Source organism: Impatiens glandulifera, chromosome 5, assembly GCF_907164915.1.
Source record: "Impatiens glandulifera chromosome 5, dImpGla2.1, whole genome shotgun sequence".
Classification (NCBI taxonomy): Eukaryota; Viridiplantae; Streptophyta; class Magnoliopsida; order Ericales; family Balsaminaceae; genus Impatiens; species Impatiens glandulifera.
This window is the reverse complement of record NC_061866.1, coordinates 10,425,539-10,569,717: the sequence shown is the minus strand read 5'-3', so window position 1 is coordinate 10,569,717 and position 144,179 is coordinate 10,425,539. Positions and strand designations below refer to the sequence as shown.

Below are 144,179 nucleotides of genomic sequence, written 5' to 3'. Positions count from 1 at the left end.
CGACAAACCACCCACCACCCGACCTCCATCTCGTGACCTCACACATTCAAATGTTCGCCACACCAACCACTAATTTTGACCTCACACTCGAAAAAGCACCCACCACCCGACCTTAATCTCGTGACCTCACACTTTTAAATGCTCGTCATACCAACCACTAATTCCGACATCACACTAGACAAACCACCCACCACCCGACCTCCATCTCGCGACATTAGACTTTTGTCAAACCAACCCCTAATTCCGACCTCACACTTTCAGATGCTTATCATTTGTTTAAAAGTTACGTCACCATATAATATAGTCAATAATACATCCTTGAAAATATAAATTTGCATGTTTTGAGATTTGAAACCTAGTCTCCCGCTTGAAATGTGAACACTTAAACTGTTAGACCATTTATGATTGCTGAAATAATTTTATTATTTTGTGTATACATATATATTTTGTATTTAATATTTATTACCAATTAGTTAACTACCACCCGACATTTATCTCGGGACCTCATACTTTGAAATGCTCGTCAAACCAACCATTAATTCCAACCTCACACTCGACAAACCACCCACCACCCGACCTCCATCTCATGACCTCACACTTTTAAATGCTCTTCAAACCAACCACTAATTCTGACGTCACACTCGACAAACCACCTACCACCCGACCTCCATCTCGTGACCTCACACTTTCAAATGCTCTCCAAACCAACCATTAATTCCAACCTCACACTCGACAAACCACCCACCACCTCGTGAACTCACAATTTCAAATTCTTGCCAAACCAACCACTAATTCCGTCATCAAAATCGATAAACCACCCACCACCGACCTTCATCTCGTGACCTCACACTTTCAAATTCCCTTCAAAACAACCATTAATTCCAACCTCATACTCGACAAACCACTCTCCACCCGACCAACATCTCGTGACCTCACACTTTCAAATGTTTGTCAAACCAACCACTAATTCCGACCTCACACTCGACAAACACCCACCACCCGACCTCCATCTCGTGACCTCACACTTTCAAATGCTCTCCAAACCAACCATTAATTCCAACCTCACACTCGACAAACCACCCACCACCTCGTGAACTCACAATTTCAAATTCTTGCCAAACCAACCACTAATTCCGTCATCAAAATCGATAAACCACCCACCACCCGACCTTCATCTCGTGACCTCACACTTTCAAATTCCCTTCAAAACAACCATTAATTCCAACCTCATACTCGACAAACCACTCTCCACCCGACCAACATCTCGTGACCTCACACTTTCAAATGCTTGCCAAACCAACCACTAATTCCGACCTCACACTCGACAAACACCCACCACCCGACATCCATCTCGTGACCTCACAATTTCAAATGCTCGACATACCAACCACTAATTCTAATACCATACTTGACAAACCACCGACCACTCTACCTCCATCTCGTGACCTCGCAATTTCAAATACTCGTCATACCAACCACTAATTCCAATATAATACTAGACAAACCACCGACCAACATCTCGTGACCTCAGACATTCAAATGTTCGTAAAAAACAACCATTAATTCTGACCTCACACTTTCAGATGTCTATGATTTGTTTAAAAATTGCGCCACATATATTATATTCAAGAATATCTTCATTAAATGCATGAAATGTGAACACTTAAACTGCTAGATTGCTGAAATAATTTTATTATTTTGTGTATGCATATATATTTTGTATTTAATATTTATTACCAATTAGTTAATTTTTATATTAACATAAAAATTATATATACTCATAAAAAAATATTATATATATATATATATGATGAGAGAAAAAAAATGTATGATAAAAGATAAAATGTATTTATATAAAATTAATGATGAAAACTAATATAATATATATATATATATATATTTATATTAAGTAATGATAGGGGAGCGAAAAATTTGTAGTGGGGCAGCGAGTACGTGGAGTGTTGACTCATTATTTATTTATTTCTCTTTTATATTTATTAATAATATTTTCTCTTCTTATTAATTACATTTTCTCCCCCCTCTCTTTTAAATAAGACGCATTCAATAAAAATATTAATTTTTTATTATTAAAAAACACTTAATAATTTATCTCTTTAATCTTTATTATTATAAATATTCTTTTTTTTAAATTATTGTAAATGTCACTATAAACACGCATTTTAATTATTTTTCTCTCTCAATAATTTGTTTTCTTTTATTTATTGAAAAATATAAATTAATTATTATTTATTTTAATTTGAGTCATTTTTATTATTGAAAATAAAATTTATATTTTTCAATAAATAAAAGAAAACAAATTATTGAGAGAGAAAAATAATTAAAATGCGTGTTTATAGTGACATTTACAATAATTTTAAAAAAAGAATATTTATAATAATAAAGATTAAAGAGATAAATTATTAAGTGTTTTTTAATAATAAAAAATTAATATTTTTATTGAATGTAATTAATAAGAAGAGAGAGAATATTATTAATAAATATAAAAGAGAAATTAATAAATAATGAGTCAGCATGTCTAATCAGCACTCCACGTAGTTTGCTGCCCCATTCGCTACAAATTTTTCGCTCCCCCTATCATTACTAATTTATATATATATAATGTAACAAATAAATATAATATTATAAAGGTAGGTGAATTTATAAAAATAAATAAAATTGTTTATATTTATATATAAATAAAATAAATATAAAAATTATGAAATTATGTTCATTTATAACTAATTTTTTTTATATCTTGAATTAATATTAATATAAATAATTTTTTAGATAATATATGATAAAGAAATATATATTATAATATATATATATATAATATATATATATATATATATATATATATATATATTATATAATAATGAAAATAATTAAAAAATAAAGAGGAAGAGAGAAGAGAGAAAATATTTGATGACGTGGATTATATATTTAATGACATGAATTAATGTAGTGCTTGTTAACTTTAAGCATTATTATATATATAAATATATTGTTATTATTAAATATAAAAATAAATATGTTATGTAATATTATATATTTTAATATAAAATTATTGATAAAAAAATATTTTATATTATTAGTGCCAAAAAAAATATAAATATGTATATAGGATGAGAGAGTAAAAAATACTTAATAATTAAATTAAGGAATGAAAATATATATATATATATATATTAAGAGAGAGAAAATAATTAAGGTAAATAATTATTATGAGAGAGAAATTACCTTATTTTGTGGATGATTGTGAGAGAGTTTTTGTTGTACATCTCAACATTTTAAATTAAACGTTATTATATATATAGAGAGAGACTAACATGAATTTGTGCATTTGCACGAATAAGTATATATATAAAATATTATTTATTTATAAATATTTTAGATAAAATTAAGTTTAATCTTAAACTTAATATTTATATATATTATTCAGCATCCACTTAACCCTTGAATTGACCCTCATCTTGTGACTCACACTTTGTCATATGCATTTTTTAATCCCTTCAATAAAACCATCAATCTTAGTTGACCTCAATTAATGACACACCTCAAACTCAACCACTAACCCTCTAATTGACCATCATTTTGTGACTCACACTTTTTCATATGTCTCTTTATCCCCTCGGCAAATCACCCACTAACCATAATCTTGTGACTCACTTTTTCATGTTTATATCCTTCGACAATCCACTCATCAATCTTAATATACATCTCTTTTGCTCTCAATTCAACAAATCAACAACCAATCCCAATTGACCACATACTTCTTATCCAACGTCAAAATCAAACACTAACCACTTTCAAATGCTCGTCAAACCAACCATTAATTCCAACTTCACACAAACCACCCACCACCCGACTTCCATCTCGTGGCCTCACACTTTCAAATTCTCGTCAAACCAACCACTAATTCTGACCTCACACTACAAACCACCCACCACCCGACCTTTATCTCGTGACCTCACATATTTTCAAATTCTCGTCATACCAACCATTAATTTCGATCTCACACTCGACAAACCACCCACCACCCGAACTTCATCTCGTGACCTCACACTTTTAAATACTCGTCAAACCAACCATTAATTCTAACCTTACACTCGACAAACCACCCACCACCCGACCTTCATCTCGTGACCTCACACTTTCAAATGCTCGTCAAACCAACCAATAATTCCGACCTCACACTCAAAAAACCACCCACCAACCGACCTCTATCTCGTGACCTCACATTTTTTCAAATGCTCGTCATACCAACCACTATTTCTGATATCACACTCGACAAACCACCCATTACCCGACCTCCATCTCGTGACCTCACACTTTTAAATGCTCGTCAAACCAACCATTAATTCTAACCTTACACTCGACAAACCACCCACCACTCGACCTCCATCTCATGATCTCACACATTCAAATGCTCGTCAAACCAACCCCTAATTCGGACCTCACACTCGACAAACCACCCACCAACCGACCACCATCTCGTGACCTCATATTTTCAAATACTTGTCATACTAACCACTAATTCCGACCTTACACTCAACAAACCACCCATCACCCGACCTCCATCTCGTGACCTCAAAGTTTCAAATGTTCGCCTAACCAACCACTAATTCCAACCTTACACTCGACAAACCACCCACCACCTGACCTCCATATCGTGACCTCACACTTTCAAATATTCTCCAAACCAACCATTAATTCCGACCTCACACTCGACATACCACCCACCACCGACCTCCATCTCTTGACCTCAAACTTTTAAATGCTCGTCAAACCAACCACTAATTCCAACCTCACACTCGACAAACCACCCACCACTCGACCTTCATCTCGTGACCTCGCATTTTCAAATATTTGTCAAACCAACCACTAATTTCGACCTCACACTCGACAAACCACACACCATCCGACCGCCATCTTCTAACCTCACATTTTCAAATACTTGTCAAACTAACCACTAATTCTGACCTCACACTCGACAAACTACCCACCACCCAACCTCCATAACGAGACCTCAGACTTTTAAATTCTCGTCAAACCAACCACTAATTCCGACCTCACACTCGACAAACCACACACCACCTGACCTCCATCTCTTGACCTCACATTTTCAAATGCTCGTCAAACCAACCACTAATTCCGACCACCCACCATTCGACCAACCACTAATTCCGACCTCACACATTCAAATGTCTATCATTTGTTTAAAAGTTGCGCCACCTTGCAAATATAAATTTGCATGTGTTGAGATTTGAACTTTAGTCTTAAGCATTAAATGTAAACATTTAAACCGAAATCTAGTCTTAAGCATGAAATGTAAAGATTTAAACCGTTAGACCAACTATCATTGTTCAAATAATTTTATTATTTTGTGTATATATATATTTTGTATTTAATATTTATTAGTAATTAGTTAATTTTTATATAAACATAAAAATTATTTATACTCATAAAGAAAATATTAAATATATATACACAAAATTATATGAGAGAAAAAAATGTATGAAATACATAAAATTATTGATGAAAAATAATATAATAAATATATAAGGTAACAAATAAATATAAAATTATGAATGTATGTGCATTTATAAAAAAAATTGTTTATATATATATATAGGTTATATATGTATATATAAAAATATAAAAATATAAAATTTATGAAGGTAGGTGTGTTTATAACAAAATTATTTATATCTTGAATTAATATTAATATAGATAATTTTTTAGATAATATATGGTAATGAAATATTATATATATATATATATAATAATAATAATAGAAATAAAATTTAATTAAAAAAGAGAGTATGAATTAAATTAGGAAAAGAAAAATAATTAAGATAATTAAATTATGAGAGAAATTACCTTAATTAAATTAGGAGAGAGAAATTACCTTAATTAAATTAAGAGAGGGAAATTACCTTAATTAAATTAGGAGAGATAAATTACCTTAATTAAATTAGGAAAGAAAAATTACCTTAATTAAATTAGGAGAGAGAAATTACCTTAATTAAATTAGGAGGCCATAGATTTGTGTTAAAATTTAAAATGTAAAGTTTTGTTATTTGTGTTGAAATATAAAACATAAATTATTGTTAGTCTAGTTGGTTAAAAGGAATGGTTGTACTTGTTTTTGTTTGGTTGACGAAAATATTTTTTTACCTTCACATATATATATCCAAATTAATCACAAACTCTAAATATTTTAAATAAATAAATATATATATATATATATATATATTTTAATTAAAATATTCACTCATTACACTTAAATATAATTTATACTAAAAGTAATATTGGATTAAAACATAATTATACTATGCTAAAATAATTATTTATTTAATATATTCATTCACCTATTATTTCTCTAAAAAATATAATATAATATATATTTTAAAATATATATTTTTGTTTTAACTTGTTATTACTCTAAAAAAATATATAAATAGATAAACTAACGATATATATAAATATATAAATATATAAATATATAAATATATAAATATATAAATATATAAATATATAAATATATAAATATATAAATATATAAATATATAAATATATAAATATATAAATATATAAATATATAAATATATAAATATATAAATATATAAATATATAAATATATAAATATATAAATATATAAATATATAAATATATAAATATATAAATATATAAATATATAAATATATAAATATATAAATATATAAATATATAAATATATATATATATTTATATGAATAAGATAACGACAAAATATATAAATAAATAAGCTAAAAAAATATATAAACAAACAAACTATAAACAGAATATATAAATAAATAAGATAACGACAAAAAAAAAATAAACATTTTGAATTATGTGTTAGTCGTCATACTCACCCTTTTACAATATTCTCTGCATATTGACTGAATTATGTGTTAGTCGTCATACTCACCCTTTTACAACATTCTCTGCATATTGAAGATAAAATATATAAATACCCTTTCACAACTTTCTCTGCATACTAACGATAAAATATATAAATACATTTTCACAACATTCTCCGCATTAACGATAAAATATATAAATAAGCAAATTAAACAAAATAAATAAATATTTTGAATTATGTGTTAGTCGGTCATAATCACTTTTCATTCAAAAATGTGAATGAAAGAAAGAGAAAAGACCACGTGTTCTCCTATTTCTAAGGTGACATTATTAAATTTTTAGCTCTTATATTATTAATCTATTTATTATACTTTTATCCAATTTCATAGGTAAACTAAAATATTTTCTCACTATTATTATTTTCACAATTTTTAATAAAAAAAAATGTTATTTCTCACTTATTAATCTTTATTTTCAACATTATTAATATTTTTTTAATAATTATTTTCTCTAATTTAGTCTTCAATTCTAACACTTTTGTTATTTTAATTACTACAATATAAGTATGTATGTAACTTATATATATTTATTTTGATATCATTGGTTTTAAAGTTATTTATAATTTAATAAAAAAAAATCAATATCCAAAATTTAATACATATTTAGATAATGAGTACCAACTAATAGAGAATAAAGATATAATTGAGAACCATCTAATGAAATAAAAATCAAGTTTGGGACTATAATAGTTCCTTAAACTTAAAATGATTCTAACAATTTCTAACCTAATTAAATAATATATAATTAAAAAAAAAAGATGAATTAAATATGATTTATAAAATTTGATATTTTTAGTAAAAGTATTAATATATAATAATAAAGTATATATTAAAAATATTTAAGATTTCATCCTTTCTAGATATCTTGTTTGACCGGTGAATATTTAAGTTTTTAATTAAATTTAAAAAAAAGTATATATAAATCTTTTTATATTTTAATTTTAATTAATTCATTCATTAAATTGTAAAAATCAAATTAAAAAAAGAAAAAGAAACCTTTATTTTTTTTTTTTTTTTCATGTTATGATGACGAGGCAGTTTGACGGCGGCTTGAGGCTAGATATCGGTAACAAGGTAGCAAAAATATTGTGTTTGTGGGTTTTGTTTAATTATTGTAATAATTTTTTATAAAAATAAAGTAATAATATTTTAATATTTAAACTGATATTAAAAAGTAAATAAAATGGAAATGTTTTAATTTTGAATAAAAAAAGAAAGAAATGAAACAAAGCTGTTGGCGTAAAAGGGCTGTTTCTGATGGGGTTTGAATTGAACCATACAGAACCGCAACCACCACCCACCACCACTTCAAAAACTTGACACGCGTCGGAGGCATCTTAATAAAAACTGGACCCACGATTTCTCTCCTTCCCTAAACCTCTTTGCATGAAGCCCTCGTTTCACCCATTTTCAACTATAAATATATACTCTCTTCCCTTCAAGCTTTTCTTCACATCCATTCACTTCCAAGTACTACTTACAGGGTAAGTCACTCACAATTCCCTCTTTCTCTTTCTGTCGTCTCTGTATTTCAATTCTATTGCATGCCAGTTTTTTTTTTTTTTTTTATTTCTTCTGTAAGTTTGATTGATTTCATCTTCTTGATTTTGATTTTGATTTTGATTTCATAGTTAGGGCTCTTATATATCAATCCTTTACTGTTCTTTTCTTCTTATCTGGATTTTATCTTGTGACATTTATACATGCATGTGGATGTGGTCTGCAGTCTGCAGATTAGTTTTCTGTTTGGAGTCGACATTGATTTTGTTGATTGTAGCGATTCGCGTGTGACTATGAACTATAGATCTGCTTTCTTGAAGCTGGGTTTTGTTCAAATTAGCACATTCTCATACAAAATGAAATCTTTCGTTATAAACAAGAAAACACATTACTTTTAGTTATATCATTTTATTATTGATCATTTTTTTAAAAGGCTTTGTTTCTTTGCTCAAGGTTTCACATTTCTTCATTGTTTCTATACATATATTCCATTCATTTCATATTGTATACATGGAAGCAACAAATCTAGGCTTAGATTTATTGATTGTGTTTAGTTTGAACCAAATTTTGACAGTAAAGAGGCATTTAATGTTCTAAACCGAATGTATTCGTATTTCAAATGTTGTTTTAAGTGGCATCTGGTTACTTGATCTCCTGTTTATGTTAATTTTCTCTTCATTTTATTTTACCTTTTAGATCTGTGCAGAGCATATATTTGATATGGATCAATCGGACCCAAGTCAGCAACAGCATGCTGGAGCACCAGCAAATCAAATGGGGGATTACGGTTCTTCTTCCCAGCCGTATCCATCTGGTCCAGTTCAACCTCAAGCCGGTTTCGCTAACCCGCAGCACCAGCTAGCATACCAGCAAGCTCAACAGTTCCAACACCAGCATCAGCATCAGCAACAGCAACAGCATCAACAGCTTCAAGCTTTCTGGGAAAACCAAACGCAAGAGATCGAACAGACTGTGGATTTCAAGAACCACAGCCTCCCACTGGCGCGTATAAAGAAGATAATGAAGTCTGACAAGGATGTGAGAATGATCTCTGCTGAGGCTCCTGTTATATTCGCAAAGGCGTGCGAGATGTTCATACAGGAGCTGACTCTGCAGTCGTGGCAACACACTGAAGAGAACAAGAGAAGGACTCTGCAGAAGAACGATATCTCTGCTGCCATATCGAACACTGATGTTTTCGACTTTTTGGTTGATGTTATTCCTAGAGATGAACTGAAGGAGGAGGGACTTGGTGTGACTAAGACTACCATTCCTACGGTGGTGGACCCCACCGCAGCAGGCTCGATGCCTTACTACTATGTTCCGTCTCAGCAGCATCCCGTTGGTCCTCCTGGGGTGATTATGGGGAAACCGGTTGATCAAGGTCCGGTGTATGGAGGTCAGCCTGTGGCCTTTATGCCATGGAATCCAAGTCACCAACATCAGGCTGACCAACAATAGAGAGCATCTAATGAAATAGGTTGTTGGTACTTTGTGTTTGTATTTCAAATGTTGTTTCAAGTGCATCTGGTTACTTGTGCTCCTGTTTATGTTAATTTTCTCTTTATTGGGCTTTCACAACCTGTTAAACAATTATTTGTTAATTTTCTCTTTATTGGGCTTTCACAACCTGTTAAACAATTATTCGATACAATGATGACCATTATATTTGGTTCTTTTTTCATTGGTCATATCTACATTCATTCGAAGCATGGATTGTCACATAGTGTCACAATAGGTTGTTTCTTTGGAGTAACTCCAAGCTACCTACAGCTCCTGAACTGAGTAGAAATGCATATCTCGCTGTCAGTGTAGGCTTCAAGTTCCTCCGGTTGACTCCCTTTCCCCTTTCTTGTAGAAAATTCTCAGATTCATTGTTTTTTTTAGGTATCTAAGAACTCTTTTTGCAATTTACAGATGAAGCATAGTAGGCTTAGCCATTTAACTGTTTAGCAAACTTGTAACATACATTAGATCAAGTCTCGTGGAGGTGAGGTACATAAGACTTCCTACTATTTGTTTGTAGTAAATCGCATCCACAGAACTTCTTTTGTACATAAGACTTCCTACTATTTGTTTGTAGTAAGTCAAATCCACACATAACTTCTTTTGCATACCTTCTTTGACAGATAAATATTCCTTCTTTCTTTTGTAAAACTTCAATACCCAATAAATAACTCATACATCCCAAATCTGTCATGTCGAATTCCCTCATCATTGATGCTTTAAACTCCATCATCAAGGACTCATCATCACCAGTGAAAATTAAATCACCGACATAAATGCTGATAATGATAACTTTACCTTCTTTGTTTCTTTTGGTGAAGAGGGTTTGTTCACTTTGGCAGCCATGAAATCCCTCCTTAATGAAATGAGTTTTGATACACCAGTTCTTCACTTCCTTTCTTCTCATAGCCTTTAGGTTGATCAACAAACACTTGTTAGGTCAGGTTGTCGTGCAGAAACGCTGACTTTACATCAAGCTTGTAAATTTTCCATCCTTTATGAGCTGCTGATGCTATTACCATTCTGACTGTATCTAACCGAGCCACTAGAGCAAAAACCTCAGAATAGTCGATGCCTTGTTTCTAAGAGTAACCCTTAGCTACTATGCGAGCTTTGTGTTTTATGATCTTCCCATTTAGTCTCGCTTTGTCTTAAAACTCATTTGACTCCAATATTCTTGGCGCCTTTTGGTATCTTTGTGAGAGTCCAAGTGTTTTTCTTCTCAATGAAGCTGATTTTATTGTCCATTGCTTGCCTCCATTTTTGCTCTTTCACTACATCTTGAAAATGAATTGGATCTTCAGGACCCATATCTTGCACCATATTAATGTTGTCATCATCTGACAAAGTGTCTCCACTTACAAAATCATTCATCCAAGCAGGAGGTCTTCTTACTCTCCCTGAAACTTGTGATTCTTCCTCTTGAACTTGTGGCTCTTCCTCATTATCCGACTCTTTCTCTTGAATTTGTGGCTTTTCCTCATTATCCTCTTCTGTATTTTCTGCCGTTTCATTACCACCCTCAAACTTATCTTCACTTTCCATGTTACCATCACCTCCCTCATTTTGTGTTTTATCACCCCATTCTAGATCAGCACCCACAAGTGTGTCGAATTCTTTTCCTCACTCCCACTGCTCACTTTCTTCAAACACCACATCTCGACTCAGAATAATTTTGTTAGTTTCAACATTCAGAAGTCTATAAGCTTTAGTATTCTCACTTACTCCTAAGAAAATACAAACTGAACTTTTATTATCCAGTTTACCACTATTGACTTTAGGAACGTGAGCATGAGTTATACATCCCCAGATTTTGAAGTGCTCCACGTGAGGCTTGACTCCACTCCAAGCTTCATGAGGGGTGACGTCTTTTACTGCTAAAGTAGGACAACGGTTCAGTACATGAAAAGTCTAGTTGACTGCTTCTGGCCCGAAAGATTTTGGAATTTTCTTTGCTGAAAGTAATGCTCGCACCATATTCATTACTGTTCGATTCTTCCTCTCGACGACGCCATTTTGTTGAGGTGTGTAGTCATTTGTTAGTTGCCTACGAATCCCGTTCTCATTGCAAAAATCATCAAAAACAATGGAGGTGTATTCACCGCCCCTATCAGTTCTTAGAGACTTGAGTGACTTCCCTGCTTCCTTTTCAACCAAAATCTTGAACATTTTGAAACATTCTAGGGCTTCTGATTTTTTTCTAAAAAATAAACCCATCCCTTTCTGTTGAAATCGTCGATAAAGCTTAGAAAATACCTCTTTCCACTGTTGGATACAGGAGTTATAGAGCCACAGATGTCTGAGTAAACGAGCTCCAACGGCTAAGTTTCTCTCCAAGAGACATGCTTCGGGATTGCACTTCTTGTCTGTTTTCCATTTAGACAATCCACACACATTAGTTGAAGCCGAGAACTTTGGAAGACCATGTACCATCTCTTTGTACTGAAGTGTGTGCAGACCTTTGTAATTGAGGTGACCAAATCGTTAATGCCAAAGCTTAGATAGATCATCTCCATTTGTATGAAAACAATTCACTTCTTTGCTTCTTTCTTGCTGCACATTCTTAACCCTTGGTGATTCTGACATAATGGTGAACATCATGTTTGCACTCTTCTCAGTCTGTGCAATCAAACATCTTTGTGGGTGATAGATGTTGCATAGTTTTCCTTGAAACAACACTGTTAATCTCTTCTCTTGCAGTTAACCAATGCTCAATAGATTGTTCTTGAGATCTGGTATGAAGTAGACATCTCCTATGCCATATACAACGCTTCCTAGCTCTAATTTAACAACTCCTTTGCCACTTACTTGCATTCTGATGTTGTTTCCAAGCTTGACTGAATGGGAGAATGTCAAGTCCAAGCTTGAAAACATATCTTTTTCACTGCACATATGGTTTGAGCACCCTGAATCAATGAACCAAACGTCTCTCCTTTTTCTCTCAAAATCATCCACATAAGCCATCAATAAAAGTTCATCCTCTTCCAGTTCAACATAATTTGCTTCTTTGTTCCACTTAGAACACTCAAATTGATAGTGTCCCAAATTTTGACACTTAAAACACTCAATAGTGTCTTTATCCACATTATATCTTCCTCTACCTCGACCACGGCCTCGAGATGGTCCTCTGCCTCTGCCCCTTCCATACCTTGCTCTTTCTTCCACCTTGAGAGCTTGGTCATCATCTTCCTCGTGAACGCGATTGAACTTCTGCTCGTAATCACCAGTGAGCTTTGTAGTTCATCAATGAATATGTTATCTATGTCCTTGGATTCTTCGATGGACACTACCACACATGTGAATTGCTCAGTCAAAGCGCAAGATTTTCTCCACGGTCTTAGAATCCGGCATGTCATCCCCGTTGTTGCGCAACTTGTTTGCAATTACCATTACTGATGCAAAGTAATCACTAATGCTTTCTCCTTTCTTCATCTATAGAATTTCAAAATCTTTTCTTAGAGAATTTCTCAATGACTTCTTCACTTTTTCATTTCCTCCAAATTTCTTCTTCAGTGAATCCCACACCACCTTGTACGTGCGACGATCCAAAATTTGCTCGAAAACAGTTCTATCTATTGCTTGAAAGAGATAATGTTTTACTTGGTGATCTTTGGTTCTGGCATTATCCAATAGTCCCTGATGTGCATCTGTGAGTAGAGTTCTTTCCGTTGGTTCTTCAAAACCGCATTCCACTATACTCCATAGACCTTTTGTCCGTAACGGGTTTTCCATGAGTTCGCTCCAATGATCATAGTGACCATCAAAATGTGGAATTTTGGTAAGTGTTTTATCTTCACTCATTTTGCTGTGTTTGAGATCTCAGGTTGCTACCTCTCAAAAACTCTAACTCTCAAACTTGGCTCTGATACCAAATGTAAAGAATAGAGAAAATGCTAGACTGTTATTCAATAAGAACTATAGTGAGTTACATTAGACTCTTAACAAAGGAAACTAAGGCTTAAAAATTACCACAATTATAAAAATTGTTTAAACTAAAATAAATAATAATTAATTATATATACTTAATTAAAATATTTAATCATTACACTAAAATATAATTTATACTAAAAATAATATTTGATTCAAAACATAATCATACTCTACTCAACAAATTACTTACACAATTATTTATTTAATTTATTCATTCTCTTATTATTTTTTTAAGAATATATATATTTATATATTTTGTAAGTTGATTTATTAATTTTCCATTGTATTACTCTAAAAAATATATGTAAATAGATAAGTTAAAGAAAAAATTTATAAATAAATAAACTAAGGAGAAACAATATATATATATATATATATATATATATATATATATATATATATATATATATATATAATAAACATTTTGAATTATGTGTTGGTCGGTCATAATCACCCTTCCACAACGTTCTCTTCATATCTTTTAGCTCCTTTATCATTTTCATATCTTTTAGTTCCTTTATTATTTTCATATCTTTAGCTCCTCATAATTCATACTAAAAGTAATATTTAATTTCAAAAAATTACTTAAATAATTATTTATGTAGTTTATTTATTTTGCAAAATTATTTCTCTAAAAATATAATATAATATATATTCTAAAACATATATTTATATATTAGGAGTAATAGAGAGAGGGAATTTGGTGAGGGAATGACTTGGCATCACCTTCATTGGTTTGGAAAATGTAAAAGTGGGAGTAAAGATAGAAAAGAGAGAAATTATTTGATTTTTTCAGCAAATAATATTATGAAAAGTCATTCCCTCACCAAATTTCCTCGTCAAATTCCCTCACCTAATCATTTCTCTTTATATGTTTTGTTAATTAATTTATTAATTTTCGATTATTATTACTCTAAATAATATATTAATTAGATAAACTAGCGACAATATATATATATATATGAATAAGCTAATTAATATTTAAATAAACAAGCTAACGACAAAATATATAAATAAATAAGATAAAGACAAATATTTTTTTTTTTCAATTATGTGTTAGTCGTTCATAATTTTTTTTAATATGGGTTAACTGGTCAGAAAAAGAAAAAGTTGACCCTTCCACAACATTTCCTTCATATCTCTTCTAGTGTTCATGTGAATTAAAATATTCACTCATTACACTTAAATATAATTTATACTTCTTGCTTTTACGGCGGAGATACTCCACTTGCTTTAGGAAAATTTATTTAATTTATTAATTCACTTATTATTTCTCTAAAAAATATAATATAATATATAGTTTTAAATATATATATATATATATTGTTAGTTAATTTATTATTATTTTTCTTATTATTATTCTAAAAATATATTAATAGATAAACAAAATATATATATATATATATATAATATAAATATTTAAGCTAAAAAAAATATATAAATAAATAAGCTAACGACAAAATATAAAATTAAATAAGATAACGACAAAAAAAATAAACATTTTCATAATCACTCTTTCACAACATTCTCTAAATACTACCAACTAAAAAATCTATAAATAAATAAGCAAACGATAAAATAAATGAATATTTTGAATTATGTGTTCGGCCAATCTTTAACTCCTCTATATTAACAATTTAAATTAAAATATAATATATATTTTTAAAAATATATATATATATATATATATATATATTTTGTTAATTGATTTATTAATTTTTTCTTATTATTACTCTAAAAAATATATTTATATATATATATATAATATATAAACAATTAGGCTAAAAAAATATATAAATAAACAAGCTAACACAAAATATTAAATTAAATAAAATAACGACAAAAAAAAATGAATATTTTGAATTATGTATTAGTAGGTCATAATCACCTTCAACAATATTCTTTGCCAATCTTTAACTCCTCTATTCACAATGTAAATTAAAATATTCACTTATTATACTAAAATATAATTTATACTAAAAATAATATTTGATTCAGAGTTATATCTCACTCAACAAATTAATTTAATAATTATTTATTTAATTTATTCATTCACGTATTATTAATCTAAAAAATATATTATAATATATATTTTTTTAAAATATATATTTATATATTTTTTTAGTTGATTTATTAATTTTCACTTGTTATTACTCTAAAAAAATTTAACTAAACAAACGACAAAGAAATAAACAGAATTATGTGTTAATCAGTCATAATCACCTTCTACTAAATTCTCTACCATCTTTAACTCCTCATCATTGACCCTATGAATTAAAATATTCACTCATTACACTAAAATATAATTTATATTAAAAATAATATTTGATTCAAAGTAGTCATAAACCTACTTAACAAATTATTTAAATAATTATTTATTTAATTTATTCATTCTTTTAATATTTCTCTCAAACAAATATAATATAATATATATATTTATATAATTTTGTTATTGATTTATTAATTTTCCCTTATTGTTATTCTAAAATATATATATATATATATATATATATATATATATATATATATATAAATAAATAAATATAATTAATATTAAAAATAATATTTAATTCAAAACATAATCATACTCTTCTAAAAGAAATTACTTAAATATTTATTTATTTAATTTAATCATTCACATATTATTTCTCTAAAAAAATATAATATAAGAAATATATTTGTATATTTTGTTAATTAATTTATTAATTTTTTGCTTGTGAACAATAAATAAATAAATATATATATATATATATATATATAAACAAGCTAACGACAAAATATAAAAATAAATAAGATAAAGATATAAAAAAATAAGCATTTTGAATTATGTGTGAGTAGATAACCTCCTCAATAATTCTCTAGTATATTAACAACATGGCTGGTCCTAAGAGTTGGAAGGTCCAATACAAATACAAATTTTGTGGCCTCAAAAATTAAAATAAATATAATATATAGTTGTACATTTTTATTAAATATACAATTTAAATATATAACTAGATCATTGATTACAAAAAAGAAAAAAAATACTTATGGTTGTATTTATATGTTTTTGGTAATGTTAAAATCTCCTTTTATAATATTTGTGGTATATTGTGTATAATGTTTTTATAATGAAAAAAATGATAGAATTTTAAAATGAGAAAAGATTATGAAGATAAACATAAGATTAAAAATAAATAAAAAATTAAATTTAAAAGTATTAAAATAGAACATCAAAGATGATTTTTACAATTAGGTTAGGGTTGAATTTATGATAAAATAAAATCAAACATTAAAGATAAAAAAACGACTACATAAACAATATAATTAGGGTTAGTAATATAAAATGGTTATTGAGAGAGAAATATATTAATAATATGGAGAGAAATTTAATATATTATTATATTATATATAATATGGAGAAAAAAAAAATATAATTATATTAATATAATATAGAGTGAGAAATAAGAAATATATATATTATTATTATATAATAGTGAGGAAGAAAAAAATATTTTTATAAAAAAGAGAGAGAAAGTGAGCTTATTTTAAGGAAATAAATATAATACAGTAAAATAGATATTTTATAATATATAATTAATAATATTATATACTAAAGAATTTAAAATTGGGGGCCACTAAAAAGTGGGGCTTATGCAATTGCATTGGTTGCATTGCCTCGAACCTGATTAACAACGATAAAATATATAAATAAATAAGCAAACGACAAAAAAAATATATATTTTAAATTATGTGTTAGTTATCATAATCACCTTTCACGACATAATCACCTTCACGCCATAATCACCTATCTTTAACTCCTTTATTATTGACAATGTGAATTAAAATATCCACTTATTATACTCGAATATAATTTATACTTAAAATAATATTTGATTTAAAGCAGAATGCTCAACAAATTACTTAAATAATTATATATTTATTTTCCTATTATTTCTCTAAAAAAAAATATAATATAATATAATATATATATATATATATATATATTTTTTATTAGTTATTTAATTAATTATTCCTTCTGGTTACTCTACAAAATATATAAATTAATAAGTTATAATCAACCTTTCACAACATTCTCTAAATATCTTTAGCTCATCTATTAGCACAATTTCACAACATTCTCTAAATATCTTTAGCTCATCTATTATTAGCACAATGTGAATTAAACTCATTACACTTAAATATAATTTATACTAAAAATAATATTTGATTCAAAACATAATCATACTTTGTTTAGAAACTTACTTAAAAAATTATTTATTTAATTTATTCATTCACATATTTATATATTTTGTTAATTAATTTATTAGTTTTTGTTTTTATTACTCTAGAAAATATATAAATAGATAAGATACACAAAATATATAAATAAATAAGCTAAAAAATATATAAATAAACAAGCTAACTACGACAAAATAAATAAATAAACTAATTACAAAAAAAAATTATTTTGAATTATGTATTAGTAGGTGATAATCACCTTTTTACAACATTTTCTACATACTATACATAATCACATTCCATATCATCCTCTCAGTCATTGACTTGTGAAATAAAATATTCACTCATTACACTAAAATATAATTTAGACTAAAAATAATATTTGATTAAATTAGAGTCATACTCTCAACAAATCACTTAAATAATTATTAATTTTATTTATTCATTCTCCTATTATTTCTCTAAAAAAATATAATATATATATATATATATATATTTAAAATATATATATTTATATATTTTGTTTAATTTATTAATTTTCCTTTATTATTTAAAAATATATATATATAAATAGATGAGTTAACTAAATAAATTAACTAACTAACAAAATATATATATATATATATATGAAATATATATATATAAATAAGTTATATAAATATACTACAAAATATATAAATAAACAAGCTAACTACGACAAAATAAATAAATAAACTAACTACAAAAAAAATTATTTTGAATTATGTATTAGTAGGTGATAATCACCTTTTTACAACATTTTCTACATACTATACATAATCACATTCCATATCATCCTCTCAGTCATTGACTTGTGAAATAAAATATTCACTCATTACACTAAAATATAATTTAGACTAAAATTAATATTTGATTAAACTAGAGTCATACTCTCAACAAATCACTTAAATAATTATTAATTTTATTTATTCATTCTCCTATTATTTTTCTAAAAAATATAATATATATATATATATATATTTTGTTTAGTTTATTAATTTTCCTTTATTATTTTAAAAAAATATATATATAAATAGATGAATTAACTAAATAAATTAGCTAACTAACAAAATATATATATATATATGAAATATATATATATAAATAAGTTATATAAATATACTACAAAATATATAAATAAACAAGCTAACTACGACAAAATAAATAAATAAACTAACTACAAAAAAAATTATTTTGAATTATGTATTAGTAGGTGATAATCACCTTTTTACAACATTTTCTACATACTATACATAATCACATTCCATATCATCCTCTCAGTCATTGACTTATGAAATAAAATATTCACTCATTACACTAAAATATAATTTAGACTAAAAATAATATTTGATTAAACTAGAGTCATACTCTCAACAAATCACTTAAATAATTATTAATTTTATTTATTCATTCTCCTATTATTTTTCTAAAAAATATAATATATATATATATATTTTGTTTAATTTATTAATTTTCCTTTATTATTTAAAAAAAATATATATATATAAATAGATGAGTTAACTAAATAAATTAGCTAACTAACAAAATATATATATATATATATATATATATATATATGAAATATATATATAAATAAGTTATATAAATATACTACAAAATATATAAATAAATAACCTAACGAACAAAAAGAAATAAACATTTTGAATTATGTGTTAGTTTAGTTATAATCACTCTTCCACAAAATTCTCTTCTTACCTTTAAATGATTACCTTTAACTCATTTATCATGACAAGATGTGAATTAAAATATTCATTTATTACACTTAAATATAATTTATAATAAAAATAATATTTGATTCAAAACATAATTATATGCTCAAAAATTAATTAAATAATTAGTTATTTAATTTATTTATTCATCTATTATTTCTATAAACAAACATAATATAATATAATATATTTTTGTTAGTTAGATTTATTAATTTTCTTTTGTTATTACTCTTAAAAATATATATAAATAAATAAGCTAACGACAAAATATATAAATAAATAAGATAATTCAAATAAACATTTTGAATTATGTGTTATGTAGTCATATTCACCATCTCAAAACATTCTCTGCAACTCTACCTATTAATGAAAAAAAAAATTATTTGTCATTAGTAGATAATCCAAATATATTATATACTTTTAGTTGATATATATAAATAGATAAGCTAATGAATAAATAAAATTGAATTATTTGTGAGTCACTATACTCACTTTTCACGTCTGCATATCTTTAACTCCTCTCTCATTGACAATATGAATTGACTCATTACATTAAAATATAATTTATACTAAAAATAATATTTGATTTAAAACATAGTCATACTCTCTACTTAACAAATTACTTAAATAATTATTTATTTAATTGATTCATTCTCCTATTAATTCTCTAAAAAAAATATAATATAATATATATATTTAATATATATATATATATATATATATATTTTAAGTTAATTTATTTAATTCCACTTATTATTATTCTAAAATATATAAATAGATAAGATAAAAACTTATATAAATAAACAAGTTAATAATAAAATATATAAATAAATAAGATAACATCAAAATAAATAAACATTTTGAATTATGTGTTAGTTAGTCATAATCACCATTTCCCAACATTCTATTCGTAATAACACAAAATACATAAAAAAAAATATTTTGAATTATTTGTTAGTAAGTCATAATCACATTCCACCGACATTCTCAATCTATCTCTAATTCCTCTATTATTCACAATGTGAATTTATTATTATTAAAATAATATTTGTTTCAAAACATAGTCATAATTTGCTCAATAAATTACTTAAATAATTATTTATTTAATTTATTTATTCTTTATTCTTTTATTATTTCTCTAAAAAAGTATAATATATATATATATATATTTATATATTTTGTTAGTTGATTTATTAATTTAATAAACATTTTAAATTATGTGTTAGTCAAATTATGTGTTAGTTAGTTATACTTTCTTTCACAACATTTTCACAACATTCTCTGTATATTAACGATAAAATATATGAATAAATAAATATTTTGAATTATTTATTAGTAAGTCATAATCACCTTCTTCCACGACATTCTCTGCCTATCTTTAACCACTTATCATTCAAAATATGAATTAAAATATTCACTCATTATACTAAAATATAATTTATACTAAAAATAATATTTGATTCAAAGAAAGTGATACCCCACTAATATTTTCTTATTATTACTCTAAAAATATACTAATAAATAAACTATATATATATATATATAATATAAATAGTTAAGCTAAAAAATATATAAATAAACAAGTTAACGAACAAAATATAAAATTAAATAAGATAAACACAAAAATAATAAATAAGCAAACGACAAAATTAATGAATATCCACGACATTCTCGGCCATTCTTAAATTAAAATATAATATATATTTTAAAAAATATATATATTTTTTATTAGTTGATTTATTAATTTTTTTTTCTTATTATTACTCTAAAAAAATATACAAAAATATATATATATATATATATATATATATATATAATATAAATAATTAAGCTAAAAATATATAAAAATAAACAAACTAAGGAACAAAATATTAAATTAAATAAGATAATGAAGAAAAAATAAACATTTTAAATTATATGTTAGTGAGTATAAATCACCTATTACATACGACAAAATATATAAATAAATAAACTAACAACAATGAATATTTTGAATTTTTGTCATAATCACCTTAACTACACTCACTGCCCATCTTTAACTCCTCTATCATTAAAATATTCACCATTACACTAAAATATAAATTATACTACAAATAATATTTAATTGAAAGATGAGTCATATTACGCTAAACAAATTATATAAATAATTATTTATTATTTTTTCATTTTCCTATTATTTCTCTAAAAAAATATAATATAATATATATATATTTTAATATATATATTTATATATTTTTGTTAGTTGATTTATTAATTTTTCCTTCTTGTTACTCAAAAAAATATATAAATAAACAACGACAAAATATATAAATAAATAAGCTAAAAAATATATAAATAAACAAGTAAATAACAAAATATATGAATAAATAAGCTAACAACAAAAGAACACTTTCTCAATTATGTGTTAGTTAGTCATAATAACCCTAATAACCCTGGACCCTTTCACAACATTCTCTTCATATCTTTAGCTCCTCATGAATGAATATTCACTCATTACACTTAAATATAATTTATATACTCAAAAAATTACATTAATAATTATTTATTTAAATTATTCATTCACCTATTGTTTCTCTAAAAAAAATATAATATAATATATATTATTTTAAAAATATAAATATTTTTAGTTGAATTATTAATTTTAACTTATTAATACTCTAAAAAATATATAAATAGATAAGCTAACGACCATATATATATATATAATGAATAAACTAACTAAAAAATATATAAATAAATAAGCAAAAAAATATATAAATAAACAAGCTAACAAAAACTATATAAATAAATAAGATAACTTAAAAAAAATAAACATTTTGAATTATAAATAAATATTTTGAATTATGTGTTATCGGTCAAAATCACCCTTTCACAACATTCGTACTATGAACAAAATATGCATACTATTAACAAAAATATATAAATAAATAAGCTACGAAAAAAAATAAATAAATATTTTGATCGGTGATAATCACCCTTTACAATATTCTTTGCATACTATTTAACAAAAATATATAAATAAATAAGCAATCCACACAAAAAAATAATTATATGTTAGTCGGTTATAATCACCATCCACCACATTCTCATTGACAATATAATTAAAATATTTACTTATTACACTAAAATATAATTTATACTAAGTCATACCCTACTCAACAAATTATTTAAATAATTATTTATTTAATTTATTCATTCTCATACTATTTCTCTAAAAAATATATTATAATATATATATTTTTTAAATATATATTTATATATTTTGTTAGTTGATTTATTAATTAATTTTTCCTCCTTATTATTCTAAAAAATAAATAAATAAATTAATAAAAATATATATAAATAAATAAGCTAAAAAGATATATAAATAAACAAGCTAACGAAAAAATATATGAATAAATAAACTCTAAATTATGTGTTAGTAGGTCATAATCACCCCTCAAAAAAAATTAAAATATTCACTAATTGCACTTAAATATAATTTATACTAAAAAATAATATTTGATTCAAAACAAAATCATACACTTCTAAAAAAATTACTTAAATATTTATTTGTTTAATTTATTCATTCACTTATTATTTATCTACAAAAATATAATATAATATATATATTTTTTTAAATATATATTTATATATTTGGTTAGTTATTTATTAATTTTCATTTGTTATTACTCTAAAAAAATTAAAAAATAAAATATATATACAAAATATATAAATAAACAAGTTAACGAAAAAATATATAAATAAATAATATAATAACAAAAAAAATACCCTTTCACACAACATTCTCAATACCAACAAAAAAAAATAAATAAATAAATAAATAACTAATCAAACGACAAAAAAAATAAATATTTTGAATTATGTGTTAATCAGTCATAATTACCTTCCACTACATTTTTTATCCATCTTTAACTCCTTTATCATTAAGAATATGAATTAAAATATTCACTAATTACACTAAAATATAATTTATATTAGAAATAATATTTGATTCAAAACAGTCATAAACTTGCTCAACAAATTACTTAAATAATTATTTATTTAATTTATTCATTTTTTTATTATTTCTCTAAAAAAGTATAATATAATATATATACTTATATATTTTTGTTAGTGGATTTATTAATTTTCCCTTATTGTTATTCTAAAAAATATATAAATAAATAAGTTAACTAAAAAATATATAAATAAATAAGCTAAAATTATATATAAATAAACAAGCTAACGAAAAATGAAAATATATGAATAAATAAGTTAACGAACAAATGAAATAAACTTTGAATTATTTGTTAGTGGGTCATAATTATACCTCCCCAATATCCTTTTCATATTTTTAGCTCCTCTAACACAATATGAATTAAAATATTTATTCATTACACTTAAATATAATATATACTAGAAATAATATTTGATTCAAAACATAATCATACTCTTCTCAAAAATTTACTTAAATATTTATTTATTTAATTTATTCATTCACCTATTATTTCTTTAAAAAAAGTAATATAATATATATATTTTTAAATATATATATTTGTATATTTTGTTAGTTAATTTATTAAATTTTCGCTTGCCACAAAAATATATATATATATATATATATATATAAACAAGCTAAAATATTCTCTGTTAATCTTAAAACATCTGTCATTAACAATATAATTAAAATATTCACTTATTACACTAAAATATAATTTATACTAAGTCATAGCTATACAAATTATTTAAATAATTATTTATTTAATTTATTCATTCTCCTATTATTTCTTTAAAAAATATAATACAATATATATTTTAAAAAATATATATTTATATATTTTGTTAGTTGATTTATTATTTTTCCTTCTTGTTATTCTAAAAATTAAATAAATAAATTAACTAAAAAATATATAAATAAATAAGCTAAAATGATATATAAATAAACAAGCTAACGAAAAAATATATGAATAGATAGAATAGATAAGCTAACGATAAAAGAAATAAAAATTATGTGTTAGTATGTCATAATCACCCTCTCAATAAAAAATTAAAATATTCACTTATTGCACTTAAATATAATTTATACTAAAAATAATATTTGAATAAAAACATAACACACTCTTCTCAATAATTTACTTAAATATTTATTTATATAAATTATTCATTCACCTATTATTTATCTAAAAAATACAATATAATTAATATTTTTTAAAATATATATTTGAATATTTTTGTTAGTTGATTTATTCATTTTTTTTTGTTTAGACAAATATATATATAAATATATATATATATATATATATATATAAATAAAAGATAACAACAAAATATATAAATAAACAAGCTAACAACAAAATATAAAAATAAATAAGATAACAATAAAAAAAATAAACATTTTGAATTATGTGTTAGTAGGTCACCTTCTTAATAATTCTCTGCATATTAACGACAAAATATATAAATAAATAAGCAAACAACAAAAAAATAAATAAATATTTTAAATTATGTGTTAGTCAGTCATAATCTCCTTCCATAAAATTCTCAGTCTATCTTTAACTTCTTTATTATTGATAATGTAAATTAAAATATTCACTTATTACACTAAAATAGAATTTATACTTAAAATAATATTTGATTTAAAGTAGAACTATACCCTCTACTCAACAAATTACTTAAATAATTATTTATTTAATTTATTTATTCTCCTATTATTTTTCTAAAAAAAAAAGAATATAATATATATTTATATATTTTGTTAGTTGATTTATTAAATTTTCTAAATAACTATATAAATAGTTAAGTTATAATTAACCTTTGTCAACATTTTCTAAATAACTTTAGCTCATCTATTATTAGAACAATGTGAATTAATATTTCATTCGTTACACTTAAACATAATTTATACTAAAAATAATATTTGATTTAAAACATAATCACTCTCCTTAAAAAATTACTTAAAAAATATTTATTTAATTTATTCATTCACATATTTATATATTTTTGTTAATTGATTTATTAATTTTAATTTTTATTACTCTAGAAAATATATAAATAGATAAGCTAGAAAAAAGAAACAAATATTTTGAATTATGTGTTATTCGTTCATAATCACCTCCCACAACATATTATGTCTATCTTTAACTCATCTATCATTGACTTGTGCATTAAAATATTCACTCATTACACTAAAATATAATTTAGACTAAAAATAATATTTGATTCAAAGTAGAGTCATACTCCAACAAATCACTTAAATAATTATTTATTTCATTTATTCGTTCTCCTATTATTTCTCTCAAAAATATAATAATATATATATATATATATATATTTAAAATATATATATATATATATATATTTTAAAATATATATATTTATATATTTTGTTAAATTTATTAATTTTCCATTATTATTATTTAAAAAAATATATAAATAGAAAAAAAGGATTTCTTCTTTCTTTCTAGTATATAAGCTAACTACAAAATATATAAATAAATAAACTAAACAATTTATAAATAAATAAGCTAACGACAAAAAAAAACATTTTAAATTATGTGTTAGTAAGTCATAATCACCCTTTCACAATATTCTAACGATAAAAAAATATATTTTGAATGATGTATGAGTGGGTCATAATCACCTTATGACAATATGAATTAAAATATTCACTCATTACACTAAAATATAATTTTTACTTAAAATAATACTTAATTTAAAATAGAGTCATGCTCTCTACTCAATAAATTACTTAAATAATTATTTATTTAATATATTCATTCTCATGTTATTTCTATAAAAAATATAATAATATATATATTTTTTAAAAAATATATATTTATATAGGTTGTTAGTTGATTTATTAATTTTCCCAAATAAATAAGCTAAAATAGTATATAAATAAACAAGCTAACTAAAAAATATATGAATAAATAAACTAATGAACAAAATAAATAAATGTTTTAATTATGGGTTTGTTCGGTCATAATCACTCTTCCACAACATTCTCTTCATATCTTTTGTTCCTCTATCATTAATACAACTAGCATGAATTTCGTGCATTTCGTGCATTTGCACGGATAAGAATATATATAAAAAATTATTTATTTATAAATATTTTAGATAAAATTAATTTTCATCTTAAACTTAATATTAACATATATTTTATCCTTTCGGCACCCACTTAACCCCTCAATTGACCTTAATCTTTGTGACTTACACTTTTTTATAAGCATTTTTTATCCCTTCGGCAAACCACCCACCAATCTTAGTCGACCTCTATTGATGACATATCTCTTATATCTCGTCAAACTCAACCACTAACCCTTCAATTGACCATCATATTGTGACTCACACTTTTTCATATGACTCTGTATTTTCTCGTCAAACCACCCATTGACCCTAATCTTGTGACTCACACTTTTTAATATGACTTTTTCCTTCGACAAACCACTCACCAATCTTAGTCAACCTTTCTTTTACTTTCACTTTAACAAATCAACAACAAATCCCCCAATTGATCACACACCTCTTATCCAACACAAAACCAACCATTAACCACCACCCGACATTCACCTCGTGACCTCAAACTTTCAAATGCTCGTCAAACCAACCATTAATTTCAAACTCACACTCGACAAACCACCCACCACCCGACCTCCATCCACTAACCTTCCAATTGACCTTCATCTTGTGACTCACACTTTTTTATATGCCTCTTTATCCCCTCGGCAAACCACCCACTGAACTTAATCTTGTGACTCATACTTTTTCATATGCCTCTATACCTCAACAAACCACTCATCACTCTTAGTCAACCTCTCTTTTACTCCCCACTTCAACAAATCAACAACCAATTCCCCAATTGATCATAAACCTCTTATCCAATGTCAAACCAACCATTAACCACCATCCGACATTCATATCTGACCTCAAACTTTCAAATGATCGTCAAACCAACAATTAATTCCAACCCCACACTCGACAAACCACCCACCACCCGACCTCCATCTCGTGACCTCACACATTCAAATGTTCGCCACACCAACCACTAATTTTGACCTCACATTCAAAACAGCACCACCACCCGACCACAATCTCGTGACCTCATACTTTTAAATGCTCGTCATACCAACCACTAATTCCGACATCACACTTGACAAACCACCCACCACCCGACCTCCATTTCGTGACCTCAGACTTTCAAATACTCGCCAAACCAACCACTAATTCCGACCTCACACTTTCAGATGCTTATTATTTTTTTAAAAGTTGCGTCACCATATAATATAGTCAATCAATAATACATCCTTAAAAATATAAATTTGCATGTTCTGGGATTTGAAACCTAGTCTCCCGCTTAAAATGTGAACACTTAAACCGTTAGACCACTTTGTCATATGCATTTTTTTATCCCTTCAGTAAAATCACCAATCTTAGTCGACCTCAATTAATGACACACCTCAAACTCAATCACTAACCCTCTAATTGACCATCATTTTGTGACTCACACTATTTCATATGTCTCTTTATCCCCTCGGCAAACCACCCACTGACCATAATCTTGTGACTCACTTTTGTTAATTGATTTATTAATTTTCTATTATAATTACTCTAAATAATATATTAAATAGATAAAGTAGACAATATATATATATATATATATATATAAATGAATAAGCTAATTAATATTTAAATAAACAAGCTAACGAACAAAATATATAAATAAATAAGATAATGATAAATGTTTTTTTTTTATGAATTATGTGTTAGTTGCTCATAATTATTTTAAATATAGGTTAACTGGTCAGAATCATAGTTGACAACATTTCCTTCATATCTTTAGCTCTTCTAGCATTCAATGTAATATTCACTCATTACACATAAATATAAGTTATACTACATAATTTCCTCAAAAAATTACTTAAACCTACATGTTTTACGGATCCACTTGCTTTAGGGAAATTTATTTAATTTATTAATTCACTTATTATTTCTCTAAAAAAATATAATATAATATATATTTTTAAAATATATATATTTTGTTAATTGATTTATTAATTTTTTTCTAATTATTATTCTAAAAATATATTAATAGATAAACTAAATATATATATCTATATATATATAATAAAAATATTTAAGCTAAAAAATATGTAAATTAATAAGCTAACGACAAAATATAAAATTAAATATGATAAAGAACAAAAAAAATAAACATTTTAAATTATGTGTTAGTCAGTCATAATTCGGCCCATCTTTAACTCCTCTATTAACAATGTAAATTAAAATATAATATATATTTTAAATATATATATATATATATATTTTTAATTGATTTATTAACTTTTTCTTATTATTACTCTAAAAAATATATTAATGGATAAGCTAACAACAAAATATATATATATATATATATATATATATATATATATATATATATATATATATATATATATATATATATATATATATATATATATATATATATAAACAATTAAGCTAAAAAAATATATAAATAAACAAGCTAAAACAAAATATTAAATTAAATAAGATAACAACAAAAAGAAATGAATATTTTGAATTATGTGTTAGTAGGTCATAATCACCTTCAACAATATTCTTTATCAATCTTTAACTCCTCTAGACAATGTAAATTAAAATATTCACTTATTATACAAAAATATAATTTATACTAAAAATAATATTTGATTATAGCAGAGTCATACCTTACTCAACAAATTACTTTAATAATTATTTATTTAATTTATTCATTTACCTATTATTTATCTAAAAAATATTATATAATATATTTTATTTTAAATATATATTTGTATATTTTTTTAGTTGATTTATTAGTTTTCCCTTGTTTTTATTCTAAAAAAAATTAACTAAGAAAACGACAAAGAAATAAACATTTAGAATTATGTGTTAATCAGTAATAATCACCTTCTACTACATTCTCTACCCATCTTTTAACTCCTCCATCATTGACAATATGAATTAAAATATTCACTCATTACACTAAAATATAATTTATATTAAAAATAATATTTGATTCAAAGCAGTCCTAAACCTACTCAACAAATTACTTAAATAATTATTTATTTAATTTATTCATTCTTTTATTATTTCTCTAAAACAAATATAATATAATATATATATTTATATAATTTTGTTATTGATTTATTAATTTTCCCTTATTGTTATTCTAAAATATATATATATAAATAAATATAATTAATACTAAAAATAATATTTAATTAAAAACATAATCATACTCTTCTAAAAAAATTACTTAAATATTTATTTATTTAATTTATTCATTCACATATTATTTCTCTAAAAAAAATATAATATAATATATATTTGTATATTTTTGTTAATTAATTTAAAAGTTTTTTGCTTGCGACAATATATATATATAAATAAACAAGCTAACTAGAAAATATAAAAATAAATAAGATAACGATATAAAAAAATAAACATTTTGAATTATGTGTGAGTATGTCACATTTTCAATAATTCTCTGCATATTAACATGTCCGGTCCTAATTGTTGAGGTCCAATGCAAATACAAATTTTGTGGCCCCAAAAGATTAAAATAAATATAATATATAGTTTTACATTTTTATTAAATATACAAATTAAATAGTTTTGCATTTTTATTAAATATACAAATTAAATATATAACTAAATCATTGATTATAAATAAAGAAAAAAAATACTTATGGTTGTATTTATATGTTTTTTGTGACGTTAAAATCTCCATTTATAATATTTGTGGTACATTGTATATAATGTTTTTATAATAAAAAAAAATGATAGAATTTTAAAATGAGGAGAAATTATGAAGATAAACATAAGATTAAAAATAAATAAAAAATTAAATTTAAAAGCATTAAAATAGAACATATTTTTACAATTAGGTTAGGGTTGGATTTATGATAAAATAAAATTAAACATTAGAGATGAAAAAACAACTACATAAACAATATAATCTGGGTTAGTAATATAAAATGGTTATTAGAGAGAAATATATTAATAATATGGAGAGAAATTTAATATATTATTATATTAGATATAATATGGAGAGAAAAAAAATTAATATATTATTATATTAATATAGAGAAATGATTAGGAGAGAGAATTTAAGAGAGAGAATGATGTGGCACAATTTCTATTTGATTAGTTAAAAATATAATAAAATTTCTCTCTTTTCTCTCTTTCCCCTTACCTTTTATCCTTTTTCCAACCAACAATCATGTAATGATGTAGTGACACATCATTTCCTCCTCCATTCCCTCTCTCAAATTCCCTCTCCCTATCACTCCCCATTAATATAATATGAGAGAGAAATAAGAAATATATATATATATATTATTATATAATATTGAGGAAGAAAAAATATTTTTATAGAAAGAGAGAAAAAGTGAGCTTATTTTAAGGAAATAAATATAATACAGTAAAATAGATATTTTATAATATATATAATTAATAATATTATATATTAAAGAATTTAAAATTTGGGGCCCTGAAAGGGGAAATTTGATTAAATAACCTCAAAGATGAGGTTATTTGATCCGGTTGTGAGTTGATAATTTAATTGCGCTCGTGGTCTTTTTATTTTTTTTGGACGAAATTGCCCTTGTCGCGAAACGCTAAGTGACTTAGCGTTTCGCGAAGTGGATTAGGTTTAGTATAAATACTGTAATTTTTTCATTTTCTTCATTTCTTTTCTCTTTTTTCTCTCTCTACTCTTGTTCTCTCTGATACGGCGGCGACGACTGATACGGCGGCGACGACTGCTACGGCGACGACGACCCCGGGAAACACATAATACAGATAAGAAAACTCTAACCCTAAATCGATTTATCTTCATTTGAAAACCCTAAATCAATTTATGTTTATCTTCAAAATCGATTTAAACTGTTCTTATTGTTCATATTGGTTAATATTGGTTTTACTATCGTTGTTCATATTGTCAATGATGAAATTTGCAAATAATCTCGTCGATATGGGTTCCGTTTCAGGGAAGATTCACTTATCGTTTCGCGTTTCGTTAAGTGCTTCACGTTTCGCTAAGTGTTTCGCGTTACGCGAGTCGGCACGGTTGGCACGGACGGCACGCGAAACGGCACGGACGGCACGCGAAGCGACACGGTCGGCTCGCGAAGTACTTCGCGTTTCATTAAGTACTTCGCGTTTCGCTAAGTGCTTTGCGTTACGCGAAACGGCACGATCGGCACGGTGGGCACGCGAAACGGCACAGATGACACACGAAACAGCACGGACGGCAAGCGAAACGGCACAGTCACACCCATAACTTCTTTTTTGTAACTTGTAATAATAATTTTTGACATTCTGTTCTGTTTAACTCATGACAAATTTGTGTTTATTTGGTTAAATTTTCAAAGAAATTCAATTTTGTTGCTGACTATTGAATTTTTTGTTGTAATATTGAATTTTGTTGATTATTGCCTCGGTTTATGAGGATTCCACCCGGTCAAGCTATTATGTGGGGGTGGCTGATCAATTCATGGGATTCTACGAGGAAGTATATGTAAAACGCGACGTTGTAGGCACCGCTTGGTTAAGTAATTCATTGAGACCCGATGTTAGAACAAAAAATCAGCTCTTTCTTTGGTATAAGAGCTGGTTATTTGTATTCATTATTGATTTTGATTGAGATATATGCAGAGCAAAATGCTTGAGATTCATTTTTTTCAAATAATGTTGTATTCTTCAATTGATATTTTGGACTATTTTTAATCATTCTTGCTCTATTGTTGTAATAACTAATGTTTTTTGAACTACTCAATTGGTTCTTTTAATTTGATAACACAAACTGAAAATTCAATATTACAATAATAGTCAGCATCAAAATTGAATTTCTTTGAAAATTTAACCAAATAAATACAAATTTGTTATGAGTTAAACAAAACATAATGTCATAAATTATTATTACAAGTTACAAAAAAAGAAGTTATGGGTGCCCACTGTCCCGCTTCGTGTGCCGTCCGTGCCGTTTCGCGTGTCATCCGTGCCGTTTCGCGTACCGACCGTGCCGTTTCGCGTAACGCAACGCACGTAGCGAAACACGAAGTACTTCGCGAGCCGACCGTGCCCGCTTCGCGTGCCGTCCGTGCCAACCGTGCCGACTCGCGTAACGCGAAGCACTTAGAGAAACGGGAAGCACTTAACGAAACGCGAAACGATAAGTGAATCTTCCTTGAAACGAAACCCATATCGACGAGATTATCTGTAAATTTCATCATTGACAATATGAACAACGATAGTAAAACCAATATTAATCAATATGAATAATAAGAACAGCTTAAATCGATTTTGAAGATAAATATAAATTGATTTAGGGTTTTCAAATGAAGATAAATCGATTTAGGGTTAGAGTTTTCAAATGAAGATAAATGAATTTAAGGTTAGGGTTTGAAATGAAGATAAATAGAGTTTTTTTATCTGTATTATGTGTTTCCTGTCGTCGTCGTCGCCGTAGAGAACAAGGGTAGAGAGAGAAAAGAGAGAAAAGAAATGAAAAAATTACAGTATTTATACTAAACCTAATCCACTTCGCGAAACGCTAAGTCCGTTTCGCGACAAAGGCAATTTCGTCCAAAAAAAATAAAAAGACCACGAGCGCAATTAAATTATCAACTCACCACCAGATCAAATAACCTCATCTTTGAGGCTATTTAATCAAATTTCCCCCTGAAAGTTGAGGGCCTTATGCAATTGCATTGGTTGCATTGCCTATGACGATTAACAACAACAAAATATATAAATAAATAAGCAAACGAAACAAAAAAAATATATGTTTAAGTCCTTTATTATTGAAAATGTGAATTAAAATATCCACATATTATACTCGAATATAATTTATACTTAAAATAATATTTGATTCGAAGCAGAATGTTCAACAAATTACTTAAATAATTATATATTTATTCTCCTATTATTTCTCTAAAAAAATATAATATATATATATTCATATTTTGTTAGTTAATTTATTAATTTTTCCTTCTTGTTACTCTACAAAATATATAAATTAAAAGTTATAATCACCCTTTCACAACATTCTCTAAATATCTTTAACTAATCTATTATTAGCACAATGTGAATTAAAATATTCACTCATTACACTTAAATATAATTTATACTAAAAATAATATTTAATTCAAAACATAATCATACTCTGCTTAAAAAATTATTTATTTAATTTATTCATTCACATATTTATATATTTTGTTAATTAATTTATTAATTTTTGTTTTTATTACTCTAGAAAATATATAAATAGATAAACTAGACAAAATATATAAATAAATAAGCTAAAAAGTATATAAATAAATAAGCTAACTACGACTAAATAAATAAATAACGACAAAAAAATTATTTTGAATTATGTATTAGTAGGTCATAATCACCTTTTTACAACATTTTCTGCATACTATTCATAATCACCTTCCATAACATCCTATCTGTCTATCTTTAATTCAAATATCATTGACTTGTGAAATAAAATATTCACTCATTACACTAAAATATAATTTAGACTAAAAATAATATTTGATTCAAAGTAGATTCATGCTCAACAAATCACTTAAATAATTATTTTATTTATTTATTCATTCTCCTATTATTTCTCTAAAAAAAATATAATATAATATATATATATAATATATATATTGTTTGATTTATTAATTTTCCTTTATTATTTAAAAAAATATATATAAATAGATAAGTTAACTAAATAAATAAGCTAAAAAAATATACGACAAAATAAATAAATAAATAGGCTAACTAACAAAAGAAATAAACATTTTGAATTATGTGTTAGTTCAGTTATAATGGTTAGAATTATCCTAATTAGATTCTAATTTAATGTGTGAGAAATTAAAATATGAATGGCTGAAGGAAGCGTACCTTAATTTGATGAATAATGAATCTTCTATTAGACTTTGCATGGATGGAATCATTCTTTAATTTATTTCCTTGAACTTTCCTTATATGGAATGGTTCTTACATTTGATGAGTAAGTCAATGGATTTATTTCTGTTGATGGGGAGAATTGACATTACTTCAAAGGGGACCATTACAGTTACATATAACCAACAATAAGTTAGTTATTATAGTTTGACAATTTTTAATTTAGCCCCTTCATAAAATTAGAAATGCCACTTAGGTATCCTCACTTTATATTCATGACAAATACACGCATAAGCCATAAACTTAATTTCACATCGGATCACATTATTTTGGCTTATATTAAATATGACATATGCACAATTATTTATTATACAAGGGGCCCTAAAAATTCCAACAATCTCCCATTGGGACACGTATGTACAAAAATAAATGTATCAACCATAATGCGCCTAAAGTTTTATGTCATCTCAATCATATGTTGTATTAAACAATTTTATCAATTAATTATATCAATATAGGACCAAAGAGCTCGTCATTGTATTTAAGCACAACTAGACCCAACAATGATCACATAAATCAATACAATTAATTGACAAATTATATCATGAATGTGAGAAATGAAAATTCCATGCAAGGTGATCTTTTTATGTCAATTTTCAACTGGTCCTACTTGATTTTAGTGAGATCATACTTTAAACATAATTATACAAAGTGTAATGAACTGAATAATACTTAAGTTTTGATCATAATAAAAACTTTATAAATATCTATAAAATAATTAAACTAGAAGATGTCAAAATTACAAACTCCCACTGAAGTTAGAGATCGTAGATCTTTACAACACTCATACGAGCAATATCCTCATGAAAGACATTAGATGATAAAGTTATTACCATGAGGTTCATAACCATAGAGTTTGTACATATATATTTTATAAAAATCTATCCACTTTGTATCAAAATATGCAACGAGTACCATAAACTATCCTTAAAGAGTAAATCAATTAAACTAGATTGTCATAAAGACACTTGATTTTGTGGTTGTTGAGTTTGTACTTAATGAATTTGATCGATATTGTCTTGTTACTCTTCATTTTTGAATATTATCATCAATATTAATAAAATTCTTATCAATGTCAAAAAACACTTAAGATATAAATCAAATCTTCCACAATATGAATTATTTATGTAAATCATTTTTAAAGACAAAATTATTTCTCCCCTCAAACTTAATATCCTCAAAAATAAAAATATTAGAGTCTTGTCTAAAAGAAAAAAAACTATCTTTAACTTGACATCATAAAAGTTATAGCCCTTAATTATTTAGGATATTCAAAAAAATAGTTGCTCACATTTATAAACATGCAACATTAATATCAAGTCTTTGGACAGTAATATTAATTGCTAATAGTATTTTGGTATAATGATCAAACATTAATAATAAGACATGTAAAATAATCAATCTATCTTTGGATGGATTAATTATTCACATAAATAAGACTTTATAATTATTACATATTTACCATCACAAGTATTAATGCAATTCTGTCAATTAATTATTGGTTTTGGGCCAAATAATACAATCACATGAATTACACACTACTACCATTCAAAATTGTCTTGAATTAATTTCAATAAACATTGTCACTTTGGTGATTATTTGTATCAATCAATACAATCCAAAATAATATCATTATTTTAAATTTAAATATTCATTTTATCTTAATCATAAAATTCAAATATCCCTTAATTTATCGTCAATCTTCATTTCATTATTTCATTATAGACTTCATAAAATTTAATCTAAATTCAAAATAAATGAATTTTTATTATAATAAAAGATATATCTTTCCGATTAAAATTTTCATAATCTAAGATATATATATATACTTCATTTAATTATCAAAATCAATATATTTATTAATCCAAAAAAACATATTTTTAAATAATCTATAAATAAATTGATGCATATATATTCTTGAAATATACATAAATATAGGAATCTTATATCTTAATGATAATTGCTTAACCTTAATCGGTCAAGTCAATCTTGATGATATGTATAACTGTTGCTCTTTAAATGTAAAATCTTTATATTATCATACTTTGATAACATCTTTTTAAATAATTTATAAATTATTCAAGCATATATATATATATATATATTCCGACTAACATGCTTTGAAATTATCTATAAATTCATAAATGAATGCATATATCAGAGAATCCAAATATCCCTGAATCTAGAGATCTTATCTTAATAATATAATAACTAGTTAAAATAGATAATTATAAATATCATAAATCTAAATATTTATGAACTTAACCAAATCAAAGAATCTAAATATTCATAAATCTAAGATAAATTTTATATCTTTATACCAAATTTATTTGAAATTATCACAAATTAATATATATATATATATACTCTTAATAATATGCTTTTATTATGAATTGCATACATATAAGTTTCATACATAATATAATTTTCTCAGAATTATCCTAATTAGATTTTAATTTAATGTGTGAAAAATTAAAATCTGAATGACGGAAGCTTACCTTAATTTGATGAATCATGAATCTTCTATTAGACTTTGCATGTATGGAATCATTCTTTAATTTCTTTCCTTGAAATTTTCTTATATGAAATGATTCTTACATTTGATGAGTAAGTCAATGGATTTCTCTCTCTATTGTATTGATAGGGACAGTGGCGGACCTACAAGGGGGGCCTTGGGGGGCCCGGGCCTCCCCCAACCTTAAGATAAATTATTTTTTATATATATATTTGACAAGTAAGTCTTAGTCCAGTTGGTTTGGTAACCAAACTCTGAAAATGAGGTCAGGTGATCAAACCCTGGCCTCACGCTGAAATCTATCAAATTAGATTTTCATATTTTGCATTTGATGAAAAAAACCTTTACTATTTTAAAAATTTATAATAAAATATAAATTAATATTAATAAACAAGTTAAAATAGTTAGGCTGAAATCTATTAAATTAGATTTTCATATTTTGCATTTGATGAAAAAATTATTGGGAATTACAAGTGAGTTGTCACTTTGCCTACAAAGAGGAGAGCAAAATATAGTTCAAGCCATGTCATTGATTTCGAGTTCGAAAAATCAATTACAAAAATTTAGAGAAGATGGATGACATGATATTTTGGACCAAGTTAACAGTTTTTGTCAATTACACTCGATCTTAATATTTGATATGAATAAACATATGATAATTGATAGCAATGATAGGCGGAGAAGAAAAGAGGAACTCATCACTAATCTTCATCATTATCGTGTGGAAATCTTTTGTCAGGTATAATAAAATTGGCTGCATATCATGTCTTCCTCCCAGAAATTCATTCTCCCAATTTGATATTCGTAAACTCATTCGTCTTGCCAAACTTTATCCCAAAAATTTCACAGGCAGTGATTATTTATTTTTGGAACAACAACTTCGGGCTTACTTATTTAATTTGCGGGATGATCCTCAATTTTCTTAAATTGAAGACTTGGGAATTCTTGCTCAAAAATTGATTGCAACAGAAAAACATATAGTCTTTCCATTGGTTTATCGATTGATAGAGTTGGCTTTAGTTTTATCAGTTGCAACTGCATCCGTTGAAAGAGTTTTTTTTCTGCAATGAAGACCGTGAAGACTGATTTGCGTAATCGAATGGGAGATGAATAGATGAATGATAGTTTAGTTGTATATGTTGAGAAAGATATTTTCTCAACAATTGAAAATGTGCCAAATATTGTAATATTTTCAACAAATAGAATCTCGTAAAATAAATTTGTCTTCTTCTGAACCGACTCATGAACAAGAATAATTTAGTGATTGTGTTTATTAGTATTTTGTAATTGTGTTTGTTAGTATTTTTATGTAATTATCGAGTAAAATTTTAATTAGAAGATGTATTTAATTGATCACCAAAAAATGCTACGTTACTATATATTTGGCCCCCCCGAGAAAACATTTCTGGGTCCGCCACTGGATAGGGATGCAAAGTAAATTGACATTACTTCAAAATGGGGATCATTACCGTTACATATAACCAATAATAAGTTAGTTATTATAGTTTGACAATTTTTAATTTAGCCCTTTCATAAAATTAAAAATGTCACTTAGGTATCCTCACTTTATATTCATGACAAATACACCATAAGCCATAAACTTAATTTCACATTAGATCATATTATTTTGGATTATATTTAATATGACATGCACAATTATTTATTATAGAAGTGACCCTAAAAATTCCAACAATAATCACTCTTCCACAAAATTCTCTTCTTACCTTTAACTCTTTTATCATTGACAGAATGTGAATTAAAATATTCATTTATTACACTTAAATATAATTTATAATAAAAACAATATTTGATTCAAAACATAATTATATGCTCAAAAATTAATTAAATAATTATTTATTTAATTTATTTATTCACCTATTATTTCTCTAAAAAACATAATATATATAATATAATATATTTTTGATAGTTACATTTATTAATTTTCGCTTGTTATTACTCTAAAAAATATATAAATAAATAAGCTAACGACAAAATATATAAATAAATAAGCTAAAAAAATTATAAATAAACAAGCTAACGACAAAAAAATCATTTTGAATTATTCACCATTTCAAAATATTTATATTTTGAGCTTGATCATAATCACCATTTCAAAATATTTATATTTTGAATTATGTGTTAGTAGGTCATAATTATCTTCCACGATATTCTCTGACAATCTTTAATTTTTCTATCATTGACAATTAACTTCTTATCATTCACAATGTGAATTAAAATATTCACTCATTACACTAAAATATAATTTATACTAAAAGCAATATTTGATTTAAAATAGAGTCATATTCTCTACTCAACAAATTACTTAAATAATTATTTATTTAATTTAATTATTTTTCTATTATTTCTCTAAAAAATATAATATAATATATATTTTTAGTTGATATATAAATAGATAAGCTAACGACAAAATACATATATGAATAAGCTAACGATAAAATATATAAATAAATAAGATACATATATGAATAAGCTAACGATAAAATATATAAATAAATAAGATAACGAAATAAACATTTTGAATTATGTGTTAGGTAGTAATAATCACCATGTGTTAGGTAGTCATATTCACCGTTTCAAAACATTCTCTGCAACTCTGCCTAACGAACAAAATGTATAAATAGATAAGCTAATGACAAAAAAAAAATTGAATTATTTGTTAGTCAGTATAATCACCTTCCACGTCTGCATATCTTTAACTCTTCCCATTTGACAATGTGAATTGACTCATTACACTCAAATATAATTTATACTAAAAATAATATTTCATTTAAAACATATTCATACTCTCTACTTAACAAATTCCTTAAATAATTATTTATTTAATTCATTCATTTTCCTATTATTTCTCTAAAAAAATATAATATAATATATATCTTTTTAATATATATATATATATATATATTTATATATATTTTAAGTTGATTTATTTATTTTCGCTCTCATATTATTTCTCTAAAAAATATATTATAATATATATTTTTTAAAATATATATTTATATATTTTGTTAGTTAATTTATTAATTTTTCCTTCTTGTTATTCTAAAAAAAATTTAATTAATAAAAAAAATATATAAATAAATAAACTAAAAAGATATATAAATAAACAAGCTAACTAAAAATATATAAATAAATAAACTAATAAATAAACTAACGAAAAAAGAAATAAACTCTAAATTGTGTGTTAGTAGGTCATAAGGACATTTGTACCAGCTTCCCTATTTTGTATCCCTAAAAATAATATAAAATAATAATATTCATATTTTAGAGAATCAAAATATAAATTATTCTACATCAACTTCCTTATCTTTATCCATATATCATTTAAATATTCATTAAAACAACCAAGCAACCACCTCAACCACTTAATTACTTATTCATGTATATTTAAATATTTATTGTTAGCCATGAAAGAGAAAATATATTATTTTATTATTTAGGGATGCTACAGTAATCCCTAAATATAAGGATTCACTGTTCATCATCCCTAAAAAATTATAAAGATAGGGAATTTGATAAAACATTTTTTTTACAACTTTTATGTTATTTATCTTTATAATAGAGACAGAACACATTTTAAGAATTCTGTTACAAATGCCCTAATCACCCTCCACAAAAATTAAAATATTCACTCATTGCACTTAAATATAATTTATACTAAAAATACTATTTAATTCAAACATAATCATACTCTTCTCAAAAAATTACTTAAATATTTATTTATTTAATTTATTCATTCACTTATAATTTATCTAAAAAATATAATATAATATATATTTTTTAAAATATATATTTATATATTTTGTTAGATTTTTGCTTGTTATTACTCTAAAAAAAATTAACTAATAAAATATATATACAAAATATATAAATAAACAAACTAATGACAAAATATATAAATAAATAATATAATAACAAAAAAATACTAATCAAACGACAAAGAAATAAATATTTTGAATTATGTGTTAATCCGTCGTAATTACCTTCCACTCCATTCTCTATCCATTTTAACCCCTTTATCATTAAAAATATGAATTAAAATATTCACTAATTACACTAAAATATAATTTATATTAAAAATAATATTTGATTCAAAGCAAGCAGTCATAAACTTGCTCAACAAATTACTTACATAATTATTTATTTAATTTATTCATTTTTTTATTATTTCTCTAAAAAAATATAATATAATATATATCTTTATATATTTTTGTTAGTTGATTTATTAATTTTTCTTTATTGATATTCTAAAAAATATATAAATAAATAAGTTAACTAAAAAATATATATATATATAAATAAGTTAAAAATATATATAAATAAACAAGCTAACGAAAAAATAAAAAGATATGAATAAATAAGTTAACAACAAATGAAATAAACTTTGAATTATTTGTTAGTTGGTCATAATTACACCTCCACAATATCTTTTTCATATTTTTTAGTTCCTTTGTTAAAATAATATCAAATGGTGAACTAGAGTATCAAAATTAACGGTTAAAATATGGGTATCAAATTTTGATACGGGACCAAATTTGATGTGGCCCAATCACAGCGTGTCAAGTGGCAGAGCTGATAGTTACTTTTTTGTTTTTGTTTTCTTTTTTAAATACACTTTTGCATAATAATTGATCAAAATATATATATATATATCATTATTTTTTATTTTTCGAGATCTATAAATATATAAATAGAGACTTGGTTTGTGTAATTTGGTTTTTGAAATTTTCCACCATATTATCATCCTTGTTTGTATCACCTTTTTTTGAAATCTTCAAATTTTTTCATGGATCCTTCACAAAACTACAATTTTTTTCCAAATTACTTCTCAAATCAAGCTCAAAACCCAAATATACAACCTTCGAACCAAAACATGATGAATTATCCATGGTTAAAAAAATGAAATTATGTATAAATGATGTGGAATTGTGAGAAAGTGAAAAAGTAATTTTGATACCTTAAATAACACTTTGCTGTATGGTATGCTAAAAAGTGGGTGTTAAAATAGGTGTTAAAAAAATTTGATACTCTGTTGTGGATAGTCTCTTTGACACACTATGAATTAAAATATTCATTCATTATACTTAAATATAATATATATTAAAAAATAATGTTTATTCAAAACATAATTATACTCTTCTCAAAAATTTACTTAAATATTTATTTATTTAATTTATTCATTCACCTATTATTTCTCTAAAAAAATATAATATAATATATATTTTTTAAAATATATATATTTGTATATTTTGTTAGTTGATTTATTATTTTTTTCTTACAATAAAATATATATATATAAATAAAAGATAACGACAAAATATATAAATAAACAAGTTAACGACAAAATATAAAAATAAATAAAATAACAATAAAAAAATAAATAAACATTCTCCTATTATTTCTCTAAAAAAAATATAATATATAGGTCATAATCACCTTTTTATAACATTTTTTACACACTAAGACTATCCACGGTGTCAAATAAGGTTTCAAATTTGATGTGTCCCAATCACAAATCACAGTGCCAAATGGTAGCGCTGGTGGTTACTTTTTGTTTTTTGTTTTCTTTTTTAAATACACTTTTGCATAATAATTGATTAAAATATATATATATATCATTATTTTTTATTTTTGAAAGTGAAAAAGTAATTTTGATACCTTGAATAACATTCTTATATAGGATATGCTAAAAAGTGGGTGTTAAAATAGGTGTTAAGCTTACGGTATTAAATGAAAAAATTTGATACAATAGTCTAACACAAAATTTATAAATAAATAAACTAACTACAAAATAAATAAATATTTTGAATTATGTAAATAAATAAACTAACTACAAAAGAAATAAATATTTTAATTGTGTGTTAAAAGTTCATAATCACCTTTCATAATATTCTCTCTGTCTATCTTTAACTCATCTATCATTGATTATCATTGATTTGTGAAATAAAATATGAATTCATTACACTAAAATATAATTTAGACTAAAAATAATATTTGATTCATAACATAACATGTCATATACTTTGTGCTCAACAAATCACTTAAATAATTATTTATTTCATTTATTCATTCTTCTATTATTTCTTTAAAAAAAATATAATATAATATATATATTTTTAAAATATATATTTATATATTTTGTTTGATTATTAATTTTCCTTTATTATTATTTAAAAAATATATATAAATAGATAAGTTAACTAAATAAATAAGCTAACGCAAAAAATATATGAATAAACTAACGAACAAAAAAAATAAACATTTTGAATTATGTGTTAGTTCAGTTATAATCACTCTTCCACAAAATTCTCTTTTTACCTTTAACTCCTTTATCATTGACAAAGATTTGAATTAAAATATTCATTTATTACACTTAAATATAATTTATACTAAAAATAATATTTTATTCAAAACATAATTATTTACTCAAAAATTAATTAAATAATTATTTATTTAATTTATTCATTCACCTATTATTTCTCTAAAAAAAATATAATATAATATGTTTTTGTAAGTTAGATTTATTATTTTTCGATTGTTATTACTCTAGAAAAATTCATAAATAGATAAGCTAACGAAAAAATATATAAATAAATAAGCTAAAAATTTTATAAATAAACAAGCTAACCAAAAATAAACAAGCTAAAGACAATTTTTTTTTAATTATGTGTTAGTAGGTCATAATCAACCTTTCACAATATTATCGGCGACAAAAAAAAATACTTATATTTTGAATTATGTTAGTCGGTCATAATTCAACTCATAAGTCTAGCGTTCATAATAATCTTTACAATAATTTTGCGTAATAAACTAACAAAAAAAAATTATAATCAAACACATTTTACATTTAAACATAATTTTTTTAATCACATATCTCTATCTTATGATTTGAATATTTTTTTCTTCTATTAATTTTTAATATTTATTTTATTAATTTCCTAATTTTTTTCATTTTATTATTATTATTATTTTTAATTTAAAAATTTTTCTTTCTATTTTTTTATATTTATATAAAATTATAATAATAATAAAACATAAATATAAACATATATATATTTCCCTTCTTCAGTTTTTTACCCACAAATACAACGTCTTATTATAAATTTATTATATATATATATATATATATTTTCTTTACTTATTTTATATTTATTATTTAAATAATATAATATTATTTTTCAAAATATAAATTATAATTATTTTAGATAGCACATAATAAACAAAATATCAAAAAATTAATACTAAACAAATTTTTAGATGTATTTTTTTAATTTTATTTACAAATTTTAACATACTCTTTTGTTTAATAAGAAATTTTTGTATTTATTTATTTTAATTGGTTAAATTGTTATAATAATTTTTTATTTAATTATAAAAAATAAAGTAACCTATTTTAATATTTTTAATGATAAATTGAACCATTAAAATATGTAATAATTGAGATTTTATTAGAAAAAAACCTAAATAATATAATCAATCATTTCATAAAAATATTAAATTACATTAATTTAAATTTTATAAAATTAATTAAATTCTAAGTTGATTTTATTCAGTCTCTTATATTTTTAATAATTTAACACAATATGTCAAATAAAATTTTAAATTTATAATATAAAAAATAACAAAATTAAATTGTTTGACGTATATTATTTTAGAATTCTTTTATCTAGAATTCATATATATTCTATTTATTTTAACTATTTTATAAGTCAGTTCATCAATGTAAATATAAAAAAAATACTTTATTTTTATAAAATTTAAGTTTTAAATTAAAAAAAACTTATAATAACTATATACCACCACTTCAATCGAAGACGTTATAAATGAGAATTAATGATCTTTTGTCTGTAAAGGTTCGTTAGTGAACATTTTTTTATATTTCCATTATTGTTCCATAATGGTACGATCCAGTTGTATTTGGTGACTAGGTGAATACTCGTGTTTTTTCTTTTTACTTTTTTTTTCGTTATGATTAAACGATTATCATTTATATTATATTGGATGTATCTTTCTAAAAACAAAATCTTGTTTACCATTCATTAACATCACAAGTAGCATGTCGACACCAGCAGTGGCCAAAACACAGCGACAATCTTGATTGTTGTAGTTCACCTAAAGTGTTTTTCTTCTTTAGACAGTTTTGATTGTTTTGAATTTATAAATTCACTCGTTTTTTAAATTGAGGAATCATTTATATCAATACTTTCAATTTTGTTTATAATTCAAAATAATGATTCTGTAGTTGAATTCAATAATATTGTGTGTATTATATTGTGTTATGTTTTTGACATTAAATTGTTTAATTGAAAATTATTAGATTATTTTAAAGATAAAATATTTTGTCCAATAAACTAAATGTTTCATGTTTCAATTTTTTACCTAGTACGTTTTTAATTGAAATTAGAGACAATAATTGTTGGAGATTGTGACTTTCCAAATTAAAAATATATATACTTAATTTTAATTGAGTCTAAAAATAGAATGAATTATCTCAATGTGAGAACGTGCACCACCACCGGCAATCTTGCGTAGTTCCCACTATTAGAATTTACTTATTTTGGTTGAAATGTTGATTAGGTCAAGATCCGTGAATAGTTAATTGTGTAAAGTATGAGTGGAAATATTTGAGAACATAATATGGCTGCTTTAATTCGTTAATCAAAGAGTAACAAAACAAATATATCATTACAATATTTGCTTGTTAATCAATATATTGCAGATTTTTTTATATTAACTTGATAAGTTTCACAATTTTAAAAAATCTCACACACAACTTGACTTGATTAAGTATTTATTAGCTCGATTCGAACTCGAGCTCGAATAAGTTTATAAATTTGAGCTCGAGCTCGACTCGACTATTTACATACAAGCTCGACTCGGAAAACTTGAACTAAAATTAAATTTTCAAATATTTGTGAAGAAAACATATTTATTTTAATTTTAAGTTTTAATAAAAATAAAAAATATATATTATTATATTTAGGCTCGAAAAAACTCGATAAGTCATTGAACAAATATTATATAAGCTCTGAGTTCGAATATTAAACGAGACTCAAATTTGATCAATGTCAAACTCAAGTCGAGTTTTGACCAAGCGGCTCACGAGAGGCTCACGAGTGACTTGATTCATTTGCAACTCTAGTTTACACAAATAAACACAAATGTAATTAGAGGTTGTAAAATAATAACTTTGATTCAACTCAAATAAGAAGAGAGATCATAGGTGAAAGAAGCTAGCAATGGAGGGTGTAGTTCCAATAGGTCCAGTCCTTGGGAGAAAATTGAGTATGTGAGAGTTTAGTCCTTTTTTAAATAGATATTTCAGAGTTGAATTGAAATATGTCATTTTGCTCCTCCTTGGGCCCAATGAATTGAATAGAAACATGTCATTTTGCTCCTCCTTAGGCCCAATAAAGTCCTTTTATGTTTTGATTTCTGTAGTCCAGTTGTTTTCCTTAAACCAACCATATTTTTTCAGCCCATATGAACAAAGCATCCAATTCCAATCCTAATTTCTTTTAAATATAGTTCTAATTAGGGATGATGGATTCGGATAGAGAATGGAGAAGTTGACCATGTCCATAATTGAGAAGATTTTGGTGCATCCAACCAATTACTTCCTAATTAATATTTGACACAACCAAATATATATATTAATATTTAATTTAATATTATTTTTAAATATTAATATAAATATATGGTTATTTGGAATATTTTATAGTTATTCGGTGTATTTTCTACTTTTCGAGTTAATCTTAATAATTCATAATTCTTTTTTCAAATTATGTTTCGTATAATAGAATGATGAAGTGAAAATTTTGTTGGAGTTCATAATTGATGGTTTTCCGTCAACACATCTTGATATGTCATTGCATGCTAAATTACGATTCATGGTCTCTTGGGACTCAATTATCACTAAAATAAAATGTAAACTGTTTAGATAAAAAAAATAATCTCGAAGGGGGGCGATTTATCCTCATTAAGAATGTGTTGCCATCTATGCCCGCATATATGATGTTTATTTATTCTCCCCAATAGTGTGGCGGTGAAAATTGAGAGAATGATGTGTAAAATTTGAGGATTTTTTAACTTATCGTTTTATCATTTAGTTAGTTGGAATAATGTTAAATGTTTTAAAGATCAACAAAGTCTGAATATTTGTGATCTTATTTTTTTAATAAAGCTCTTCTATCAAAATGGTGTAATAGATTTGTTACGTAACCGAATAGTCTTAGGGCATCGATGATCAAATTTAAGTATGGTTATGATTGGTCTGATTGGTTCACTAAAATGTCTAATTATTCAGCGGGGTGTAGCATTTGAAGGAGATTTTATTCTATGTTGAAAATTTTCGTGAGTAGTCTAGATTCATTGTGGGGATATTCTTCGATCATTTTTAGGATAACATTTGGTGTAGTGTCAAAAGTTTAGCTACGACGTATCTTGAGCTTGATTCCATTGCTATATGTAGAAATGTCCCAATTAAAAACATGTTTCATCCTCGGTATAGTGGTTTTGCTAGCCAAATTAGATATATAATGAAATTAAACATTATGTAGAGTTCGCCCCATAATAGAGTTTTACTTTTGGTATAACGTAAACATGTGTTCTTGTTTAAACAAGACGTTATATTTTAATAATACATAGATAATTTTCATGTGGGACATTGTTACAAGTCGTACGCCTAAGATGATTCCATGTAATTTTTATTGGGAGAAAATTTGAAAGTCAAATATTTCATCAAATATCTCATTTTGTTGGAAGAAACGTTATTCACAGTAGAATTCTAACGGAAGATACGTGCATAAAAAAAAGTTGTATTATGTTTAGACGTTATCATATGTGTCATGGGGATGTTGAATCGACAACTCACTTACTCTTGTATTGTCGAGGGTGGTTAGTATCTGAAATCTTTTATGGAGTATTACTGGAATTCTTTGAGTGATTTTCGAGTTTTTGGATAATTGTTGAGACGTTTGAATTGATGCGACCGATATGACAGACTTACATATTTAAGTTACTATCCAAATCATTTTTTGATGGACTATCTAGTTGAAGAGAAATCGTTGAACATTCAATGATCGTAGGCGTCTTATGTGTATCATTCATAATGTTATTATTATGGAGTTTTTTTTAGATTCGATCTGAAAAGTCGGTAAAGTCCGTTGGGAGTTAATCGTTTTTATCGAGAACTTACAAGATATTAATATATATCCACCTTTTAAATATATACATAAATATTTTTTATATAATAATATTAAAAGTTAAATAATAAGTATTTATAAATTATTTAAAAAGGTTAAATAAATTAATTATTTTGTTTTGATATTTTAATATATATATATATATATATATATATATATATATATATTAATAGTAATTATTATATTTTATGAATTTATTTTCATACAAATTTAAAAAATAATTAATAGTTTTAAAATATTAATAAAATAAATATCATTTTACATATATTATTCTTTTATTACATCGACCATTTAAAACCAAACATATATTATTATTTTATTTTAATATTTTTAATATTTGATAAATTATTATTTTAAAATATTATTGTACATGTTTGAATTTTTATGATATATATATTATCATGTTAAAAACAAAATTAATAGTGATTAAATAAAAATAATAATTAAATTATTATTTGAAAAATAATAGTATAATATAAAATAAATTAAAAAACATAATTCATTATATTTTGATATATTTTAAATAACTCATAAATATTTAATATTTAAATTTATAATATTATTGTATAAACAAAAAATATGTGTTTATATTATTTAAAAAACAAATTTTAAATTGAATATTATAGAAAGCTCACCTGACCTATAATATTATAAAAAACATTAAATAAAATAAAATATTATTTAAAAGAAATAAGAAACTGAAAAAACAAAATATTAAAATAATATTGAATTAAAAAATGTATATTAAAAATGTATTTAATTATTTTTTTAAATTACTAAAAATCATATTTTAGATTTAGTTGATTATTAGATCAATAAATATATATATATATTTAAAAAAGTATGAAAATTGGAGACAAAATTTGGAAAGAAAAAATACTTTAATTACTCCACAATTTATGTTCTTATCTAGATCAAGCTAGTGAGTATTTTTTTTATAGTTATTAATCATTCTTTACTATTAAGAGTTATTTTGAAGTGGATTTTTGAGATTGTATCCAATATATTTTATTAATTATTTATATCACAATATATATTATAACAATCAAATTACTTATTCTATCAATTAAAATAATTTTATTATATTTTTATAAATTTTAAATAAAAAACATTAGTAATTTAATAAATTTAAAACTGAAATAACTTGCTATCTTTTATCCAACAAAGTCTTTTTTTTTATAAAAATTCAGAAAATCATCAAATACCCAACAAATATGGAACTCCTAAAGTTACCTTGATTTAGATGGGTTTAAATAGAGTTGTATTCATTTTAAGTTAGTTCAAAAAGTGAGTTTATCTAATATTTAGTGATTTCTTAAGTTTTTAAAAATTTATTTGAAAAATAATATAGTTATATTATTACTATTATATATATATATATATATATATAATTAAGTAAAAAGTTAATTTAGAAAATAATATAAAAATTAATTATACTAAAAAAATTATTAATTATATCAACTTATTTATATGAATAAGTAATAATTAACTCATTTGTGAATTTATAAATATAAAATGTATTTTATTTATATATAATTGTAAAATCAAAATAATTTATATATATTTTAAATCTTACAATTATTAAAGTATAAATTTAAAATTATAAAAATTTAAATAGTTTAAAACTTACTTAATATATTACTAATTATCTTACTATTAAATAATAAATTCAAAATATTTGAAAAGTGAAATAAATTTTTTATTTCATTCATATTCATAATAATATATAGGTTCAATTTTAATTACATTATTTTATTTATTAATTTTTTATAACAATTTGATTTAGAAAATATTTTATTTTACCTTTTAAAAAAACGCGATTTATTATTAATTTATATTCTAATAAATTATATATTTATATTATTATTATTAAAAATAAATAAATTATTAATAAAATTATATATTCTTTTGCACTGAATGAATTTAAAAATAATACCAGAAAAGTACTTTGGGATGTGAGCCTCTACACCGCTTGCTCTAACCTATTATAAATTTACCGAGTTAAAATAATATGCTTTTATTATTTTGTTTGGACAGATAAGTAAATGACATTTCTCGAGGTGACATCATGTTTAAATATGATAAACATCAACAATTTTTTTTTAAAAATAAACCTATAATTTTTATTTGATCATAAAATCAAATTTTGGGGTTAATTTTTATTTATAAATAAAAGGACACTTTAGTTTTACGTGACAATTTGGGTAAGAGTCAAACTAAGGATATGTTTGTGTTTATATTGTGTCGTAAGTATTTGTATCGTGTCTAATCACTTTTCAGATGAGATAATATTATATCGTGTCAGATCGTGTTGACACGATCTTATCAGGTCTATAACTATATAAAAATAATATTATAAAATATAAAGAATAAAAATATATTATTATAAATTTACTACTATTCTTGGATAAAATTAGAATAATTAATAACATTTTCTTTCATAATGTTCAACTATGGAAAAAAAAAACATTGTAGTCGGTCTATTTTAGTGCATTTTTTCTTTATCGAGTTAATATTATATATATTATAAATATATAAGACTTATTTGATCATAAAATAAAATGTTTGGGGTTAATTTATTTTATATAAAGAAAGGACACCTACCTCCCTTCTACGTGGCGAAACCTTAGCCTCCAACAATTAAAATCATTAAAAAAACATGAATACAAAAATCATCTCTCCCTCTTTACTTTAGGCCACATAAAAGCGAAACAAAAGAACCAAATCTCCCGTGTACGATAGAAAATTTACCTCAATACATTCTACATTACGCTAACTCATACAACATACGCCACTGCAACAATAAGACTTCACCGCTACCATCACTTCTTTCCTCTCTATCGTCTCCCAAACTCCCAAACGCAAATGAAACATTCTCAATGATTCCATAAATTCAAAACCTTCTTAGAAACAAAACCCGAACATGGCTTCCTTTCAGATTCTTAAATCCAACTTGTCTCCTTCATCATTTTCTCAATCAGATTCTCACAATCCACATCTCGTTCGAAAACAATTTCTGGGTTATCAAGCTAATAATAAGAGGGCTAGTCGGAGATTAAGGATTTTTTGTACCCACCAAGAAAGTGACAAGCAAAATAATGGTAAAATTCTTATTTTCTCTTGTATTTCATTCATATGAATCATATCAACAGTTGGGTAATAAGTAGGGCTTTTAGATGTAACAACCTTAATTGTTGATGTTCTTTAAATATGAATTGAATGTTTTATTAAGGTGAAGAACCACCAGAGTCATTGTTTATGAAGGAATTGAAGAGACGTGGTATGAATTCAAGTTCTTTGTTTGAAGAAAGCAATAAGACTAGTTATGGAGATGAAGAATTGAAATTCAGGGAAGAAGATGGAAATTACTTTAAACAAAATGTTATGTCTACTGATTATGGAAGAAACTTATCTAATCAGAGAGAGCAATCCATGGCACTTAATAGTGAAGGACTTGAGGTTTGTGACTTAACTCTTTTTATAATCTATGAAAGGTATTTTAGGATAATGAAAGATCTTTTATTATTGGTCACTAATGTTTATTAAATTTGGTTTAACACTTTAAATGGTTCATAATCCTTGAGTATTCAAATGAATACAATCTTTAGCTTTTAACTATAAGCAAGAAAGTTGCTTATAAAGTTTGATTCCATCTAAAAGCGCTTTGAATTTAAACGAGGATCATGGTTGTTGGGTAGTTTTTCTTTAATTCCAAAAAAAAAAAAAACTATAAGCAAGAAAGTCTTCATTTTTAAATTTAAGAACTCAAAGATTTGGATTCCTATTAGAACATGTTGGTAAATGAATGACATTTCCTATTGAGGAAGGTAACACAAATATAAAATTGAATAAGGACAAAAAATCTGAAATGATTAAACCTCAATTGATATGCATTCACAAGAAAACTATTTAACTTATGTGTAAGTTATCTTATTTTAGGGTCTCATTCCAAGGGCTAAAGTTTTGCTATCTATTGGAGGAACCTTTTTCCTAGCATTCGGGCCATTGATCATCTTGACAGTTGCTATTTTCTTTGGTCTCTATCTTGTAAGCATCTCTGATCCTCAACTTCGATTATTGTCTTTTATAAGAATTGTCGTGATAGAGCTTCTCTGATCCTCAACTTCGATTATTGTCTTTTATAAGAATTGTCGCGATAGAGCTTCATGTGTTTAAAGATTATTTACTTAAAAAAATTGTCAAAAACTTTTTGTATAAGTTAGGTCTCTTTTATATATATACATTGAATTATATATAAGGAACCATATAATATATATGTTATTACTCACTTAATTAAGTTAGTTTGTTGTTACAACTTCTTTGTGGTAAAGTTATTTCTTATTTATAAATAAATATTCGTTTAATCGTGTCAAGTAGGGGTTGAACTAGCAACCTTGTAGCTAACAAGTAAACCCTCGAGTCACTGAGTTAGACTACATTGACGACAGTGATTGTAATGTAAAAAACAAATATACTAAAAGTCGTCATTGTCTTTTTTCTTCAACAAATTTATATTTTTATCATGGTATCGAGCAGAGATACCTCGGATAATGGTTGTACCACCATTGTTTGTTTGGTTCATGTCACTATTTCCCTTTATTTGTTGTCTTTGGTGAGAAGCCATGTAAAATCTCTATCAGGTTCAAGATTTTGTTGAGAATATTAATAACTGGTTATGTTAATTAAGCTAAAATGACAAAGAAATATTCTTGTAAAATCCATGACAGTACTTTGGAACGGCATTCATCCATGATGCAAGCTCAACGCCTATAACACCACCACAATACATCGACCCGTATGCTCTATTGGAGGAGCAAAGGATATCGGAAATGGTTCGTCGTCTGAACTGAGAAAAAAAAGAAAAAACCAACTGGAAGTTCTCATCAAGGTTAAAAGGTTGTTGTTTTCAGCTATTTCTCTTTTGGATATATACTTTTACTTGTATAAATGCAAAGTTAGTATTTACTTTACTTGAATGTTTAGGTATATATTTTGTCATCTGGCATATTCAATTTTAGGAAATCATGTTTCTTTTGAATAAACATGATTAATAATGTTAGTTAAGAAATGTTCAAAATGGTTCAAAATTAATTTGAAATCTTAGAACTTCAAGGCAATGTAGACATTGTTAACTAAAATAGGAAGCTTTTTTGAGACATTTTGAAAGTATAACAAGCAAGTAAAATAAGTTTAATTAAACATATAGGTAATATATTGAAAAAATTACAATAAAAAATAATTTTAATGGATTAAAAGTGTATTTTATGTAAAATAAATTTAAAAATTTAATGAAATTATAATAGACAAAACGGTTTAACTTTTTTTAATTCATATTTATATACATATATTTACATAACTATCAGTCTTATTTATTCTTTTCTCTTTTTAAACTTGAAATAATTTATTTAAATTCAACTAAAATAAAATAATAATTATTTTTTATTATTTTTAAAAGTAGAGAGAGTAAAAATATCAATAATAATAAAAGAAAATATTTCTATTATCGATTACTATTTTTAAAAGTAGAGAGTTAAAATATTTAATTATTTATAAGTTTGGCTTGTCCCATACTATTTTTTGTAATTCATTTGTTGACATAAAAAATAAACGAAAAAAAATGAGAGGGAAAGAGAGAAGTAAAAGTAAATATCATCTATTAGTTTTTTTATGCAGTTTTATATCCTAACATTCAACTTAGTCCATTATACTATTGAACAGTCACTCTCAATAAATGGATATGTCTATTCTTGTTATAATTTTCCCAGTGCATTCTAACAGCTTCTCAGGATAGTTTACCCGATATTATAGGTATATTGAAAATAACGTACCACAATATATCGAAAATAACGATTTATAAGATATACCGAAAAAAGGTAAGGTATAGTATTGATACCGAAATTATTTGTACGATAAAGGTATGAGATTTTTAAATTTTTGGTATATCGAGATATATAGGAATATCGAAATAGTATTTATAAATTAATATATATATATATATATATATATAATACTTATAAAAAAATAATTAAATAGATTTGATACTAATTTAATTATAAAAATATAATTATTGAATATATTAAAATAAAATTATAATAAAATATTATTTTATATATAGAATTTTTATCTTACCGATAAGATTGATTTTTTTTTTAAATTAATATATTTTTTAGGTATCAAAAATATAATACCGATACCGTACCGAAATTAAGGTATACAGAAATCAAGGTAAGATAAATGTATGAATTTTTTATATATCAAAATTTTGTATACCGAAATTTTAGTAAGTATAAGGTATGGATAAAACATCAAGGTATACGACCCATTTCTATATATTTATAGATTTCGCTTTTTATATATTTTGGAGATGTTTTTGAAATAGCATTTATAACTAAATTTCGATACTCCATCCATTTAAAAATGTCTTCAACCCTGATTTAACACAAACTCAATAATTAGGAATCCATTTACAAATCTTTACATTGTACAAAATAAATAATGTTTGATTGCCTCTTGACATATTCGAAAAAAATAAAAATAAAAATTCAAAATTCAACCCTATCACCTCGAGGAGAGAAGTGAAAATTTGATAAATATCAGCGATTAGAAAACTACCAACAAATATAATAATTCGAGATAACAAACTCAATTCAACTAGATAGTTCGAGATAACAAACTCAATCCAACTAGATAGAACGTTGCAAACACAAATATAAGTTATGAAAATAAAATAAAAAATATTTGTTTAAAAAATTATTGAAGTGATCATAAATATTTTTTTCTAAGGAAAAATATTTTGTCATAATTTCGCACATGCAATTTTAGATTTAGCTTTTGGGATCCTTTCTCGAACTCAAACATATTTGGTGTGTGAAGAAAATTATACCCGAATAATGTTTAAATTAAAAAAATATTAAGGAAAGAGAGAGCAACAATGGGCTATTACTGTACACTCCACCTGGCAACCACGTAAAAGAAAAAGAAAAAAGTCACGGTTTAAAAAAAAATATCATAAAAATGATAAAATTATCTCGAAATGATCGACAAAATGCTCCCGAACATTGTCATGTTTTCTGAAAATGACCACGTTCCGGACAGAATGCTCCGTAACATTGCTTTCTCTTTTTAATATTTTACTTTTATAACTTTCTTTCTAACTTTTTACGTAATAATTTTATTTTTTAACTTATTTTTTCTCAGAGGTGGCTGGAGAGTAGTTAGTCTCAGCTCTTCCGGTCATTATTCTTAAAAATAAAAAAGCTCTTCCGGTCATTATTCTTAAAAATAAAAATTTACATTAAAATTTTCAAATCATACTTATAGTTAGAATTGAGAATAAGGAAATAAAAGTTATGTATGACAAACTTGAAAATAGAATTGCAGTTTTTATCACGCATTTATACATATATATATTACAATATTGTACAAATTAAAGGAATCATACCTTACTTAAAAGTTGGCACATTTGATTTATTAAGAAAAATTCTACTTAAATAAGGTTCAAATTAGGAAAATACTCAAAAAAGATGGTAAATAAATCATAAACTTATAGATAGGATTGGAAACAGGGAAATAAAGGTTATTGAATGTGAAACTTAAAAAAACATTGACATGTTTTAGTTGGTGATTATAGTAAGTACTATTAATTTATTTTTCTCATTTAGTGCATGAACCATTTAAAAAATAAGTATGACCCATACATACTAATACTTTAAAGAAGTTCAGCCAAATACCATTTTAAAATCTACTAATCATGTCTTAGATGTTGGTGAGATTAATATTCATCTCTGCCTAATCTCTGATGATCATATGGAGGAGATCCCTTACAATTATAATCTGGTGGTTTCAAGAACTGATGGTGTCTAAAGAAGTAATAGAGTAAAAGTGTCCTTGTTCAAACATAGAACCTGATGTTCAAAGTCTTCATCTTTAGTAGCGACAAAAAAGAAGAACCACCGCCACCATCATGAAGACGAAGAGCTAGGTCCTATCAAGATCAGGGCAGGCCCCAGGGTGAGGCGAGCTAGGAAGATGTCTAAGGTCCCACCTCCCGGGTCTCTTAGAAAACAAAAATTGCACCACCTTAGTGATGTTAAAATATTTAACCAACTTGATTAAATTTTTTTTTTGTTAATTTAAATACAAAACTATTATATGTTTATAATATAACATACAAACTAAATACAAAATTTGTTTTTTCGCCAAGGGCACACCAAACTTTGGGGCCTGCCCTGATTATGATCAAGATAACATATCAACATATATCATAGTGCCTGATTTTGCATGATTATATATCAAAAATAGACTTGTAGATGTTTTCATCAATCATTTACCAAGCATAATGTTCACACATAATCTCACACTCTATTTGTGACGGGTTGTGTACCATCGTGATCCGAAAAGGAAGCTTCATCAAAACACAGAGAGACACTTCTTGCTACCTTCTACTTCTTGTTGATTATAATTTTTTCTAGAGATCATGTTCAACTTGAGCCTTAATTCTTATCTAGACATTACAAGTTGTATTAAAGTGGTACAAATTTTGAGTGGTCCAATAGATGGTCAAATCAGCTTGGGCCCTGTTCCTGCTCTGATCCACTTATTGTGTCCTGGGGTTCGATCATAGACAATAGATGATATAATTCAATCGAGAATGAAAGAAGATGTAAGGGTTAATATTGTGTATTCATTAAAAAAGAAACATATTTGTATTACACAATATATCATATTCTACTACCATATAAATAGTGATTTATATATACAATCTAGCTAGCTTAAAAACCAGCTAGATGCTCACACAAAAAGCTCCTCAACTTATTGGTTTAGATCATAGCTATCGCATCCTTCTAATAAGGCACATGGCTAACAATGGATCCCTCCAATAGATGTGATATTGCATTCTCTATACATGTGCTCTGAGTCAATACATACATGATATATCAAAATTAATATATATGAACACCATAACCGTAACCGATAGTTCAAGATTAAATAGTTCGATTCTCACCTCTACCATATTAAATATCTTTAACATTTTTTTATGTACATATAAAGTCACGTGTGAAAATCAAATAGTCTCGTAGATCTATCTCGATCTATATATAACATGTAGCTAACTTTCATGAAAAATAATTCACATCTGTATAAGCATGCAATACATCATCCCATACAATACTAGTAACATGGCCACCCTTTCACAAACTTGTAAATCAAACTTTATGTTTATTTTTTTGTTTTAACTTAGTAATTGTATAGATGTATTCCTTATTACTAGTGATATTATCAACATAACACATGGGTTTATGATACATAAATAGTGCGAATTAAAAGGGCAAAAAGATTAATTATAACAATATGCAAGACAAAATATTCCTAAACATTATAGGTAGACAAAATTTGGAAAGTGAGAATGAGATAGGTTAATTAATTAATTATCTTCTCATTAGTAAATGAACCATGCCAACTCACTTCTAACTAGCTAAAGAAATATTCTCAAGATTGGAGAACTTGCATCGTCGTCTAGGAATGAAGGGTTAGACTCTTGTATTTTCCGCCTCTTCACACTCGAACTATTTCCGAGCTCGAGTAATGTAGCATCAATGGACAACGATTGGCGGAAGCATATTCCATCTTCGATGTCATCTTCTTGGAAATGTGGAGGCCCGGAGGATGCATCGGAGACCATAGACGAATCTTCTTCTTCTTCTTCTTGATCTTGATCATGATCATCTTCTTTGTGCTTGATCTTTTCATGAGTAGTGCTAGAAACACTCATTTCTTGATGATCTTGATCATAAGTACCGAGATCTAAGTAGAGAGTCCAACCGGATTCACAGTTACTCATGGTGTTAGATAATTCATGATCCATTAATTCTCTCTTGACCAACTTTACAAGAATCCAAATATAATGACCAACTTCGAGGGACCTTCCTGTTTATCGTTATGGTATGATTCTCTGTCCTCTTTCTTATATATATACAAATGGAAGGGTTATTGGGCACATTTCTCACATCATAGCCACGTATACCTAAATGTAGAAACCTTTCTCTATTCATAATTGTTTTATTTATTTATTGGAGATTGTTTTGGTATGCAATACATATCCTTAAAGATTTGATTTGAATTTTTAATTATCATTATTATTTAACCTTATTTTATTTTATTTTTTAAATAATCGGTATATATGAATACTATAACCATGACCTTGAGCACATGAGTTTATGTGTTAAACTTATTTTGAAATTTTAATTATATAACAATTTTTAATCAATTTTTGTTTGGGAAGTTTTTATAGATTTATCCAAATAATGTTATATTTCATAGTTTATGTTTGTGTGTTTTTTTTTAAATGGGCAATGTATAATGAGGAATAATGAAAGTTGACATAGCCTATCCAAATTATTATTACATTTTTTTAGAAAAACAATTAGCTCTCCAAACGAATTCACGACCTTCCCAAACAAATTTCAAAAACGTTATGATAAATCGACGATTTCTTTTTAACCAAATATATAATTTATATGAAAGATAGTGAGGATGATTACAAAAAAAAATTGGTATATCAGTCGGCTATTCAAACTTTTTAACAACTACACTATTTAAGAATTGAACTTCACTGAATTGGTAAATGTAAAAATGTTATACAATTTTTTATATTTCAAACAAATAAAAATAACAATATATAAGGGTACTATTTATACCCATAATAATTTATACTTTATAGAACTTACACTTTATTTATCTAATTTGTACTACGAATCAAACGCTATCTCAATATCTTAGTCTAAATATTTTTACTCTTACCTTGAGTATATTAATTCATAACTTATTTATTTTAAATAATTAAAGTACAATTAGTTGATTTTTTTTTAATAAAGATAAAATTTATTAATCAATAATCTAAAGGGTCTGGTTGAAAAATTAGAAATATGAGATTGAATTTTGATATTTTGACACATTATAAAGAGAAAAAAAATAAAGATAAGACAAAAACAAATAAAGGAAGAAAATGAAAATGATATATATCCATTAAACTGTTTATTTGAACAATCTCTCAAACAAAATAAAATTAAATATTTAAATGAATGAGTCTAATTTATAACCACAACTTAAACCTATAAATTACTGCAATTACTTTTTTTTTCTGTCACGCATTCGCATACACATGTAAGCACGTGTGTATGTGTGGGAGCTTCGCACAATTCACAGTAAAACATGTGCGCACGTGCGCAACACTTTAACCTAGAAATGCTTAGCCTCTCTCTCTACTCTTTCTCTTCACGACCATGCTTTTTCAGATTCAGATTCATTGGGAGTGTGAGTGGTAAAAATAAATTAACCTTTACTTCTTTTTACTGAACTCATTTAAAAATATATTAATATTCTCATAAAATTTAATATATAATATTTATGTAAGACAAAAAGAACATAAACAAACCCTTTTTGAATTGTATGCATGTCACTTGCTTGTCTACTTTGTTTTGCTTTATGATCATTAAATAATGGTTTTTGTGACTATTATTGGGTCATGAATTGATATTGGAGCTTATTGATTTGGGGTTATTTATAAAAAAATATTGAGTTATTTAATTAATATTTGATTTTAATTATTGAAATGTTTATTTTGTTTAATATTTAATTTGTATACAAATAAATTATATTCATATTAATAATTTGATTAAGAGATATGATTTGCTTGTTTAGTACAAATTCAAATACCCCACATATTTGATCAATAAGATTTATGATCAAATACTTTCTGTAAATTTATGGATGATGATAAGTTTTCAAATGGTGAGGACCGAGTAATGATAAATCACGCAGATGTCACCCAGAGAGTTCATATTCACAATGATATTAGCTAATATTCAAAATATTTTCCTAAGAAAATCTCGTCCACAAGAATTATGATCAAATACTTTATGTAAATTTACGGATGATGATAAGTTTTGAAGTGGTGAGGAGCGAGTAATGATAAATCACGCAGATGTCACCAAGAGAGTTCATATTCACAATGATATTAGCTTTGAGTTGGATCCAGGGACAGATCTATGTAGGGGCTCGGGTGGGTTGAAGTCGATTTCGAAAAAAATATATATATATTTTTTTTTACGGTTAAAATGTAACATTACCCATACTTTTTTAGAAAAATTCAATAGAATTCACTATTTTATTTATTTAATTATTAAAAAAATGAAAAACTTACTTTATTTACTCGTTTTATCCAAAATTTTCTTGTTATTTATTTAAGCTCACCCTAAAAAAATTTTAAGCCCACCCAACCACCGATTCCTGAGTCCGTCCCTAGTTGAATCCATTTTTGTTTGTTTAATTTTGTGAATTGTGATGACGTGTTGTTTTTTTTCTTCTTATTTTATGTTTTTCCATTCTGAATGTTTTTTATTAACTTATAACAGATGTTATCACGAGTTAGTTTTAGTTTTTTTACAATAAGTGCGATCTCGGGTTTATGTTTATCCTAAAGTTTTAATTTTTTCAAAAAATAAAAAAAATAAAGTTTATGAATGAGGTGATGTTCTTGACTTCTTGCCTTCTTAACTAGTTTTTTCATTCTTTCTTTAAAAGTGAGGCTAGGCCACATACAAATTGGGAAGATACCAAACTGCATTATTTGTATTTTTATTTTTTATGGATATAGTTACTTGGATTTTGGCTCAAGAAATAGTCCAGCTCATTTTAAAATCTTATTTCAGGCCCAAGCCTAACAACAACTCTTTTTCATTTTTATTGTTTGGTTCAACTAGTGTTAGTTTAAAAGACCTGAAAAATGAAATCCAATACAAGAAATGGGCCTTAAAATCAGTCATACATAATAAACCAAAAATTGTATTCATTTCAGCAACAACTCAATAAAATGTGATTAAAATTTCTTCAATTAACACATACAGAAAATTAAAATTTGAGAAATTACCTAGAATTTTAGACTATAATATCATCCATACTTAATAATTAAAAGTAAAAAACAATAACTCTTCGTATAAAATTTTGGGTTCTCTCAATAAACTTTTAGATATCAAAGAATGTATTTCTTTAAAGCTTAATTCTCTCTTATTTTTATACACAATTATTATCTAATTTTTTGTAGTATTTATTTCAATTATTTTAATGTGAAATCAAAGTATTTATAAAACTTAACATTCACAATCTTATCAAATTTCAACAAAATTAAGTTTCAATTGAATGGGTAAGGAGAATATAGAAGAGATGAGACTCACTCTCTTCATGTTTTTATCCTAATTTGATGATTTCTTTTTACAAACTCATATCTGAGTAATTTCTTTTTACAAATGTTACAAACAAAATGATTATTGTTGCTTACACTTTTTTATCGACCAAATATATATTTCTCTTCACGTCACATTCAATTAACACAAATATTTTATACACTTATATTTCATTTTTTTTATAGTTAATTCTTTAATATTTTCACTCTCTCCCAAAAGCTATTTTTGAAACCTCTTCATTTCTAAAGTCCTATCATTCACGATCATCAAATTTTGAAACTTCATCTTCTCTCTGTCTTCACATATTCCCTACATTTATTGAGGCTAAAAACGTTGATGACAACTTCATTGTCAAGAAAATGAATACAGGCATAAAAGTCGATGTCACTCATTAAATGTCGATAAAATAATTTTCAACTATAAAAGATAATAAAATAATTAATGATTACAAAAATTCATGTTGACTGTAAAAGTCGAGTAAACAATTACAAACTGTTAACGCTTGAAAAAATAAATACCGACTATAAAAGTCGATGCCAACTATTAAAGGATCCGCGAAGGCAATCGTTCATTTGTTCCCCTAACCCAACCCGGAAACGGACCAAAGGGAACCGATTATGTCAAATATAAAATATAGAATGTGTCGAGAAAATAAATACCCACTATAAAATTCGATGCATAATTTAAAATTAGAAGTCGACCGTGAATTCTCATACAACGTGGTTAAAATCGAGATTTTTACGTAATATCGTTGTGTATAGATTTTGCTCAAAATCGCAATAGTTTTTATAAACAAAATTAATAATACAAAGTACTATTAATCATATTATATTAATAATTCTTTAACTTGTTAATATTAAAATTAATCCAAATAAAGATGAGTGTAAATAGATGTTAAACAATATTAATAACTAATCAAAACATTAAAAACAAATTTTGTGTACACCTAATAAGTCATCGTGCAGAACCTTAACTTAAATATTATCGGATCAATATAATCTTTTTCATACAATTCTTCATTATTATCTTTAGTGTTTTATTTTTAAAGTCTTTCATATTAATATATTTATTTTAAATAAATTAAATCATTCTAAAAATAAAAACTTTAAATTATAATATAAAATTATTAAAGTTAAAACTTGCCAATAAAAAAATAATTAAATAATTAACATGAACAAAATTTAATAAAAAGTAAAGGTAATACTAATATAATTTTTTAATAAAAAATTATAAATAATATAAATGTTGTTCATAGTTAAAAACGGGACAACGAATTAAGCATGTAGCCCGCAAACACACTTAATTAGACGCAAAATTTGTCACCTAACATGCTCGAATCTATAAACTTAGGGTTAATATCCACTTCTTATTTTCGCTAGCTCGAATCCATAAACTTAAGGTTAATATTCCTTTCTTATTTTCTCTAGACTAGAAGATGATATATGGTTGTTCATAATTAATCATATAATGTAAGTTATAATCTTTACATGTAAAAGTATGCATACTATTATAGATGAAAATAGATATGAGTTGTATTGGATTTTAGTCCAAAATTGAAATAATTTATTAGGGACAAAATTTTTATTCGATTTTCTGTAACTAATTTCTGAATTTGATTCTTTATTGTCTTTATCTAAGTGTCTATTTTCAATAATATTATATTAATTTTAATTTTTTTTATATATACTTTTAAGTTAAAATATATTTCTTCCTTCCTCAATAGTGAGATTGATTTTTCTCTTTTTCAAGATATACAAAGTTGAGATGTGACTATTTTCCTTGTATCTAGATTCACCCTTTTAAAGATTTGTTTCTTATTCTCTCCACGTTTGTGTCAAAAACTCAAGATTTAAGAATGATGAGCATATTCAAAAAAATATGAAGCCTAACCATGGAGTTATCTTCAAATTTTTTTTTTGTAAGAAGAAAAAAAGAAAAAGGTAAAGTTGTATGAGAATGTTTTTTTTATAGATATTATGGATGAGTCAACTTACGAGTGCAATTCTGATTCTATGTATTAGACAGTCTTTTCACAATTCTCTATCTCTTGATTTAATATAATCAAAATTGATAATTCTCTTTATGTATCGATTCAAATTTTCATCATACATTTTCGTATAAGTTGACAATATTATTCTCATCGAGAATTATAAATTACTATGAAGAAATCATACTTCAATTGAATAAACTATTTTATGTTAAGAATTTGACATTACTCTACTTCTTTGGCATAGAAGTCACTCACACCAAAGATAACTTAATTATTTGTTAATCCCAATATGTGGACGATAATCTCACTCTCGTTGATGTGCTCTAAGTAAAGTCATTACTTACCCATCTTTTTTGACTTCTCTATTTCTGAATATGATGTTGATCCCTTATATGATCTATTTCTCTTTAGAGTATAGTAGGGCTCTACAATATCTAATTCTCACTTGTCTTTGTCTTGAGTCTCGTTCTATCCCCTGAAGTTAGATGGGCATAATGTCTTGATGATCATCAAAATCTAATTATGAATTTCTCTATGTGAGAATCTGTTAGACTTTAAATTATGACCGAGCCTTTCAAGTTCTTTAATTCAAGAAACGGATTCTTGATTATCGGGACCGGTGGTGGAATTCAACACTCTAGCGCAGCGGACATAGAATTAGAGGAGAATTCGATGTTAGGGAGAGAAGAGCCGAAGGGGAGGAGAGAAATACCACTAGATTACACCTAGCGGTCCAAGAAGGGGGAGGAGGGCCGAAAGATAACTTAAACACCAAGTTCCAAAATATTCAATTCATAGCCACAAAAAGTGGGGTGGACATCACCATTTAAAGAGACTGGTTTACCCAAGAGTATTCGGTTACAACAAACTTTCAAAATAACAGAATTCAGTTCAAGAAAAATAAGAGAGAAAGTAAACAAAACAAAATTATTCCTTAAAAAACATAAACGGGCCCATATGGACTCTTGGGCCGAGAGACAGGTGCATAAAATATTTTAGGACCGAGGTTTTTGATAAGCAGCCCGTAACAGAATCTCATTTCTTAGAACACTAAGAAATAACAAGTAGTTGATTTCTTAGTGAATTTCAAGTTTCATTTTCTTATTTCTCTGTGTCAGTTGTGATAATATCATTGTCACATTCTTATCAGCTAACCCAATAATTGATGTTTACTTAAATCAAATTTTATTTGGTTCAATAAGAAACCAAAAATTATTTCTCTCATCAATTTCTACACGCAATAAGTTAACCTTTTATGTCTCACCATTTTGTTGAGAGAGAATATAAAGTATTAACCACTTATTACAAATAATCAGTTGGCACATCGTCACAATTAAAACAAAAACAAAGAAAAGAAACATTAGCCATTAAATTTAAATATATTTTATTATCCTTTTCTATTAGTCAACAAGTGATCAGTCTCTTCTAAGCATATGATGTAGTCAACCTCTTTCATGTTAATGAACTTGGCATCCCTATCTTTTATCGTAAACAGTGTCTCGTAACACAATTTAATTCTAAATTATATTTGTCTCGAAAACCCATCAAAGTAGCTTAATAGTAAGAGTCGACTTAAGAGACAAAAAAATTACGATTTTAATTCTATCTGAAAACGTTTTAAGCTGAAGCGGGGCATAACTGTGGAGTATTATTCTAGTTCTCCTTAATTTTAAAAAAATAAACAGACAGGTTGAACTTAGTAGAGTATACAGCTCTCCACTAAGTGAACTCTAAATTTGTTCTCTAATTTAATTCTAAGTTATACTTCTTGGTGTTCCATATTAGCTTATTTAAATAATTTGGGGGTTATTTACAAACATTTAATTTTGTTTGTTAAAATGATTTAAAATATATTACTATGAATGATAAAATAGTAAACAATATTTTAAAACAAAAGATATTTTAATATTTTAGTTAATAAATATTTGAGTGATGTAATAAATGACGTAGGTAAAATGATGTTTGAATATGTTGAGATGATTTAAATAATCTTAACCTAACAATGCCCTAACTTGGTCTCCATCTAAAGTTATGTTTAGATCTTCATGAATTTTGTTTCAACAAGCGGGGATAGCTCAGTTGGGAGACGCTGAAGATCTGAAGGTCAGGTGTTCGATCCACCTTTACCGCATTATTTTTATTTTTTAAACTTAGTATGAAGGTCTTATTTTTAGTTTCTTTATACATACTTTTTTTTTTACAGCCTGCAGGTTATTTTTTCATTGTTATTACTTCTAGAATCATTTGATTGAGTGTTTTATTCATTTTGTACCATTTCTTCTAAAATTAGTATGTTTATGAAAGTGTAAGTGAATGATTTTTCTAATAGTTCTTCATTTGCTAAATTTGGTCTATTCTTGTTTTGAACTCTCCATCTAATAAATAATCAATTCTATTGTCAATCAAATATTGTTTCTGTTTTCTTATTGATTACGTTGGAGCTTCTTCAATTATCAATTACTTAAGCTTTTGGTAATTAATGATCTTAGCAATATTAATTATTGATCCTATCTTCAACTATCAATATAGGTTTGTTCAATCTTACTTTATAGAGTTTGAGTTTATCTTTACTAAATCAATGCGTTCATGGTAGTTGAGTTACATACATGTCACTCTAAATGTGAAGAACGACATTACATGTTTAACTTACTCTCGAACCGTAAAAGAAAACAAAGATGGGACGTTTCTTGAATGTGGTCTTATAAAATGAGATGAAAAACAAAAAATATGTCAAGAAAATTTGATTTTAAAAGGATCGTCACACGTTTTTTTCTTATGAGATTCCGAGAAAAATAATAATGTGTCAAAAGATACAAATAAAGATATCATAATTTATGATCGGTGTTTGGTTACACTTGAGGAAATACCTCGTGCCAGTCAAATGACTATCTATATTCCTAAGATGCGTATTTTTTATATTTTTAAAAACTTATGATGTAATTTATTTTTAAAAGCTTTTCAAATTTTCAGCTTATTTGAATTTAAACTTAGTTCACAATCATCATTCAAAATGACTCCAAAGCTATTTTTTAAATAATTTTTACTGAACTTGTAGTTTTCAATACAACATCTTAAGCTACCAAAATTTAACTATTCCAAAGTTTTAAATATCTTTCAAACTCATATGGATTTCACTTGGCATGTAAAAATACCTAAATATGAAAAAAAAAAAATGATCCTAGACAATATGTACATCATCCAATCTCTCTCTATATATAATAATGCTTAATTTTGAAAGTGTCCGGATTATCGGGTCGAGAGCTCTGGTTAATTTGGATATATATGTGAGGGTAAATGGATACTTGGGTCAGATTGTGTGTTGACCCGCCCATAAACTTAAAACGGTTAAAAATAAAATTAAAAATGCTATAGATAAGGTTCGAACTTGCAACCTAACAAAACAAGAAGAAATCTTTAATTAACTAGGCTAATAACATTTTATATTTTAAATTCAACACCAAATTTGATGAACGCGGAACGTTGTAACAATATATTTTTATCCTTGTGCATCGCACGGGGATCTTCCTAGTTAGCTTAATAAGCCATAAATAACCAAGCTCATTTGAAAAAACACATTTCAAATCAATTTCCAAAAATGAAATTATAAATTAAAAAATTTGATTGCTTCTAACTAATCCATAATCTACATACTTTAAAGATCAATTATAAATAACCTAGAAGCTTCAAGAACATCTCAAGAACAAATTCACAATTTTAAATCATTTTAAAAATCCAAATTTAATTAGGCGTTTATGTTTTAGATAATTTCAATCAATTCTATCAATCCAAAATCAATTTATGATGTTTATAGAACACGTTTAAAGCACCAATTCTTCCAAATATCAACTCTATTACACAATTCAAAAGTTACCTACCAAAATCGGTTTTCAAAAACTGAAATATATAATCTTCAATTGATAGCCTAAGACTTTCTATAAGATCGCTCAACTCCCATCAATAGCCTAGAAACAATCCAACCTCCTCAATCAAGCTCAAACGAAAAATGCCCAAATTATCGAAATCTTTTAGAACTTTATTGGTGAATTTCATTTACACGATCTCTCCATACCTTCTCCTTTTTTTCCTAGTGAATCTAGTTTGTTAAACTTTCACATGATTATTATCTTTTTTTCTTTAGTTTTTTTGGTTTATTGTTATTATATTAACATCTTCAATATATGTCACTAGTGAACTTGAACAAACTTCAACTATTGAGATAATGATAGAATACAATGGTAAAAATTTATAAACAATGATAATACTTAAAAGACAAAATGTAAAATGTAAAAATATAACGCACTAAGTTAGTTCAAGTGACAATATATAGTGGTTCTTAAGATCACTGGTCACAAGTTCGATTTGTACTTACAATGCTTTAAGTTGAAGTGAAAATCATGATTGTATAGTGTCATACTAGCTTCAAACATTAAAAATATATATATAAATCTTAAAGGAAATATGAGTGTGAAAAATCTAAATACAGAAAATCATTAAATTTATGGTTTTAAGAATGTCTAATGAGTCATTATAGAGTTCGAAACCTCAACCATTGAGGTAAGGATAAAGTTAATTATAAGATGGACAGATAAAGATTTGCTTTGAAAAACTCTAATGAGATGTTACATGACACGGTTAGATCAAAATTTATTTTGACTTAAAATGAAGTTCTTCTTGCATCATTTCTTGCACCATTTGATCCAAAAAAATTGAAATAATTGAGGGAGCTATACACTAAATACCGATATTCCATACAAGAATCTAAAGTTTAAATACAATAGAACAATACGTGAGAAATAAATTCAAAAAAGGCATGGAAAATGTGGCATCTACTAACAAAGAGGACAATTATGTGCAACATAAAGGGCTCCATATTACACCACTCAATGTGGGCCCCGAAAATTGGGTTTTTCTAATCCACGTAGAAAAACCTGAGAAAATATTTTTAACTATCCTTATTTTAGTTTAAAAAATTGTTAAAAAAATACTTTTAGTAAAATTTGACCCATAACTTAATAAAAAGATTTGTTTTATTTAATAAACGAGCTGTCCTAGTTCGTGGGTTTACCTAGGGCCGACCCCGACACTACTAGACAATTGTTTCTTGTCAAATCAAATTCATTTTGTCGTTGAGAAGAGCACATAACTAATCAAATTTGTTATTCATATCTTAAGGTCTACCTCCATTTTTGAAACACACAAAAACTTTTAACTTTTATTATAAAAATGTTATATCAGTATTACAATATATGATTCCATCACAAATAAAACTCACACACAACTTACAAAGAATCGATGCTCTTAAGGTGAAGATTTGACTTTCTAAAGTTTCGGGTTGCACAATTAAATAAGGCGCCTCAACTAGGTCAAATCAATATCTTGTCCAAAATTCTACAGAGTCTAAAAAATATTGTCACCATATTTTCTTAGTTGTATTATCATAAAAAAAATTATTTCTTTTTGTTTTAATTTTATTTCTTTGTATGAAGATTATACACCAAAATATATTGTTTCATTTTGTTTAATATACTCTTTCTTTGTACCAAGATTTTGTACCATGAATATACTATAATTATAATATTATAAATATATTCTTAATACTGCATCTTAATTTACAAGCTATCTCCCTCTTATCTTTCAACAAATAAAGTTTCACCAGCTCCCAAATCCATGAACTACCATATTGTCAGCATTATTGTCATCTATTGACATCTTCTTGATAACAATTTATCATTGCTTGACTATTCTCCTCTCAATATACCACCCTACATCCATGTGCTTAGTTCTTCCTTAGTGCAAATAAACAACTCCATACAATATAATCCAATTGACATTTACATAAGGATAAGTTTCCATATATTTTTTTTACTCCCTTATTTTTAGACAATTCCCACTAGAAACTTTAAAATGAGATACCAAAGGAGTTCCAACTCGCTTAGCTCGATCACCAAGAATTTGGAAACAAATTCCTTAAGGTATCCACTTTGAGAAATGTGCATATGTCTCATCTCCATATTCTATTGAATGCTCATATCCAAAAGTTTTCTAGAATGTCAAAAATCTTTACTTAAACTCCTTCTCCAGAAATGTTTGTAACTTCTTAATATCATTCATATCCATACAACAATCACCATGTCATTATCAAATAATAACAAATAGATAATGGAAGATGCACAAACATCAATAATCTATCAAACCTTTTGTGTCAATGTTTAAGGCACCGATGCAAAGATTCACCTAGAAAACATATCTTTTCTAGTTTTTCAAAATCAGATTCTATCAAAATCGAGGACACCCAAGACAAACTTTCATCGTTTACTTTCTCAAAATTATAAGATACTGATCAAAAACCAAGAAGATCCAAGACAAACTTGTCGCCTACTTAAAAACAAATAATTAGGTATCTCTCAACATCTCTTTACTAAAGCTTATGATCTAGCAAATCATTTGTCACCAATCTTTTCTTGAACTTTGCACACTCAACCAACTTAAACCTTATACTTTTCCTTGAACAAATTAACTTACAATCTACTAATTTTTAAATAATATCAAAACAACAAGCAATTCAAGAATATTTTTCAAGATTTACTAACTATCTTCAATTATTTTTATCGTGCTTCATAGTTTCTTCGAAAGAAATTGTGAATATCCTTCCATTTGAATTGACTGAGCTTCTCATCTAACCCATTTTTATGACTATAAATCTCATTCAATGTTTCATTCATCTTCTTGTATTAAATGACAATTCAATGGTCTCATTCTCTTTTAAATTGACGGGTCTCTTATTTAGCCCATTTTTCATAACTAGGAATATCATTCAAGTTTTCATTCATCTTTTCGCACTAGATGACAATCAATAATCTCTTTCACCTTCGAATTGATCGAGCCTCTCATCTAGCTCATTTTCATGACTAAAAATTTCATTTGAGGTGTAAATCCTCTCCTCAATAATATGACAAATAAATTATCTCATTCTATAAATTATGATCCACACTACATAAACAATTAAGATAAAATAAAAGAAGTAACCAAATCATCACCTTTGAATTGACTAAGGCTCTCATCTAGCCCCTTTTATATGACTAAGAATCTCAATCAATGTCTTATTTATTCTCTCACATTATAATATAATGCAATAATTTCTTCTTGGTTCGTTTGAGAGTTGTTAAATGAGTTCGGTGTTTGATTACACCTAAAAATTACCTCAGTGTTTTGTCACTCGTGTTAATCGAATGACTGTCTCTACTCTAAATTTTCATTAATCGGGTATAACTCAATTGGGAGAGTGTCAGAATAAAAATTTGAAATTAAGGTGTTCGATCCACCTTCACCGTATTATTTTTTGTTTTGTGTTGAGATCATCATTTTATTGATGCCCTTCATTTGAAAGAAAACATGTCTATGAAATTTCAATCTTCTTACATACATATAAACATAAAATGAGATGAATAAAATATGTCTCATTTTAAGATCTTAGATTTTATAAGAGTCGTTACTCGGTCTTCATTATGAGAAATCAAGAAGAAGAAGAATGCTCAAAATACACAAATAAAGATATTCAAATTTAGGTTTGGTGTTTGATTTACACTTGAAAAATGTCCTCGATGTTTTTTCCCTCTTGCCAATCGAATGACCGTCTCTACTTTAATTTTTTATCAAGCGGGGATAGCTAAATTGGGAGAGTGTTTGATCCACCTTCATCGCATTATATTTTTTTTGTGCTTAAGTCATAATTTTATTGATGTACTACATTTAAAAGAAATCATGTCTATGAAATTCTAATCTTCTTACATACATTTAAACATAAAATGAGATGAAAAAAAATATATGTCTCACTTTAAGCAACTTTGATTTTATAAGAATTGTTACTCGATTTTCTTTATGAAATATCAAAAAGAAGAATAATGCTTCAAAAGACACAAATAAAGATATTTAAATTTAGGTTTGGTATTTTGTTACACTTATAAATTCAGCAATGTTGTGTCCCTCGTGCCAATTGAATTATCATCTCTACTCTAAATTTTAATCAAGCGTGGATAACTCAGTTTGAAGAGCGTCATATTGAAGATCTGAAGGTCATGTGTTCGATCCACATTTACTACATTAGTGTTTAGTTATTAATTTTATTGATGTCCTTCATTTTAAATAAATCATGTCTATAAAATTTCAATCTTCTTACATACAATTAAACATAAAATGAGATGAAAACAAAAAATATGTCTCACTTTAAGAAACTTTGATTTTATAAGAGTGTCACTCGGTTTATGAGAAATCGAGAAAAGAATAATGTTTCAAAAGACACAAATAAAAATATTATAATTTAAGTTCATTGTTTAGTTACACTTAAAAAAGACCTCGGTGTTTTGTCCCTCGTATCAATCGAATGACCATCTCTAGTATAAACTTTCATCAAGTGGGAATAACTTAGTTGGAATAGCATCAGGGTAAAGAAGATCTGTATGCCATTAGTTCGATCTACCTTCACCTCATTATTATTTTTCATATTTAGTTCATTATTTTTTGATGGCCTTAGTTTGAAAGAAAACATATCAATGAAATTATAATAGTCTTATGTACATTTAAACATAAAATGTGCGGAAAAATAAAAGTATATCTCACTTTAAAAAACTTTGATTTTATAAGAGTGTCCCTCGATTTTCTTAATTAGAAATCAAGAAGAAGAAGAATGCGTCAAAAGACACAAATAAGATATTCAAATTTAGGTTATGTGTTTGGTTTCACTTGAAAAAAGACCTCAATGATTTATCCCTCGTTCCAAACGAATAGCCGTCTCTACTCTAAATTTTTTATAATAGATCTAAAGGTAAATCCACCTACACCGCATTATTTTATATTTGGAAGTTTCTCTACATGTGGCTAGTGGCCTTCATTTGATAAAAAAAAAACATGTCAATTAAATTCCAATCTTCTTACATACATTTACACATAAAATGAGTTGAAAACAAAAAATATGTTTCACTTTAAGCAACTTTGATTTTATAAGAGTCATCACTCGATTTTTCCATGAGAAACTGAGAAGAAGAAGAATGCGTCAAAAGACACAAATAAAGATATTCAAATTTAGATTCGGTGTTTGCTTACACTTGAAAAAAGACCTCGGTGTTTTTTCTCTCGTGTCAATCGAGTACCGTCTCTACTCTAAATTTTCATTAAGCGGGGATAACTCAGTTGGGAGAGCGTCAGACATAAAATCTGAAAGTCATGTGTTTGATCCACCTTCACCGCATTATTTTTGTTTAGTGTTTAGTTCATGATTTTATTGATAGCTTATATTTGAAATAAAACATATTTATGAAATTTCAATCTTTTTACCTACATTTAAACATAAAATGAGATGAAAAACAAAAAATATGTCTCACTTTAAACAACTTTGATTTTATAAGAATCGTCACTTAGTTTTCTTTATGAGAAATCGAGAAGAGGAAGAATGTTTTAAAAGACACAAATAAAGATATTCAAATTTAAGCTCGGTGTTTGGTTACGTTTAAAAAAATACCTCAGTGTTTTGTCTCTCGTGTCAATAGAATTACTTTCTCTACTTTAAGTATTCACCAAGCGGGGATAGCTCAGTTGGGAGAGCGTCAGACTGAAGATCTGAAGGTCAGGTGTTCGATCCACCTTCACCGCATTATTTTTGTTTTGTGTGTAGTTCATAATTTTATTGATGGCCTACATTTGAAAGAAAACATGTTTATAAAATTTTAATCATTTTTCCTACATTTAAACATAAAATGGGATTAAAAACAAAAAATATGTCTCAATTTAAACAACTTTGATTTTATAAAAGTCGTTACTCGGTTTTCTTTATAAGAAATATAGAAAAAAAGAATAATGTTTCAAAAGACACAAATAAAGATATTCAAATTTAGGCTCGGTATTTAGTTACACTTAAAAAATGACCTCAATGTTTTATCTCTCGTGCCAATTGAATTATCGTCTCTATTTTAAATTTTCATTAAGTGGGGAGCGTCAAATTGAATATCTGAAGGTCAGGTGTTCGATCCACCTTCACAACATTATTTGTTTTGTGTTTAGTTCATAATTTTATTGATGGCCTACATTTGAAAGAAAATATGATTATGAAATCTCATTTTCTTTTACCTACATTTAAACATAAAGTGAGATAAAACTAAAAATATGTCTCACATTAGAAAACTTTGATTTTATAAGAGTTCGTCATTCGGTTTTCTCTATGAGAAATTGATAAGAAGAAGAATGTTTCAAAAGAAAATTTAGGCTCGGTGTTTGGTTACACTTTAAAAAAGACCTCAATATTTTGTCTCTTGTGCCAATTGAATTACCGTCTCTTCTTTAAATTTGAATCAAGCGGGGATAACTCAGTTGGAAGAGCGTCAAACTGAAGATCTGAAGTTAAGTGTTTGATCCACCTTCATCGCAATAATCTTGTTTTGTGTTTAGTTCATAATTTTATTGATGGCCTGCATTTGAAAGAAAACATGATTATGAAATTTCAATTTTTTACCTATATTTAAAATAAAATGAGATAAAAACAAAAAAACATGTCTCACTTTAAACAGCTTTGATTTTATAAAAGTCGTCACTCGATTTTCTTTTTGAGAAATTGAGAAGAAGATTAATGTTTCAAAAGACACAAACAACTATATTCAAATTTAGGCTCGGTGTTTAGTTACGTTTAAAAAAAGACCTTAGTGTTTTGTCTCTTGTGCCAATCAAATTACTGTCTCTTCTTTAATTTTTCAATAAGTGGGGATAACTCAATTGAGAGAGCGTCAAGATCTAAAGGTCATGTTTTTGATCCACCTTCACCTCATTAATTTTGTTTATATTTAGTTCATAATTTTATTGATGGCCTACATTTGAAAGAAAACATGTTTATGAAATTTCAATATTTTTACCTACATTTAAACATAAAATGAGATGAAAACCAAAAAAAATATGTCTCAATTTGAACAACTTTGGATTTATAAGAGTCGTCACTCGGTTTTCTTTATAAGAAATCGAGAAAAATATTAATGCTTCAAAAGACACAAATAAATATATTCAAATTTAGGCACGGTGTTTGGTTACGCTTAAAAAAAGACCTTAGTGTTTTTTCTCTTGTGCCAATCGAATTACTGTCTCTATTTTAAATTTTCATCAAGCGGAGATAGCTCAGATTGGAGAGCCTCAGACTAAAGATTTGAAAGTCATGTATTCGATCCACCTTCATCAATATTATATGTTTTGTGTTTGGTTCATAATTTTATTGATGGGCTACATTTGAAAGAAAATATGTTTATGAAATTTTAATCTTTTTACCTATATTTAAACATTAAATGAGATATAAAACAAAAAATATGTCTTACTTTAAACAGTTTTAATTTTATAAGACTTGTCACTTGTTTTTTTTTTTATGAGAAATCGAGAAGAAAAATAATGTTTTAAAAGACACAAATAAAAATATTCAAATTGAGGCTCGGTGTTTGGTTATGTTTAAAAAAATACCTCAGTACGTGTTTTGTCTCTTGTGTCAATCGAATTACTGTCTCTACTCTATATTTTTGATAATTTATGAAATTACGATACTACATTCTATTATATAAGTTATGTTCAGACCTAATGTGTCTAAAATATTCTCAATGTTTAAAGCATATCATGCTTCTAGGTATATATGATAATGTGTTCCTAACATTTGTCTAGATACAGTTTATACCACAATAAAAAAAAACGAAGGCTAATATAACATACTGATATAGCAAGAGCAAATCCCTGAGAACTACCTCAAATTCGAGTCCCGAAATCAATGAATAAAATGATTCATTTTTTTCTCTTGGTCTTTTATTCTTTTTATGAAGTTTATTATATTTGCAATAGTTTGAGGATATGAATGAATTTTGGAACCAAACAAATCCTCAAGAAAATCTTTTTTTTAACTTTTTTTAGTCATCTTGGAGCTTACCAAACGGGGTTTTAGATCATGAAATGGAAACATTTCGTTAGATACAAAATTGTAGACCAATGTGTCATTTATCCACATTCAAAATTTCTAACTCAATTTGAGTTTAAACTCAATTCACAATCATCATTCAAAATGACCCAACAAAATGACATATGTTTACAAATAATTTGTACTAAACTTGTGGATTTCGATACAACATTCAACTGGAAAATCCTGTCTAATATGACTTATAGATAAATGTGTCAACTACCTACTCTCCAAATTGCAGCTCAAATGGATCAATATACAATTCCTAATTGTCGGTCAACGTCAGCTCTTTCAGTTGACCAAAAGAGGTCAAAATTATTTCCATTTTTTCACCTAAATTTAAACTCTTCAAACTTAGGTTTAGAGTCTGAACTGACAAAACTTTAGTAAAGCAAATCCATAGGCAACTAAGAGTCTATGTCCTATCCAAATTTCAAATTATTTAGAGTTATACACAATCCACAAACAATCATCAAACTTCACCAAAATTTCACTATTCCAAAGTTTTAAATACCTTTCAAAGTCAATTGGATTTCATTTGCATGTAAAAATGACCAAAAATGATTCTAGCTATGTACACCATCCAATTAGGTTAATAAGCCATAAATAACCAAGTTCTTTTGAAAAACACATTTCAAACAAAATTCCAACTCAAATTATAAATTAAGGAATTTGATAGCTTCTAACTAATCCATAATCATTCTACATACTATAAGGATCATTATAATTACCTAGAAGCTTCAAGAACAGCTCAAAAGAACAAATTCATGATTTCAAATAATTTTAAAAATTCAAAATTAGGCATACATGTTTTAGATAATTTCAATAAATTCTATCAATCCAAAATCAATTTACGATGTATATAAAACAAGTTTAAAACATCAATTTATCCAAACATCAACTCTGTTACACAATTCGAAAGTTACCTACCGAAATCGGTTTTCAAAAATTGAAATATATAACTTTTGATTTATAGCATAAGACTTTCTATAAGCTCACCCAACTCCCATCAATAAGAAGCAATCCAACCTCCTCAATCAAGCTCAAATGAAAATTTCTCAAATTATGGAAACCTTTGAGAACTTTAATGGTGAATTTCATTAAACACGGTCTTCTCTATAACTTCTCTTTCTCTTCCTAGTGAACCTAGTTTGTTAAACTTTCACATGTTTACTCTCTTTTTTCTCTTATGTATTTCTCTTTAGTTCTTGAAATTGATCAACTATCGAGATAATGATAGATACATTGGTAAAAGTTTATAATAAAAAATATATAGAAAATGAAATAAATTTAAGGCAAAAGTAAAGATATAAGAATGTAAATCTTAAAAAGATTAACAATTTGACAAATCTAAATACAAAACAAAAGACACTTGATATATGATTTTAAGAAAGTCCAATGAGTCATTATAGAGTGTTAGATATATTGTCTTGAATAACAGAAAAATATATATACATACGATGTTACAAATAAATAAAAATAAAATAAGATATACGAAGAACAATATCACCGTATTTGATGGTTGATTCGAGGCATGTGTTAGACACATTTCCCTTAAAACAGTTCCACCGTCTCCCCGTGTGCTAGAGCTTATCACAGATGGCTGTCTCCCAGGGTACAACGAATCTAGTAGTGATTCAGCACCGGAATCACTACACAACGAGCATGATAAAGTACCTGAACTATCACCGGGTTTCAACGAAAAATATCGAGCGAAGACCTCGAAGAACACTCACAAAACAAGAAGAAGGCTTTTGGAATTCTAGAGTGAGAAAGAAAGAAAATGATGAAGTGATGTGTTTTTTTTTTGTTCATGGGATGGTGTGGGATAGAATGACTATTTAGATTGTTGAAATAATAAACACTTAATTAAATCATCAATTGATCCAACGGTTGGCATTGCTTGCCTCTTCATTTGCCTTAATATTTCTTCTTAATGAAGGGTAATTGTTTGCCAAAATTAATGAAGACATTTATTTTGCAATACTCACGTTACATGGTTTTTTAATCTGTTAATAATAATATTAAATTATCATAACGATTAATATTAAATTATCATAACGATTAATTATAATAACAAACTCATGTAAGTCACGCTACAAATTAACAACATTTTGTTAATTGGTCATCAAGGCATTTTAATTAATTAATTTAAATTAATTAATTCAAACATTTGGATCAAATTTCACCCTTTAATTCACGTTTGAATTTCATGTGAATTTGATTTAATTTTATTACCCACATTCTAATTTCCATTCATTAATGGAATTTATAGAATTAGTTTAAAAATTCCAACAATCTCCCACATTAATGGAAATTGAAAGATTAACCCGGTGAAAGGTTCAACAGTTGAATTCTACATAGGATAGGTAGGTGTAACCCTTTGAACCTTCCCTTGTGAAAGCATATAACTTTACTAGCTGATTAGTAGACTCGATGTCCTTGAACTATTCTGCCTTTTGTGTAAACGATTACACACTTTCACATAAAATTCTCCCTAATACATGTCAAGCTCTCATGGTTGTGTCCGTTTTGGCCATGGAACACGCGCCTGGTTCCGTGAGAGGGTCTAGAATTGAGCCGTGCAATTCTTTCGAAGCGGCCCCACTTCTCCCTCACATAGGTGATCTCTTTTCTCACAAAGAATCATTAAAAGCGATATGCTTATCCTCGTCAAAATATATATTGTTTCGTTATAGGATTAATCCTCAACAATAACTTTCCAAGTCAGTACAATTAGGTTGTCCCATTGAACCTAGTTCTTGGGATCTCCAGTCTGCATAGGTTGGGTTTTCCTTCATACTAACTTATAGTAGGCTGATGTCTCAAAAGACTTCAAACTATCTCTCTATTCAATAATCTGATTAGTGGATCCACATTGTTATCTTTGACTTACATAGTCAAATTTGATAACTCCATTAGAGAGTATATAGTATAATGACATTATGTCTAAGACGTGTATGTCTAGACTTGTCATTAACTCTAAGTTTGTCCAATTTCTAATTACTATCACAATAATTAGAAATTTATGTTGGTACATTCTTAGTTAACCTTGAAACATCTTCTAATAAGAAGCATAGTCATCCGTACATGCTTATCATTTAATTTTTTATGAAAATATTGTTTACTTGGCTAACTAGTAGACAAAATGTCTTTGAACTATTCTGCCTTCGTGTAAACGATTATATATTTTACATAAAAATATTTTATTTTTCGACATAAGTCAAAAATATAGATTATAACGTTTAATATATCCATCATACATTTCTTAGAAGATTTCCATACATAGATTGCACTTCTAAGTGTAAACATATTCACTTTAAGACGTAAAGTCTTTCATTTAATAATATCAATATATCATTTGATAACAACATGATATTTCGTTTAGTGCAATTCATATCCTTTATGGATTTAATCATTTTTATCGTAATTTTCAACGATAAAAATATCGTACAAAAGACACGTAATGAAATAATTTTCATTGTCTTCATGATATATATAATTGTCACATCCACTTTTTAATAAAAGTATGATCAAATTTTCATATCATTATTATAAAATTTGTTATAAGTCATATCAAAACTTTATAAACTTCATTTTCATTTATTTCATAAAATCCTTTTGAAGACATTGGTTCTTCATAGTTTTATGAAAATAATGTCAAAATAAAAAACCTTTCTTGATTTCAAAATCCTCAAATCTAAAATATCGATTTGAACACCAACTCAGCAAATATAAACAAGACATTTTCTTGTTATTTTCTTTCTTTTTGTAAAGTTGCGCAACTTTATCTTTTATAGAGAACATATTTCTCTAACAATAAATTATCTTTTTATTTATCATAATATACACAATTATTTTTGTGTTATAATCAATAAAAATATTTGCCCCCACATTCGTGTTGGTATCCTTTTTTAAATCACACACTTATATGATTTAAATCAATGATTTTCTAATCAAGAAATTGTCACACAATTCTTTTACAAATTTCTTTTGTTATACTTATCATACAATGAATAAGATAACTATATCATAAATATTTAATTGAATAAAATATAATTTCTATACAAGAGATTAGAATGTTTATTCATATATAAATCATTCTTCACATAATCTCTACATAGGAAATTAAAATATTTAATCAATTAAAATATTTATTTCAACACTTAATTTCTATAAAAGAAATTAGAATATTTAATCAAATAAATATTCACCATATCACATGATTTATACAAAAGAAATCATAATGTTTCAAGCATCTTTGACCGAAGTCGCTTAAACATTTATTTCCGGTTGCACGTTTGCATCCCGTAATATCGGCACGTTTGCCACATTATTCTCAAATCAAACAATACTTTGCTTGTAATTATTTGATTTCAAAATTATCAAATATATTATATTAAACCAAAATTAATAATTTCATATATATATGATATTATATATTATTCTTCTTTCATTTTAGTCACCACGATGACAAAACAACTATAATATATATAGTCAATAAATCAGATACATAATATGTCATATATATTCTTAAACAAATATATATACAACTTCGTTTATCATTAAAAATACCGTTTAAAAATTATATAATAATTAATTAGAATATTAATTATTACACTTAATTAGAATGTTGATCATTTATCTTTAATCGAATATAAAACTAACTAATTATAAAAATAAATATTCATGTCATCAATTATTCGTTTCTTAATTAATTAGATGACCTTTAATATTCTATAAGAAATCTTTGTCAATCAAAGAACACATGATTTGTGACAAATTTCAAAATTATCTATTAAAATAAAAATAGATAGAAAACAAATCTTAATTTATATATATATATATATATATAAATTTCTAGATAATTATGCTTATTATGAATAACATGAATCATCTTTATATTAGCTAATATGCATGATTTATATTAATAATCAATTAACACATAATTAAATTAAATATAACTACAAATATATTTCATATCTTAATCGAAGCACTTACATTGCCATGTTTTGAACAATAATCGACGTTAAACGACTATGCATGCTCAGAATACATCTGAGTAGATTATTTTCATCAAGGCAATTTTTGCGAAGACAAATTCGACTAACATAGTCGTGTCTTTTTAAATGCATGATTATAATAAGTTCTAAAACAAATAACTTATTTAATCTCATTATACATATGACCTTCATTTTCTGTCATTATGAATCACATAATTTCTATAAAAGAAATTATTAGGATACACAATTCATTTCATAATTTCTACATAAGAAATTATAATGATTTCAACCTTCATGATTAATGTCATTTAGACAAATCATATTATATATTTATATATATATTTTATAAAAATCATTATGAACCCATTAATCTCATAATTTTTACACAAGAAAATTATAATGATTTTTACATCAAGACTCGTGTCTGATTTCTACCAAGAAATCATTGACTACCCATTCATCTCATAATTTCTACACAAGAAATTAGAATGGTTTCAACATCAATGACTTTAACAAGTCTGATTTCTACCAAGAAATCATTGACAATCTCATTCATCTCATAATTTCTACACAAGAAATTAGAATGGATTTTAACATCAATGACCATAGTCATTTTAGTAGATCTGATTTCTACAAAAAGAAATCAAATCATCTCATTCTCATAATTTCTACACAAGAAATTGGAATGGTTTTTAACATCAATAACCATAGTCATTTTAGTAAATCTGATTTCTACAAAAAGAAATCAAATCATCTCATCAGTTTGATTTGAACACAAGACCTCCCTTCCGTCACGCACCATTGTGTCTGAACTTTAAACCATTGCACCAATGCGCCATTTCATTGTTGTACCGCTTTTATGACCTTTTGTCTTCTTTCTAGAGACAACTTATACTTCATATTTGACTAGACTCTGTCAATCAATAAATATACACATTTAAAACGATAACTTATTACCATAATAAAATGTAATATATAAAACAATGTATATAAATAAAGATATCATCTCTCTTTATTTATTAAATCATCTTACCATATTCTTATTAATTATATTGCTTAATTAAAAAGAAGGCATATATAATAATTAATTATTTTAAAACTGAAACCATATGTTTCAATTATAATTAATTTTAACACCATAAATTTTATAAAAATTGAAAGCTAACATATTAGTTACTTTCTTATTTTTATTCATTATTATTAATAATTTTAATAACCAACAAACATTTATTCAAGTAAAAATAAAATAAATTATTGTTTTCTAATTTATTTTCTAGAAAATATTTATACAATGAATATACATCATTTTTATTTTTATTTTAGAATATATATCTACATCAACATATATTAGCTTATAAAAGTAATCTTTCATACAAATAATATTAATAATAAAAAATATTATATGTATACAATAAAGACTTATCTTTATTTGTAGATCCATCTTATTCCTTTACATTAACAACTTTCATATTGTCGAAATAAGTCATCATCTGTTTTATAACATCATAACTCGTATTCCTGAAACATCAAAGACAAAATTTCGATGGCACAAGCTACTAAATAACTTATCACACGAAACTGTTTTAAGATTGTTAGATATATTGTCTTGAATAACAGAAAAATATATATACATACGATGTTACAAATAAATAAAAATAAAATAAGATATACGAAGAACAATATCACCGTATTTGATGGTTGATTCGAGGCATGTGTTAGACACATTTCCCTTAAAACAGTTCCACCGTCTCCCCGTGTGCTAGAGCTTATCACAGATGGCTGTCTCCCAGGGTACAACGAATCTAGTAGTGATTCAGCACCGGAATCACTACACAACGAGCATGATAAAGTACATGAACTATCACCGGGTTTCAACGGAAAATATCGAGCGAAGACCTCGAAGAACACTCACAAAACAAGAAGAAGGCTTTTGGAATTCTAGAGTGAGAAAGAAAGAAAATGATGAAGTGATGTGTTTTTTTTTTGTTCATGGGATGGTGTGGGATAGAATGACTATTTAGATTGTTGAAATAATAAACACTTAATTAAATCATCAATTGATCCAACGGTTGGCATTGTTTGCCTCTTCATTTGCCTTAATATTTCTTCTTAATGAAGGGTAATTGTTTGCCAAAATTAATGAAGACATTTATTTTGCAATACTCACATTACATGGTTTTTTAATCTGTTAATAATAATATTAAATTATCATAACGATTAATATTAAATTATCATAACGATTAATTATAATAACAAACTCATGTAAGTCACGCTACAAATTAACAACATTTTGTTAATTGGTCATCAAGGCATTTTAATTAATTAATTTAAATTAATTAATTCAAACATTTGGATCAAATTTCACCCTTTAATTCACGTTTGAATTTCATGTGAATTTGATTTAATTTTATTACCCACATTCTAATTTCCATTCATTAATGGAATTTATAGAATTAGTTTAAAAATTCTAACATGGAGTTGGAACCTCGAACCATTGAGGTAAGGATAAAGTTCATTTTTTCTTGGAAATTAAAAAAGAACTAGACTAACACCCCACAGTTATGACCTCCCGCTTAAACTCAAAACCCTTCCAAATGGAATCGAACCTGTGACATATTTGATCTCTTAAGCCGACTCTTAGGATATCTCCGGCCTCTTTGAGAAGTCCTGGGATCGAGTCCTTCAGGCGGCAAGTTATGCACCTAATTAAATGGTTAAGTGTATTTGTGGATTATGTGTTTAAGCCCTTGTGACCAATGATAGAGTTCATTATAAGGTAGACAAACAAAGATTTGCTTTGAAAAACTCGAATGAGATTTCTCATGACACGACAATCGAGATCATAGTTCATTTGACGCAATGAAGTTCTTCTTGCACCACTCTATCAAAATAAAATGATATAATCGAGGGAACTATACACTAAATACCGATGATATTCCATAGAAGAATCTAAAGTTTAAATGCAATAGACAATATAGTAATATGTGAAGTAAATTCAAAGAAGGCATAGAAAATGTGGCATCTACTAATAAAGGAGGACAACTCTTAACATGTGCAACATAAAGGGCTCCATATTACACCACTAGACAATTTTTTTGTCAAATCAAATTCATTTTTTCGTTAATATGATCACATAACTAATCTCATATCTTAAGTATCTTTTGAGCCTAAAGCAAGGATGCAAGGTCGAACATATCATTCATTAATTGATGCATCTTGACAACTAGCAACAATAGATAAGGGCACAAAGGCATTCTGCATGAAACTTTTCGTTCCACACTAGACATCGTTCCATAAATAAATGGAAGAACCCCGACCGATCTAGAATACTAAATTATTTATGCTTTGAATTGACATAAATACCCTTCTACATGCCGACCCCAAAAGAGTTAGAAAATGAATCGGTGAAGAAACCAAACCAGCCTTAAAGGATCATCTTTGTAATAATATCATGTTCATAAATTTCAAGTTTATAATAGAATAAGACATTTTCTCATATCAAAAAATCTCAACACTAACTTTTGCCAAGCTTAGTATATGTTGTAAAGAAAAAGAGAAATTGAAACCCCCATAAGACCTTAAACCAAATCCTTGATACTCTAACTAACTCAAGTCTTAAGGTAAGATGTTGTATGAGTTTCAATAAAAACAAATGTTTGAGGTGTTTTTTAATTATATTAATAAATATCAATATAAAGACGACAATAGGTAGTAATCATATCCTAGTCAGAAACCCATTAAAAATAATTGATTCTTCTTTTACCAGAGGTGCACTTGTCTGGCACAAATTAAGTGAAGCTATAATTGGATGAGAATTATTTAATAATGTTTTCAGAGATCATACCATTTTAAAGAGACATTACTTTGACAGATTGGACTCCATAGACTTATTCTCTTTTAAAAAATAATAATAATAATTGAGTCAATGCCTTAATTGATTATCAATGTTAATGTTTATATATATAAAGTGTCCTAGACTTTTTCATTGTTACATGTTATGTATTGAGTAGTACGTGATTAAAATTTTATATTATAAGTCAATAAACAAATAAACACAACTAATCAAAATTATTTTGTTTGTGTTAAAAAGATTTACAAATGTTTCAAACTTACAAATTAATTAAAATCACTCATCATATTCATATTCTTATTTTGATTTTTATATTTTTTGGAATCAGTTTCTAATAAAAGAGAATAAGCCTAGCTGAGTATTTAAACTTTGATATGTATAAAATAGTCTTTATAGTCATGTTTTGCTTTGATATATTTTTCAATTTGATATTTAATCTCTAAGCTTCTAGTTAGCTCACAAAAACATATTTATTTGTGATTCTCAAAATTACGATAATTGAAAATAATATTTATTTTATTTGTCATCATTTTGACATGTATAAAATAATCTTTCTAATTATTCCAAAGTTCTATAAGTTGAATTAATCAAATTCAATTTTTTTCTTATATTTCAGAGTACACATTTATTCGAAATTCCATTTAGATCCATTTTTTTATTTAATTGCAATAAATACTTTATGCCAAACAATTGCAACAATGCTAATAATCCTTCAATAATTTGTATTTATATTTAGAAGAAATGGAGAGAAAATATAATTTCAAAGGGTTCAACCATCTAATTAATTCTTGAAAATGTGAAAGTTAGGTGAAACATACCAATCACCTAAATAAATATAAGTTATGATAGGAAATTGTCATAAGTTTCTAAAAAAGAAAAAAAAAATTGCCATAAGTTAACTAAAGAGTAAATCTAAAACATATGGAAAAAAAGGGCTTGTCTAAATGTAAAAACCTCAAAACTCTAGACTATTGCATCGAGATTTCAAAAGTACTGAAATTAAGCACGAATATCTTTTGCGCTAAACCCTCGTATTTAATACAAATCTTCCGTATCTTCTTATCATTATTTGATTTGTACTCGAATCATTTTCCATTACCCCCTTTAAAGTTTCAATAACTTTTTATCAATTCTATTAATGATAAGTTCATCATCATTAATTGTTATGAAAAGTCCAGGTCTTTTTCAAATAACATACTATTAGTCCATTCCCCACAAATATGGTAATATATATTACCCCAAATTGACCCATATTTATGTACTAATGAGCTGTTTCTCCATCTAATGAAGCGATAAGATGAGCTTAGCCTTTGTTTGACCATTGCATTTATTGCATTTTCTATTCAGTTTTACATTGATTTATTATAAAATTAATTAATAGTTAAGATTGGAGCTCATATGACCAAAGTTTCATGATAAATTTTCTTAATTAATTTTGATATAATATAATTTTTTTTATTATAATTTTTTTCTAGTTAATTATAAAGAGAATATTATATCTATTTACAAAACTTAGTCAAGAATGTAAAACTTAGTTATATACAAAAGTATGATTGTGTATATAAATTTGATAAAATATTCAAAAGAAGAATGATATTTCGGCTTAAGAGACCAAAATGTCACGGATTCAAGTTCAATTGGGAGCGCTTTGAGTTTAAACATATACATGACGGTGGGGTGTCAATTCTCCTTAATTAAAAAAAAATTACCATGAACGAGTTAATTTTGTTTAATTTCAATTAATCATCCTCAAACAAATTTTGTTTAGAAAATTCAAACCCAATAAAGGTCACACATGACTTTGAGTTAAACAAATAAATTAGCATTTTAACTATTTTTTATTTATTATTTTAACTTAAATATAAAATCATTATTAATAGATTTAATTAATGCATATTTTAATCATTTTAAGTATTTTTTATAAATATTTTTGCACCTCTTAAAAATTATATAAATATATATTTTGTACAACCTTAAGAATAACTAATGTCAGACTATGATAAAAAAAAAAAAAATTGTTATAAAATATTTATTTGAAGAAGAAAATTCAAAGTAAACAAAGTCTTAGTCTTTTAGAGACCTGTCAAAAACCAATATTCCTTTGGATACTTTTAAATTTTCAAAGTAATTTATATGGGACACTTGTTTTGAATGACGTAATACAAAAAAAAAAAAAAAAAATTCTATGTTTATATATTATTGCTTTTTTTAAGTTATTTTGAGTCTAGAATTCTATAGGTGAAACTTGGCTAGCAGCATTGTTAACAGGTTATTTAAAAAATTGAGGTAATAATTTTGAAGATATAATGTTTTTTTTAATAAAAATATTTAAAGAGTATTGATATATATAAATAAAATAAATAATAATAATTTAAAATAAAAAATATTTTAGTATTTTAGTTAATAAATTAAATAATGTAATTGATGAAAAGAAATGAAATTGTGTTTGATTTGTATGAAATTATTTGAAAAAACCCATACTTTAGGCCTAAAAATTCAACTCATTATTTTATATATTATATATAAATTTATTTATTTTTGTTGTTGTAAAAAGTGATTCAGTGTTTGCCCAATATTTTTAAAACTATTTCATTTTGAAGCAATATTCTCCAGATTGTTTAGATGAAAAAAAAGATTATTTTAAATAATTTCAATTTAATCAAATATTATTTTTTTTCTCATTTGTTTAGATGAGGTTATAACAAATTTATAAAAAAATCAATAAAAAAATTCAATAATTTTAAATTTTTTTTAGTGACTCCAAATATAAGTAGTTTCATAACAATAATGTAGTAGAGTAAACCAAACCAACTAATAATGACGGTATCCAAAAAATATCTACAAAATATTTTAAGCGACAACAAAATCTATCAATAATGACAATTGGTTGGTAAGTAACACTAAAAAATGTTATGTCAAATAATAATTAATCATGTACATATGTGATCAAAATATTGAGAAACTCAAATAAATCAAAGAAAAATACATACAATCGCGTCTTAAAATAAATAAATAAATTAGTTTTAATAACTTTTTATTAAAAGAAACATAAAAAAATAATTTCAAATTTAACAACTTAATTTAAGAAAAAATATATAAAACTCATAAAAGTATTATCAAGACAATTATTGGATATGATCACCAAAAAGTCCATCAAAAATTGTAAATATTATTCAAAATCGGAAAGAAAAATTCGATCCAACTAAATATGATGCCTACTCAAATTTGAATAAAGTGTTTAAAATGCTATTAAGATAAAAAATAAAAAAAAAATAAAAAAGACTTTTCGTTTTTTTTTATTATTCGTTTTTTTTATTATTTTTTATTTTTATTAATAAAATAAAAAATGATAAAATAAATTTAGAAAGAGAAAAAAGAACAGAAGTCTTAAATTATGATAAATATATTTTTAAAGAATAATTTTAGTTGAGTCAAAGTTTAATAAAATAATTTTATATATCAATTTACTTTTAAATTTTGATTTTAGGGATAAAAAAAATAAAATAAAAAAATCCAACTTAATCCACGCGTTTTGTACGCGCATTGATAGCGCTTACCAAATATAAATCCAGAATCCCAATTCCCGAAACAACTGCATTTGTTATCTCTCTTCTATCTTTCTTTCTCTCTCCCGCCGGCGGCCGGCTAAATCTTCTGAATCTCCATATCAAAAATCCAAACTTTGTTACAAAGGAAGAACAATCGATCATCAAGAATCAGAATCATGAGTTACTACAATCAATCGCAACCACCCGTCGGTGTTCCTCCTCCACAGGGTAAGCTTTTAGATCGTACTTGATTAGATCTATCTGATTGATGATCTTGTATTGACTTTAAAAACCCTTTTTTGTTCTGTATATGAATTTTAGGTTATCCCCCTGAAGGCTACTCAAAAGATGCTTACCCACCTCAAGGATATCCTCCACAAGGATACCCACCTCAAGGGTACCCTCAAGGTGGGTATCCTCCTCAAGGAGGTTACCCTCCTCAGTATGCTCCACAGTATGGTGCTCCTCCTCCTCAACAACAACAGAACAGCAAGGCCGGTTGTCTTGAAGGCTGGTATGAACATCTAACCTAACTGTTGATTCTTCTTTTTGGATCTGGGTTTTTCTTCAAGATATGAATTGACTTGTTTCTAGATTTGGGTTATGAAAATTGAACTAATTTGACTTACCTAATTCTTGTTGATTTCTTGAAATATATCAATTAGATGATTCATTTGATGGGTTTGTTTTCTTTTGTATTGCAGTTTGGCTGCATTGTGCTGTTGTTGCCTGTTGGATGCTATGTTCTAATCACCAATATCTGCTGTCAAAACTTTAAATAAATAATTGGATTGGATGATATGATTATTGATATATGTTTTTATGTTTTTCTGTGAGAGATTTGGTTGATATTTGGAAATACATTGAACAATGCTTTTATCACATTTGTGTTCTTTAATTTGTTGTTGAATTATTTTTCTTTAATTACTCATTTAGATGGTAAAAATCTACTACTATTATTAGTCTTTTTAAGCCTTGTATGATGATATAAGTTGAATAATCATACTAGGCTTAGGAATAATACACAATCAATAATTCAACAATATAAATTATTGAGTTATGGTAATTTCAAGGTTAAGTAGAAAGAGTTTTGATTCTTATTATGAATGGATTAAAGAAAAAAAACATTGTACTTCTGTTTTTTTTTTTTTAAAAGGGTGTATGGGGGAGAAAAATGACAAGATTATTGTAATTAGGATCATTCAACTCAACTTTATGAACTCTTTTCACCTAAAGCGAATTTCTTTCTAGGGGCAGGCAAATCAATAGAGTTCAAGTCTCAACTAAATATTTATTAGCTCATATTTAGTAAATCGAACGAGTTTATAAATTTGAGATTGACTCAATTAAATATTTATTAGCTCGAGCTCAAACGAGTTTATAAATTTGAGTTTGAACTCGACTCAATTATTTACCTGACTCAATTATTTACCTATCGACTCAAAAAACTTGAACTAAAATTAAATTTTCAAATATTTATATAGAAAATATATTTATTTTAAATTTTAATATTAAAATAAATAAATAAAATATATTATTTATTATAGACTCGACAAGCAATCCAACAATATTATACGAGTTCGACTCGATTTTGATCAAAGTCAAACGCTTCACTTATTTTAGTCTAGTCACTATTTTCAGTTCGGCTGTTTATCGAATCACTATGGAATTTTTAAAGTTTCCTCTATAATATGAGTTACTAATTGGTGTTATAATTGAGTAAATAAAAAATGAGTAGTGATAGAGAGAGTGAATTTGGTGAGGAAATTTGGTGAGGAAATGACTTGGCATCACTTTCATTGGTTGGAAAATGTAAAATTGAGAGGAAAGAGAGAAAAGAGATAAATTATTTAATTTTTTCAGCGAATCTTATGCCAAGTCATTCCCTCACCAAATTCCTTCACCTAATCATTTCTCATAAAAAATATATATATTTAAAATAAACTTATAAATAATAAGCATTTGCACAATATTCATAAATTAAAATTTTATTTTCAAACTTTATATTCTATTCGACTACACTTTTCACAATATATATATATATATATATATATATATATATATATATATATATAATCAGAAACACATTATTTTATTCAGTAGTGCTTTACAAAATGATCAATGCTATCTTAAAAAAACAATTTATCATTTATAATTTTAATTATATAAATTAATTTAACTATATGTAATTAAAAAAGATATTAATGAATATTTTTTAAAGTTAAAAATAAGAATAAAACTTAAATTAACTTTAGTGATATCTTTTATTTTTCGTGAAGACTAATTTAGTGGTCATGGGTCAAGTCTTCACGGGATAATTAAAAATAGAAAAAAGTAATTTATTTTTATTTCAATTTTTGTTAATTAGTAATTCAATTGAACCACATGTTAAGAGGATATTTATTCGGTGGAAAGTTGAGTGAGGTTGATGTATCTCGCCTGGACCTAACTAACCCCACTTTATAATATTTAATTATTTTTATTTAACAAAAAATTGACAAAAATTAATCTAAGAAATTTTTTAAAAAATATAAAGGTTTTCTAATTAGAATTGACAACTCCTAAATTCATATAAATAATAATAATAATAATAATAATAATAATAATAATGTCAATGGATTACGAGATCACCATTTTCTTTTTCATATATTGTTGGATTACTTTATAGCTTTTCTTTAGGATCATGGGTGAGTTTTCTTATGATAAATTGTGAAATAAATTGTTTTAACTTATTTATTTTTTATATAAGGGCGAGCTTTGTAACAAAATAGATAAAATAAAACAAGTTTTATCCTTTTTTTAAAAAAAAAAAATACAAACCAAATTTTACTTAGTAGGTTGAAATAGATATTAAATACAACTACAAGTCTACAAGTCAATTCCTATTTAGTCATTAATTAGTATCCAACTTCAAAAGAACTAGCAAATTTAATATTCCATAGAAAGGCTGTATTTGTAGAAAAAACTGTTTTTTTTAACTTTTATTGCATGCGTTTGTTAAGAATTAATTTTATAATTTTTGTTCTCTTAGAAGAAAAAATTTTGTCACTTGAATTACCTAGTAAATTAACAATTAATAAATTTAAAAATTATAATTGATACCTTAATGACTAAATTGATCTATCTAACCAAAATATGAAATTTAAAAAATCATTTTGATAATCATAAATCAAGTCGAGATACAACATTCAACCACTAAAAGATAAAATCAAAGTAAAAGAATAATCCGCGTTTCATTTCTACTACTGTTACAAATTCATATCAAAAGAGAAAATCATCAAAGTTGCTTCAAGAATAGTTGTAAATGAAGCTGAAATAACAATGAATTTCATATCACATTTTACAAACTACAAATTAACCCAATATTATAGTTTCATAAAGGGTGCAAACTGCAAAATGATCCTCTCTAATATATATAGATGTACTTTCAATGAAGACTTTGATGGTGAATTGTAACTTTTAAAAATCTAGGGACATATATAAATGAACTTTTGTCTCTAAAGAAATTAAGCAGAAATGCAACTTGAAATTAATAACAACTAGCATTTAGCCCGTGCATTTACACGAGTAATAATATAAAAATCGTGAAAAAAAAATTACGGATAACATTTTTTGACATTTTTTAACCGTTTTAAGTTTATGGGTGAGTCAACCCATAATCCGACCCAAGTATCCATTTACTCAACATCATTATATATTATTTAGTTAAAAAGTTGAACTAATATTAATATTAAAACGTCCCGCGTTTATCAAATTTGGTGTTGAATTTAAAATATAAAGTCTTTGTAGCCTAGTTGGTTAAAGAGTTGTACTTGTTTTGTTAGGTTGCAAGTTCGAAACATACCTCTAGCATTTTTAATTTTATTTTTAACCGTTTTAAATTTAAAAACGGGTCAATCCACAATCCGACCCAAGTATCTAAATTAACAACAACTCTCGACCCGGCAATCCGGATACTTTAAAAATTAAGCATCATTATATATATATAGATTCCCAATAACTATAAGTCTACTGCAAGGAATAAACACAACTCTCATTAAAAATATTAGTCACAAATTTGATTATTGATAGAGGATGAATCGGTTCTAAGAATGGACATGCAATCTTTTGACCAATGATATATATATTTTTTAATCTCACGACCAAGTTGTACCATTTCCACCATCTAGATCTCTGACAATAATATATGTTGTAAATAAAAAAGTCAGCAGAAAAATAAATATAAGTAATAAATTTTCAATTTAAATATGCATAAAAATCAATGAAAACAAATTGTGACATAAAATGAAAACTAAACAATAATAGAAGAATAGTGTAAATTAGTTAAGTAAAAATAACTGTTTTTCAAAATACAAAAGGGCATTTGGTCTAGTGGTATGATTCTCGCTTAGGGTGCGAGAGGTCCCGAGTTCAATTCTCGGAATGCCCCTTGTTTTTACATAATTTTTTTTTTTCAAAATTATCGGTTTGAATTTTCAACAAATGTGTTAATTCTCATTGTTTTAGTATTGAATGCAAATGAAAGGACTTCTTAAATGTGAATTAAGATGTAGTTACTTGCTTCTTATGTCACAAGCCAAGCAATATTGACCCTCCAAAGATCACATAGAACCTTTTAATAACTATGTCAATAACTAAAAGTAAAAGCCTCTTCAATCATTCCTCTTTAAAGAAGTACTTTATGTGAAAAGAAAAATCTAGCTAATGTTCAATTTTATGTTACCTAGGTTTGTTCTTCACTTATAAATGAAATAAAAAGTTACATAAGCAACCTTGACATTTGGTTAGTGGTATGATTCTCGGTTTGGATCTCATAATGCCCTAATCCATTATCTTTTGCTCAAAGTCAACAAAGTCAAGCAAAAGCATAAATACAAAGGTGAGGTTTTGCAAGGATACATATAATATACAACCATCATCATATTCATGCAAATTCCACAAAAACTACCCACAGAGAAGAAACCATACTCTAATGATTTATTTTGTACATCTTGATATCCCAGATTTTAAGATAAGTAATGAATATTTGTTGCTTTTTCAACTATCTTTATAAGTTTCCCCCAAAAGATAACATGAAAGACAAAATTTAAAAACAAAATGGCAAATAAAGTAGAAATAAAAATTATAAACCTAGAATTGATTACGACAAACAATAGAGAAATAAGGGTAAAAGGAATGGACACATAAATGGGCAAAGGAGAACTAAGTTTAAATCAACTTGTAAAAAATGGGGATGAGACTTAGATAGAGATAGGTGGGAACATAGAGTAAAGATTTTAAAATGTAAATTAAGTGGAAGTTATGTGCCTCATATGTCACAACTCACCAAGCTTGTATTTGCAATGTTACTCTCCGGAAGACCATATAGAACATTGAAATGACTTATGTCTAAGACTCTTGAAAACATTCTTCTTTACAATATTAGCATAATTTACAAGAAGTTAGAGCATTTATCTTCTTCATTTTAATAGGTAAACTTAAACACGAGGGCATTTAATCTAATGGTATGATTATCGTTTTGGGTGCGAGAGGTCCTGAGTTTGATTATTGGAATGCCCCTCATCTACATTTTTATTTTAAACATTAGTTCGCAACTAAACTTATAACATTCATCATCCCGAGTTCAATTCTCGGAATGCCCCTCATCTACATTTTTATTCAACATGGATCAACAATTTCGATTCTCAAAATTCCCCCTCATCTACATTTTTATTCTGCATGGATCAACAATAAAGGCCACTAAATTAACAAGATTTTGAGGATCAAAATAAAAACAAACCACTAAATTAACAATATTTTGAGAACCAAAATGAGAACAAATCAATTCTATATGACTCCTTTTTAAACATTAGTTGGCAACTAAACTTACAACATTCATCATCCCAAGTTCGATTCTCAAAATGCCCCTCATCTACATTTTTATTCTGCATGGATCAACAATTTCGATTCTCGAAATGCCTCTCATCTACATTTTTATTCTGCATTTTGACTACTCTTAGTCGAATTCTATATGACTCATTTTATAAATATTAGTTCGCAGTTAAACCCTTGATAAACGTCATCCAATTTTTAAGGGCATTTGATATAGTGAAATGATACTTGCTTTGGGTACTTGAGTTCGACTCTCAGAATGCCCCTTATCTACTTTTTTTTAAAAACCACATTTTGTTGAGCATAGATGATAGATCAACAATATAAACCCGAAGCTCATTCAAAGGGAATGTTTTGGAAGGACTCATATACCTCATTCATTTATGTCATCTACATATTAGAACCACAAGTTATATCTTGACTATTCTAACTCATAGGCCATTAATATTACATATATGCTAATTCATAAAGCTAAGAATGAATGCATTTCTACATTACACTTAGAAACTATTTACAAGTAAACTAACAAGATTTTAAGGACAAAATGAGAACAAACAAATTCTATATGACTCATTTTGTAAACATTAGTTCACAATTAAACCCTCAATAATCATCATCCAAGTTTTAAGTCATCTTCATATTACAACCACCATTTAAGTTATATTTTGACTAATTTAACTTATAGTGGCCACTAATAAAAATAGGTAAACTTAAAAATGATGGCATTTGGTATAGTGGTGTGATTCTTGCTTTGGGTGTGAGAGGTATTGAGTTCAATTCTCATAATTCCCCTATCAATTTTCTATTTTATTTAAAATCCTACCTTTTTTGTGCATAGATCAACAAAAATAGGCCAAAAGCTCGTTCAATTGGAATGTTTTGGAAGGACACATATACCTCATCCAATTTTTAAATCATCTTCATATTACAACCACATTACCACATTGAAGTTATATCTGGACTACTTTTAATTCATAGTGGCCATTAATATTATGTCAATTCACAAAGTTCACAAAGTTAAGAATGAATGATTTCTACACGGCACTTGGAAACTATTTACAAGTAAACTAACAAGATTTTGAGGACCAAATGAGAACAACCCAATTTTATATGACACGTTTTATAAACATTAGTTCGCAATTAAACTAATCGTCATCCAATTTTTAAGTCATCTTCATATTTCAACCACCGTTGAAGTTATATCTTTACTACTTTTTTTTTTTGGAAAAACGGTTTAACACCATTTTATTAAAAAGCTCAAAAGTGGGAGGGGTCAATCTTTACTACTTTTACTCATAGTGGCCACTAATAAATATAGTTAAACTTAAAAATGAGGGCATTTTGTCTAGTGGTATGATTCTCGGCTTTGGGTGCGAGAGGTCTCGAGTTCTATTCTTAGAATGTTCCTATCTATTTTATTTAAAACCATATCTTTTATTGTGCATAGATCAACAAAAATAGGCCAAAAGTTCATTCAAAGGGAATGTTTTGGAAGGACACGTATACCTCGACCAATTTTTAAGTCATCTCCATATTACAACCACCGTTGAAGTTATATCTTGACTACTTTAACTCATAGTGGCCACTAATACTATGCCAATTCACAAAGTTAAGAATGAATGCATTTCTACATGCCACTTAGAAACTATGTACAAGTAAACTAACAAGATTATGAGGACCAAAATGAGAACAAACCAATTCTATATGACACATTTCGTAAACATTAGTTCGCAACTAACCCCTCAACATTCATCCTCCAATTTTTAAGTTATCTCCATATTACAACCACCACTAAAGTTATATATTGACTACTCTAACTCATAGTGACCACTAATACTACATATATGCCGATTCACAAAGCTAAGAATGATGCATTTCTGAATGCCACTTAGAAACTATTTACATTTAAATTAACAAGATTTTGAGGACCAAAATGAGAACAAACTAATTCTATATGACTACTTTTGTAAACATCAGTTCGCAACTAAATCCTCAACATTCATCATCCCATTTTTAAGTCATCTCCATATTACAACCACCATTGAAGTTATATATTACTACTCTAACTCATAGTGACCACTAATATTACATATATGCCAATTCAAAAAACTAATAATGAAACTTAGAAACTATTTACAAGTAAACTAACAAGATTTTAAGGACCAAAATATGAACAAACCAATTCTATATGACTCATTTTATAAACATTAGTTCACAATTAAACCCTCAATAATCGGCATGTAATTTTTAAGTCATCTCATATTAGAACCACCGTTGAACTCATAGTGGTCACTAATATTACGTATATGTCAATTAACAAAGCTAAGAATGAATGCATTTCTACATGCCACTTAGAAACTATAGTTTGAGGACCAAAATGTGAACAAACCAATTTTATATAACTTCTTTTATAGATATTAATTCGCAACTAAACACTCAATAGTAGCCTACAATTAAACTACATATATAAAATAAAGTTTGTATAGTGTGGATTAACGTTATGTGTGATCTTCAACATGTTTAATACTAATTGATTCTTTTTTACTTTTTATAAAAATTAATCTTAATAACTTTATAACCTTAACTAATTTAAAGACTCGGATATATTTAATTCACACCATATAGACCATATAGACGGAGAATCGATAATATTGTCACTTATACTGAACTTAATGTAAAGAAAATTTTCAAAATAAGAATGCACTTGAAGAGAATTGAATTCATAAATATCTTTAAAATCACTAATTAAATTAGTAATATATTATATATTTTTAAAAATTTGAATAATAAAAATTTAATAGATAATAAAAAAAAAGTTAGGTTGAACTTAAATTGAGGACAGCCCCTCTATAGACCTGATTGTCTTGATGAGGTCAATTGTAAATCAGCTTATAATAGACTTAATTGTATTGAACTGAATGTAAAGATTATATTGAAAAGAATATTAAAATTTCAGGGGCATATTAGTGACAGGGCATCTTCTTCCCTACTTTCAGAAAATTTGGAAAAATATTTAATAAAAAAACTTAAAAAGTATTATATAATAATTAAATAAAAAATATTTTAATTAATGAACTAAGTGCGAACAAACCCTGCTCATTTTAATTGGACTAACCGTTTCCTAATTACCTTATGCGAAAAACAATTCTGACTTTGGGGGAGAAGTGTAATACAAGAAAAAAAATTATACAAATTAGAAGAATAAAAATGTGAATCAACCTAACTTGAGTTGAGAACTAATTCAACTAACAAATAATTTCTTTTTTAAAATGTAATTTAACTAAGTAAAAATCTTACCTAAAAAATCAAAAGTTTTAGAATTAATTCTCCCTAAAAACACTCATATTTAACCATAATATACTCGAGTAACAAATAAACAATCTACATTTTGAATAACTAGAAGAAGAAAAAAATCAGTAATATGAAAAATTAAACATAAATCTCAATGATATTTTTATCATTTCATTTGACCAAAATTCATACTTTGTGAAAGCTTACAATATAATTATATAGGTTACATGTTCTATAAAACAAGCACACTATATTATCAAATATCATAATGCTGTCCCCAATAAGTTTTTGAGACAGTCATTCGAAAAAGATGCAGATAAAAAAAATGACATTTAAGATTTTACAAATATCAAATTAACCCAACAGTTTCATAAAGGGTGTACAATGACCCTATCTGTTAAAGAATGGGAGGCTTCATTTTTAATTCAATTCAAATGCATCCAATCTATTAATATTTGAAAATAATGTTATAAACTTGAATATAAATCCTAGTAATATCTCACATTGAAAGGTTGTCAACGAACTGAAGAACAAGCCCAGCTGCATTCGAAAAATTGTAATGGCATGAAAATAACAAATGGATTAATTGGATGCCCGCATTGACCAAGGAAATTCCTAAGAAACTCTTTGGATTCACAACTAAAGTAGTGCTTTTCAAGCGAGTTTGCCTATACTTGTGCCTGAAAATTACTTCTACGGGATTAGCAAAGAACAATTGAAACTAAATTTGAAATTTATGAAACTGTCATCATGTAAGATATATAAAATGGTGGGATGAAGGCGAAGGGGAGAAGTTTTTGACAAGATGATGCAAGAATGGAAAATGCAGTGATGAACATTCATGAAAACAGAGGCAAAGTTCATGAAATTAAGAATAGATTTGTTAACTAGTGTGATAAATTAGGGACTACAATTTAAGGTTATAGCAAAGTAGAAATTTATTAAATCAAAGCAAATAACTAGCTAACACCTTCAAAAAGACACCCTTAATTTGAAACCTTAACTAAAGCAAATAACTAGCCAACAGCAACACCTTTAAAAAAACAAATAATTATATAATATAGATATATTAATTTCTATGAAGACTTTGAGGAGCATAGAGCATTAACTTTAGTATCTAATAAATCAAAAATTCAACTTCAAATAAATAATAAAAGTCCCTAAAGTCAATTTCAATAGAGACAACCTAATGAACAAAAGGGCATTTGGTCTAGTGGTATGATTCTCGCTTAGGGTGCGAGAGGTCCCGAGTTCAATTCTCGGAATGCCCCCTTTAAATTTTTTTACTTTTTTTTTTTTTTTTGTCGAAATACAATTTGTCAAGAAACTCTTGACACAAAATATGAATAAAAAATTTGAACAAAGAAACAATATAAGTAAAAGTCTTATTTATCTCATTTCAACTATTCCCTCTAGACTGTTACAAAGTCAGATCTATATAACTACCTCAACCTAGAATCATAAACTATTGTGCAGAATTGTCAACAAAGAACCACATAGAACTTCTTAATAACTAAAGTAAAACCCTCTTCAAATCCTTCTTCTGTACATAAACATCTGAAGTTAGACATATGGGCATTTGGTCTAGTGAGATATGATTCTCACCTTGGTGCGAAATCCTAAACATATTATCAACACTTCAATTTAAATTATGTTTGGTATAGTGGATCTCAAAACTTCCACCCCTATCAGCCTAGAAATAATCAGAAACTAATATGTAGAACTTTCACCTGAGTTCCATATAATTATAACATCATCGGAAAATCCTTAGTTATCATTCTCCCTACAACATTAATCATCAAAACCCGAAGTAGCACAGACAATTGAAAGGACTTCTTCAGATTTAAATCAAGCTGAAGTTACCTACCTCAAATGTCACAAGGCTTGCAATGGTATGCTAAAAGACTTAAATGACTAATGTCTAAGGCTGTGTGATTAAAACAACATTCTATAAATATAAGGGCATTTGGTCTAGTGGTATGATTCTCGCTTTGGGTGCGAGAGGTCCCGAGTTTGATTCTCGAAATGCCCCAATAACATTTGAAGTTTTAAGAACCGAGTGTAAATTTTTAGAAAAAAATCATATAGTTTTATTTTTTACCTCTCATTTAAACTATTATTGAAATTTCCTAACCATGTTATCAGCATTTCAATTTATATTATGTTTTGGTATATAATGGATCTCGAAACTACTACCTAGAATCATAAACATTTGAAGTTTTAAGAGCCGAGTGTAAATTTTTAGAAAAAAATCATATAGTTTTATTTTTTACCTCTCATTTAAACTATTCCTGAAATTTCATAACCATGTTATCAGCATTTCAATTTATATTATGTTTTGGTATATAATGGATCTCGAATCTACTACCTAGAATCATAAACACAAACTAATGTGTAGGTCTTTCACAATAGAACCAAATAACGTAGAATCATCAGAAAAAATGAGGAAATCCATTAGGAAAATAAGACATTCATTAACTCAAACCACCTGATTCTAAATGATTTATTTTTAGTTTTCCATTCCAACCTAAAACCATACATACATTTCAAAAATAATTGTCAACTATCCTATATTTGGTCCAATTAGTCCAAAGTCAATAGCAACTCAACAACAGTTAATGTATCTCTCAACAAGTAGTGCCAAACACAAACTCAAAAAGCTGGAGACATGAGTACACATGACTAGATGCTACTCTTGCAGATTAAGCAATATCATAATTATTTATAGAAAATAAAAAGATGTATCAATTTGGATTACAGTCACAAATGGTCCAATCTGAAGGCAATATCAACTTAACAACAATCAATGTATCTAGATATGTTAAACAAAACATAAATCCACACATAAACTGTCTGTAAGTGACTGGATAATAATAATGCAGAAAAACACAAACTCTGGATATGTTCATACTAAAACATGCACACAAAATCCTTTTTAGCTTAAATAAAAAAGCTATCAATGTACTTGCAATATTTAAGAAGAGTTGTTAGCAGCATCAAAGATTTAAAAATTCATGTGATCTGAAGTCAACTTGAGATCCCTAACAGAAAATACAAAAGGAACAAAAGGAGTAAACATATCTGACTAGATTCAGCATTAAAATTGCAGATTCAATTCAAGCTAATCTCTAACTTTGGTACAAGTCACTGTAATGATCCAAATCAACCTAAATTAATTCCAAAAATGTGAACCCCAAAACCAGAATTGCAATGCTATTGAAATATTTAGTTGATGTTCAACAATGCATGTTCACAATTGTTTTAATGTGATAATGCTATATAGCCAAAAAAACATGCAGCAGCTTAAGTAAAAGCATGTCAAAACAATGAAATCAGGTTTAGAAAAACAATGTCATTTATATATGCATTTATTTTGTGAGCAAACCCATCCAATTTAAATGCATGGACAGCAAAGAAGGAAAGTCAACTTCAACACAAACAATATTTATATTAAACAAATATGTTTCTGTTAATATTCAACCGGGCATTTGGTCTAGTGGTATGATTCTCGCTTTGGGTGCGAGAGGTCCCGAGTTCGATTCTCGGAATGCCCCCAACCATTATCTTTTATTTTAACAATCCAATATCAGAGATAAGTTTTGCAAGGAGACATAGTTTTCAATCCTAATCAAATTTTGAAGTCATTTTCATATTACAATGTAACAAACACCATTGAAATTGATTCATTGACTACTTTAACTCATAGTGGCCTGTAATACAAAGTATATGCAAATTCTACAATGCTAATGATGAAGAAACTGTTATCATTAGTGTCCTCGAGTTTAAAGAATGATCTTGACAAACAGATATACAAATTTACTGCTCAATTATTTACAGATGGGAACCTAGAATTGATTATGAGAAACAATAGAGGTAAGGGTAAAAGGAATGGACACATCTAAATAATCCATAGATGAACAATATAAGACACATCTAAGAAATCCGGTCCAAGTGTAACAAGGACTTATAAAAATTATGGATGCAGTCCGGTATTTGACATAGTGGTATAGTAGTTCTCGCTTAGGGTGCTCTAGATACCTAGTTCAATGTATGTCTACTGTTCTCGAGTTAAGTTAGTAAATGTATATAAGTTGTCAGCCAAAGTTTAGTATACATTGATAGTAACTGTTGTAATTTTTCATCACATATGTAATCATTTTGGGAAGTTGAAAACTTTGATTTTTCTTAGGCATAATTCTCAGAACTCTCTAGAAAATACCAAGAAGCCTCTACCTGGTCATAATTTAGTGAATTATATATAGGAAGATGTAATGGGAATTCTGCCTAACAAGTAATAATGACTGGTTTTGAAAATGTATTAAGAAAAACAAACACTATTAGGCTATATTTGGTTAGGGTTGAAATATCAATTGCAAATGGAAATCTGTTTGTTTAGGAGTATGTTGAAATTAAATTTCCAATAGGGGTCACACCTATACATTTTCTTCCACATTTAGTGATATATGACTTTTTCTTTTGTCATCTGTCTCCTTAGTTAAATGCTTCTGCATCATTTTCCAATGATTTTCTGAGAACATGTCCATACGTTTAGTGAAAACAAATTGTAATAATGTCCCTACATGATAACTATCTATGTCTTAACAAAGTATAGCGTACTTTTCAAACAGGGACACTTCATCTACCGGGATCAAAGCTCTGTTGTGAGAGGATTTTTCCTAATTTTTACAAGGAAAATTAATCAAAGCGTTTTCATAAAACCTAGACAGCCAAATCATATTGCATTTAGAATTGTTGTAAATGAACCTGAAATAATTACCTGTGAATTTGTTGTCCTCTCTTTAATATAAAGTCCAAGTCCACCATTTTCACCACTAATTTAACAATCTGTATTAAGAATAATTTGAAGAAAAACAACAAATGTCAGTAATATGCAAAATTAAACATAATTCTCAAGGCTATTTGTGTCATTCCAAATCGACCAAAACTCATTATTTTTGAAGCTTAAGGTATGATTTTAGGTTACATGATGAAGAAAACACACACACCATATTATCAAATATCATAGTTCTGCCCCGACATGTTTTCGGAAAATCATTGGAAAATGATGCAGAAGCATTTAACTAAGGAGACAGATGACAAAAGAAAAAAAATCATTTAAGTCTTTACAAACTACAAATTAACACAACACAGTTTTAAAGGGGGTGTGCACAATGACCCTCTCTTTTAAAGAGTTGGGAAGCATTTTTTTTCCACTTCAAATGCAAGAAATACATTAATATTTGAAAATAATGTTACAACCTTGAATACAAATATTAGAAATATCTCACAATTGAAAGGTTTCCAGCGAAGTTAAAAAAAGAATGTTCGACAAAATGTTATGGCATGGAAATAACAAATATATAGATAAGGAGAAACCCCCTCATAAAGGGAAGTTTTGGTTCCTTTTGTTGAGTCATGTTTAACCCTGATTGGATGTCTGCATTGATCAAGGAAATTTCTAAGAAAGACCTTGGTTTCCCAACAAACGTTAGTGTTTTTTTTAAGATGACGTTCTTGAAAGAAGGCTCACAATATTGAGTCAGAAAGACTGGAAGTCCTTAGAAAGGTTAGCCGCAGTAGTCATATGTATTTTTTTTTATGTTTTTCTCCAAACAATATATACTTTCTACGATGACTTTGAGGGTGAATTGTATCTTTTCTAAATTTAGGGGCATGTAGAATGAACTATTGTCTAAGAAAGCAGAAAAGAAACTTCAAATGAATAACAATTCCCCATAAATCAACTGCAATGGAATGAACACAACTCTATTAAAAGTATTAGTAACAAATTTAGTTCTCGCTTCAGGACCAATCAATTCTAAAAATGGACCTGCAATCTTTTGACCATTTTCTGGTCTTATTAGATCTCACATACAAGTTGTCATTTTGGACCATTTCAACCACCTAGATCATCTTAAAATAATATCTGATGTAAGTAGAATAGTAGGAAAACACAAATCTCAGTAATAACCCTCCAATTTAAATATACACGACAATCAATGAAAACAAAAATGTTACGTAAAATGAAAGACAGCCTAACAGACGATGAAAGTCAACTTCAACAAGACAACTGTTTTTAAACACAATATACAATATCATAAGAAACAGGGCATTACATTTAGTGGTATGATTTTCACTTAGGGTCAAAATTTCAATTCCCATTTTCCTAAGTTTTTAAAAGGTTTAAATGAGTAGATAAATAAGAAAGAAAAACAGGGGAAATTCATTTCAGCCTTCAGCAGATCCAAATAGTTTTCTAACAATCAATGTATTTACTTTTGAATCTAGACACAATCATTAACATAAGTGAAATGATTGGCTGAAAAAATCAAATAATTTCTCTCTCTTCTCTCTTTCCTCCCACTTTTTCCCTTTTCTGACCAATGAAGTGAAGTCAAGTCATTCCCTCTTCCATTCTCTCCCCTATCACTCCTCTTAACATAATTTGAAGAAAGATTCCATTTAAGTTACTTACCTCATATGTCACCAGTCTTGTATTTGCAATGTTACTTTCCAAAGACCACATAGAACTTGTAAATAACTAAAGTAAAACACTCTTCAAATCTGAAGATAGACATAGGGCATTTGGTCTAGTGGTATGATTCTCATTTTGGGTGTGAGAGGTCCTGATTTCGGTTCTCGGAATGCCCCAACATTTTACTTCTTTAAAAAAATACTATTTTTATTTGTTTTTGACCATTTCAACCAACTACAATAAAATACAATTGCAAGAACTGAACTAGGTTGAAGCAGGGTGAAACTAAGTGTAGATTAAAAAAAATAGAAAAGTCAACCTCAATAAAAAAAAAGTGAGGTCAATTCAACCTTATGATTCAAATAGTTTTCTCATTATTAATATATCTAGGAATTTTTTACTTTAGAAACTAGACACCAAACATGATCATAATTTGAAGAAAGAAACCAATTAAAAAATGAATCGGGAATTCCTAACCATGTTATCAGCACTTCAATATTATGCTTGGTATAGACTATAGTGGATCTCAAAATTACCACCCCTAATCCGCCTAGAATCAAAATCAGAAACTAACATGTAGAGCTTTTACCAGAGCTCCATATATTATATCATTTTCCCTGCAACATTAATCATTAAATACTAACAATGCATATGATAATACTAAATAAAGCTGAAGGTACCTGCCTCAAATGTCACAAGGCAACTTGTATTTCCAAAAGCAATATATAGAAGAACTTTTAAATGACAATATTGGCATTCCATTGGTGCCTTCAACACATTCTCCATTTTAACATTAATTCAAGCTAAACATATGGGCATTTGGTCTAGTGGTATGATTCTCGCTTAGGGTGCGAGAGGTCCCGAGTTCAATTCTCGGAATGCCCCCAATATATTTTTACATTTTTTTGGCATAGTGGATCTCAAAACTATCACCATAATCAGCCTAGAATCATAATCATAAACTAATGTGTTGGGTTTTCCCAAGATATCCAAATAATGATATCCATTAGTTATCATTCTCTCTCGAACAATGATCATCAGATATTCAGACACCTATCATCTTCCAAGAACCTGCTATTAATAATCAAGATGAATGTACCTGTTTCAAATGTCACAAGGCAGCTTGTATCACAGTTATGCTCCAAAGTTCATATATAGAAAGAACTTTTAAATGACCAATGTCTCTCCCCATTGAGAACATTCTTTGTTACAGTATAAGCTCATGTTAGACATGTGGGAATTTGGTCTAGTGTTCTTGCTTTGGGTGCGAGAGGTCCCGATCCTCAGAATGCTCTTATATTCTTTTAGCAATTGAATGGTTTTTTCTTCTTAGATTTTGATTGACTCATATTGCAATGCAGCAAAACACAGACTCTGGATATGATCAAACTCAAACATGCACATAAAATCCATTTTAGCTTAAAAAAAAGGTAGCATCAACTCTTTTTCATTTTTTCATCTCAAAGATTAAAATAAGATATACGATTAAAGTTAACTTGAGATACCTAACAGAAAAATATAAACAGAAGCTGTCAGTACATGTATAATAAGTATATAATATTCCTTCATAGTCAAATATGATAGTTATATGTAGCAAAGGAACAAGGAGTAAATATATCTAACTGGATTCAGCATTAAAATTGCAGATACATGGTTACTGGCTATCAATTCAAGCTATTCTCTAACTTTTGGTGCAAGTCATTATAATGATCCAAGTCGACCTAAATAAATTACGTAAATGTAAATGTCGAATTGTCAATCCCTAACCCAGATATGCAATGTTATTGAAACATGTATAGTTTATGATCAACATTACATGTTCACAAGTGTTTTAATATGATATAGCAAATTAGCAACCAAGTAAAAGCATGTACACCTTTCAGTCAAAACAATGGAATCAGGTTTAGTTAAAAATGCCACTTAATATTCATTTCTTTTGTGAGCTAACCCATCCAAGTGATATAAAATAAAAGACAACTCAAGAAAGGAATATGCAGTTTATTAAGCCACAGGGCATTTGGTCTAGTGGTATGATTCTCGCTTTGGGTGCGAGAGGTCCCGAGTTCGATTCTCGGAATGCCCCCATGACAATCAATATGTTGGAGTAACATTATTTTTTGAAAATGATCCTGAAGTATTGTAAAATGATTATAGAAACTATCCCACAAACAAATATTTGTTTCATTTCATATTATTATCTTTATAACTTTCCACCCAAAACTAATATGAAAGTCAAAATTAAGAAAAAGGGAAAATAATGTAGTAAAAAAAACAAAACTATAAACCTAGAGTTGATTATGAGACAAACAATAAAGAGAGATAAGGGTAACAGGAATGGACACATAAATGGGTAGGAACTATGTTAAAAATAACAGTCATGAGTTATCCCTAGATAAACATTCTAAGCCACATCTAACAAATCCTGTCCAAGTGTAACATTGGCTCATGAAATTTATCAGTGCAGCAAGGCATTTGACCTAGTGGTATGATTTTCGCTTAGGGTGGGTGCTATAGGTACCTAGTCCAGTGTCTGTCTAAGAAGACTCTCGAGTTAAGTTACTAAATGTATAAGTTGTCAGACAAAGGTTTAGTATATATGGATGTCATCATATATGTAACCATTTTGGGAAATACAAAACTTTGATTTTGTTTTAGTTTGGTCTAATGGTATGATTTTCGCTTAGGGTGGGTGCTATAGGTACCTAGTCCAGTGTCTGTCTAAGAAGACTCTCGAGTTAAGTTACTAAATGTATAAGTTGTCAGACAAAGGTTTAGTATATATGGATGTCATCACATATGTAACCATTTTGGGAAATACAAAACTTTGATTTTGTTTTAGTTTGGTCTAATGGTATGATTTTCGCTTAGGGTGGGTGCTATAGGTACCTAGTCCAGTGTCTGTCTAAGAAGACTCTCGAGTTAAGTTACTAAATGTATAAGTTGTCAGACAAAGGTTTAGTATATATGGATGTCATCACATATGTAACCATTTTGGGAAATACAAAACTTTGATTTTGTTTTAGTTTGGTCTAATGGTATGATTTTCGCTTAGGGTGGGTGCTATAGGTACCTAGTCCAGTGTCTGTCTAAGAAGACTCTCGAGTTAAGTTACTAAATGTATAAGTTGTCAGACAAAGGTTTAGTATATATGGATGTCATCACATATGTAACCATTTTGGGAAATACAAAACTTTGATTTTGTTTTAGTTTGGTCTAATGGTATGATTTTCGCTTAGGGTGGGTGCTATAGGTACCTAGTCCAGTGTCTGTCTAAGAAGACTCTCGAGTTAAGTTACTAAATGTATAAGTTGTCAGACAAAGGTTTAGTATATATGGATGTCATCACATATGTAACCATTTTGGGAAATACAAAACTTTGATTTTGTTTTAGTTTGGTCTAATGATATGATTCTCTCTTAGGATGCGAGTAGTCCCGAGTTTAATTATCGGAATGCAACAACTAATATATTTTACTTTAACATTCCAAAATAAGAGATCAGTTTTCAGATCCATCTGGTAATATGTTTTTCAAATCTTAGCTATTATTGTGCACAGATCAATAATATAGGCAGACATTGCTCAAAGTCAACCAAAAACATAAATACAAAGGGAAGGTTTTTCAAGGACACAGTTCTCACCACTCATCAGATTTTGAAGTCCTTTCCATTTTACAATGTAACAACCACCATTGAAATTGATTCATTGACTACCTTAACTCACAGTGGCCTGTAATACAACATATATGTAAATTTCACAAAGCTAATGACGAATTTATTTCTACATGCCTACAAGAAACCATCATCATTAGCAGTCCAAAGTTTAAGAATGATCTTGACAAACCGATATACAAATTTACTGGTGAATTATTCACACATAAATGAACAAGATTTTGAAGACAGAAACTATTCCACAGTGAGAACAAACCAATTAATTCTCTATGACTCATTTTGTACATCTTGAAGTCAGAGATTTTATGATGAGTAATTGAATATTTGTTGCATTTCATATTACCTTAATAATCTTCACCCAAAAAATTACATGAGTCAAAATAAAAAAATGGCAAATAGAGTACAAATCAAAACTATAAATCTAGAGTTGATAATGAACACCAATAGAGTGGTGGAGGTAAAATGAACGGACACATAAATGGGAAGAGGAGAACTATGTTAAAAAACAATAGTAGTTCCAAGATGAATACAAGATATATACATCTAGAAAATTTTATTGGTGCAGGCATTTGACCTAGTGGTATGGTTCTCTCTTAGGGTGCTCTAGGTACCTAGTTCAGTGTTTGTCTACTGTTCTCGAGTTCAGTTAGTAAATGTATATAAGTTGCCAGACAAAGGTTTTAGTATTTTGGAAAATGGAAAACATTGATTTTCTTTAAATATTCTATTAAGAACATTTTAATAAAGCTTGGGCATTTGCTTAGACATAATCCTCAGAAAAACAAACACTATCTAAGGCTATGTTTGGTTAGGGTTGAAATATGAATTGGAGTTATATGTTTGCTTAAGAGTATGTTGAAATTAAGTTAAATTTCCAATAGAGTTCCATTTTCTTCTACCCTAATTCCACTCTTCACTCATTAATGGAATTAGTGATTTTTTCAAACATAAGATATCCATTTCCAAATCTAGGTAAGTGAATGTGTTCTTAACTGTTACAGGGAGAGAAAAGGGGAAAATGATACTAAATTCATCGAAAGTTGACCATGAATTTATGAGAAAAGATATTCAATTAACTTATTTTAAACATTTTCCAAAAAGACAAATACAAACCCTATTATCAGTTGAGTAAATGCATCAAAAGAGATTCAGAAATAATAGGAAAGAAAACGATTTCCTAAATCTTAAGAGTATAATGAAATCAAGTGAAGTACCTAGCTGTCCTGATAATGGTGAGAAGCCTTGCCCTAGCTAGACGGAGAAGTGAAAAGAGAGGTATGGAAGGGGACCAAAGTCGGAGATGTATGTTTCCGGTGACCGGCGATGTTTGTGTCCGGTGACCGGCGAAGGATAAACCGCCGGTAGCTTCCCAACGCCGATGTGGTGAGATAAGTATGGCGGGGATGTTAAAGGCACGTTTGGCAAACACTAGTTAGCTCGATTTTTTAACTTAATTTGTATTTTTTATGAAGTTAATTTTCTTAATTTGTATTTGATAATACATAATTTGCTATGTTCACACTTCACATACTACAAGTCTACAAATATATCATTTTGTTTTCAAAGAATATAATTGATTTAATATATTTGTATTTGATATTACCTTTAACTATAATTTAATAATTGATTAAATGATACATTGAATCAAACAGATATTGAAATGATAAGCATTAGATATAATACTAGTAGGGAGAAAAAAATAATTAACTAATAATTTATTTTTGATAGAGTGTAATAAAAACGGATCTATTTATACAATAATCATTTGTAACCGTAGTTACTAAACCGCTATTTTGACTCTATCCAGTACATTAACTCTTTACGTAACAATGTTAATGTCTCATTTTAAATGGTTAAAAAAAATTCATTACATGTTTTGAAATAAATATGTATGTCCAAGATCGTGATAAATGTTATAAATGTTTTCTTTTGTAATAAAATGAACAATGTTTTCTTTTGTAATAAAATGAACGCAATCTAAAAATACAAATATATTAAAAGAAGCTTCAGAATGCATTAATAATATATAATATATATATATATATATATATATATCCTAGTTGTTACGAAAGAATTCATGACAATTCTATACAAATTTTAACATTTTGAAAAAAAATTGAAATAAATTTTCTCACAAAGAAAATGATTTTACAAAAGTAAGCAGTCTTTGTAATCAAGATTGCAACATTATAAATTTGCAACTAATTTTTTTAAAAAATATATATATATATATAGTAAATAAATTTATGTATAAAAAACATTACACTATTGCATATGGATTATAATTATCATATTAACCCAAAAGAAGGAATTGTGTTTGATGTAATGATGAAGAAATTGCTTGAACATGTTTTATTATTGAGTGTCAAAATGATATCTTGAAATGTAAATTAAGTTTTCTTACTTGCCTCAAATATAAAAGACTATAAGGGTGGATATAATGTCTCGAATCTCTCTAAGGTTCTTGAACTTGTCATGTTGTAAATTTCGTTTGTCTGATTAAATTGACTAACTATGTGTTCGAGCTATACGCTGAACCCGTAAGGATAAATCACACTCAAAAATAGAAACGGAATCAAACGTTCTTAAAAAAATAATAAAGATTCAAAACACTTATGTCTAATAATCTTGGGAATATTCAACAAGTCAATTGGGCATTTGGTCTAGTGGTATGATTCTCGCTTCGGGTGCGAGAGGTCCCGAGTTCGATTCTCGGAATGCCCCAAAAATCTGTTGATCAATTTTTTTACATTTTTTTTTAACAAAGATTTAAAGATAACTCAAGATCCCAAACAAAAAATATAAAACAGATGCTGTCAAGACATGGATAATAAGTAGATCTTGTTCTTTCATAATCGGTAATATATAACTAAATATGATAGTTATAAGGAACAAGAAGAGTGAAATTGTAGATCAATTCAAACTATTCTCTAGCAATGGTCCAAGTCAACTTAAACTAATTATGTACATGTTTACACCTACCTAGAAAGGCAAGATTTATTGATGCTCACAATGCATGTTCACAATTGTTTTAATGTGATAATGCTATATAGCAAAAAAAAAATAGTGCAGCAATCAAGTAAAAGCATGTCAAAACAATAGAATCAAGTTTAGAAAAATAATGTCATTTTATATATGAATTTCTTTTGTCAGCAACCCCATCCAATTTCAATATGCATGACAATCAACGACAATGAAAATGTGAAAAAATTAAAGACAACTCAACAAAAGAGGAAAATTCAACTTCAACACAAATAACATCTGTATATAAAAAAAACATGTATATTAATAAGCAACTGGGCATTTGGTCTAGTGGTATGATTCTCGCTTTGGGTGCGAGAGGTCCCGAGTTCGATTCTCGGAATGCCCCCAAATATATTTTTTTCAACCCCTAACACAGTAATGAAACATTTATTTGATGCTGAACAATGCATGTAACAACTGTTTTAATTTGATAATGCAAGATAACCATAAATAGTGCAGCAGCCCAGTAAAAGCACTTCAAATAACCATATAAATAGTGCAGCAGCCCAGTAAAAGCACTTCAAATAACCATATAACTTCAAATAACCATATAAATACTCATTTCCGTCAAAACAATGGAATCAAGTTTAGTGCAAGAGGTCTCAAATTCAATCTCGAGCGAGGCACTTTTTATAACATTTTAAGAAGTGCGGAGTGTGCATATAAGTGAGAAAAAGACGGGGCAATTCAACCTCTATATCCCGATAGCTTCTTTATATCAATGTATCTAGGAACATTTTATTTTTGGATCTAGACACAAAACATTAACTTGAAAAAGAATAACTAACTAGTGCAAGATAACCATAAATAGTGCAGCAGCCCAGTAAAAGCACTTCAAATAACCATATAAATACTCATTTCCGTCAAAACAATGGAATTAAGTTTAGTGCAAGAGGTCTCAAGTTCAATCTCGGGTGAGACACTATTTATAATAAACTTTTAAGAAGTGCGAAGTGTGCATATAAGTGAGAAAAAGACGGGGCAATTCAACCTCTATATCCCGATAGCTTCTTTATATCAATGTATCTAGGAACATTTTATTTTTGGATCTAGACACAAAACATTAACTTGAGAAAGAATAACTAAAATTAAAACAAATCTTAGTTTTGTTATTCTAACTGCTCCTTTTAGACTATTAAAAGGCAAGATCTATTTTCAATGAGGAATTTTAACCTTGTTTTCAATACCTTAATTTATATTATGATTTGTATAGTGGATCACATATCTACCACCCCTAGTCAACCTAAAACCATATAATTTTCCTTAGCCTGCATTACCAACAATGCAATTGATATGACAACCCAACTTAGCACAACATCCAAGTGAAGTGAAAGGACTTCTTGAAATGTAAAGTTACATGCCAAATATCACAAAACTTGGACATTCAAACCTATATAGAACCTATAAATGACTAATATCTCAGCTTTTTGAGAAATACTTTTTTTATTAGCTCAAGCTACATGTTTGGGCATTTAATTTAGTGATATGATTCTCACTTTGGGTGCGAAAGGTTCAATTCTCGACATGCCCCAGTTATTAATATTTTATTTTGCAAATTCTTACAAAATCTAATGATGTATTTCTACATGCCGACAAGAAACCATCATCATAAAGAGTTCTATTCTAGGATTGCCCCCAATTATTAAAATTTACTTTTGAACAGGCTCTTGTCACTTGAGATACCACGGACGGCGGGTTAACTCACAAATCAAAACAAAATTTTGACAGAAACAATCCCACATGACAACCCACTACTTATTACTCATTTTGTACATCTTGACATCAAATTTTAAGATGAGTAATTGAATATTTGTTGCATTTCATATTATTATCTCTATTCTTTATAACTTTTCCAAAAAAAATTATGTGAAAATTAAATAAAAAAATTCCAAATAGAGTATAAATTAAAACTATAAACATAGAGTTAATTATGACAAACAATAGAGAGGTAAGGGCAAAAGGAATGGCCATCTAACATATATTTATTAACAATTTTAAATATATATATATATATATATTTTTAAAATTTTAAATTTATTAATTAAATATTCATTTTCTCTTTTTCCTTTTTTTCTTCAATTAATTAATAAATTTATCTCCTTTATTTATTTCTTTTTTTTTTATCTATTTTTATTATATTATTTGATATTTTTTTATTTTAATTTTTCTAAAATTTTACCTTTTTCCTATGTTAATATAGATTATTTTAAAATTATTTTTCTTTTAAAGACTAATACATAAATATTAAAATGTATAAAATAGTTTAATGTTTAAACTATTTACTTGTATTAAAAATTCTAAATCTAAATTCTAAATCAAATATTAATTTGAAAGACTTATTAATTTCATTTTTATTTATATTAAAAAAAACAAAAAAATACCCTCACAAAAATATTACAGTAGAACAAAATTAACAAACAAATTATAATAGAAATTTTGTTGGTGAATTTTATTTATATTTATTTGTGAATTTTATTATACTTTAATGTTTTTGTATAAAATTGTTTTTTCTTAAATATAAATAAAAATGAATGTAATAATATTTTTATTTAATATTTAATTTAAAATTTAAAATTTTTAGTAAAAAAAATATTATAATAAACATTGATCTATTTTATATATTATGATATTTAAATATTAGTCTTTAAAATAGAGAAAATTTTAAATAAAACCTACAAATAAAGAAAGAATAAATAAATAAAAGAAGATAAATTAATTAATTGATAAAAAAAAGGAAAAAATATATATTTTAATTTAAAAAAAATATTTAACAAATATTAATAAATAAGTTTAAATGAACTTTTATTAAAACCTAATATCTAATTAATAAACTAAGCCAGTGAGTTGTGAGTTTTTTTTTTATAATCTATATATATATAATGATGCTTAATTTTTAAAGTGTCCGGATTGCCGGGTCGAGAGCTGTGGTTAATTTGGATACTTGGGTCGGATTGTGGGTTGACCCGTTTTTAAATTTAAATCGGTTAAAAATAAAATTAAAAATGCTAGAGGTATGTTTCGAACTTGCAACCTAACAAAACAAGTACAACTCTTTAACCAACTAGGCTACAAAGACTTTATATTTTAAATTCAACACCAAATTTGATAAACGCGGGACGTTTTAATATTAATATAAGTTCAACTTTTTAACTAACTAATCTATATATATATAATGATGCTTAATTTTTAAAGTGTCCGGATTGCCGGGTCGAGAGCTGTGGTTAATTTGGATACTTGGGTCGGATTGTGGGTTGACCCGTTTTTAAATTTAAAACGGTTAAAAATAAAATTAAAAATGCTAGAGGTATGTTTCGAACTTGCAACCTAACAAAACAAGTACAACTCTTTAACCAACTAGGCTACAAAGACTTTAAATTTTAAGTTCAACACCAAATTTGATAAACGCGGGACGTTTTAATATTAATATAAGTTCAACTTTTTAACTAACTAATCTATATATATATAATGATGCTTAATTTTTAAAGTGTCCGGATTGCCGGGTCGAGAGCTGTGGTTAATTTGGATACTTGGGTCGGATTGTGGGTTGACCCGTTTTTAAATTTAAAACGGTTAAAAATAAAATTAAAAATGCTAGAGGTATGTTTCGAACTTGCAACCTAACAAAACAAATACAACTTTTTAACCAACTAGGCTATAAAGACTTTATATTTTAAATTCAACACCAAATTTGATAAACGCGGGACGTTTTAATATTAATATAAGTTCAACTTTTTAACTAACTAATATATAATGATGTTGAGTAAATGGATAATTGAGTCGGATTTTGGGTTGACTCACCCATAAATTTAAAACGGTTAAAAATAAAATAAAAAATGTTATCCGTAATTTTTTTTCACGGTTTTTATATTATTACTCGTGCAAATGCACGGGCTAAATGCTAGTATAAATTAATGTGTGTATATTTTATAATTTTTTGAGTTTTGTTTATTTGAAAATTTAAAGTATGAATAATTGTGAATTTTGCCGTTAAATATGAATCATTTAATTATTTATGCTTTAGATTTGATTTGTCATTAACCTAGTAGTATTTACATTCTACGAAGGAAGGAAGCGGTTAGTGGCCGGGCGGCTATGCCCGATTTCTTAGTCCTCTCTCACCATCGTCGGCGTTGAGAAGATGGCGGTGGTAGTAGGCGATTTCTTACTGGAAAGAGTCTGATACATCTACCTTTTCCCTCTGGTATATATATCCCCTTCCATAACTCTAATCGAAAGATAGATTTATCACAACTGCTACCTAATTCAACTGATTTGTTAGCATCTATGAAGTCCGAACTTCAAATTATTCTATTAATTATGATTATGTGTATGCATTTACTCAACTGATAATAGATAGCAGCAAAGTTTTATTCATGGCAGTTAGGGTTTTATAATATAAAAGGGTATGAGACCTAGAGAAAGGGAGAGAGAGACAAGACAATCACTGATGAATTCATTCATACCCCTGACTGTAGTAACATTGCCTATATCATTGACAGTAATATTTGAACATATGTTTTTGCCTTGGAGTTTGTCTGGTGATTATTTTGTATCTTTTTTAGGATACCTTTCATTAATTTTTCTTGTTGTCATTTGAGGCATTGTTTGTAGTATTTTCTGGTTGACCATCTGTTATATGTTATCATAAATTATGGTTTTGGGTTGACTTTGGCAATTCTTCTTACTATTAAAGAAAAAGTATAAATATAAAATTGAGAAATAGGTGAGTTAGTTAGTTACACACATGCATGTTTACCAAATTCCCTGTTTCTTTTTTAACTAATAATTTGATAAAGTATTTCTCTATATTTGAGTTGACTTTCCTACTTTCTTCAGTTGTTAATTATTATTGTCATGCATTTTAAGTTGGACAGGATTTCAAAAGAGAAATCCATATTTAAATAGATTTGTTTGACTAGATCTGATCCCAGTTTAGACAAAAAAAAAAAGAGTGATGTACTTGTATGCTTATTTGATGCTGATATATTCAGGCTCTTTTAGTGGAACCTTATTTATAATCTATCACTTGAATTTGATCCAGGTTCAAATTTATTTTATTTGGCTGGTGACATGAAGCATTGTTTTATGTTTAGAACAAACCATGGTTTCATAACATTGAACACTGGCAAGAATCTTTCTAATCAGGAAAAAATAATTCACCTAACTAGGTAAATAATATAGTTTGCTCCATTTTGGCAAATAACTACCAACCTATGTTGCACGGATACGGATACGGGTATCATATCAAATACGATACGGATACGGAGATACGGTAAATACTATAGTTTGCTCCATTTTGGCAAATGACTACCAACTGGTAAATGCATTCCTCAACTGGATGTCAGGTTTCTATAGAGTTTAATTAGACCTGCTTGAACATCTTTCCTTTTCTTTCTTTTTGTACAAGTTATGTTTTAGGTTGACTTGGATATCTGTTCAAAAATTAAAGGAAAATTATTGATGTAGAATTGAGAAATGGGTGAATTAATAACTGTCCTAGTTTTTTCAATTACTTAAATTTGTTTTTCTGCCCATAGTTGTAATACAGATTGTCATCAAGATGGTGTAAATGGTATATAAAGATAATTTGAACCTCGGATGTAAAAAGAATAAAAGAATTCAACGGTAGGTCATACAACTAGACCAAATGCCCATAAGTAAAATTGAGCTAATACTGTAAAGAAGAATGTTCCCAAGAGGCTTAGACATTGGTCATTCATTAAAATTATTAACCAATAACTTTCTCATTCTGTAACATTAAATGCACTTTACTTTTGATGTTAGTGAAATAACTTATACATCTTTTCTAAGTAATATTTGTAAAGATGCTTTAGCCTTGGTTGTATTGTGATTATTTGTATTCTAGGATATCTTTTAATTAAATTCTCTTGTCATTTGTAGTTTTGTACCCTTGTTCAATGGATACCCTCTTCAACTGGTTGTTGGGTTTCTATTGAATTTCATTAGACTTGTGTAACTTATTGGTTAGACATCTTTTTTTCTCTTTCTTTTCATACACTTGGCACAACATCTGCCGAAACACTTGTCCTAGTGCCTACAGGTCTAATGCAGATGTTACACATTCTAAATGACAACAAGAACCTCAGGCCCAAGAAAAAGAATATCAATTTTCAAAACTTGGGGCATTCCGAGAATCGAACTCGGGACCTCTCGCACCCAAAGCGAGAATCATACCACTAGACCAAATGCCCAGATGCTAAATTCAGACAATAATGTTGTGAAGATTTGACTTTTGCCATTTAAAAGTTATATGTGGTCTTTGGAGCTTAACATTGCCAATACATTTGAGGCAGGTTAGTTCATTTTGATCTACATTTCAAGTTCTTTCAATTTGCTGATTCATGACTTTGTGTTATCTTGCATTATTAGTATTAAAGAAGATGATGGCTTTCTAGAATATTGTAGGATGCTAATGTTACAGTTATAAGTTTTATGCAATAGTTTTTAATTATGATTTTATAATGACTTGGGTTGGTTGTTTTGAAATACACTTTTCCTAGTAGAACACAAATTGAAGGGGCCTCAATTGGAGACTTGGAGTTGATTTGAACCCCTGACCATAGGTCCCAAATCTGGCTCTTTTCCACTGTGCTAAGGTCTATTTTGAGAACCAAAATTAGCAGCTATCTCACCCTATGATCAAATGGGCAACAAAAAATGTTCCAGACTGTGCCAGTTTGTTTCTTACATCTTATTTGTCTCAAAAACATCTTATTTCACAACATATGTGATCATTTTAATAAACATAAATGATAAAATTAGACTTTGACTTCTTTCTTTATTTCAAACTATTTGTAGGCTTTTATCCTTTTCACTAGGGGCAGGGGATTTTTCTCTGCAAAACTTAATGCCATAAAATACTTGTAAATTTATTTTTCTTTGGGAATAGGGAAAAGCTTCAGGTTTTATATGTATATTTCTGGGATTTAAATGTTTTGAAACATCTTATCAGTTGGTTAGAGTTGTTCTTTTGGAAGAGGATTGAAGTTGAGAAGTGGATCAAATCATTTTGTTAGATATAGTTCCTCTGGACAAAACTTTTATATTTTCATGAACTACTTGGGCTGATAGTACATATTAGAATGATGTATTATTCTCTCTTGTTCAATTCAAAAGAAAAAATAAAGCCCACTTTTGCTAGAACTTCTAAAATATTCTTTGGTGGAATGATGAAATGACAAACAAGGCCCCTCGAATAAACATTCCAGTGACTTACTTGCATAGTTCCAAACCAAACAATCCCGCATCTTTCTAAGTATCAAATGGATGTATATCCAACTCATTTCATGGTTTTTGGCTGATGTAATAATTATTTGGAGCTCTGTTAATAAAAATTCTTCACAATAGTTTCTGATTATGATTCCAGATTTTCTTTACGAATCCCTAATATAAGTTAGAGCAGTGAAAACAAAGTTAATAAATCCCTGATTTAGAAGATCTGTTCTTGAGTTGTAGTTGAAATGAGAGCTAAGAGTTTTTAATTGGTTAATTCTTCAAATTCTCATGTTCAAGTTTTGTGTCTAGATTAAAAAATAAAGAGTTCCTAGATATACCATTATGAGAAAAATTGTATCATAAGCATTGGGGCATTCCGAGAATTGAACTCGGGACCTCTCGCACCCTAAGCGAGAATCATACCACTAGACCAAATGTCCTGTTGCTCATGTAACTAATATTATCATAAATAGTTTTTTTTATTGGAGTTGACGTTTCCATTTAGTTTTTTTATTGGAGTTGACTTTCCTACTTTGTTGAGTTGTTTTTCATTTTTTTATTCTCTTGCATATTTAAGTTGGATGGGTTTTACAAATAGAACTGCATATTTAAATAGCATGATTTTACTATATCTGATCACAGTTTAGACAGAAAGTTAGTGTACTCTAATTCTATTCTTATTTGATGCTTATATATTCAGACTCTTTTTATGAAACCTTATTTAATCCATCTACTTTCAGCTTGTTAACTATTATGGCCGATCATTGTGTGAATTTAATCCGCACTTGGTTTTACCCAGGTTCAACCTAGTACATTTCTTGTGATTTTATTTTGTTTTACCCAGTTGTTAGTGATCATCATTTAGATTAAGTTAGTTAGGTATTTAAAAGTAATTATTATGTTTGATGATATATTAGGATTTTGTAGTTAGATTAGATTTTAAAGTGATTATGTTACCGTTGGGGGATTCGGATTTTGTTTGTAGTTGATCGACGATTTCTTCTTATAATCTTTTTTTTTTTCTCCTCGGAGCTCTTCTTCGATCCGTTCTTAGATCGATCGATCTGCTTCACCATCTTCAACAACAACAACAACTTGCGCTTCTCCCAATGGATTCCTTCCTACTCAATCGTTGTTGTGTTGTTGGATTGCTCCAACCAAGTCTGATGGATGGATGAATGGATCTCAAATGGAAAGATCACCGACGACGAGTTCACTGGCGCTGCTGGATCTATCTATCGAAAAGGTCGGTCTGTCTGTCAGGTGTCATTGGTGCTGTTGTAGACGCGAAGGTAGCTAGGTCTTCCTCCTATCCTATCTTATCTTGACGGCGTTAGAGGTCAAGGATCACTCGATCGATCCGTCGTCTTGTGCTTGAAGGATCACTCGATTGCTTTGGATGGATGGCTGGATGAATGGTACCGAAGAAGGACAGAAAGTACTCTTAACACTGGTTGGTTCTCCAATCACAATCACCACCGTAAGTTGGGGGATTCGAATTTTGTTTGTAGTTGATCGACGATTTCTTCTTATAATCTTTTTTTTTTCTCCTCGGAGCTCTTGTTCTTCTTCTTCGATCCGTTCTTAGATCGATCGATCGATCTGCTTCACCACCTTCAACAACAACAACAACTTGCGCTTCTCCCAAGGGATTCCTTCCTACTCAATCGTTGTTGTGTTGTTGGATTGCTCCAACCAAGTCTGATGGATGGATGGATCTCAAATAGAAGGAAAGATCACCGACGACGAGTTCACTGGCGCTGCTGGATCTATCTATCGTGTGTTGTTGGATTCCTTCCTACTCAAATTGTTATCTATCTATCGGAAATGTCTGTCTGTCAGGTGTCATTGGTGCTGTTGTAGAGGCGAGGTTAGGTTTGACGAAGGTAGCTGCTAGGTCTTCCTCCTATCCTATCTTTACGGCGTTAGAGGTCAAGGATCACTCGATCGATCCGTCGTCTTGTGCTTGAAGGATGATCACTCGATTGCTTTGGATGGATGGTACCGAAGAAGGACAGAAAGTACTCTTAACACTACTTCACCAATCACCGTAAGTAAGTTGTATTCTTAATCCGTATCTACTATAATTTACCTTCTCGGAGATTGTTATCGTCTCTCCTCCTCCGTTCATCATCTAGATCCGTTCTTAGATCGTTCTTAGTTTACCATCTTCAGGATACAGACCTTATATGAATTAGGTGGTTTTGAAGTTACAAGAAGAAGACATGCTTTAGTTAGTTAGTTCTAGTGTTTTCTCTTAAGAGTCCAATTGTGAATAATACTTATTTAGAGTATGTTTTTGATACTTCAGAAACCCTTCCAGCTTTCTTCGTTTTTTGGATACTTATCTAATCATGCCCCCGTTTTGGTAAGGTCTGGTGATTAGATAAGTATCCAAAAAACGAAGAAAGCTGGAAGGGTTCCTGAAGTATCAAAAACATACTCTAAATAAGTATTATTCACAATTAGACTCTTAAGAGAAAACACTAGAACTAACTAACTAAAGCATTTCTTCTTCTTGTAACTTTAAAACCACCTCATTCATATAAGGTCTTTTTCCTGAAGATGGTAAACTAAGAACGATCTAAGAACGGATCTAGATGATGAACGGAGGAGGAGGAGAGACGATAACAATCTCCGAGAAAGTAAATTATAGTAGATACGGATTAAGAATACAACTTACGGTGATTGGTGATTGGAGAAGCAGTGTTAAAGAGTACTTTCTGTCCTTCTTCGGTACCATCCATCCAAAGCAATCGAGTGACCATCCTTCAAGCACAAGACGACGGATCGATCGAGTGATCCTTGACCTTTAACGCCGTCAAAATAGGATAGGATAAGATAGGAGGAAGACTTAGCTACCTTCGCGTCTACAACAGCACCAATGACACCTGACAGAAAGACAGACCTTTTCGATAGATAGATAGATCCAGCAGCGCCAGTGAACTCGTCGTCGGTGATCTTTCCATTTGAGATTCATCCATCCATCAGACTTGGTTGGAGCAATCCAACAACACAACAACGATTGAGTAGGAAGGAATCCATTGGGAGAAGCGCAAGTTGTTGTTGAAGATGGTGAAGCAGATCGATCGATCTAAGAACGGATCGAAGAAGAAGAACAAGAGCTCCGAGGAGAAAAAAAAAAGATTATAAGAAGAAATCGTCGATTAACTACAAACAAAATCCGAATCCCCCAACGGTAACATAATCACTTTAAAATCTAACTACAAAATCCTAATATATTATCAAACATAATAATTACTTTTAAATACCTAACTAACTTAATCTAAATAATAATCACTAACAACTTTATCATTATTATACTCGTGGATAATGATGACGTTTGTGGATCCAAATGTTCTACAGCAGCAATAGTTTTTCCTTAAATGCACCTTTCGTGTAATGTTAGTGAAATACTTATACATATTTTCTAGGTAATATTTTCAAAGATGCTTTTTCTTTGGTTGTATTGTGATTATTTTATATCCTATGATATTTTTTCATTAAATTCTTGTCATCTGTACCATTGTTCAATGGATACCCTATTCAATTTGTTGTTGGGTTTCAATTGACCTTTTATTTTGGACCCGTGTTTATTCCCGTAGGTTGCTAGCATGATACCCCACAATTATGATCCTACTTTAAATCAAAACGTTCTTATTGGGAATTACTATTGAGTTTTATTAGACCTGCGTAATTTATTGGTCAAACATCTTTTATTGTTTTCTTTTCATACAAGTATGGTTTTAGTTGACTTGGATAACTGTTCTGACTTGTACCAAAAATTATGGAAAGACTATAAATATTGCATTGAGAAATAGGTGATTTTATTACTTGTCCTAGTTTTTTCAATTACATAGATTTGTTTCCTGCCTACAGGTCTAATACAGAATGTCATCTACTGTTTGTAAATGTCAACTTGAACCTCAGATCTAAGAAGATAAAAAAATCAGTTTTCAGAAGTTGGGGCATTCCGAGAATCGAACTCGGGACCTCTCGCACCCAAAGCGAGAATCATACCACTAGACCAAATGCCCAGATGCTAAATTCAGACAATAATGTTAAGAAGATTAGACTTTCGTCATTTAAAAGTTATATGTGTGTGGTCTTTGGAGCTTAACATTGCCAATACATTTGAGGCAGGTAAGTTCATCTTTATCTACATTTCAAGTTCTTTCAATTTGCTGATTCATGACTTTGTGCTATCTTGCATTATTAGTATTAAGGAAGATGATGGTTTTCTAGAATATTGTTGGATGGTTCATGTTGCAATGAGTATGAAATCAATTCCTTCCTTCCCTGCCCTTCTGCTAATGTTTCAGTTATAAGTTTTATGCAATAGTTTCTAATTTTGATTTTAGAATGACTTGGGTTGGTTGTTACGAGTTCCACTTATCCAAGTAGAACACAAATTAGAGGTGATTTGAACTCCTGACCATAGGTCAAAATCTGGCTCTTTTCCACTGTGCTGTGTATTTTGAGAACCAAAATTAGCAGCTATCTCACCCTATAGATCAAATGGGAAATATTGATAATATGATACTAGTCAAACATTTTGGAAATAACTCAGTTGATAGCATACCCTTGATTGCAACTCTATTACTGTATCCAGTCAGATTTGATTACTCCTCTTGTTCCTTTGCTACACAGAATTGTCATATTCAGTTATATTAGTGAATCTGAAGGAATATCATATACTTACTATCCAAGTAATTTAAGTCTTTGAGTTTTTTGTGAGTTCTTGTGACCGAGCACTCCAGTTGTCACAGAATCAATGAAAATATTCTCTTAGTTATTTTTTATTCTATCTCCAAGTATTTGAATTTCTGATTTAATTGATTTAGATTCTGCTGTCAACACTTTTTAAATATCACAAGAACATTGTATCCTTTTTTTTTTGAATTAAAGGAGAACTAGCATGACACCCACAAACGTGACTCTTCGCTTAAATTCAAGGTAAAATGAATTATTGTTTTCTCCTTAGAATGATGTTTGAATATGAACATATCTAGAGTTTGTGTTTTGGCTGCATTTGAATTGTCTAAAGATTGCAGGGTCCGAGAATCAAAGTCAGGACCCAAAGCAATAATCACACCACTAAAACTAAATGCACATGTGAGAACTTAAGCTAATAGTGTTCTCAGGAGACTTACAAATTAGTCATTCATTTAAAGGTCTGTATGGTCTTTGTAAATATAAGCTGCAGGTAACTTGAGCTAATAGTGTTCTCAAGAAACTTACAAATTAATCATTCATTTGAAGATCTGTATGGTCTTTACATTTCTAGAAGTCATTTTAGGTGTCTGATGTGCAGCTTTGAGTTACAGAATTGTATAAAACTTGCATTATTCGTAATACAGGTTCAGTGGAAGATGATACCTTTCTCATCATCTAATCGTCAATATGTCTCACAATGTAGTTGTTGGGTTAATTTAAGTTTTGATTGGACTTGGATATTATAACTTGTGTTTTTAAAAGTTGACTTTGATTATTATTTATTAAAATTTTAATAATATATCCATCTTCAATAGATAATAAGATTGCATAAACAAATCCGACCTTAGCTCAGTTGGTAGAGCGGAAGACTGTAGTTGTTGTTAACAGGTAATCCTTAGGTCGCTGGTTCGAATCCGGCAGGTCGGAATTTTTTTAAACTTTCTTTTATCCATTCATTTTTACGGCTATTTATTACACCATCACATGATGGATCTCAAAGTTCATGTTTTTTTTCCACTTATATTGTATTTGATACATTCAACCCACTAAGGTAGCATAGTGGTAAAAGTCGGTTTAAAAGACTAAAATGTCACCGCCGGTTCGATTTTAAACGAGTCATTCTAGTTTTCCTTAACTAAATATTTTTTTTAATAGGAGTAAAAATAAAAAATAAAAATTAGGGGTTGATGAGTTAATTAGTGGAGTATTTTAATTTGTCCTATAGTGAGATTTGTTTCAAACATGCTTTTTTACTATGGTAAATATTATTTCATACTGTTTATGATTACTATTCAATCATAATTTTTTTTTTTAAATTCAATGCCTTGGAGTATTATTTCTTTTTTTAGCATTGTTAAATGGTATCCAACTTTTTTTTTTTACTAAATTATAATATTTGATTTATAATAAAATAAGATAAATTGACACGACAACAATCAAATTAATAGTGACAACATGGACAATTGAACAAAACGATAAAATTAAAGCATATAACCATCCCGCCATTTAAAGTTCCTAATCAAGGACGTGAGAATGGGAAACAAAATAAAATTTTGAGAACGGTAATGGTTAATAACATTTTAAAAATAAATAATATATATATATATATATATATATATATATATATTCAAAATTTTCTCTCTTTTTTTAATCATTTTTCACTATTCATATTATTATACTATACTATTTACTATTATTATTTTGGTGTACTCCACAATTTGATATTCTTAATTTTCTTAAATTTCAATTTTTTTTAAATGATATATAAAATAATATTATGAAATGGATAGTAGTGTTAAAATTTTGAAGAGGAAGATAAATTAAAAATGCAATATTATTCAAGTTGTGTATTACAAACAATTATGATATCTTTTATATAAAAGTTTTATTACTAACTATAATTAACAAAATTAATTGATTAATATTAAGCTATTAACAATTTTAATATAATTAACCGTTTTTTAATCTGTTATTAAGTATTCAAGGAGAAACGTAGTAGAACCAAAGTTTTACCTTAACAAAACAAGTCGATGAAACATTAAAATTCAATTATGTTGCAAACCCAATTCAGCCAACTCCATTTTTTTCGAATTACCCAATATATATAGCTCAAATTTCGTTCACAACAATCATAATTCTTCATCAGCTTTCAATCTTTGTTACTTTCGTTTTTTTCCAAATAAATCATTTTATCACTCCCTTTTATATTGACGAATCATATCGACAAACTTCTTATTTTCGGAGATTACAAGAGAATTAAAGAACTATAAAAAAAAAAACTCATTTTGATCTGACAAAGCGTCGGATCCGCAAACATTTCTTTTCAAAGAAGCCAATTTAGCATTTTTCTTTGTCTTTTTTGCCTTTCTTTCATTCAAGTCATCCTATTTAAAATTAGGGCAAGATGACTCAATAATTGGAGGTTTTCTTCTTCTTGTATCTGTCTTGGGTAACTTGCCAGCAAGTATTGGTAAAATGATTTTAGTTTTTTAAAACCTATTTTATTATTACCCATTATCCCTTCAGTGACTCAATAGTGTGATTTTACTCTAAGAGTACTTCTACACATGCATTTCACTGAACTTGTTAAATAATTGAAATGATAACTTCCCTCTAAAGCCATCACAATCTTACCATTATCAAACTCCATTAACTTCTTTAACAAGATAAAATATTCATATGTTGTCACACAACATCCACCAAGAAAATCACCAACAGTTGTATCATATCCAATAGAAATCATGATAACAACTTTATCACCTTGTATTGTTGGCAACAATCTTTTTCGTAATGGTTTCACCAGTGCCCTTACACTCTCGTTGCAAATATGTTGCATTTGCAGGATCATTTGAAGGATCAAGATTTTTAATAGAGACCTTCATTCCAAATCCTTGACAGTCAAAGCATTTCATTGATGCACCATATTTTGACTATTTACCTTTGCATTTAATGCATAACACATTAGGAGAAAGAGATAACTTTCTTGATGTTCCATTGTAGAGATCCTCCAATGACACATTGAGTGTGTCCTCTACTGCTTCCACCACCACCAAGAATCTCCATTCTTAAGAGAAATAGACAAAAACCTGAAATTCTTTAGCGAGAGGTGATCCGTTCATTTCTTCAAGAATGTCCGACTATTCTGAGTCATCCTCTCACTAGTAAAAAATGATCTTTTAACGTCCGGAAATTTGGCCGTTATTTATATTATTTTGGTCGGCACTAATCAATATTGTCCGGTTAAATTACGGACGTTAACGAACGGTAGAACCTGCCTGTTATTGAAAAAATCAACAATAACGTCCGAACTTTGTTCCGACGTTATTACTCAATTAAGGCCAAATTTTCAGTCGTCGTTTTTAATCAATAAATGCCGAATTTTCTTCGGACGTTATTGATTAATAAAGTTCATTTTTCCTACAAACGTTATTAATCAATAAAGTCCGTTTTCCTGCGAACGTTATTGATCAATAAAGTTCGTTTTCCTACTATCATTATTGATTAAAAAAAATACTAAAAACACGTTTTTAATCTAGAAACCTAACATTTATATTAAAACCTAATATTTAAACAACATTATATATATCACAAAACATATAACATGTTACAACAATCTATTCAAAAATATATATGTTCCAAAACATGAATAGACATTTGCAAATTTTGAACCTATATAGACATATATATGTTAAGTTTCTTCATTTCTTCAATCATCCTATATCCAAAAATCTGCAACAATCACATGAAAATGAAAATTTGGTATTTCAAAACTGTAGAAAGTAACGCTAACATAAGTAAAATATTTTATATAAAAAACAATAGAATCACATTATCATTGAAACAACAATCTTATTAACTGTTTTTGCAAACTCCAAGTTACTACAACTAATAGAAATCTTAGCCGAGGATTGTAAGAGAAGAAAAAAACCAGTAAAACCACAAATCTCATTAAGCTGAGCCTATACATAAAATAGATTAATTAAACTGACATTAAAGAAGACACAAGCACAAAAATACTACAACCCTAATCATAATAACAACAAAATGAATTGTTGATTTTAAAGAAATGACCTAATTTGTTGATCATGTAAAAAGTATAACAATTGTTGATTTTAAAATAATCTCTTACCAAATGTTTCACAAGAGAAGTAGAAAGACTTGTTAATCTTTATCTTTTTTTTCATTAGCTATATTTAATGAGACTAAAATTAATAAATTATATTAACATAAACAATTAATCAATATATTGTTCCCATTCCAATCATATTTACATGATTTTGAGGGCCAAACACTTGTTCCACCATATCTAAATCAGAATTAGAAGGATTTTCTTGTCTAACTTCACGCATCTTATCCTATAGTAAGTTAGTATATTAATTTAATTATAGCATAAAAAAATATCATAAAAATGAATAAAAAATTAAAAATACTTATCGACTGTGATTATACCTCGGGATCAATAGATTTTTCCTTCTTGGTATGAGTCTCAACAAAGACGTCCTCATAATATGGACGTTTCCCTCCCGTATTTCCGAAATATATTCAATGAAACACATTCAATATATGTTTATTAAAACCATCATCATCTTAAAAGGGCTTTCGCGTTTTATCCTCCGTACCTGTTTTAAAAATAGTCTCCTGCTTTTGAAAATCGGTTGTATAACATTTTATTTTAACCAATTATTCTTCCAGTCCTATGCATGCATAAGTTTTAGTGTTATTTAAAATATTGTAACAACAATATTATAATGTTGGTAACTAATGTCGATGACAACTAATGAGGAAAATACCTAAAGAATACCAGTCATTTAAAGATATTAGGGTTTAAAAATAAATCTCAAACAAATCTTTATCAAAATATTTTCTCTTGGAAATATTCCAAAAATATTTTGATGTTCCAAATTACAAAAATACTTTTGGATTTTGAAAATTGGAACCAAACATGCCTTAGGACCAATGTCCTAGGCCTGGTTCGTTTTTATTGATTGTGGTCTAGGACCCTTGGTCAAACCCATTGGTCCGGGATAAGAAGCCTTAGTCGATGTGTTAAGGACTCTCATTCCTTGGTTGGGATTATCGGTCGGGGTGTAAAAACCACCAGTCCTAGGTTAGTACTGGGCAAAATTTACCGGTCCTGGGTTAAGGAATTCTCGATCATGATCGAGTTTCATTGGTCATAGGTTTGGGAAGTCTCAGTCGGGGTCGAGATTCCTCGGTCCTAGGTTTGACCTCTTGGTCCTAGGTGGAAGTCATTGGTCCTAGGTTCGGAAAAACTCAGTCGGATGTGAGACTCCTCGGTCTTAGGTCTAATTCTCAGTCAGATGTAAAAATCATCGATCGGACCTCTTAGTCCTAGTTGAAGAACATCGATAAGACTTCTTGGTCCTCAATGAAGAACATCGATCAGACCTCTCGATCCTAGATGAAAAACCTCAGTCGGACCTCTCGGTCTTAGTTAAATTTCTCGGTCGGACCTGTCGGTCTGGACCTCGATCAGACATACCGGTCCTCAAGAACATCAAAATTTCAGGTTTTGCAATTTTGATAGAGGCTTGGATTCTTCAATCCAAGGGTCTGGGTAGCTTCACAAAGCTCCCATGAACATTTTGAACATCACCCCCAAGGTATTAATCGACTTGGGTGATGATCAATTTTTTCAAAATAGTTTGTAGCCAAAAATTGGATTTTTGGTTTTAAAGTTTTTTTGAAGTGTAAGGAACTAGCCGACAGCTTCTTCATACTCCATATACTTGAACCAAAACAAGAACACTAGCGGTTCGTCTGGTTCAATTCAAGAACTAAAAAATTTCCATTATTTTGAAATTTTTTATTTTATCAAATATGATCGGGATGAATCAAACATGATTCAAATAATTACCCAACATCATTACAATCATGGTGGAAAACTTTCTAGACAGTTGTTCTTGAGGATTAACTCAAGAACAGAAAACCTGATTTTTTTAATTTTCTAAATTCAAATTTAAGTAATTTTAAGACCAATTGATCGGTTATAGCTTTCATATAAAACTTAGAAATGATCCTAGGATTGATTTCCAATCAAAAAACCGAACAACCAAACAATATATAAGCTTATGAAAATTGAAATACAAAAATTTCAAATTCAAACTAGAAGTATGAATTAAAGGGTGATTGAAAGCATATCAGAGATTGGAGAACACATCTTAGACCTTAAGAAAGCTTTGATGATGCTCAATTCCAAGCTTTAAAGCCTTACATAGATTTTCGAAAAATCTAAAAGCTTAAAGCTTTAATGGAGGATTTTCTGTAATTTGCGATTTGAGGGTGGAGATTTGATCTCTTAGCTTCAATTTATAGCCTCCCAGAGTTAGTTTATCCATCCAAATAGATTGAATCAGTCAAAATCCAATTATGGTATCTTGGTTGTTGTTCATTCAACTTGCCGGAATAGGGATGAATCATCCCTATTGATGTAGTAAAAATGATCACTGAAGTATGGTGATCATTTTAGCTTATGAATCAGCCGATTCAGTTGAATATCGGTTGACTATCGGTTGTATTCTAACATTGTAAAATCAAAGGATGATACATCATCCTTATCTCTCCCGCGTCGCGACGAGGAAGACAGTGGTGGTTGAAACAACGTTATTTTGGGCGTGAACGCAGACGCAAAGCGGTCTGTAAGTGTTCTGTCTGTGTTTAGGCCATTCCGTTGCGTTCTAGCCGACGGAGCTAACGCTCGGTTAGATGGTCTGCTACATCGCGGGTGCACGGTCCTTTGGTTGCAGCGGGCTATATGGGCGCGGTCGCGACTGTAGCTTTCCTCCAGTATTTCGGCTACACCCGATTACGATTTTATTTTTATTTTAAATTCTTTAAGGGTTTGTTTGAAATTGATTTTTCTTTCACCATGTAAGCACTAAAAATCTACACTCTAATTTATAATATTAAAATAATTAAAAATAAATAAAATTGAAATAATTAACCCCATGGCCAAAACCAATTAAAATAATTGATTAGGCTAATTATTGTGATAATTAAAACCTAATTAATTAAGGAAAATGGTCAAAATAATAAAAATAAAATTATTTAGGGTAAATGTTGTACTCATTTATCTTACAATAATTTAAAGAAAAAAAAGAGACAAAATCAAATAATTTAGAATGAATTGTTGTATCCATTTCATCTAAAACAGTTATTTAGTTAACCCTAAAAATAATAATAAATTGGTAAAATATTTGCAATACTTATTTTAATATTTTGTGTATTTAAAAAGATCAAAACTAAAGCCAAAATGTTGAAAAAATCAATTTCAAACAAACCCTTAATGATTGAATAAAAACTAAAATTGTAATCGGGTGTAGCCAAAACCGGCAAAGGAAGCTACAACCGAAAACTGGGCCATCAAATGAGCGATGAGATCTTATCCAACAACCCAAGCGCGCAAAATAGCCCACTACAACAGAGGCAATGCGCACCTGCGCCGCACCCTATAAACTCAATGGAAGTTAGCTCTGTTAGCCAAAATGCTAACCGAACGCCTAGACATTGACGGACTACGGACGAAACATCCAAACGCGCTCAAAACAACGTCATTTTGAGCGCCACCTTCATCTCCAATGCGACAATATAGTAGATAAGATCAAAGACACGTCTTTGATATTCTTTTTTTGGAACTCCCTCATTAGTCAACCATTTAGGCTGATTTAAAACCTGAAATAATCACCCTACGATGGTGATCATTTCTCTTACAAGAATAGGGATGATTAACTTATGGAAGAACAACCAAAACGTCATTAATGACTTTTGGTTGATTCAGCCCACTTGGATCCTCCACTGACTCAGGGATAATATAAATATATCTCTTGAGTCATTATAAAGGTAAGAGATCTACTATCCATCTTCCAATCTTTGATTTTCAAAAATCCGCCATTAAAGCTTCAAGCTTTCAGATTTTTGAAACTTTGGATAAGGCTTTAAAGCTTGGATTTGAGTATCCCAACAACTTCCTTAAGGTCTAAGGAGTGTTCTTCAATCCTTGGTAAGAATCCAATCACCCTCTAATTCATATTTACAGTTTGAATTTAAAATTTTTATATTTTAAATTGCATAAGTTTGTATATTTGTTGTTTATGGTGTTTTATGGTTGAATATTGATCCTATGATTATTTAGAAACTATCTCGATATGATAGAACCGATCAATCGATCTTAAAAACAAAAATCTAAATTTGAATTTTTAAAATTCAAAAGTTGGGTTTGTTGTTCTTGGGTTAATTCGATTGAATCACAGTCCATAAAGCATCCCAACATGATTGTAATGATGTTGGACAATTGTTTGGATCATTTTTGATCCATGCCGATCATGTTTGATCAAAACCAATTTTTTTGAAATAATTGAAAATTTTGAGTTCTTGATTTGGTCAAAATGAACATCCATTGTTCTTGTTTTGGTATAAATCAAGTATATGGAAATATCATCGCTATAGACAAATCAATCGATCATAAGACCTATACGAGATACCTTGAGAAATGTCATAACGCCTCTCAGATGGGTATCCCAAAAGAGCGAAAGAATTACTTGATCGTCTTTCTCAAAGAATACGAGAGGGTAAAGAAAAATGAAGAGGAAGTTTCTAGTGTATGGTCAGGCTACAGTAAGACTACGAGTCTATGATCCCTAACTTTTTCCCTTTTTTACTCTCTATAAAATATCAACAAGAGAGCTCTATTTGTAACAAACTTAGAGATTATGTGCATACAATAACTTTATGTTTGATTATCGAATCACAAAAAGAGATGATCACTCTCTAGGATTCATTTTATATGCATATGCATTGCATTTTTAATTTGTTACAACTACAAACCCTCACCTATTTATTTTCGTAACAGTCCATGACTTTGACAAGCTGACACGACCCATATAAAAAAAATCTAAAAACAAGATGTTTTATACGCCACCAAATGGTCGAAGAACTCCCAGTACCTGAAATGGTCTCTATGACCGAATTTAGGGAAATGAATGCATCTTTATAACATGTAACGGAGCAACTCGTGTTTATCACAACTTCTTTAGCTAATCAAAATTTTTTGTCTACATCCCAAAAACATACCTTATTCTTCTCGATTTCCTAACTAGGCAATTAAAGTTATGTTCACCCCCATTAACCCCTGTCCTACTTGTCAAAAAGCTCAAGAAGAAGTCTATTTAAGAAGACTCTAAAGAGGATACTGACATAACCATACGGGTACAACATGAGGAGGTAATCAACCCCCTATGATCATAAGAAAAATAAATTTCAGTGGTTGACCAACCACCACTAACAAAATATGAACGTCAGATGGCTCTAGTTCAAGCCATGAAAGCAGAAATGCAAGCCCAACTAAACAAGTTAACCAAGGTAAAAAGCACTGAAGAACATCATGACTTGAAAGACGCTATGAAAGCTATAGAACGAGTAGTTATTCCGGTAGGCGTCAAACTTCCAGCTCTATCCAAGTACATAGGAAATAGCGACCCATTGGTCTTTTTCAAAATGTACGCATCCGCAATGACCCCACTGCGACTTGGAGAACCAACTATTCTCCAACTATTCCCCCATTACCTTGATGACGCTGCTCTGCGCTGGTATCACCAGCAAAAGATAGTATATGTATAAAGCATAAATGAACTGACTGTAGTGTTCATAGAACGCTTCATAATGCATCTCAACCTCGAACGACCAAAAAAGAGGTTGAAGAAAATCAAAAAAGAAGAAAATAAGAAATTATCCATGTTTATCGAAAGATGGAAAACTGTCATCGAGGAAATCTATTCCCTCCCAAGAGAACATCGACAAATCGATATGATTTTGGGAAACGTTAATGAACGATATTCTATTGTATTTGTCGTCAAAACCTTCCAAATAATGAAGAAATTTCTAAAGAATGGCATTAACCTTGATTACGCTATCGAGAAAGAGGGTAAAGAGGAAAAAGCATTCAAAGTTACCCTACCTCCAAGTCGTTTCCCAATAAAAGAGAAGACAAAATTACACTAGGTAACCATTGCTTGGAAGGAGCAATCGCCTCACAAGGCGAGCCCATGTAAGCATCCACCGCCTAAGGTAGGTACAATCACTCCTACCAAGGTCACACTCCAAAGGCACCTAAATCTCCTAGATTATTTGACGACTTAGGAATGCCATTTTTACACCTTAGATATCTAATAAAAAAATCCGGTCTAATATAATACTCATGCTTGTTTATTGGACCGGAAAAAACCAAAAAAAATGTCTTTTGAAAACTAGCCCAAAAAAGCCTAAAAACGATGATCCAAAAGATAAATTTCAAAAATGCTCAAGTCTCGAGTCTCCTTGTACCTTTAGAATAACCGACGCGAGAAATCGTAAAATTTGAATATAATATTGTTGTTGGAGAAAATTAATCAAAGGGTCATTTCGAAGCCTGTTTATGAGTCAAACTATTGTTTTTATAACGACTCAATTTCCGGAACCCGTGACACGTTCATATTGTACGTTTTGAAAAATCTGAAATTTTGAGTATAATCTTGTTATTTGCAAATGTGTGCAGAAGGCGTTCAAAAGAGGAGAAAACGAAAGATCGGGTCAAACCCGAGTAAACTCGCCAATTGACGAGCCCACCAAGGTCAAAGAAGGGTCAAACACCTCTCAACATAATGAAGGAGGTGTTGACCGGTCTTCTAAAGTTGAATTATTTGAAAAGAGGCAAATTTGAGTTTTGGATAGTCATTAAGCTCTAATGGACCCTGAACTTCCAAAATTCTCACAGGCCTCAATATTCAATGGAATTTGACCATTTTGGATGTTCTAGAAAGGGAAATGAGTCATATACAATAACTATATTGAACATATTTGCCCTAGAATCCTCTAAATGGTCGAAATACCGACATCAAGAAAATGCGTCTAAAGGAAAATCAATTTGGACACCCTTCCACTTAAAAATTCATAACTTGAGTTTTAGTTGATGGTTTTAAGTGATTCAACTTGGGTTGGGAATCTGATTCACATACTGTTCGAATGGAACCGTCCTCGAAACTTGGCTCGACAACTAAGGCACTTTCCCGACCAGTACATTAGAGGCAACACTCCAGGTCTGAATCCCAGAAGCTAAATGGTTCATAACTCTTGAATCACATGTCCATTTTGAGTTTATGAGCTACCATTGAAAATCTATTTGAGTTATCTTTCCAATGATACCAACTAGACCCCCCAGTTCGCCACACATCTCACCTTAAGTCACCCGTAGTGAAACTGATGCATGAATCAACATATTTTGGTACAGTCATTTTCCTAATCACGAAAGTTGTGGGAAAGAGTCCTACCTTTCCAACGCCTACTCCCTCATCATGAGAGGAGTCCTGAGTCCAAAGATGCGGGCACATAAAGTCGTGAGTACAAGAGTTGCTAAAGTGCCGAATGTTAAATAAATGAAGAACTTTGGAAAATTGAAAGTCGGGCTAGGAAGGACCATCTAGGCTGATTCTAAAGGGATATTGAATTTCGTTATGTTAGGAATTTCCCATAAAAATTTCAGTCATTGGATAAAAGACGAAGCCGGAACGATTTATGTAAGATTAGGGTGCTAAGGGGAATGGCCAAAGAAGCAAAAATTTGGAAATAAAATAAAAAAAAAAAAAAAAAAAAAAAAAAAAGCTAAAGGGAGCATTACGGGTTAATGACCAGCCTACCTTTGGGGATTTTAATTTGTTTTGGAAAAGAGAAAGGGGTTAAAAAATAGAGGATTGGCAGTTTAGAAAAAAGATCAGTTAGCAAGAGGAGAGTAGCGGTTACCGAATTCAGGAGAGCAGTTCCATCGGAGATTGCTTAGAGGAATCCTGTTTTTGGAGGCTCCGTTCCGTCGAAGAAAAAGGAGAACAGTCACAAGACTATAATCGATAAACCTGCAGTTAGACGACGAAATCGGCAAAGAGATTCGTCCACGGGTGCCCTTCAACATCAGCCTCGCCTGTCGTGTGGGAAGCCAAGAGGAGAGTCTCGACAGTATTTGAAGAAGGGAAAGCTCGCATCAACAGAAACGAACAGAAGGAACGCTCGGCTGAAGCTTCTGCAACTTCTGTCAATTTGATTTTCTCTCTCGCTTTGTCTCTTCTCTTCGCTATTCAGGTACTCACACTAATCCAATGTATATCATAATGTTGATTGAGGCATCGGTTCTGTACACCGATGCCGTTCGTTTATTAAAATCTGATTCCAAGTTTTGTATATAGATTTCTAGTTTGATTCTTGATTGCTGCATTTTGGTTTTTGTTGCTGGCTGAATGATTAATTGATAGGCGTTAGTTTAGGTTTAGTGTAGGCTTAGGGAGAGATTAAGATCCTTTTTCGTCCTAAAATCACAGTTTCATCTTGTTGAAACTGTGAGAATCGTCTTTGCCAAAAGGAAGAATACACAGGCGAGATCCTTCAGCTGTTCTTCGTTTGGTGCCTCGCCTGTGAGCTTCGAAGGGCGACTCCTGTGTGCAGGCGAACTTCAAACAGTTAGGAGAACCATTGCTGTAAGTTCTCTTGCAGCCTGGAAGAAAGAGAAAATCCGGAAGAGGTCCGTTCATCCTGTAGATTAAGAAAAGATGTCGATTCGTTCCTGTGATGGTGAGATACTCCCTAATCAAATCTGCGAGCTGCAGCAGGAAGAAGGCGGAGCCTTGGCGCGACGAAAAGACCGACGGAGGCTTCGTCTGTGGAGCGACCTTCAATCTTGGATGCAGGACTGCCGGGAATCGCCCTTGGCCGGAAATCGCCCTTGGCCGGAAATCGCCCTTGGCCGGAAATCGCCATTGCCGGAGAAATACGGAGGGCCGACGAATTCCTTTTCAAATTTTGTTATATTTCATTTCCTCAATTTCTTGGGGAGTTGCAAACAGGCCCTTGGGCTTCTTTGAATTTTAAATAGGTATTTTCTATTTTAATTTCGAATTAAAAAATAATTCGAAATTAAAATATGCCTCGAACTCTTTTTTTCTTTTAATTGGACCCTTTCACTTTCTTTTTCTTTCATTTTGATTTAAAACTTTAAAAATCAAAAATAAAATAAACTCTAAGGTCAAACAACTTTAAAATTATGATTCAAACGTTCAAAACACTTTCAAAATTTCCCAAAAATTCAAAAATAATATTTTTTAAAAAAAAAAAAAATTCAGAATTTTTGGGACCCGTTTGAAAAAATGTTTCATATTCGGAGTTCTATAACTCCGAAAATTCCAAACTCGATTTCTTTAAGCTTCTAAAAAAATTTTAGACTATCATGTGAACTTTCGGGAATTTTGGGAATTATTTTTGAAAATGACTCATTTTAACGTGTTGTATTCGGAGTTTTCCTTAACTCTGAAAATTTATAAGGGGACCTTGGGTTAATTCATTCTCTTCTTTTATTCAAAAGAATAAACTTCTAATCCTCATCACTTACGCTCATTCATTCTTCCTCGGGAATCATTATTCTTTTTCTCCCTTGGGAATCGTGCTACATGGTTTTTCATTGCTTTATCTTTGCCAAAACCTCAGGAGGAATAGCCCTATACAAAATGATTAAGATTTTCTCACACAAGTAAAATAGTTCTGAACTTAGAACGAAAACGTAACAATTCTTCAAACATCAACTGGTCAATTACTTAAGAGTAGAGTCTGTTTATAAAGACATGCGTATATGACATAGCATCGTAGGCCCTTTCTTAATATGTAACCAAGACTCTTAAAACGAATCTCTGATTTTCTTTTCTTTAGTTTCTTTGGAAAGTAAACTAAAGTGGCAACTCAAAAGTCAAAAAAATCGATACATTCGCGAGTGTATCGATTTAAAACTTGTACGAGCCAATTCAAAAGGTCCATGCCAATTCAAAAGGCATGTGCTAAAAGGAAGGGAAAAAACGCGTACACCAGCATATATAAAAACTAGCATGAGAAGTTGTCATACGCTTTATGACGATATCGTACAACCGCTTGAACCTCAACGGGCGAACCTCCTTACTTTTTAGTTTACAACACGAACGATGTACAACCTATCAAAATCGAGATTTCAACTTTAAGAATACTCTTAGAGAGACACGTTATAGAAAAAGACTAACTCAAATCTCGATATGACCAACTAACGTTAATGGATGACAAGAGGTTAAACGCTTTGTGTAAAATTGAAGCCTACCAAAAACGCATGTCATACACTTTCAATAGGAAGGTAAAACCAAGAAAGCTCAAATAAGGTGATCTAGTTCTCAAACGAACCCGGGAACTATTAGACCTAATGGCAAGTTTGACCCCAATGACAAGTTTGACCCCAAGGGCAAGTTTGCCTCTAATGAGGAATTGTCCGCCTATCTAACATAGAAGGCGAAGAGTTCATTGCACCAAACAATCTCAATGCGCTTAAAAGATATTTGGTATACTATCAAGATACACACATATCGATTTTAAGCTCGACCTTAAAAGAAGTTTATTTCAACATAATTCAATCTCAAGTTTTGTATAACTTTCAACATGGACGGAGGACTCATGTCCGAACTACGAAGACATGATTCTTCGTATATAGGAAATCTGCATATATAGGAAACCTGCATGTTTACGGGCCCAGACTCACATATTGCTAAAACAGAAACCTATCTCTTTATAGATATCTAAGCCTTGTTTGTCAACAAAGCTCAGTGATCATTTGTACATGATCTTTTCCAAACCATATCGCTCGAATATGTATCACAAACCTTATCGCTCGAATAGGTATCCAAACTCTATCGTTCAAATAGGTATATCTTCAAACCCTATCTCTTTTGATAAATATTTCCTCTTGCGACATCACACACAACCTTGTATTCCAAATTAGAGTCTTGTTTTTCGACGAAAACTCGGGATCGTTTATACACGATCCAATCAAAACCTCTATTGCTCGATGGGTAATCAAAGTCTTGACATCCAAATAGGCATCTCAGAATCTTATCCCTCGATAGATCCTCAAACAAAGCCCTATTGCTTGATAGATAAACCAAACTCTTTCCCTCGATAGGTACTCAAGCGAACCTTATCTCTTGATAGGTACTCCAAGCAAAAATCCTATTTGTCAATAGGTATTCCTTCTAATTCACAACAAACAAAAATATATATGTTGATAGTACACGTTTATTTATACACGATCGTCTTCAATCTCACATGTTAGTGACCCTTGTGACAAGCTCGTCAGCTCCCGCGACAAACCTATCTGTGGATAGTACCCTAATCATTTGTATATGATCGCTCAACGCCCCAAGACTTATCTGTTGATAGTCTCGCGATCATACACATATGATCACCTTGATTGTTACTTGTTAGTAATCCACATGAAAGTTGTTAGAATTTGCATGTTCCCCGACATATCTCATGACATTAACTTTTAGCCATTTATATATGACTAAATCTTGAATAATTTGTTGATATTCATGCTAAATAGAATTGATGTTTCAATACCTATGATTATCATTATCTCGTGGATTTTATAGGTACATTGTTAAGTTCTGTAAAAACAGAATTCCCAAGAATTATTTTTGTTAGGATAATCATCAAAGAAAGATTAATAAATCAACGTTTGGAAGCACATCGACGAACTGCTACACACAGCATCACTAGGTCACTCTAACATCAGCACACTACAGGTTCTATCTTTCTAAACCCCCTCATTATAAATTAGACAAGATAACTTAGTGTTAGATGTCATACTCGAATCAATGTTTTCAAAACCAATTTGTTATATTCAAACTCGATTCGAGAGGGGGCACTCTGTAAACACTAAAAATTTACACACCAATTTATAAAATTAAAATAATTATTTTGATTTATTTTTGAATAAATAAAATCAAAATAATTAACCTCAAGGTCAAACCCAATTAAAACAATTAATTAGATTAATTATTGTGATAATTAAAATCTAATTAATTAAGGAAAATGACCAAAATAAAAAATAAAATTATTTGGGATAAATGTTGTACTCATTTTATCTTAAAATAATTTTAGAAAAAATCAAGGGATTAAAATAAATAATTAAGGATGAAATGAGGTTCTCATTTCATCCCCAAACTTATTTATTTAACCCTAAAATATGCAAAATAAAAATAAAATAAATTGGTAAAATATTTGTCATATTTATTTTAATATTTTATGTATTTAAAAATATCAAAATTAAAGTCAAAAGGGTGAAAGGAAAATTAATTTTAAACAAACTTTTATGGTTTAAAATAAAAAAATAAAATCAGTAATCTGGTGCAACCGAAACCCAAAGGATTCGCCATTTCGCTGCAACATGAATTACAACTTCTGATGGACGTTGAATCTCCATCCAACGCCCATGAGTAGGTCGTGTACCCTGTTGCAACGAAGGAAGCGTGCGCCCGCGCCACACAAGATCGACTAATGCGCGCCTCAACGCCGTTAGTCAAAAACGCCCAAGTGCAACAACGCCTAGATGGAACACAGACGGAACGCTCCGCGTCCGCGTTTTCCCTCGAAACAACGTCGTTTCCTCCTACAATCGTCTTCTCCAATGTGTCACCGGAAGGATAAGAACAAATTCACTTTTGATTTTTCAAAAGTGGAACTTCCTTCACAATCAACCAAAACAGCTAATTTAAAGGTTGAAAATGATCACCCTACTTCGGTGATCATTTCTCTTACAAAATAGGGATGAATCATCCATATTCCGGCCAGTTGATTCAAGAACAACCAAAACACCATTAATGGTTTTGGCTAATTCGATCCACTTGGATGGATCAACAGACTCCGGACAACAATAAATAGCTTCCATGAACAAATCCGAAGCCAAAAGATCTACTCTCCAGCTTCAAATTGACAAAATTCAGAAATCCATCGTTAAGCTTCTAAGCATTCCAAAAACTTCCCTAAGAGCTTAAGAGTGTTCTACAATACTTAGTAAGATTTCATTCACACTCTAATTCATATTTAGAATTTGAATATGAAATTTTTATATTTTAAATTGTATACGCTTGTATGTTGGTTGTTTAAGGTATTTGATGGTAGAAAATTCGTCCAAGATCATTTATAATTTTTTTTTTTTGTATATGTTAGAAATAATCAATCAACCTTAAACATAAAAACCAAAATTTAAATTTAAAAAAAAAATATATGTTTGTTGTTATTGTACTGATCTTTAAAGATCACATCCCATAAAAGTTCAAACATGTTATGGGGAGTTAGGGGGAGTTATGGACACAACAAGATAGATCAACTAATAAAAAAAAATGTCCAAATAAATTTGATAATTTTAAAACTACAAAGAGTTTGAAAATAGTTAACAACCTTAGATAATTTTATATTTATATTATTTTGTACATTAATAATAACCGTTTGTTAGAACCTTATTTAAAAGTAGAAGAGCTTGTAGGGTATATATATATATATATATATATATATATATTTTTTTTTTTTGTCTTAAACACTTATTTATGATATAAATTAATGTTGATATATTTTTTAATCTTTTGAGTTTTATTATTTGAATATTTTAAACTATCAATAATTGTGAATATTCTCGTTAAATATTAATCATTTTATACTTTAGATTTTATTTCTCATTAATTTCATATTTATATTACTCATAACCTACTAGTATTCTATAAAGCAGTTAGTGGCCGGCCGCCGATGCCTGATAGAATGGCAAACCTAACACTAGCGGATCTCTCACCATCGTCGGCGTTGAGAAGATGGCGGTGGTAGTAGGCGACTCACGGAGCTATCCTTCCTACTGGAACGAGTCTGATACTACTTTTCCTCTCCTTTGGTAAATTCCCTTCCATAACTAGTCGCAAGATAGATTTATCACCACTATCACAACTGATAGCTTATTCAAGTGATTTGTTAGCATTTATGAAATCCTTCTACTCCCATCTTGATTCAAATGAATATTCACCTTACTTTTGATGTCTAAATGCTCTAGTCTACTCCATCTTGGCAAACGAATACCATCCCGATCCATCTTTTCTAGGTAATTGTAGCAAGAGTTTTATTGATAACAGTTAGGGTTTACAATATAAAACGGTATAGAGAAGGGGGAGAGAGACTAGACAATCACTGATGAATTCACAAGCTTATTTCATGCTCTAATAGAATGGCTGTAGTAACATTGCCTTTATTCAATACATGCTAACCTATACTTGAAGTTGACAGTAATATTTGAACTGATGTTGTTTTTGCCTTGGAGTTTGTTGTCTCTGATGATTATTTTGTATCTTATCTTAGGATATCTTTCATTCATTTTTCTTTTTGTCATTTCAGGCATTGTTGGGTTGCTATGACAATTGTTCTTACTTGTACAAAAATATTAAAGAATAGTATAAATATAAAATTGAGAAATATGTGAGTTAGTTAGTTACACACATGCATGTTTACCAAATTCCCTGTCTCTTATTTGATAAAATATTTCTCCCTATTTGAGTTGACTTTCCTACTTTCTTGAGTTGTTAATCATTATTTTCATGCATTTTAAGTTGCACATGGGTTTTAAAAGAGAAATGCATATTTAAATAGATTTGTTTGACTATATCTGATCCCAGTTTAGACAAAAAAGAAGTGATGTACTTGTATGCTTATTTGATGCTGATATATTCAAGGCTCTTTTAGTGGACTGGAACCTTATTTATAATCTATCTACTTTTAGCTTGTTAACTATTATGTACTAACACTTGAATTTTATCCAGGTTCAAATTTAATTTATTTGTCTTGTGACTTGAAGCATTGTTTTATGTTTTGAACTAATCATGGTTTCATAACATTGAACACTGGCAAGAATCTTTCTATTCAAGAAAAAATAGTTCACCTAACTAGGTAAATACTATAGTTTGCTCCATTATAGCAAATGACTACCAACTGGTAAATGGATTCCTCAACTGGATGTCAGGTTTCTATAGAGTTTAATTAGACCTGCTTGAACATCTTTCCTTTTCTTTCTTTTTGTACAAGTTATATTTTAGGCTGACTTGGATTACTGTTAATAATTTATAGGAAAATTATAGATGTAGAAATGAGAAATGGGTGAATTAATTACTGTAATAGTTTTTCCAATTACTTAGATTTGTTTTTCTGCCCATAGTTGTAATAAAGATTGTCATCAAGATGGTGTAAATGGTCTAAAAAGACAATTTGAACCTCGGATGTACAAAAATAAAAGAATTCAACGGTAGGTTATACAACTAGACCAAAAATGCCCATAAGTAAAGTTGAGCTAATACTGTAAAGAAGAATGTTCTCAAGAGGCTTAGATATTGGTCATTCATTAAAATTATTAACCAATAACTTACTCATTCTGTAACATTAAATACACCTTACTTTTGATGTTAGTGAAATAACTGATACATCTTTTTTAGGTAATATTTGTAAAGATGCTTTAGCCTTGGTTGTATTATGATTATTTGTATCCTAGGATATCTTTTCATTAAATTCTCTTGTCATTTGTACCCTTGTTCAGTGAATACCCTATTTAACTGGTTGTTGGGTTTCTATTGAATTTCATAAGACATGTGTAACTTATTGGTTAGACATCTTTTTTCCTTTTCTTTTCATACACTTGGCACGACATCTGCGTAATTACTTGTCCTAGTTTTTTCAATTACTTAGATTTGTTTTTCTGCCTACAGGTCTAGATTGTCATCTAGATGGTGTAAATATTCTAAATGACAAAATTGAGCTAATACTGTAAAGAAGAATGTTCTCAAGAGGCTTAGACATTGGTAATTCATTAAAATTATTAACCAATAACTTTCTCATTCAGTAACATTAAATGCACTTTACTTTTGATGTTAGTGAAATAACTGATACATCTTTTCTAAGTAATATTTGTAAAGATGCTTTAGCCTTGGTTGCATTGTGATTATTTGTATTCTAGGATATCTTTTCATTAAATTCTCGTCATTTGTACCCTTGTTCTATGGATACCCTCTTCAACTGGTTGTTGGGTTTCCATTGAATTTCATTAGACATGTGTAACTTATTGGTTAGACATCTTTTTTTCTCTTTCTTTTCATACACTTGGCACGACATCTGCGGAAATACTTGTCCTAGTTTTTTCAATTACTTAGATTTGTTTTTCTTCCTACAAGTCTAATGCAGATTGTCATCTAGATGGTGTAAATATTCTTTTTCTTGTCCTAGTTTTTTCAATTACTTAGATTTGTTTTTCGGCCTACAGGTCTAATGCAGATTGTCATCTAGATTGTGTAAATATTCTAAAAAGAATATCAATTTTCAAAACTTGGGGCATTCCGAGAATCGAACTCGGGACCTCTCGCACCCAAAGCGAGAATCATACCACTAGACCAAATGCCCAGATGCTAAATTCAGACAATAATGTTAAGAAGATTAGACTTTCGTCATTTAAAAGTTATATGTGGTCTTTGGAGCTTAACATTGCCAATACATTTGAGGCAGGTAAGTTCATTTTGATCTACATTTCAAGTTCTTTCAATTTGCTGATTCATGACTTTGTGTTATCTTGCATTTTTAGCATTAAGAAAGATGATGACTTTCTAGAATATTGTAGGATGGTTCATGTTACACTGAGTATGAAACCAATTCCTTCCTTCCCTGCCCTTTAGCTAATGTTACAGTTATAAGTTTTATGCAATAGTTTTTAATTATGATTTTATAATGACTTGGGTTGGTTGTTATGAAATACACTTTTCCAAGTAGAACACAAATTGAAGGGTCCTCAATTGGAGGTGATTTGAACCCTAAACCCTAAACCCTAAATACACTAGTTTGCTCTATTTTGGCACTGACTACAAGCCTTATACAATGATTCTTTTGCCTTGGAGGTTATTTGTGAATTTACTTTTTGCCTTATGCAACTATGTTATATCGAACAGATTGGTTGAAACTGCGTGATATTTTCAAGCTGACTTTACATCACACAATTTTTATAATCAAAGAATTTAAAAATCAAATGTGCTAGTCATTGTGTGGCATTCATGCTTTTCTTGGTCTTCAGGCTAGAGGCACACTTTTTGTTACGTTTATGGCTTAATTATTAACCAACAACTTTATCATTATTTATACTCGTGAATAATGATGATGTCTGAGGATCCAAGTGTTCTACAGTAGCAATAATCTTTCCTTTTAACATTAAATGCACCTTTCGTGTAATGTTAGTGAAATATTTTGTACATATTTTCTAGGTAATATTTTCAAAAATGCTTTTTCCTTGGTTGTATTGTGATTATTTTATATCCTATGATATTTTTCTTTAAATTCTTTTGTCATCTGTACCATTGTTCAATGGATACCCTATTCAATGGTTGTTGGGTTTCTATTGACCTTTTATTTTGGACCCATGTTTATTCCCGTAGGTTGCTAGCATGATACCTCACAATTATGATCCTACTTTAAATCAATACGTTCTTATTGGGAATTACTTTTGTGTTTTATTAGACCTTCGTAATTTATTGGTCAAACATCTTTTCTTCTTTTCTTTTCTTTTCTTACCAGTATGGTTGTAGTTGACTTGGATAACTGTTCTGACTTGTACCAAAAATTATGGAAAGACTATAAATATTGCATTGAGAAATGGGTGATTTTATTACTTGTCCTAGTTTTTTCAATTACATAGATTTGTTTCCTGCTTACAGGTCTAATACAGAATGTCATCTAGTTTTTGTAAATGTTAACTTGAACCTCAGATCTAAGAAGATAAAAAAAATTAGTTTTCAGAAGTTGGGGCATTCCGAGAATCGAACTCGGGACCTCTCGCACCCAA

The 144,179-nt window shown here is 28.0% G+C and overlaps 6 protein-coding genes, 1 long non-coding RNA gene and 15 other non-coding genes across 27 annotated transcripts in view; 15 read left to right on the top strand and 7 right to left on the bottom strand.

The window, feature by feature from the left end:
* Positions 1-9,159: 9,159 nt before the first annotated feature.
* Positions 9,160-9,909, top strand: LOC124940273 (nuclear transcription factor Y subunit C-2-like). The gene has a single exon (XM_047480774.1). It carries the CDS (start codon positions 9,168-9,170, stop codon positions 9,906-9,908), a length of 741 nt encoding a protein of 246 aa, XP_047336730.1. The 5' UTR covers positions 9,160-9,167; the 3' UTR covers position 9,909.
* A 2,744-nt stretch (positions 9,910-12,653) lies between these two features.
* Positions 12,654-13,754, bottom strand: LOC124938997. The gene is made up of 3 exons (XM_047479515.1): positions 13,437-13,754; positions 13,287-13,385; positions 12,654-13,184 (listed from the first exon to the last, which is right to left on the bottom strand). Exons 1-3 carry the CDS (start codon positions 13,752-13,754, stop codon positions 12,654-12,656), a joined length of 948 nt encoding a protein of 315 aa, XP_047335471.1.
* A 37,616-nt stretch (positions 13,755-51,370) lies between these two features.
* LOC124938541 lies at positions 51,371-53,541 on the top strand. Of its 2 annotated transcripts, none has more exons than XM_047479001.1 (4): positions 51,371-51,672; positions 51,810-52,030; positions 52,511-52,618; positions 53,299-53,541. In XM_047479001.1, the coding sequence occupies exons 1-4, from the start codon at positions 51,495-51,497 to the stop codon at positions 53,419-53,421; spliced, it is 630 nt and encodes a 209-aa protein (XP_047334957.1). In that variant the 5' UTR covers positions 51,371-51,494; the 3' UTR covers positions 53,422-53,541. The 2 variants fall into 2 exon arrangements, with proteins under 2 accessions (XP_047334957.1, XP_047334956.1); XM_047479000.1 differs by having other exon boundaries at positions 51,376-51,672; positions 51,804-52,030.
* A 4,505-nt stretch (positions 53,542-58,046) lies between these two features.
* LOC124938996 (protein SOB FIVE-LIKE 5-like) lies at positions 58,047-58,412 on the bottom strand. The gene has a single exon (XM_047479514.1). It carries the CDS (start codon positions 58,410-58,412, stop codon positions 58,047-58,049), a length of 366 nt encoding a protein of 121 aa, XP_047335470.1.
* A 14,963-nt stretch (positions 58,413-73,375) lies between these two features.
* On the top strand, positions 73,376-73,448 carry TRNAF-GAA. Its single transcript has one exon. It is a non-coding gene; the product is annotated as a tRNA-Phe (tRNA).
* Positions 73,449-88,199: 14,751 nt separating this feature from the next.
* On the top strand, positions 88,200-89,048 carry LOC124940071 (cysteine-rich and transmembrane domain-containing protein WIH2-like). Its single transcript, XM_047480549.1, has 3 exons — positions 88,200-88,396; positions 88,490-88,682; positions 88,873-89,048. Exons 1-3 carry the CDS (start codon positions 88,345-88,347, stop codon positions 88,916-88,918), a joined length of 291 nt encoding a protein of 96 aa, XP_047336505.1. The 5' UTR covers positions 88,200-88,344; the 3' UTR covers positions 88,919-89,048.
* Positions 89,049-92,525: 3,477 nt separating this feature from the next.
* Positions 92,526-92,597, top strand: TRNAP-AGG. Its single transcript has one exon. It is a non-coding gene; the product is annotated as a tRNA-Pro (tRNA).
* Positions 92,598-98,529: 5,932 nt separating this feature from the next.
* TRNAP-AGG lies at positions 98,530-98,601 on the top strand. The gene has a single exon. It is a non-coding gene; the product is annotated as a tRNA-Pro (tRNA).
* Positions 98,602-99,290: 689 nt separating this feature from the next.
* Positions 99,291-99,362, top strand: TRNAP-UGG. The gene has a single exon. It is a non-coding gene; the product is annotated as a tRNA-Pro (tRNA).
* A 1,450-nt stretch (positions 99,363-100,812) lies between these two features.
* On the top strand, positions 100,813-100,884 carry TRNAP-UGG. The gene has a single exon. It is a non-coding gene; the product is annotated as a tRNA-Pro (tRNA).
* A 3,734-nt stretch (positions 100,885-104,618) lies between these two features.
* On the top strand, positions 104,619-104,690 carry TRNAP-AGG. Its single transcript has one exon. It is a non-coding gene; the product is annotated as a tRNA-Pro (tRNA).
* Positions 104,691-105,816: 1,126 nt separating this feature from the next.
* Positions 105,817-105,888, top strand: TRNAP-UGG. The gene has a single exon. It is a non-coding gene; the product is annotated as a tRNA-Pro (tRNA).
* Positions 105,889-110,125: 4,237 nt separating this feature from the next.
* On the top strand, positions 110,126-110,197 carry TRNAP-CGG. Its single transcript has one exon. It is a non-coding gene; the product is annotated as a tRNA-Pro (tRNA).
* A 574-nt stretch (positions 110,198-110,771) lies between these two features.
* TRNAP-UGG lies at positions 110,772-110,843 on the top strand. The gene has a single exon. It is a non-coding gene; the product is annotated as a tRNA-Pro (tRNA).
* Positions 110,844-114,551: 3,708 nt separating this feature from the next.
* Positions 114,552-121,919, top strand: LOC124940531. The gene is made up of 3 exons (XR_007099474.1): positions 114,552-114,698; positions 116,559-116,811; positions 121,613-121,919. It is a non-coding gene; the product is annotated as an uncharacterized LOC124940531 (long non-coding RNA).
* On the bottom strand, positions 116,638-116,709 carry TRNAP-UGG. Its single transcript has one exon. It is a non-coding gene; the product is annotated as a tRNA-Pro (tRNA).
* Positions 118,102-118,173, bottom strand: TRNAP-AGG. The gene has a single exon. It is a non-coding gene; the product is annotated as a tRNA-Pro (tRNA).
* Positions 121,699-121,770, bottom strand: TRNAP-UGG. Its single transcript has one exon. It is a non-coding gene; the product is annotated as a tRNA-Pro (tRNA).
* Positions 121,920-123,287: 1,368 nt separating the features above from the next.
* Positions 123,288-123,376, top strand: TRNAY-GUA. The gene is given in 2 exon segments: positions 123,288-123,324; positions 123,341-123,376. It is a non-coding gene; the product is annotated as a tRNA-Tyr (tRNA).
* A 16,641-nt stretch (positions 123,377-140,017) lies between these two features.
* Positions 140,018-144,179, top strand: part of LOC124940530 — an 11,397-nt gene continuing 7,235 nt past the window's right edge. For 3 of the 5 annotated variants that reach the window (XR_007099473.1, XR_007099472.1, XM_047481056.1), the window contains exons 1-2: positions 140,018-140,213; positions 142,617-142,855. Coding sequence is in view for 3 of the 5 variants with exons in the window: in XM_047481056.1 (XP_047337012.1) it covers positions 140,137-140,213; positions 142,617-142,855 (316 nt within the window). In the remaining 2 variants the exon portion in view is untranslated. Of the gene's footprint in view, positions 140,214-142,616; positions 143,126-144,126 lie in introns of those variants that run through there. The other 2 variants (XM_047481057.1, XM_047481055.1) reach the window with 2 other exon arrangements.
* On the bottom strand, positions 142,682-142,753 carry TRNAP-UGG. The gene has a single exon. It is a non-coding gene; the product is annotated as a tRNA-Pro (tRNA).
* TRNAP-UGG overlaps positions 144,139-144,179 on the bottom strand; it is a 72-nt gene continuing 31 nt past the window's right edge. The window contains exon 1 of the tRNA in view: positions 144,139-144,179. This exon is cut by the window's right edge and continues 31 nt beyond it. This is a non-coding gene — a tRNA (tRNA-Pro).

Excerpts from the sequence above, each read along its gene's own strand:
- LOC124940273 (XM_047480774.1), top strand. The coding sequence starts at position 9,168 with ATGGATCAATCGGACCCAAGTCAGCAACAGCATGCTGGAGCACCAGCA.
- LOC124940071 (XM_047480549.1), top strand. The coding sequence starts at position 88,345 with ATGAGTTACTACAATCAATCGCAACCACCCGTCGGTGTTCCTCCTCCA. Across the intron at positions 88,397-88,489 it reads CGGTGTTCCTCCTCCACAGG|GTTATCCCCCTGAAGGCTAC; the intron begins GTAAGCTTTTAG and ends TATGAATTTTAG. Across the intron at positions 88,683-88,872 it reads GCCGGTTGTCTTGAAGGCTG|TTTGGCTGCATTGTGCTGTT; the intron begins GTATGAACATCT and ends TTTGTATTGCAG.
- LOC124938541 (XM_047479000.1), top strand. The coding sequence starts at position 51,495 with ATGGCTTCCTTTCAGATTCTTAAATCCAACTTGTCTCCTTCATCATTT. Across the intron at positions 51,673-51,803 it reads AAGTGACAAGCAAAATAATG|GTGAAGAACCACCAGAGTCA; the intron begins GTAAAATTCTTA and ends TGTTTTATTAAG. Across the intron at positions 52,619-53,298 it reads TTTTCTTTGGTCTCTATCTT|TACTTTGGAACGGCATTCAT; the intron begins GTAAGCATCTCT and ends AATCCATGACAG.
- LOC124938996 (XM_047479514.1), bottom strand. The coding sequence starts at position 58,412 with ATGAGTAACTGTGAATCCGGTTGGACTCTCTACTTAGATCTCGGTACT.
- LOC124938997 (XM_047479515.1), bottom strand. The coding sequence starts at position 13,754 with ATGAGTGAAGATAAAACACTTACCAAAATTCCACATTTTGATGGTCAC. Across the intron at positions 13,386-13,436 it reads AATTTGGAGGAAATGAAAAA|ATGAAGAAAGGAGAAAGCAT; the intron begins GTGAAGAAGTCA and ends GAAATTCTATAG. Across the intron at positions 13,185-13,286 it reads ACATGCCGGATTCTAAGACC|CTCACTGGTGATTACGAGCA; the intron begins GTGGAGAAAATC and ends TGAACTACAAAG.